Source organism: Salvelinus fontinalis, chromosome 29 (assembly GCF_029448725.1).
Source record: "Salvelinus fontinalis isolate EN_2023a chromosome 29, ASM2944872v1, whole genome shotgun sequence".
Lineage (NCBI taxonomy): Eukaryota > Metazoa > Chordata > Actinopteri > Salmoniformes > Salmonidae > Salvelinus > Salvelinus fontinalis.
Window position 1 is genome coordinate 22240006 of NC_074693.1, and position 134568 is coordinate 22374573.

General features: G+C 42.7%; 4 protein-coding genes and 1 pseudogene across 10 annotated transcripts; 2 read left to right on the plus strand and 3 right to left on the minus strand.

Moving 5' to 3' along the window:
- Positions 1 to 43813: 43813 nt before the first annotated feature.
- LOC129827609 (iduronate 2-sulfatase-like) lies at positions 43814 to 52129 on the minus strand. 2 transcript variants are annotated; one of them, XM_055888598.1, is made up of 9 exons: positions 51885 to 52129; positions 51429 to 51565; positions 51125 to 51302; positions 50541 to 50629; positions 50045 to 50245; positions 49506 to 49676; positions 49124 to 49250; positions 48613 to 48786; positions 43814 to 47863 (listed from the first exon to the last, which is right to left on the minus strand). In XM_055888598.1, exons 1-9 carry the CDS (start codon positions 51958 to 51960, stop codon positions 47334 to 47336), a joined length of 1683 nt encoding a protein of 560 aa, XP_055744573.1. In that variant the 5' UTR covers positions 51961 to 52129; the 3' UTR covers positions 43814 to 47333. The 2 variants fall into 2 exon arrangements, with proteins under 2 accessions (XP_055744573.1, XP_055744574.1); XM_055888599.1 differs by lacking the exon at positions 51429 to 51565.
- A 5235-nt stretch (positions 52130 to 57364) lies between these two features.
- Positions 57365 to 80618, plus strand: LOC129827611 (CRACD-like protein; annotated as a pseudogene).
- Positions 80619 to 88409: 7791 nt separating this feature from the next.
- On the minus strand, positions 88410 to 95715 carry LOC129827612 (LON peptidase N-terminal domain and RING finger protein 3-like). The gene is made up of 10 exons (XM_055888600.1): positions 94363 to 95715; positions 93653 to 93771; positions 93281 to 93544; positions 92935 to 93157; positions 92712 to 92802; positions 92133 to 92369; positions 91819 to 91977; positions 91128 to 91290; positions 90865 to 91014; positions 88410 to 90754 (listed from the first exon to the last, which is right to left on the minus strand). Exons 1-10 carry the CDS (start codon positions 95003 to 95005, stop codon positions 90593 to 90595), a joined length of 2211 nt encoding a protein of 736 aa, XP_055744575.1. The 5' UTR covers positions 95006 to 95715; the 3' UTR covers positions 88410 to 90592.
- A 102-nt stretch (positions 95716 to 95817) lies between these two features.
- commd5 (COMM domain containing 5) lies at positions 95818 to 104281 on the minus strand. Of its 5 annotated transcripts, none has more exons than XM_055888604.1 (7): positions 103973 to 104277; positions 103620 to 103780; positions 103458 to 103486; positions 102726 to 102776; positions 98447 to 98542; positions 98104 to 98179; positions 95818 to 96450 (listed from the first exon to the last, which is right to left on the minus strand). In XM_055888604.1, exons 1-7 carry the CDS (start codon positions 104109 to 104111, stop codon positions 96349 to 96351), a joined length of 654 nt encoding a protein of 217 aa, XP_055744579.1. In that variant the 5' UTR covers positions 104112 to 104277; the 3' UTR covers positions 95818 to 96348. The 5 variants fall into 5 exon arrangements, with proteins under 5 accessions (XP_055744579.1, XP_055744582.1, XP_055744581.1 ...); XM_055888607.1 differs by lacking the exon at positions 95818 to 96450 and adding an exon at positions 96465 to 96675 and having other exon boundaries at positions 103973 to 104281; XM_055888606.1 differs by lacking the exon at positions 95818 to 96450 and adding an exon at positions 96686 to 96990 and having other exon boundaries at positions 103973 to 104281.
- Positions 104282 to 106514: 2233 nt separating this feature from the next.
- On the plus strand, positions 106515 to 116740 carry LOC129827613 (protein FAM199X-like). 2 transcript variants are annotated; one of them, XM_055888602.1, is made up of 7 exons: positions 106515 to 106595; positions 112770 to 112954; positions 113072 to 113291; positions 113384 to 113536; positions 113621 to 113782; positions 113914 to 114183; positions 115314 to 116740. In XM_055888602.1, the coding sequence occupies exons 1-7, from the start codon at positions 106539 to 106541 to the stop codon at positions 115488 to 115490; spliced, it is 1224 nt and encodes a 407-aa protein (XP_055744577.1). In that variant the 5' UTR covers positions 106515 to 106538; the 3' UTR covers positions 115491 to 116740. The 2 variants fall into 2 exon arrangements, with proteins under 2 accessions (XP_055744577.1, XP_055744578.1); XM_055888603.1 differs by lacking the exon at positions 106515 to 106595 and adding an exon at positions 111069 to 111370.
- Positions 116741 to 134568: the final 17828 nt, after the last annotated feature.

The following is a 134568-nucleotide window of genomic DNA, read 5'->3' on the forward strand; positions in this document are numbered from 1 at the left end:
GATAACATGTTATAAAGGGACTCCAGGTCTCCTACACAGGATAACATGTTATAAAGGGACTCCAGGTCTCCTATACAGAAAAACATGTTATAAAGGGACTCCAGGTCTCCTACACAGGATAACATGTTATAAAGGGACTCCAGGTCTCCTACGCAGGATAACATGTTATAAAGGGACTCCAGGTCTCCTATGCAGGATAACATGTTATAAAGGGACTCCAGGTCTCCTATGCAGGATAACATGTTATAAAGGGAATCCAGGTCTCCTACGCAGGATAACATGTTATAAAGGGACTCCGGGTCTCCTACGCAGGATAACAAGTTATAAAGGGAATCCAGGTCTCCTATACACGATAACATGTTATAAAGGGAATCTATAACTCCTACGCACGATAACATGTTATAAAGGGACTCTAGGACTCCTACGCAGGATAACATGTTATAAAGCGACTCTAGGACTCCTATGCAGGATAACATGTTATAGAGCGACTCCAGGTCTCCTATGCAGGATAACATGTTATAAAGGGACTCCAGGTCTCCTATGCAGGATAACATGTTATAAAGGGACTCCAGGTCTCCTACACAGGATAACATGTTATAAAGGGACTCCAGGTCTCCTATACAGGATAACATGTTATAAAGGGACTCCAGGTCTCCTACACAGGATAACATGTTATAAAGGGACTCCAGGTCTCCTATGCAGGATAACATGTTATAAAGGGACTCCAGGTCTCCTATACAGGATAACATGTTATAAAGGGACTCCAGGACTCCTATGCAGGATAACATGTTATAAAGGGACTCCAGGTCTCCTACGCAGGATAACATGTTATAAAGGGACTCCGGGTCTCCTACGCAGGATAACATGTTATAAAGGGAATCCAGGTCTCCTATACACGATAACATGCTATAAAGGGACTCTAGGACTCCTATGCAGGATAACATGTTATAAAGCAACTCTAAGACTCCTATGCAGGATAACATGTTATAAAGGGACTCCAGGTCTCCTACACAGGATAACATGTTATAAAGGGACTCCAGGTCTCCTATACAGAAAAACATGTTATAAAGGGACTCCAGGTCTCCTATGCAGGATAACATGTTATAAAGCGACTCCAGGTCTCCTATGCAGAATAACATGTTATAAAGCGACTCTAGGACTCCTATGCAGGATAACATGTTATAGAGCGACTCCAGGTCTCCTATGCAGGATAACATGTTATAAAGGGACTCCAGGTCTCCTATGCAGGATAACATGTTATAAAGGGAATCCAGGTCTCCTATGCAGGATAACATGTTATAAAGGGACTCTAGGACTCCTATGCAGGATAACATGTTATAAAGCGACTCCAGGTCTCCTATTCAGGATAACATGTTATAAAGGGACTCCAGGTCTCCTATACAGGATAACATGTTATAAAGGGACTCCAGGTCTCCTATACAGAAAAACATGTTATAAAGGGACTCCAGGTCTCCTATGCAGGATAACATGTTATAAAGGGACTCCAGGTCTCCTACACAGGATAACATGTTATAAAGGGACTCCAGGTCTCCTATACAGAAAAACATGTTATAAAGGGACTCCAGGTCTCCTACACAGGATAACATGTTATAAAGGGACTCCAGGTCTCCTACGCAGGATAACATGTTATAAAGGGACTCCAGGTCTCCTATGCAGGATAACATGTTATAAAGCGACTCTAGGACTCCTATGCAGGATAACATGTTATAGAGCGACTCCAGGTCTCCTATGCAGGATAACATGTTATAAAGGGACTCCAGGTCTCCTATGCAGGATAACATGTTATAAAGGGACTCCAGGTCTCCTATAGAGGATAACATGTTATAAAGGGAATCCAGGTCTCCTATGCAGGATAACATGTTATAAAGGGACTCCAGGTCTCCTACACAGGATAACATGTTATTAAGGGACTCCAGGTCTCCTATACAGAAAAACATGTTATAAAGGGACTCCAGGTCTCCTACACAGGATAACATGTTATAAAGGGACTCCAGGTCTCCTACGCAGGATAACATGTTATAAAGGGACTCCAGGTCTCCTATGCGGGATAACATGTTATAAAGCGACTCCAGGTCTCCTATGCAGGATAACATGTTATAAAGGGACTCCAGGTCTCCTACGCAGGATAACATGTTATAAAGGGACTCCGGGTCTCCTACGCAGGATAACATGTTATAAAGGGAATCCAGGTCTCCTATACACGATAACATGCTATAAAGGGACTCTAGGACTCCTATGCAGGATAACATGTTATAAAGCGACTCTAGGACTCCTATGCAGGATAACATGTTATAAAGGGACTCCAGGTCTCCTACACAGGATAACATGTTATAAAGGGACTCCAGGTCTCCTATACAGAAAAACATGTTATAAAGGGACTCCAGGTCTCCTATGCAGGATAACATGTTATAAAGCGACTCCAGGTCTCCTATGCAGAATAACATGTTATAAAGCGACTCTAGGACTCCTATGCAGGATAACATGTTATAGAGCGACTCCAGGTCTCCTATGCAGGATAACATGTTATAAAGGGACTCCAGGTCTCCTATGCAGGATAACATGTTATAAAGGGAATCCAGGTCTCCTATGCAGGATAACATGTTATAAAGGGACTCTAGGACTCCTATGCAGGATAACATGTTATAAAGCGACTCCAGGTCTCCTATTCAGGATAACATGTTATAAAGGGACTCCAGGTCTCCTATACAGGATAACATGTTATAAAGGGAATCCAGGTCTCCTATGCAGGATAACATGTTACAAAGGGACTCCAGGTCTCCTACGCAGGATAACATGTTACAAAGCGACTCCAGGACTCCTATGTAGGATAACATGTTATAAAGGGACTCCAGGTCTCCTATACAGGATAACATGTTATAAAGGGACTCTAGGACTCATATGCAGGATAACATTATAAAAAGGGACTCCAGGTCTCCTATGCAGGATAACATGTTATAAAGGGACTCCAGGTCTCCTATAGAGGATAACATGTTATAAAGGGACTCCAGGTCTCCTATGCAGGATAACATGTTATAAAGGGACTCCAGGTCTCCTACACAGGATAACATGTTATAAAGGGACTCCAGGTCTCCTATACAGAAAAACATGTTATAAAGGGACTCCAGGTCTCCTACACAGGATAACATGTTATAAAGGGACTCCAGGTCTCCTACGCAGGATAACATGTTATAAAGGGACTCCAGGTCTCCTATGCAGGATAACATGTTATAAAGGGACTCCAGGTCTCCTATGCAGGATAACATGTTATAAAGGGAATCCAGGTCTCCTACGCAGGATAACATGTTATAAAGGGACTCCGGGTCTCCTACGCAGGATAACAAGTTATAAAGGGAATCCAGGTCTCCTATACACGATAACATGTTATAAAGGGAATCTATAACTCCTACGCACGATAACATGTTATAAAGGGACTCTAGGACTCCTACGCAGGATAACATGTTATAAAGCGACTCTAGGACTCCTATGCAGGATAACATGTTATAGAGCGACTCCAGGTCTCCTATGCAGGATAACATGTTATAAAGGGACTCCAGGTCTCCTATGCAGGATAACATGTTATAAAGGGACTCCAGGTCTCCTACACAGGATAACATGTTATAAAGGGACTCCAGGTCTCCTATACAGGATAACATGTTATAAAGGGACTCCAGGTCTCCTACACAGGATAACATGTTATAAAGGGACTCCAGGTCTCCTATGCAGGATAACATGTTATAAAGGGACTCCAGGTCTCCTATACAGGATAACATGTTATAAAGGGACTCCAGGACTCCTATGCAGGATAACATGTTATAAAGGGACTCCAGGTCTCCTACGCAGGATAACATGTTATAAAGGGACTCCGGGTCTCCTACGCAGGATAACATGTTATAAAGGGAATCCAGGTCTCCTATACACGATAACATGCTATAAAGGGACTCTAGGACTCCTATGCAGGATAACATGTTATAAAGCAACTCTAAGACTCCTATGCAGGATAACATGTTATAAAGGGACTCCAGGTCTCCTACACAGGATAACATGTTATAAAGGGACTCCAGGTCTCCTATACAGAAAAACATGTTATAAAGGGACTCCAGGTCTCCTATGCAGGATAACATGTTATAAAGCGACTCCAGGTCTCCTATATAGAATAACATGTTATAAAGCGACTCTAGGACTCCTATGCAGGATAACATGTTATAGAGCGACTCCAGGTCTCCTATGCAGGATAACATGTTATAAAGGGACTCCAGGTCTCCTATGCAGGATAACATGTTATAAAGGGACTCTAGGACTCCTATGCAGGATAACATGTTATAAAGCGACTCCAGGTCTCCTATTCAGGATAACATGTTATAAAGGGACTCCAGGTCTCCTATACAGGATAACATGTTATAAAGGGACTCCAGGTCTCCTATACAGAAAAACATGTTATAAAGGGACTCCAGGTCTCCTATGCAGGATAACATGTTATAAAGCGACTCCAGGTCTCCTATGCAGAATAACATGTTATAAAGCGACTCTAGGACTCCTATGCAGGATAACATGTTATAGAGCGACTCCAGGTCTCCTATGCAGGATAACATGTTATAAAGGGACTCCAGGTCTCCTATGCAGGATAACATGTTATAAAGGGAATCCAGGTCTCCTATGCAGGATAACATGTTATAAAGGGACTCTAGGACTCCTATGCAGGATAACATGTTATAAAGCGACTCCAGGTCTCCTATTCAGGATAACATGTTATAAAGGGACTCCAGGTCTCCTATACAGGATAACATGTTATAAAGGGACTCCAGGTCTCCTATGCAGGATAACATGTTATAAAGGGAATCCAGGTCTCCTATGCAGGATAACATGTTATAAAGGGACTCTAGGACTCCTATGCAGGATAACATGTTATAAAGCGACTCCAGGTCTCCTATTCAGGATAACATGTTATAAAGGGACTCCAGGTCTCCTATACAGGATAACATGTTATAAAGGGAATCCAGGTCTCCTATGCAGGATAACATGTTATAAAGGGACTCCAGGTCTCCTACACAGGATAACATGTTATAAAGGGACTCCAGGTCTCCTATACAGGATAAAATGTTATAAAGGGACTCCAGGTCTCCTATGCAGGATAACATGTTATAAAGGGACTCCAGGTCTCCTATAGAGGATAACATGTTATAAAGGGACTCCAGGTCTCCTATGCAGGATAACATGTTATAAAGGGACTCCAGGTCTCCTACACAGGATAACATGTTATAAAGGGACTCCAGGTCTCCTATACAGAAAAACATGTTATAAAGGGACTCCAGGTCTCCTACACAGGATAACATGTTATAAAGGGACTCCAGGTCTCCTACGCAGGATAACATGTTATAAAGGGACTCCAGGTCTCCTATGCGGGATAACATGTTATAAAGCGACTCCAGGTCTCCTATGCAGGATAACATGTTATAAAGGGACTCCAGGTCTCCTACGCAGGATAACATGTTATAAAGGGACTCCGGGTCTCCTATACAGGATAACATGTTATAAAGGGAATCCAGGTCTCCTATACACGATAACATGTTATAAAGCGACTCCAGGTCTCCTATGCAGACTAACATGTTATAAAGCAACTCTAGGACTCCTATGCAGGATAACATGTTATAGAGCGACTCCAGGTCTCCTATGCAGGATAACATGTTATAAAGGGACTCCAGGTCTCCTATGCAGGATAACATGTTATAAAGGGAATCCAGGTCTCCTATGCAGGATAACATGTTATAAAGGGACTCTAGGACTCCTATGCAGGATAACATGTTATAAAGCGACTCCAGGTCTCCTATTCAGGATAACATGTTATAAAGGGACTCCAGGTCTCCTATACAGGATAACATGTTATAAAGGGAATCCAGGTCTCCTATGCAGGATAACATGTTACAAAGGGACTCCAGGTCTCCTACGCAGGATAACATGTTACAAAGCGACTCCAGGACTCCTATGTAGGATAACATGTTATAAAGGGACTCCAGGTCTCCTATACAGGATAACATGTTATAAAGGGACTCTAGGACTCATATGCAGGATAACATGTTAAAAAGGGACTCCAGGTCTCCTATGCAGGATAACATGTTATAAAGGGACTCCAGGTCTCCTATAGAGGATAACATGTTATAAAGGGACTCCAGGTCTCCTATGCAGGATAACATGTTATAAAGGGACTCCAGGTCTCCTACACAGGATAACATGTTATAAAGGGACTCCAGGTCTCCTATACAGAATAACATGTTATAAAGGGACTCCAGGTCTCCTACACAGGATAACATGTTATAAAGGGACTCCAGGTCTCCTACGCAGGATAACATGTTATAAAGGGACTCCAGGTCTCCTATGCAGGATAACATGTTATAAAGCGACTCTAGGACTCCTATGCAGGATAACATGTTATAGAGCGACTCCAGGTCTCCTATGCAGGATAACATGTTATAAAGGGACTCCAGGTCTCCTATGCAGGATAACATGTTATAAAGGGACTCCAGGTCTCCTATAGAGGATAACATGTTATAAAGGGAATCCAGGTCTCCTATGCAGGATAACATGTTATAAAGGGACTCCAGGTCTCCTACACAGGATAACATGTTATTAAGGGACTCCAGGTCTCCTATACAGAAAAACATGTTATAAAGGGACTCCAGGTCTCCTACGCAGGATAACATGTTATAAAGGGACTCCAGGTCTCCTATGCGGGATAACATGTTATAAAGCGACTCCAGGTCTCCTATGCAGGATAACATGTTATAAAGGGACTCCAGGTCTCCTACGCAGGATAACATGTTATAAAGGGACTCCGGGTCTCCTACGCAGGATAACATGTTATAAAGGGAATCCAGGTCTCCTATACACGATAACATGCTATAAAGGGACTCTAGGACTCCTATGCAGGATAACATGTTATAAAGCGACTCTAGGACTCCTATGCAGGATAACATGTTATAAAGGGACTCCAGGTCTCCTACACAGGATAACATGTTATAAAGGGACTCCAGGTCTCCTATACAGAAAAACATGTTATAAAGGGACTCCAGGTCTCCTATGCAGGATAACATGTTATAAAGCGACTCCAGGTCTCCTATGCAGGATAACATGTTATAAAGCGACTCTAGGACTCCTATGCAGGATAACATGTTATAGAGCGACTCCAGGTCTCCTATGCAGGATAACATGTTATAAAGGGACTCCAGGTCTCCTATGCAGGATAACATGTTATAAAGGGAATCCAGGTCTCCTATGCAGGATAACATGTTATAAAGGGACTCTAGGACTCCTATGCAGGATAACATGTTATAAAGCGACTCCAGGTCTCCTATTCAGGATAACATGTTATAAAGGGACTCCAGGTCTCCTATACAGGATAACATGTTATAAAGGGAATCCAGGTCTCCTATGCAGGATAACATGTTACAAAGGGACTCCAGGTCTCCTACGCAGGATAACATGTTACAAAGCGACTCCAGGACTCCTATGTAGGATAACATGTTATAAAGGGACTCCAGGTCTCCTATACAGGATAACATGTTATAAAGGGACTCTAGGACTCATATGCAGGATAACATGTATAAAAAGGGACTCCAGGTCTCCTATGCAGGATAACATGTTATAAAGGGACTCCAGGTCTCCTATAGAGGATAACATGTTATAAAGGGACTCCAGGTCTCCTATGCAGGATAACATGTTATAAAGGGACTCCAGGTCTCCTACACAGGATAACATGTTATAAAGGGACTCCAGGTCTCCTATACAGAAAAACATGTTATAAAGGGACTCCAGGTCTCCTACACAGGATAACATGTTATAAAGGGACTCCAGGTCTCCTACGCAGGATAACATGTTATAAAGGGACTCCAGGTCTCCTATGCAGGATAACATGTTATAAAGGGACTCCAGGTCTCCTATGCAGGATAACATGTTATAAAGGGAATCCAGGTCTCCTACGCAGGATAACATGTTATAAAGGGACTCCGGGTCTCCTACGCAGGATAACAAGTTATAAAGGGAATCCAGGTCTCCTATACACGATAACATGTTATAAAGGGAATCTATAACTCCTACGCACGATAACATGCTATAAAGGGACTCTAGGACTCCTACGCAGGATAACATGTTATAAAGCGACTCTAGGACTCCTATGCAGGATAACATGTTATAGAGCGACTCCAGGTCTCCTATGCAGGATAACATGTTATAAAGGGACTCCAGGTCTCCTATGCAGGATAACATGTTATAAAGGGACTCCAGGTCTCCTACACAGGATAACATGTTATAAAGGGACTCCAGGTCTCCTATACAGGATAACATGTTATAAAGGGACTCCAGGTCTCCTACACAGGATAACATGTTATAAAGGGACTCCAGGTCTCCTATGCAGGATAACATGTTATAAAGGGACTCCAGGTCTCCTATACAGGATAACATGTTATAAAGGGACTCCAGGACTCCTATGCAGGATAACATGTTATAAAGGGACTCCAGGTCTCCTACGCAGGATAACATGTTATAAAGGGACTCCGGGTCTCCTACGCAGGATAACATGTTATAAAGGGAATCCAGGTCTCCTATACACGATAACATGCTATAAAGGGACTCTAGGACTCCTATGCAGGATAACATGTTATAAAGCAACTCTAAGACTCCTATGCAGGATAACATGTTATAAAGGGACTCCAGGTCTCCTACACAGGATAACATGTTATAAAGGGACTCCAGGTCTCCTATACAGAAAAACATGTTATAAAGGGACTCCAGGTCTCCTATGCAGGATAACATGTTATAAAGCGACTCCAGGTCTCCTATGCAGAATAACATGTTATAAAGCGACTCTAGGACTCCTATGCAGGATAACATGTTATAGAGCGACTCCAGGTCTCCTATGCAGGATAACATGTTATAAAGGGACTCCAGGTCTCCTATGCAGGATAACATGTTATAAAGGGAATCCAGGTCTCCTATGCAGGATAACATGTTATAAAGGGACTCTAGGACTCCTATGCAGGATAACATGTTATAAAGCGACTCCAGGTCTCCTATTCAGGATAACATGTTATAAAGGGACTCCAGGTCTCCTATACAGGATAACATGTTATAAAGGGACTCCAGGTCTCCTATACAGAAAAACATGTTATAAAGGGACTCCAGGTCTCCTATGCAGGATAACATGTTATAAAGCGACTCCAGGTCTCCTATGCAGAATAACATGTTATAAAGCGACTCTAGGACTCCTATGCAGGATAACATGTTATAGAGCGACTCCAGGTCTCCTATGCAGGATAACATGTTATAAAGGGACTCCAGGTCTCCTATGCAGGATAACATGTTATAAAGGGAATCCAGGTCTCCTATGCAGGATAACATGTTATAAAGGGACTCTAGGACTCCTATGCAGGATAACATGTTATAAAGCGACTCCAGGTCTCCTATTCAGGATAACATGTTATAAAGGGACTCCAGGTCTCCTATACAGGATAACATGTTATAAAGGGAATCCAGGTCTCCTACGCAGGATAACATGTTATAAATGGACTCCGGGTCTCCTACGCAGGATAACAAGTTATAAAGGGAATCCAGGTCTCCTATACACGATAACATGTTATAAAGGGAATCTATAACTCCTACGCACGATAACATGTTATAAAGGGACTCTAGGACTCCTACGCAGGATAACATGTTATAAAGCGACTCTAGGACTCCTATGCAGGATAACATGTTATAGAGCGACTCCAGGTCTCCTATGCAGGATAACATGTTATAAAGGGACTCCAGGTCTCCTATGCAGGATAACATGTTATAAAGGGACTCCAGGTCTCCTACACAGGATAACATGTTATAAAGGGACTCCAGGTCTCCTATACAGGATAACATGTTATAAAGGGACTCCAGGTCTCCTACACAGGATAACATGTTATAAAGGGACTCCAGGTCTCCTATGCAGGATAACATGTTATAAAGGGACTCCAGGTCTCCTATACAGGATAACATGTTATAAAGGGACTCCAGGACTCCTATGCAGGATAACATGTTATAAAGGGACTCCAGGTCTCCTACGCAGGATAACATGTTATAAAGGGACTCCGGGTCTCCTACGCAGGATAACATGTTATAAAGGGAATCCAGGTCTCCTATACACGATAACATGCTATAAAGGGACTCAAGGACTCCTATGCAGGATAACATGTTATAAAGCAACTCTAAGACTCCTATGCAGGATAACATGTTATAAAGGGACTCCAGGTCTCCTACACAGGATAACATGTTATAAAGGGACTCCAGGTCTCCTATACAGAAAAACATGTTATAAAGGGACTCCAGGTCTCCTATGCAGGATAACATGTTATAAAGCGACTCCAGGTCTCCTATGCAGAATAACATGTTATAAAGCGACTCTAGGACTCCTATGCAGGATAACATGTTATAGAGCGACTCCAGGTCTCCTATGCAGGATAACATGTTATAAAGGGACTCCAGGTCTCCTATGCAGGATAACATGTCATAAAGGGAATCCAGGTCTCCTATGCAGGATAACATGTTATAAAGGGACTCTAGGACTCCTATGCAGGATAACATGTTATAAAGCGACTCCAGGTCTCCTATGCAGGATAACATGTTATAAAGGGACTCTAGGACTCCTATGCAGGATAACATGTTATAAAGCGACTCCAGGTCTCCTATTCAGGATAACATGTTATAAAGGGACTCCAGGTCTCCTATACAGGATAACATGTTATAAAGGGAATCCAGGTCTCCTACGCAGGATAACATGTTATAAATGGACTCCGGGTCTCCTACGCAGGATAACAAGTTATAAAGGGAATCCAGGTCTCCTATACACGATAACATGTTATAAAGGGAATCTATAACTCCTATTCAGGATAACATGTTATAAAGGGACTCTAGTACTCCTACGCAGGATAACATGTTATAAAGCGACTCTAGGACTCCTATGCAGGATAACATGTTATAGAGCGACTCCAGGTCTCCTATGCAGGATAACATGTTATAAAGGGACTCCAGGTCTCCTATGCAGGATAACATGTTATAAAGGGACTCCAGGTCTTCTACACAGGATAACATGTTATAAAGGGACTCCAGGTCTCCTATACAGGATAACATGTTATAAAGGGACTCCAGGTCTCCTACACAGGATAACATGTTATAAAGGGACTCCAGGTCTCCTACGCAGGATAACATGTTATAAAGGGACTCCAGGTCTCCTATACAGGATAACATGTTATAAAGGGACTCCAGGACTCCTATGCAGGATAACATGTTATAAAGGGACTCTAGGACTCATATGCAGGATAACATGTTATAAAGGGACTCCAGGACTCCTATGCAGGATAACATGTTATAAAGGGACTCCAGGTCTCCTATGCAGGATAACATGTTATAAAGGGACTCCAGGTCTCCTACACAGGATAACATGTTATAAAGGGACTCCAGGTCTCCTATACAGGATAACATGTTATAAAGGGACTCCAGGTCTCCTACACAGGATAACATGTTATAAAGGGACTCCAGGTCTCCTACGCAGGATAACATGTTATAAAGGGACTCTAGGACTCCTATGCAGGATAACATGTTATAGAGCGACTCCAGGTCTCCTATGCAGGATAACATGTTACAAAGGGACTCCAGGTCTCCTATGCAGGATAACATGTTATAAAGGGAATCCAGGTCTCCTATGCAGGATAACATGTTATAAAGGGACTCCAGGTCTCCTACGCAGGATAACATGTTATAAAGGGACTCCAGGTCTCCTATACAGGATAACATGTTATAAAGGGCCTCCAGGACTCCTATGCAGGATAATATGTTATAAAGGGACTCTAGGACTCATATGCAGGATAACATGTTATTAAATGACTCCAGGACTCCTATGCAGGATAACATGTTAGAAAGGGACTCCAGGTCTCCTATGCAGGATAACATGTTATAAAGGGACTCCAGGTCTCCTACACAGGATAACATGTTATAAATGGACTCCAGGTCTCCTATACAGGATAACATGTTATAAAGGGACTCCAGGTCTCCTACACAGGATAACATGTTATAAAGGGACTCCAGGTCTCCTACGCAGGATAACATGTTATAAAGGGACTCCAGGTCTCCTATACAGGATAACATGTTATAAAGGGACTATAGGTCTCCTATGCAGGATAACATGTTATAAAGGGACTCTACGACTCATATGCAGGATAACATGTTAAAAAGGGACTCCAGGTCTCCTATGCAGGATAACATGTTATAAAGGGACTCCAGGTCTCATATGCAGGATAACATGTTATAAAGGGACTCCAGGTCTCCTATGCAGGATAACATGTTATAAAGGGACTCCAGGTCTCCTACACAGGATAACATGTTATAAAGGGACTCCAGGTCTCCTATACAGAAAAACATGTTATAAAGGGACTCCAGGTCTCCTACACAGGATAACATGTTATAAAGGGACTCCAGGTCTCCTACGCAGGATAACATGTTATAAATGGACTCCAGGTCTCCTATGCGGGATAACATGTTATAAAGGGACTCCAGGTCTCCTATGCAGGATAACATGTTAGAAAGGGACTCCAGGTCTCCTACGCAGGATAACATGTTATAAAGGGACTCCGGGTCTCCTACGCAGGATAACATGTTATAAAGGGAATCCAGGTCTCCTATACACGATAACATGTTATAAAGGGACTCTAGGACTCCTATGCAGGATAACATGTTATAAAGCGACTCTAGGACTCCTATGCAGGATAACATGTTATAGAGGGACTCCAGGTCTCCTATGCAGGATAACATGTTACAAAGGGACTCCAGGTCTCCTATGCAGGATAACATGTTATAAAGGGAATCCAGGTCTCCTATGCAGGATAACATGTTATAAAGGGACTCCAGGTCTCCTACGCAGGATAACATGTTATAAAGGGACTCCAGGTCTCCTATACAGGATAACATGTTATAAAGGGCCTCCAGGACTCCTATGCAGGATAATATGTTATAAAGGGACTCTAGGACTCATATGCAGGATAACATGTTATAAAGGGACTCCAGGACTCCTATGCAGGATAACATGTTAGAAAGGGACTCCAGGTCTCCTATGCAGGATAACATGTTATAAAGGGACTCCAGGTCTCCTACACAGGATAACATGTTATAAATGGACTCCAGGTCTCCTATACAGGATAACATGTTATAAAGGGACTCCAGGTCTCCTACACAGGATAACATGTTATAAAGGGACTCCAGGTCTCCTACGCAGGATAACATGTTATAAAGGGACTCCAGGTCTCCTATACAGGATAACATGTTATAAAGGGACTATAGGTCTCCTATGCAGGATAACATGTTATAAAGGGACTCTACGACTCATATGCAGGATAACATGTTAAAAAGGGACTCCAGGTCTCCTATGCAGGATAACATGTTATAAAGGGACTCCAGGTCTCATATGCAGGATAACATGTTATAAAGGGACTCCAGGTCTCCTATGCAGGATAACATGTTATAAAGGGACTCCAGGTCTCCTACACAGGATAACATGTTATAAAGGGACTCCAGGTCTCCTATACAGAAAAACATGTTATAAAGGGACTCCAGGTCTCCTACACAGGATAACATGTTATAAAGGGACTCCAGGTCTCCTACGCAGGATAACATGTTATAAATGGACTCCAGGTCTCCTATGCGGGATAACATGTTATAAAGGGACTCCAGGTCTCCTATGCAGGATAACATGTTATATAGGGACTCCAGGTCTCCTACGCAGGATAACATGTTATAAAGGGACTCCGGGTCTCCTACGCAGGATAACATGTTATAAAGGGAATCCAGGTCTCCTATACACGATAACATGTTATAAAGGGACTCTAGGACTCCTATGCAGGATAACATGTTATAAAGCGACTCTAGGACTCCTATGCAGGATAACATGTTATAAAGGGACTCCAGGTCTCCTACACAGGATAACATGTTATAAAGGGACTCCAGGTCTCCTATACAGAAAAACATGTTATAAAGGGACTCCAGGTCTCCTATGCAGGATAACATGTTATAAAGCGACTCCAGGTCTCCTATGCAGGATAACATGTTATAAAGCGACTCTAGGACTCCTATGCAGGATAACATGTTATAGAGCGACTCCAGGTCTCCTATGCAGGATAACATGTTATAAAGGGACTCCAGGTCTCCTATGCAGGATAACATGTTATAAAGGGAATCCAGGTCTCCTATGCAGGATAACATGTTATAAAGGGACTCTAGGACTCCTATGCAGGATAACATGTTATAAAGGGACTCCAGGTCTCCTATTCAGGATAACATGTTATAAAGGGACTCCAGGTCTCCTATGCAGGATAACATGTTATAAAGGGAATCCAGGTCTCCTATGCAGGATAACATGTTACAAAGGGACTCCAGGTCTCCTACGCAGGATAACATGTTACAAAGCGACTCCAGGACTCCTATGTAGGATAACATGTTATAAAGGGACTCCAGGTCTCCTATACAGGATAACATGTTATAAAGGGACTCTAGGACTCATATGCAGGATAACATGTTAAAAAGGGACTCCAGGTCTCCTATGCACGATAAAATGTTATAAAGGGACTCCAGGTCTCCTATAGAGGATAACATGTTATAAAGGGACTCCAGGTCTCCTATACAGAAAAACATGTTATAAAGGGACTCCAGGTCTCCTATGCAGGATAACATGTTATAAAGCGACTCCAGGTCTGCTATGCAGGATAACATGTTATAAAGCGACTCTAGGACTCCTATGCAGGATAACATGTTATAGAGCGACTCCAGGTCTCCTATGCAGGATAACATGTTATAAAGGGACTCCAGGTCTCCTATGCAGGATAACATGTTATAAAGGGAATCCAGGTCTCCTATGCAGGATAACATGTTATAAAGGGACTCCAGGTCTCCTATGCAGGATAACATGTTATAAAGGGACTCCAGGTCTCCTACGCAGGATAACATGTTATAAAGGGACTCCGGGTCTCCTACGCAGGATAACATGTTATAAAGGGAATCCAGGTCTCCTATACACGATAACATGTTATAAAGGGACTCTAGGACTCCTATGCAGGATAACATGTTATAAAGCGACTCTAGGACTCCTATGCAGGATAACATATTATAAAGGGACTCCAGGTCTCCTATGCAGGATAACATGTTACAAAGGGACTCCAGGTCTCCTATGCAGGATAACATGTTATAAAGGGAATCCAGGTCTCCTATGCAGGATAACATGTTATAAAGGGACTCCAGGTCTCCTACGCAGGATAACATGTTATAAAGGGACTCCAGGTCTCCTATACAGGATAACATGTTATAAAGGGCCTCCAGGACTCCTATGCAGGATAATATGTTATAAAGGGACTCCAGGTCTCCTATGCAGGATAACATGTTATAAAGGGACTCCAGGTCTCCTACACAGGATAACATGTTATAAAGGGACTCCAGGTCTCCTATACAGAAAAACATGTTATAAAGGGACTCCAGGTCTCCTACAGAGGATAACATGTTATAAAGGGACTCCAGGTCTCCTACGCAGGATAACATGTTATAAATGGACTCCAGGTCTCCTATGCGGGATAACATGTTATAAAGGGACTCCAGGTCTCCTATGCAGGATAACATGTTATAAAGGGACTCCAGGTCTCCTACGCAGGATAACATGTTATAAAGGGACTCCGGGTCTCCTACGCAGGATAACATGTTATAAAGGGAATCCAGGTCTCCTATACACGATAACATGTTATAAAGGGACTCTAGGACTCCTATGCAGGATAACATGTTATAAAGGGACTCTAGGACTCCTATGCAGGATAACATGTTATAAAGCGACTCTAGGACTCCTATGCAGGATAACATGTTATAAAGGGACTCCAGGTCTCCTACACAGGATAACATGTTATAAAGGGACTCCAGGTCTCCTATACAGAAAAACATGTTATAAAGGGACTCCAGGTCTCCTATGCAGGATAACATGTTATAAAGCGACTCTAGGACTCCTATGCAGGATAATATGTTATAGAGCGACTCCAGGTCTCCTATGCAGGATAACATGTTATAAAGGGACTCCAGGTCTCCTATGCAGGATAACATGTTATAAAGGGAATCCAGGTCTCCTATGCAGGATAACATGTTATAAAGGGACTCTAGGACTCCTATGCAGGATAACATGTTATAAAGGGACTCCAGGTCTCCTATTCAGGATAACATGTTATAAAGGGACTCCAGGTCTCCTATGCAGGATAACATGTTACAAAGGGACTCCAGGTCTCCTACGCAGGATAACATGTTACAAAGCGACTCCAGGACTCCTATGTAGGATAACATGTTATAAAGGGACTCCAGGTCTCCTATACAGGATAACATGTTATAAAGGGACTCTAGGACTCATATGCAGGATAACATGTTAAAAAGGGACTCCAGGTCTCCTATGCAGGATAAAATGTTATAAAGGGACTCCAGGTCTCCTATAGAGGATAACATGTTATAAAGGGACTCCAGGTCTCCTATACAGAAAAACATGTTATAAAGGGACTCCAGGTCTCCTATGCAGGATAACATGTTATAAAGCGACTCCAGGTCTGCTATAAAGGATAACATGTTATAAAGCGACTCTAGGACTCCTATGCAGGATAACATGTTATAGAGCGACTCCAGGTCTCCTATGCAGGATAACATGTTATAAAGGGACTCCAGGTCTCCTATGCAGGATAACATGTTATAAAGGGAATCCAGGTCTCCTATGCAGGATAACATGTTATAAAGGGACTCCAGGTCTCCTATGCAGGATAACATGTTATAAAGGGACTCCAGGTCTCCTACGCAGGATAACATGTTATAAAGGGACTCCGGGTCTCCTACGCAGGATAACATGTTATAAAGGGAATCCAGGTCTCCTATACACGATAACATGTTATAAAGGGACTCTAGGACTCCTATGCAGGATAACATGTTATAAAGCGACTCTAGGACTCCTATGCAGGATAACATGTTATAAAGGGACTCCAGGTCTCCTACACAGGATAACATGTTATAAAGGGACTCCAGGTCTCCTATACAGAAAAACATGTTATAAAGGGACTCCAGGTCTCCTACAGAGGATAACATGTTATAAAGGGACTCCAGGTCTCCTACGCAGGATAACATGTTATAAATGGACTCCAGGTCTCCTATGCGGGATAACATGTTATAAAGGGACTCCAGGTCTCCTATGCAGGATAACATGTTATAAAGGGACTCCAGGTCTCCTACGCAGGATAACATGTTATAAAGGGACTCCGGGTCTCCTACGCAGGATAACATGTTATAAAGGGAATCCAGGTCTCCTGTACACGATAACATGTTATAAAGGGACTCTAGGACTCCTATGCAGGATAACATGTTATAAAGGGACTCTAGGACTCCTATGCAGGATAACATGTTATAAAGCGACTCTAGGACTCCTATGCAGGATAACATGTTATAAAGGGACTCCAGGTCTCCTACACAGGATAACATGTTATAAAGGGACTCCAGGTCTCCTATACAGAAAAACATGTTATAAAGGGACTCCAGGTCTCCTATGCAGGATAACATGTTATAAAGCGACTCTAGGACTCCTATGCAGGATAATATGTTATAGAGCGACTCCAGGTCTCCTATGCAGGATAACATGTTATAAAGGGACTCCAGGTCTCCTATGCAGGATAACATGTTATAAAGGGAATCCAGGTCTCCTATGCAGGATAACATGTTATAAAGGGACTCTAGGACTCCTATGCAGGATAACATGTTATAAAGGGACTCCAGGTCTCCTATTCAGGATAACATGTTATAAAGGGACTCCAGGTCTCCTATGCAGGATAACATGTTACAAAGGGACTCCAGGTCTCCTACGCAGGATAACATGTTACAAAGCGACTCCAGGACTCCTATGTAGGATAACATGTTATAAAGGGACTCCAGGTCTCCTATACAGGATAACATGTTATAAAGGGACTCTAGGACTCATATGCAGGATAACATGTTAAAAAGGGACTCCAGGTCTCCTATGCAGGATAAAATGTTATAAAGGGACTCCAGGTCTCCTATAGAGGATAACATGTTATAAAGGGACTCCAGGTCTCCTATACAGAAAAACATGTTATAAAGGGACTCCAGGTCTCCTATGCAGGATAACATGTTATAAAGCGACTCCAGGTCTGCTATGCAGGATAACATGTTATAAAGCGACTCTAGGACTCCTATGCAGGATAACATGTTATAGAGCGACTCCAGGTCTCCTATGCAGGATAACATGTTATAAAGGGACTCCAGGTCTCCTATGCAGGATAACATGTTATAAAGGGAATCCAGGTCTCCTATGCAGGATAACATGTTATAAAGGGACTCCAGGTCTCCTATGCAGGATAACATGTTATAAAGGGACTCCAGGTCTCCTACGCAGGATAACATGTTATAAAGGGACTCCGGGTCTCCTACGCAGGATAACATGTTATAAAGGGCCTCCAGGACTCCTATGCAGGATAATATGTTATAAAGGGACTCTAGGACTCATATGCAGGATAACATGTTATAAAGGGACTCCAGGACTCCTATGCAGGATAACATGTTAGAAAGGGACTCCAGGTCTCCTATGCAGGATAACATGTTATAAAGGGACTCCAGGTCTCCTACACAGGATAACATGTTATAAATGGACTCCAGGTCTCCTATACAGGATAACATGTTATAAAGGGACTCCAGGTCTCCTACACAGGATAACATGTTATAAAGGGACTCCAGGTCTCCTACGCAGGATAACATGTTATAAAGGGACTCCAGGTCTCCTATACAGGATAACATGTTATAAAGGGACTATAGGTCTCCTATGCAGGATAACATGTTATAAAGGGACTCTACGAATCATATGCAGGATAACATGTTAAAAAGGGACTCCAGGTCTCCTATGCAGGATAACATGTTATAAAGGGACTCCAGGTCTCATATGCAGGATAACATGTTATAAAGGGACTCCAGGTCTCCTATGCAGGATAAAATGTTATAAAGGGACTCTAGGACTCCTATGCAGGATAACATGTTATAAAGCGACTCTAGGACTCCTATGCAGGATAACATGTTATAGAGCGACTCCAGGTCTCCTATGCAGGATAACATGTTATAAAGGGACTCCAGGTCTCCTATGCAGGATAACATGTTATAAAGGGAATCCAGGTCTCCTATGCAGGATAACATGTTATAAAGGGACTCCAGGTCTCCTATGCAGGATAACATGTTATAAAGGGACTCCAGGTCTCCTACGCAGGATAACATGTTATAAAGGGACTCCGGGTCTCCTACGCAGGATAACATGTTATAAAGGGAATCCAGGTCTCCTATACACGATAACATGTTATAAAGGGACTCTAGGACTCCTATGCAGGATAACATGTTATAAAGCGACTCTAGGACTCCTATGCAGGATAACATGTTATAAAGGGACTCCAGGTCTCCTACACAGGATAACATGTTATAAAGGGACTCCAGGTCTCCTATACAGAAAAACATGTTATAAAGGGACTCCAGGTCTCCTATGCAGGATAACATGTTATAAAGCGACTCCAGGTCTCCTATGCAGGATAACATGTTATAAAGCGACTCTAGGACTCCTATGCAGGATAACATGTTATAGAGCGACTCCAGGTCTCCTATGCAGGATAACATGTTATAAAGGGACTCCAGGTCTCCTATGCAGGATAACATGTTATAAAGGGAATCCAGGTCTCCTATGCAGGATAACATGTTATAAAGGGACTCTAGGACTCCTATGCAGGATAACATGTTATAAAGGGACTCCAGGTCTCCTATTCAGGATAACATGTTACAAAGCGACTCCAGGACTCCTATGTAGGATAACATGTTATAAAGGGACTCCAGGTCTCCTATACAGGATAACATGTTATAAAGGGACTCTAGGACTCATATGCAGGATAACATGTTAAAAAGGGACTCCAGGTCTCCTATGCAGGATAAAATGTTATAAAGGGACTCCAGGTCTCCTATAGAGGATAACATGTTATAAAGGGACTCCAGGTCTCCTATGCAGGATAAAATGTTATAAAGGGACTCCAGGTCTCCTATGCAGGATAACATGTTATAAAGGGACTCCAGGTCTCCTACACAGGATAACATGTTATAAAGGGACTCCAGGTCTCCTATACAGAAAAAAATGTTATAAAGGGACTCCAGGTCTCCTACACAGGATAACATGTTATAAAGGGACTCCAGGTCCCCTATGCAAGATAACATGTTATAAAGGGACTCCAGGTCTCCTATGCAGGATAACATGTTATAAAGCGACTCCAGGTCTCCTATGCATGATAACATGTTATAAAGGGACTCCAGGTCTCCCACGCAGGATAACATGTTATAAAGGGACTCCGGGTCTCCTACGCAGGATAACAAGTTATAAAGGGAATCCAGGTCTCCTATACACGATAACATGTTACAAAGGGACTCTATGACTCCTATGCAGGATAACATGTTATAAAGCGAGTCTAGGACTCCTATGCAGGATAACATGTTACAGAGGGACTCCAGGTCTCCTATGCAGGATAACATGTTATAAAGGGACTCCAGGTCTCCTATGCAGGATAACATGTTATAAAGGGAATCCAGGTCTCCTATGCAGGATAACATGTTATAAAGGGACTCCAGGTCTCCTACGCAGGATACCATGTTATAAAGGGACTCCGGGTCTCCTACGCAGGATAACATGTTATAAAGGGAATCCAGGTCTCCTATACACGATACATGTTATAAAGGGATTCTAGGACTCCTACGCAGGATAACATGTTATAAAGCGACTCTAGGACTCCTATGCAGGATAACATGTTATAGAGCGACTCCAGGTCTCCTATGCAGGATAACATGTTATAAAGGGACTCCAGGTCTCCTATGCAGGATAACATGTTATAAAGGGAATCCAGGTCTCCTATGCAGGATAACATGTTATAAAGGGACTCCAGGTCTCCTACGCAGGATAACATGTTATAAAGGGACTCCAGGTCTCCTATACAGGATAACATGTTATAAAGGGACTCCAGGACTCCTATGCAGGATAACATGTTATAAAGGGACTCTAGGACTCATATGCAGGATAACATGTTATAAAGGGACTCCAGGACTCCTATGCAGGATAACATGTTATAAAGGGACTCCAGGTCTCCTATGCAGGATAACATGTTATAAAGGGACTCCAGGTCTCCTACACAGGATAACATGTTATAAAGGGACTCCAGGTCTCCTATACAGGATAACATGTTATAAAGGGACTCCAGGTCTCCTACACAGGATAACATGTTATAAAGGAACTCCAGGTCTCCTACGCAGGATAACATGTTATAAAGGGACTCTAGGACTCCTATGCAGGATAACATGTTATAAAGCGACTCTAGGACTCCTATGCAGGATAACATGTTATAGAGCGACTCCAGGTCTCCTATGCAGGATAACATGTTATAAAGGGACTCCAGGTCTCCTATGCAGGATAACATGTTATAAAGGGAATCCAGGTCTCCTATGCAGGATAACATGTTATAAAGGGACTCCAGGTCTCCTACGCAGGATAACATGTTATAAAGGGACTCCAGGTCTCCTATACAGGATAACATGTTATAAAGGGACTCCAGGACTCCTATGCAGGATAACATGTTATAAAGGGACTCTAGGACTCATATGCAGGATAACATGTTATAAAGGGACTCCAGGACTCCTATGCAGGATAACATGTTATAAAGGGACTCCAGGTCTCCTATGCAGGATAACATGTTATAAAGGGACTCCAGGTCTCCTACACAGGATAACATGTTATAAAGGGACTCCAGGTCTCCTATACAGGATAACATGTTATAAAGGGACTCCAGGTCTCCTACACAGGATAACATGTTATAAAGGGACTCCAGGTCTCCTACGCAGGATAACATGTTATAAAGGGACTCCAGGTCTCCTATGCAGGATAACATGTTATAAAGGGACTATAGGTCTCCTATGCAGGATAACATGTTATAAAGGGACTCTAGGACTCCTATGCAGGATAACATGTTATAAAGGGACTCCAGGTCTCCTATGCAGGATAACATGTTATAAAGGGACTCCAGGTCTCCTATGGAGGATAACATGTTATAAAGGGACTCCAGGTCTCCTATTCAGGATAACATGTTATAAAGGGACTCCAGGTCTCCTATACAGGATAACATGTTATAAAGGGAATCCAGGTCTCCTATGCAGGATAACATGTTACAAAGGGACTCCAGGTCTCCTACGCAGGATAACATGTTACAAAGCGACTCCAGGACTCCTATGTAGGATAACATGTTATAAAGGGACTCCAGGTCTCCTATACAGGATAACATGTTATAAAGGGACTCTAGGACTCATATGCAGGATAACATGTTATAAAGGGACTCCAGGTCTCCTATGCAGGATAACATGTTATAAAGGGACTCCAGGTCTCCTATACAGGATAACATGTTATAAAGGGACTCCAGGTCTCCTATGGAGGATAACATGTTATAAAGGGACTCCAGGTCTCCTACTGCAGGATAACATGTTATAAAGGGACTCCAGGTCTCCTATGCAGGATAACATGTTATAAAGGGACTCCAGGTCTCCTACGCAGGATAACATGTTATAAAGGGACTCCGGGTCTCCTACGCAGGATAACATGTTATAAAGGGAATCCAGGTCTCCTATACACGATAACATGTTATAAAGGGACTCTAGGACTCCTATGCAGGATAACATGTTATAAAGCGACTCTAGGACTCCTATGCAGGATAACATGTTATAAAGGGACTCCAGGTCTCCTATACAGGAAAACATGTTATAAAGGGACTCCAGGTCTCCTACACAGGATAACATGTTATAAAGGGACTCCAGGTCTCCTACGCAAGATAACATGTTATAAAGCGACTCCAGGTCTCCTATGCAGGATAACATGTTATAAAGCGACTCTAGGACTCCTATGCAGGTTAACATGTTATAGAGCGACTCCAGGTCTCCTATGCAGGATAACATGTTATAAAGGGACTCCAGGTCTCCTATGCAGGATAACATGTTATAAAGGGAATCCAGGTCTCCTATGCAGGATAACATGTTATAAAGGGACTCTAGGACTCCTATGCAGGATAACATGTTATAAAGCGACTCCAGGTCTCCTATTCAGGATAACATGTTATAAAGGGACTCCAGGTCTCCTATACAGGATAACATGTTATAAAGGGAATCCAGGTCTCCTATGCAGGATAACATGTTACAAAGGGACTCCAGGTCTCCTACGCAGGATAACATGTTACAAAGCGACTCCAGGACTCCTATGTAGGATAACATGTTATAAAGGGACTCCAGGTCTCCTATACAGGATAACATGTTATAAAGGGACTCCAGGTCTCCTACACAGGATAACATGTTATAAAGGGACTCCAGGTCTCCTACGCAAGATAACATGTTATAAAGGGACTCCAGGTCTCCCACGCAGGATAACATGTTATAAAGGGACTCCGGGTCTCCTACGCAGGATAACCAGTTATAAAGGGAATCCAGGTCTCCTATACACGATAACATGTTATAAAGGGACTCTATGACTCCTATGCAGGATAACATGTTATAAAGCGACTCTAGGACTCCTATGCAGGATAACATGTTATAGAGGGACTCCAGGTCTCCTATGCAGGATAACATGTTATAGAGCGACTCCAGGTCTCCTATGCAGGATAACATGTTATAAAGGGACTCCAGGTCTCCTATGCAGGATAAAATGTTATAAAGGGAATCCAGGTCTCCTATGCAGGATAACATGTTATAAAGGGACTCTAGGACTCCTATGCAGGATAACATGTTATAAAGCGACTCCAGGTCTCCTATGCAGGATAACATGTTATAAAGGGACTCCAGGTCTCCTATACAGGATAACATGTTATAAAGGGAATCCAGGTCTCCTATGCAGGATAACATGTTATAAAGGGACTCCAGGTCTCCTACGCAGGATAACATGTTACAAAGCGACTCCAGGACTCCTATGTAGGATAACATGTTATAAAGGGACTCCAGGTCTCCTATACAGGATAACATGTTATAAAGGGACTCTAGGACTCATATGCAGGATAACATGTTATAAAGGGACTCCAGGTCTCCTATGCAGGATAACATGTTATAAAGGGACTCCAGGTCTCCTAAGCAGGATAACATGTTATAAAGGGACTCCAGGTCTCCTATGCAGGATAACATGTTATAAAGGGACTCCAGGTCTCCTATTCAGGATAACATGTTATAAAGGGACTCCAGGTCTCCTATACAGGATAACATGTTATAAAGGGAATCCAGGTCTCCTATGCAGGATAACATGTTATAAAGGGACTCCAGGTCTCCTACGCAGGATAACATGTTACAAAGCGACTCCAGGACTCCTATGTAGGATAACATGTTATAAAGGGACTCCAGGTCTCCTATACAGGATAACATGTTATAAAGGGACTCTAGGACTCCTATGCAGGATAACATGTTATAAAGGGACTCCAGGTCTCCTATGCAGGATAACATGTTATAAAGGGACTCCAGGTCTCCTATAGAGGATAACATGTTATAAAGGGACTCCAGGTCTCCTATGCAGGATAACATGTTATAAAGGGACTCCAGGTCTCCTACACAGGATAACATGTTATAAAGGGACTCCAGGTCTCCTATACAGAATAACATGTTATAAAGGGACTCCAGGTCTCCTACACAGGATAACATGTTATAAAGGGACTCCAGGTCTCCTACGCAGGATAACATGTTATAAAGGGACTCCGGGTCTCCTACGCAGGATAACATGTTATAAAGGGAATCCAGGTCTCCTATACACGATAACATGTTATAAAGGGACTCTAGGACTCCTATGCAGGATAACATGTTATAAAGCGACTCTAGGACTCCTATGCAGGATAACATGTTATAAAGGGACTCCAGGTCTCCTACACAGGATAACATGTTATAAAGGGACTCCAGGTCTCCTACACAGGATAACATGTTATAAAGGGACTCCAGGTCTCCTACGCAAGATAACATGTTATAAAGCGACTCCAGGTCTCCTATGCAGGATAACATGTTATAAAGCGACTCTAGGACTCCTATGCAGGATAACATGTTATAGAGCGACTCCAGGTCTCCTATGCAGGATAACATGTTATAAAGGGACTCCAGGTCTCCTATGCAGGATAACATGTTATAAAGGGAATCCAGGTCTCCTATGCAGGATAACATGTTATAAAGGGACTCTAGGACTCCTATGCAGGATAACATGTTATAAAGCGACTCCAGGTCTCCTATTCAGGATAACATGTTATAAAGGGACTCCAGGTCTCCTATACAGGATAACATGTTATAAAGGGAATCCAGGTCTCCTATGCAGGATAACATGTTACAAAGGGACTCCAGGTCTCCTACGCAGGATAACATGTTACAAAGCGACTCCAGGACTCCTATGTAGGATAACATGTTATAAAGGGACTCCAGGTCTCCTATACAGGATAACATGTTATAAAGGGACTCTAGGACTCATATGCAGGATAACATGTTAAAAGGGACGCCAGGTCTCCTATGCAGGATAACATGTTATAAAGGGACTCCAGGTCTCCTATAGAGGATAACATGTTATAAAGGGACTCCAGGTCTCCTATGCAGGATAACATGTTATAAAGGGACTCCAGGTCTCCTACACAGGATAACATGTTATAAAGGGACTCCAGGTCTCCTATACAGGATAACATGTTATAAAGGGACTCCAGGTCTCCTACACAGGATAACATGTTATAAAGGGACTCCAGGTCTCCTACGCAGGATAACATGTTATAAAGGGACTCCAGGTCTCCTACGCAGGATAACATGTTATAAAGGGACTCCGGGTCTCCTACGCAGGATAACATGTTATAAAGGGAATCCAGGTCTCCTATACACGATAACATGTTATAAAGGGACTCTAGGACTCCTATGCAGGATAACATGTTATAAAGCGACTCTAGGACTCCTATGCAGGATAACATGTTATAAAGGGACTCCAGGTCTCCTACACAGGATAACATGTTATAAAGGGACTCCAGGTCTCCTATACAGAAAAACATGTTATAAAGGGACTCCAGGTCTCCTATGCAGGATAACATGTTATAAAGCGACTCCAGGTCTCCTATGCAGGATAACATGTTATAAAGCGACTCTAGGACTCCTATGCAGGATAACATGTTATAGAGCGACTCCAGGTCTCCTATGCAGGATAACATGTTATAAAGGGACTCCAGGTCTCCTATTCAGGATAACATGTTATAAAGGGACTCCAGGTCTCCTATACAGGATAACATGTTATAAAGGGAATCCAGGTCTCCTATGCAGGATAACATGTTATAAAGGGACTCCAGGTCTCCTACGCAGGATAACATGTTACAAAGCGACTCCAGGACTCCTATGTAGGATAACATGTTATAAAGGGACTCCAGGTCTCCTATACAGGATAACATGTTATAAAGGGACTCTAGGACTCATATGCAGGATAACATGTTAAAAAGGGACTCCAGGTCTCCTATGCAGGATAACATGTTATAAAGGGACTCCAGGTCTCCTATAGAGGATAACATGTTATAAAGGGACTCCAGGTCTCCTATGCAGGATAACATGTTATAAAGGGACTCCAGGTCTCCTATGCAGGATAACATGTTATAAAGGGACTCCAGGTCTCCTACACAGGATAACATGTTATAAAGGGACTCCAGGTCTCCTATACAGGATAACATGTTATAAAGGGACTCCAGGACTCCTATGCAGGATAACATGTTATAAAGGGACTCCAGGTCTCCTACGCAGGATAACATGTTATAAAGGGACTCCAGGTCTCCTATGCAGGATAACATGTTATAAAGCGACTCCAGGTCTCCTATGCAGGATAACATGTTATAAAGGGACTCCAGGTCTCCCACGCAGGATAACATGTTATAAAGGGACTCCGGGTCTCCTACGCAGGATAACATGTTATAAAGGGAATCCAGGTCTCCTATACACGATAACATGTTACAAAGGGACTCTATGACTCCTATGCAGGATAACATGTTATAAAGCGAGTCTAGGACTCCTATGCAGGATAACATGTTACAGAGGGACTCCAGGTCTCCTATGCAGGATAACATGTTATAAAGGGACTCCAGGTCTCCTATGCAGGATAACATGTTATAAAGGGAATCCAGGTCTCCTATGCAGGATAACATGTTATAAAGGGACTCCAGGTCTCCTACGCAGGATAACATGTTATAAAGGGACTCCAGGACTCCTATGCAGGATAACATGTTATAAAGGGACTCCAGTTCTCCTATGCAGGATAACATGTTATAAAGGGACTCCAGGTCTCCTACGCAGGATAACATGTTATAAAGGGACTCCAGGTCTCCTATACAGGATAACATGTTATAAAGGGACTCCAGGTCTCCTACACAGGATAACATGTTATAAAGAGACTCCAGGTCTCCTACGCAGGATAACATGTTATAAAGGGACTCCAGGTCTCCTATACAGGATAACATGTTATAAAGGGACTATAGGACTCCTATGCAGGATAACATGTTATAAAGCGACTCTAGGACTCCTATGCAGGATAACATGTTATAGAGCGACTCCAGGTCTCCTATGCAGGATAACATGTTATAAAGGGACTCCAGGTCTCCTATGCAGGATAACATGTTATAAAGGGAATCCAGGTCTCCTATGCAGGATAACATGTTATAAAGGTACTCCAGGTCTCCTACGCAGGATAACATGTTATAAAGGGACTCCAGGTCTCCTATGCAGGATAACATGTTATAAAGGGACTCCAGGTCTCCTACACAGGATAACATGTTATAAAGGGACTCCAGGTCTCCTATACAGGATAACATGTTATAAAGGGACTCCAGGTCTCCTACACAGGATAACATGTTATAAAGGGACTCCAGGTCTCCTACGCAGGATAACATGTTATAAAGGGACTCCAGGTCTCCTATGCAGGATAACATGTTATAAAGGGACTATAGGACTCCTATGCAGGATAACATGTTATAAAGCGACTCTAGGACTCCTATGCAGGAAAACATGTTATAGAGCGACTCCAGGTCTCCTATGCAGGATAACATGTTATAAAGGGACTCCAGGTCTCCTATGCAGGATAACATGTTATAAAGGGATTCCAGGTCTCCTATGCAGGATAACATGTTATAAAGGGACTCTAGGACTCCTATGCAGGATAACGTGTTATAAAGCGACTCCAGGTCTCCTATGCAGGATAACATGTTATAAAGGGACTCCAGGTCTCCTATACAGGATAACATGTTATAAAGGGAATCCAGGTCTCCTATGCAGGATAACATGTTATAAAGGGACTCCAGGTCTCCTACGCAGGATAACATGTTACAAAGCGACTCCAGGACTCCTATGTAGGAAAACATGTTATAAAGGGACTCCAGGTCTCCTATACAGGATAACATGTTATAAAGGGACTCTGGACTCATATGCAGGATAACATGTTATAAAGGGACTCCAGGTCTCCTATGCAGGATAACATGTTATAAAGGGACTCCAGGTCTCCTACACAGGATAACATGTTATAAAGGGACTCCAGGTCGCCTACGCAGGATAACATGTTATAAAGGGACTCCAGGTCTCCTATGCAGGATAACATGTTATAAAGGGACTCCAGGTCTCCTATGCAGGATAACATGTTATAAAGGGACTCCAGGTCTCCTACGCAGGATAACATGTTATAAAGGGACTCCGGGTCTCCTACGCAGGATAACATGTTATAAAGGGAATCCAGGTCTCCTATACACGATAACATGTTATAAAGGGACTCTAGGACTCCTATGCAGGAAAACATGTTATAAAGCGACTCTAGGACTCCTATGCAGGATAACATGTTATAGAGCGACTCCAGGTCTCCTATGCAGGATAACATGTTATAAAGGGACTCCAGGTCTCCTATGCAGGATAACATGTTATAAAGGGAATCCAGGTCTCCTATGCAGGATAACATGTTATAAAGGGACTCCAGGTCTCCTACGCAGGATAACATGTTATAAAGGGACTCCAGGTCTCCTATACAGGATAACATGTTATAAAGGGACTCCAGGACTCCTATGCAGGATAACATGTTATAAAGGGACTCCAGGTCTCCTACGCAGAAAAACATGTTATAAAGGGACTCCAGGTCTCCTATACAGGATAACATGTTATAAAGGGACTCCAGGACTCCTATGCAGGATAACATGTTATAAAGGGACTCCAGGTCTCCTACGCAGGATGACATGTTATAAAGGGACTCCAGGTCTCCTATACAGGATAACATGTTATAAAGGGACTCCAGGACTCCTATGCAGGATAACATGTTATAAAGGGACTCCAGGTCTCCTACGCAGGATAACATGTTATAAAGGGACTCCAGGTCTCCTACTCAGGATAACATGTTATAAAGGGACTCCAGGTCTCCTATACAGGATAACATGTTATAAAGGGACTCCAGGTCTCCTATACAGGATAACATGTTATAAAGGGACTCCAGGTCTCCTATGCAGGATAACATGTTATAAAGGGACTCCAGGTCTCCTATGCAGGATAACATGTTATAAAGGGACTCCAGGTCTCCTATGCAGGATAACATGTTATAAAGGGACTCCAGGTCTCCTATGCAGGATAACATGTTATAAAGGGACTCCAGGTCTCCTACGCAGGATAACATGTTATAAAGGGAATCCAGGTCTCCTATACACGATAACATGTTATAAAGGGACTCTAGGACTCCTATGCAGGATAACATGTTATAAAGCGACTCTAGGACTCCTATGCAGGATAACATGTTATAAAGGGACTCCAGGTCTCCTATGCAGGATAACATGTTATAAAGGGACTCCAGGTCTCCTATGCAGGATAACATGTTATAAAGGGAATCCAGGTCTCCTATGCAGGATAACATGTTATAAAGGGACTCCAGGTCTCCTACGCAGGATAACATGTTATAAAGGGACTCCAGGTCTCCTACGCAGGATAACATGTTATAAAGGGAATCCAGGTCTCCTATACACGATAACATGTTATAAAGGGACTCTAGGACTCCTATGCAGGATAACATGTTATAAAGCGACTCTAGGACTCCTATGCAGGATAACATGTTATAGAGCGACTCCAGGTCTCCTATGCAGGATAACATGTTATAAAGGGACTCCAGGTCTCCTATGCAGGATAACATGTTATAAAGGGAATCCAGGTCTCCTATGCAGGATAACATGTTATAAAGGGACTCCAGGTCTCCTACGCAGGATAACATGTTATAAAGGGACTCCAGGTCTCCTATACAGGATAACATGTTATAAAGGGACTCCAGGTCTCCTATGCAGGATAACATGTTATAAAGGGACTCCAGGTCTCCTATGCAGGATAACATGTTATAAAGGGACTCCAGGACTCCTATGCAGGATAACATGTTATAAAGGGACTCCAGGTCTCCTATGCAGGATAACATGTTATAAAGGGACTCCAGGTCTCCTACGCAGGATAACATGTTATAAAGGGACTCCAGGTCTCCTATACAGGATAACATGTTATAAAGGGACTCCAGGTCTCCTACGCAGGATAACATGTTATAAAGGGACTCCAGGTCTCCTACGCAGGATAACATGTTATAAAGGGACTCCAGGTCTCCTATACAGGATAACATGTTATAAAGGGACTCTAGGTCTCCTATGCAGGATAACATGTTATAAAGCGACTCTAGGACTCCTATGCAGGATAACATGTTATAGAGCGACTCCAGGTCTCCTATGCAGGATAACATGTTATAAAGGGACTCCAGGTCTCCTATGCAGGATAACATGTTATAAAGGGAATCCAGGTCTCCTATGCAGGATAACATGTTATAAAGGTACTCCAGGTCTCCTACGCAGGATAACATGTTATAAAGGGACTCCAGGTCTCCTATGCAGGATAACATGTTATAAAGGGACTCCAGGTCTCCTACACAGGATAACATGTTATAAAGGGACTCCAGGTCTCCTATACAGGATAACATGTTATAAAGGGACTCCAGGTCTCCTACACAGGATAACATGTTATAAAGGGACTCCAGGTCTCCTACGCAGGATAACATGTTATAAAGGGACTCCAGGTCTCCTATACAGGATAACATGTTATAAAGGGACTATAGGACTCCTATGCAGGATAACATGTTATAAAGCGACTCTAGGACTCCTATGCAGGAAAACATGTTATAGAGCGACTCCAGGTCTCCTATGCAGGATAACATGTTATAAAGGGACTCCAGGTCTCCTATGCAGGATAACATGTTATAAAGGGATTCCAGGTCTCCTATGCAGGATAACATGTTATAAAGGGACTCTAGGACTCCTATGCAGGATAACGTGTTATAAAGCGACTCCAGGTCTCCTATGCAGGATAACATGTTATAAAGGGACTCCAGGTCTCCTATACAGGATAACATGTTATAAAGGGAATCCAGGTCTCCTATGCAGGATAACATGTTATAAAGGGACTCCAGGTCTCCTACGCAGGATAACATGTTACAAAGCGACTCCAGGACTCCTATGTAGGATAACATGTTATAAAGGGACTCCAGGTCTCCTATACAGGATAACATGTTATAAAGGGACTCTAGGACTCATATGCAGGATAACATGTTATAAAGGGACTCCAGGTCTCCTATGCAGGATAACATGTTATAAAGGGACTCCAGGTCTCCTACACAGGATAACATGTTATAAAGGGACTCCAGGTCTCCTATGCAGGATAACATGTTATAAAGGGACTCCAGGTCTCCTATGCAGGATAACATGTTATAAAGGGACTCCAGGTCTCCTATGCAGGATAACATGTTATAAAGGGACTCCAGGTCTCCTACGCAGGATAACATGTTATAAAGGGACTCCGGGTCTCCTACGCAGGATAACATGTTATGAAGGGAATCCAGGTCTCCTATACACGATAACATGTTATAAAGGGACTCTAGGACTCCTATTCAGGAAAACATGTTATAAAGCGACTCTAGGACTCCTATGCAGGATAACATGTTATAGAGCGACTCCAGGTCTCCTATGCAGGATAACATGTTATAAAGGGACTCCAGGTCTCCTATGCAGGATAACATGTTATAAAGGGAATCCAGGTCTCCTATGCAGGATAACATGTTATAAAGGGACTCCAGGTCTCCTACGCAGGATAACATGTTATAAAGGGACTCCAGGTCTCCTATACAGGATAACATGTTATAAAGGGACTCCAGGACTCCTATGCAGGATAACATGTTATAAAGGGACTCCAGGTCTCCTACGCAGGATAACATGTTATAAAGGGACTCCAGGTCTCCTATACAGGATAACATGTTATAAAGGGACTCCAGGACTCCTATGCAGGATAACATGTTATAAAGGGACTCCAGGTCTCCTACGCAGGATAACATGTTATAAAGGGACTCCAGGTCTCCTATACAGGATAACATGTTATAAAGGGACTCCAGGTCTCCTATGCAGGATAACATGTTATAAAGGGACTCCAGGTCTCCTACGCAGGATAACATGTTATAAAGGGACTCCAGGTCTCCTATACAGGATAACATGTTATAAAGGGACTCCAGGACTCCTATGCAGGATAACATGTTATAAAGGGACTCCAGGACTCCTATGCAGGATAACATGTTATAAAGGGACTCCAGGTCTCCTATGCAGGATAACATGTTATAAAGGGACTCCAGGTCTCCTACGCAGGATAACATGTTATAAAGGGACTCCAGGTCTCCTATACAGGATAACATGTTATAAAGGGACTCCAGGTCTCCTACACAGGATAACATGTTATAAAGGGACTCCAGGTCTCCTACGCAGGATAACATGTTATAAAGGGACTCCAGGTCTCCTATACAGGATAACATGTTATAAAGGGACTCCAGGTCTCCTATGCAGGATAACATGTTATAAAGCGACTCTAGGACTCCTATGCAGGATAACATGTTATAGAGCGACTCCAGGTCTCCTATGCAGGATAACATGTTATAAAGGGACTCCAGGTCTCCTATGCAGGATAACATGTTATAAAGGGAATCCAGGTCTCCTATGCAGGATAACATGTTATAAAGGGACTCCAGGTCTCCTATGCAGGATAACATGTTATAAAGGGACTCCAGGTCTCCTATGCAGGATAACATGTTATAAAGGGACTCCAGGTCTCCTATACAGGATAACATGTTATAAAGGGACTCCAGGTCTCCTATGCAGGATAACATGTTATAAAGGGACTCCAGGTCTCCTACACAGGATAACATGTTATAAAGGGACTCCAGGTCTCCTACGCAGGATAACATGTTATAAAGGGACTCCAGGTCTCCTATACAGGATAACATGTTATAAAGGGACTCTAGGTCTCCTATGCAGGATAACATGTTATAAAGCGACTCTAGGACTCCTATGCAGGATAACATGTTATAGAGCGACTCCAGGTCTCCTATGCAGGATAACATGTTATAAAGGGACTCCAGGTCTCCTATGCAGGATAACATGTTATAAAGGGACTCCAGGTCTCCTATGCAGGATAACATGTTATAAAGGGACTCTAGGACTCCTATGCAGGATAACATGTTATAAAGCGACTCCAGGTCTCCTATGCAGGATAACATGTTATAAAGGGACTCCAGGTCTCCTATACAGGATAACATGTTATAAAGGGAATCCAGGTCTCCTATGCAGGATAACATGTTATAAAGGGACTCCAGGTCTCCTACGCAGGATAACATGTTACAAAGCGACTCCAGGACTCCTATGTAGGATAACATGTTATAAAGGGACTCCAGGTCTCCTATACAGGATAACATGTTATAAAGGGACTCTAGGACTCATATGCAGGATAACATGTTATAAAGGGACTCCAGGTCTCCTATGCAGGATAACATGTTATAAAGGGACTCCAGGTCTCCTACACAGGATAACATGTTATAAAGGGACTCCAGGTCTCCTACGCAGGATAACATGTTATAAAGGGACTCCAGGTCTCCTATGCAGGATAACATGTTATAAAGGGACTCCAGGTCTCCTATGCAGGATAACATGTTATAAAGGGACTCCAGGTCTCCTACGCAGGATAACATGTTATAAAGGGACTCCAGGTCTCCTACGCAGGATAACATGTTATGAAGGGAATCCAGGTCTCCTATACACGATAACATGTTATAAAGGGACTCTAGGACTCCTATTCAGGAAAACATGTTATAAAGCGACTCTAGGACTCCTATGCAGGATAACATGTTATAGAGCGACTCCAGGTCTCCTATGCAGGATAACATGTTATAAAGGGACTCCAGGTCTCCTATGCAGGATAACATGTTATAAAGGGAATCCAGGTCTCCTATGCAGGATAACATGTTATAAAGGGACTCCAGGTCTCCTACGCAGGATAACATGTTATAAAGGGACTCCAGGTCTCCTATACAGGATAACATGTTATAAAGGGACTCCAGGACTCCTATGCAGGATAACATGTTATAAAGGGACTCCAGGTCTCCTACGCAGAAAAACATGAAATAAAGGGACTCCAGGTCTCCTATACAGGATAACATGTTATAAAGGGACTCCAGGAATCCTATACAGGATAACATGTTATAAAGGGACTCCAGGTCTCCTACGCAGGATGACATGTTACAAAAGGGACTCCAGGTCTCCTATACAGGATAACATGTTATAAAGGGACTCCAGGACTCCTATGCAGGATAACATGTTATAAAGGGACTCCAGGTCTCCTACGCAGGATAACATGTTATAAAGGGACTCCAGGTCTCCTATACAGGATAACATGTTATAAAGGGACTCCAGGACTCCTATGCAGGATAACATGTTATAAAGGGACTCCAGGTCTCCTACGCAGGATAACATGTTATAAAGGGACTCCAGGTCTCCTATGCAGGATAACATGTTATAAAGGGACTATAGGACTCCTATGCAGGATAACATGTTATAAAGCGACTCTAGGACTCCTATGCAGGATAACATGTTATAGAGCGACTCCAGGTCTCCTATGCAGGATAACATGTTATAAAGGGACTCCAGGTCTCCTATGCAGGATAACATGTTATAAAGGGAATCCAGGTCTCCTATGCAGGATAACATGTTATAAATGGACTCCAGGTCTCCTACGCAGGATAACATGTTATAAAGGGACTCCAGGTCTCCTACGCAGGATAACATGTTATAAAGGGAATCCAGGTCTCCTATGCAGGATAACATGTTATAAAGGGACTCCAGGTCTCCTATACAGGATAACATGTTATAAAGGGACTCTAGGACTCCTATGCAGGATAACATGTTATAAAGCGACTCTAGGACTCCTATGCAGGATAACATGTTATAGAGCGACTCCAGGTCTCCTATGCAGGATAACATGTTATAAAGGGAATCCAGGTCTCCTATGCAGGATAACATGTTATAAAGGGACTCCAGGTCTCCTACTCAGGATAACATGTTATAAAGGGACTCCAGGTCTCCTATACAGGATAACATGTTATAAAGGGACTCTAGGACTCATATGCAGGATAACATGTTATAAAGGGACTCTAGGTCTCCTATGCAGGATAACATGTTATAAAGGGACTCCAGGTCTCCTACGCAGGATAACATGTTATAAAGGGACTCCAGGTCTCCTACACAGGATAACATGTTATAAAGGGACTCCAGGTCTCCTATACAGGATAACATGTTATAAAGGGACTCCAGGTCTCCTATACAGGATAACATGTTATAAAGGGAATCCAGGTCTCCTACGCAGGATAACATGTTTTAAAGGGACTCCAGGTCTCCTATGCAGGATAACATGTTATAAAGGGAATCCAGGTCTCCTATGCAGGATAACATGTTATAAAGGGACTCCAGGTCTCCTATAGAGGATAACATGTTATAAAGGGACTCCAGGTCTCCTACGCAGGATAACATGTTATAAAGGGACTCCAGGTCTCCTACACAGGATAACATGTTATAAAGGGACTCCAGGTCTCCTACGCAGGATAACATGTTATAAAGGGAATCCAGGTCTCCTACGCAGGATAACATGTTATAAAGGGACTCCAGGTCTCCTATGCAGGATAACATGTTATAAAGGGACTCTAGGTCTCCTATGCAGGATAACATGTTATAAAGGGACTCTAGGTCTCCTATGCAGGATAACATGTTATAAAGGGACTCCAGGTCTCCTATAGAGGATAACATGTTATAAAGGGACTCCAGGTCTCCTACGCAGGATAACATGTTATAAAGGGACTCCAGGTCTCCTATGCAGGATAACATGTTATAAAGGGAATCCAGGTCTCCTATGCAGGATAACATGTTATAAAGGTACTCCAGGTCTCCTACGCAGGATAACATGTTATAAAGGGACTCCAGGTCTCCTATGCAGGATAACATGTTATAAAGGGACTCCAGGTCTCCTACACAGGATAACATGTTATAAAGGGACTCCAGGTCTCCTATACAGGATAACATGTTATAAAGGGACTCCAGGTCTCCTACACAGGATAACATGTTATAAAGGGACTCCAGGTCTCCTACGCAGGATAACATGTTATAAAGGGACTCCAGGTCTCCTATACAGGATAACATGTTATAAAGGGACTATAGGACTCCTATGCAGGATAACATGTTATAAAGCGACTCTAGGACTCCTATGCAGGAAAACATGTTATAGAGCGACTCCAGGTCTCCTATGCAGGATAACATGTTATAAAGGGACTCCAGGTCTCCTATGCAGGATAACATGTTATAAAGGGATTCCAGGTCTCCTATGCAGGATAACATGTTATAAAGGGACTCTAGGACTCCTATGCAGGATAACGTGTTATAAAGCGACTCCAGGTCTCCTATGCAGGATAACATGTTATAAAGGGACGCCAGGTCTCCTATACAGGATAACATGTTATAAAGGGAATCCAGGTCTCCTATGCAGGATAACATGTTATAAAGGGACTCCAGGTCTCCTACGCAGGATAACATGTTACAAAGCGACTCCAGGACTCCTATGTAGGATAACATGTTATAAAGGGACTCCAGGTCTCCTATACAGGATAACATGTTATAAAGGGACTCTAGGACTCATATGCAGGATAACATGTTATAAAGGGACTCCAGGTCTCCTATGCAGGATAACATGTTATAAAGGGACTCCAGGTCTCCTACACAGGATAACATGTTATAAAGGGACTCCAGGTCTCCTATGCAGGATAACATGTTATAAAGGGACTCCAGGTCTCCTATGCAGGATAACATGTTATAAAGGGACTCCAGGTCTCCTATGCAGGATAACATGTTATAAAGGGACTATAGGACTCCTATGCAGGATAACATGTTATAAAGCGACTCTAGGACTCCTATGCAGGATAACATGTTATAGAGCGACTCCAGGTCTCCTATGCAGGATAACATGTTATAAAGGGACTCCAGGTCTCCTATGCAGGATAACATGTTATAAAGGGAATCCAGGTCTCCTATGCAGGATAACATGTTATAAATGGACTCCAGGTCTCCTACGCAGGATAACATGTTATAAAGGGACTCCAGGTCTCCTACGCAGGATAACATGTTATAAAGGGAATCCAGGTCTCCTATGCAGGATAACATGTTATAAAGGGACTCCAGGTCTCCTATACAGGATAACATGTTATAAAGGGACTCTAGGACTCCTATGCAGGATAACATGTTATAAAGCGACTCTAGGACTCCTATGCAGGATAACATGTTATAGAGCGACTCCAGGTCTCCTATGCAGGATAACATGTTATAAAGGGAATCCAGGTCTCCTATGCAGGATAACATGTTATAAAGGGACTCCAGGTCTCCTACTCAGGATAACATGTTATAAAGGGACTCCAGGTCTCCTATACAGGATAACATGTTATAAAGGGACTCTAGGACTCATATGCAGGATAACATGTTATAAAGGGACTCTAGGTCTCCTATGCAGGATAACATGTTATAAAGGGACTCCAGGTCTCCTACGCAGGATAACATGTTATAAAGGGACTCCAGGTCTCCTACACAGGATAACATGTTATAAAGGGACTCCAGGTCTCCTATACAGGATAACATGTTATAAAGGGACTCCAGGTCTCCTATACAGGATAACATGTTATAAAGGGAATCCAGGTCTCCTACGCAGGATAACATGTTTTAAAGGGACTCCAGGTCTCCTATGCAGGATAACATGTTATAAAGGGAATCCAGGTCTCCTATGCAGGATAACATGTTATAAAGGGACTCCAGGTCTCCTATAGAGGATAACATGTTATAAAGGGACTCCAGGTCTCCTACGCAGGATAACATGTTATAAAGGGACTCCAGGTCTCCTACACAGGATAACATGTTATAAAGGGACTCCAGGTCTCCTACGCAGGATAACATGTTATAAAGGGAATCCAGGTCTCCTACGCAGGATAACATGTTATAAAGGGACTCCAGGTCTCCTATGCAGGATAACATGTTATAAAGGGACTCTAGGTCTCCTATGCAGGATAACATGTTATAAAGGGACTCTAGGTCTCCTATGCAGGATAACATGTTATAAAGGGACTCCAGGTCTCCTATAGAGGATAACATGTTATAAAGGGACTCCAGGTCTCCTACGCAGGATAACATGTTATAAAGGGACTCCAGGTCTCCTATGCAGGATAACATGTTATAAAGGGAATCCAGGTCTCCTATGCAGGATAACATGTTATAAAGGTACTCCAGGTCTCCTACGCAGGATAACATGTTATAAAGGGACTCCAGGTCTCCTATGCAGGATAACATGTTATAAAGGGACTCCAGGTCTCCTACACAGGATAACATGTTATAAAGGGACTCCAGGTCTCCTATACAGGATAACATGTTATAAAGGGACTCCAGGTCTCCTACACAGGATAACATGTTATAAAGGGACTCCAGGTCTCCTACGCAGGATAACATGTTATAAAGGGACTCCAGGTCTCCTATACAGGATAACATGTTATAAAGGGACTATAGGACTCCTATGCAGGATAACATGTTATAAAGCGACTCTAGGACTCCTATGCAGGAAAACATGTTATAGAGCGACTCCAGGTCTCCTATGCAGGATAACATGTTATAAAGGGACTCCAGGTCTCCTATGCAGGATAACATGTTATAAAGGGATTCCAGGTCTCCTATGCAGGATAACATGTTATAAAGGGACTCTAGGACTCCTATGCAGGATAACGTGTTATAAAGCGACTCCAGGTCTCCTATGCAGGATAACATGTTATAAAGGGACGCCAGGTCTCCTATACAGGATAACATGTTATAAAGGGAATCCAGGTCTCCTATGCAGGATAACATGTTATAAAGGGACTCCAGGTCTCCTACGCAGGATAACATGTTACAAAGCGACTCCAGGACTCCTATGTAGGATAACATGTTATAAAGGGACTCCAGGTCTCCTATACAGGATAACATGTTATAAAGGGACTCTAGGACTCATATGCAGGATAACATGTTATAAAGGGACTCCAGGTCTCCTATGCAGGATAACATGTTATAAAGGGACTCCAGGTCTCCTACACAGGATAACATGTTATAAAGGGACTCCAGGTCTCCTATGCAGGATAACATGTTATAAAGGGACTCCAGGTCTCCTATGCAGGATAACATGTTATAAAGGGACTCCAGGTCTCCTATACACGATAACATGTTATAAAGGGTCTCTAGGACTCCTATTCAGGAAAACATGTTATAAAGCGACTCTAGGACTCCTATGCAGGATAACATGTTATAGAGCGACTCCAGGTCTCCTATGCAGGATAACATGTTATAAAGGGACTCCAGGTCTCCTATGCAGGATAACATGTTATAAAGGGAATCCAGGTCTCCTATGCAGGATAACATGTTATAAAGGGACTCCAGGTCTCCTACGCAGGATAACATGTTATAAAGGGACTCCAGGTCTCCTATACAGGATAACATGTTATAAAGGGACTCCAGGACTCCTATGCAGGATAACATGTTATAAAGGGACTCCAGGTCTCCTACGCAGAAAAACATGAAATAAAGGGACTCCAGGTCTCCTATACAGGATAACATGTTATAAAGGGACTCCAGGACTCCTATGCAGGATAACATGTTATAAAGGGACTCCAGGTCTCCTACGCAGGATGACATGTTATAAAGGGACTCCAGGTCTCCTATACAGGATAACATGTTATAAAGGGACTCCAGGACTCCTATGCAGGATAACATGTTATAAAGGGACTCCAGGTCTCCTACGCAGGATAACATGTTATAAAGGGACTCCAGGTCTCCTATACAGGATAACATGTTATAAAGGGACTCCAGGACTCCTATGCAGGATAACATGTTATAAAGGGACTCCAGGTCTCCTACGCAGGATAACATGTTATAAAGGGACTCCAGGTCTCCTATACAGGATAACATGTTATAAAGGGACTACAGGACTCCTATGCAGGATAACATGTTATAAAGCGACTCTAGGACTCCTATGCAGGATAACATGTTATAGAGCGACTCCAGGTCTCCTATGCAGGATAACATGTTATAAAGGGACTCCAGGTCTCCTATGCAGGATAACATGTTATAAAGGGAATCCAGGTCTCCTATGCAGGATAACATGTTATAAAGGGACTCCAGGTCTCCTACGCAGGATAACATGTTATAAAGGGACTCCAGGTCTCCTACGCAGGATAACATGTTATAAAGGGAATCCAGGTCTCCTATGCAGGATAACATGTTATAAAGGGACTCCAGGTCTCCTATACAGGATAACATGTTATAAAGGGACTCTAGGACTCCTATGCAGGATAACATGTTATAAAGCGACTCTAGGACTCCTATGCAGGATAACATGTTATAGAGCGACTCCAGGTCTCCTATGCAGGATAACATGTTATAAAGGGAATCCAGGTCTCCTATGCAGGATAACATGTTATAAAGGGACTCCAGGTCTCCTACTCAGGATAACATGTTATAAAGGGACTCCAGGTCTCCTATACAGGATAACATGTTATAAAGGGACTCTAGGACTCATATGCAGGATAACATGTTATAAAGGGACTCTAGGTCTCCTATGCAGGATAACATGTTATAAAGGGACTCCAGGTCTCCTACTCAGGATAACATGTTATAAAGGGACTCCAGGTCTCCTATACAGGATAACATGTTATAAAGGGACTCTAGGACTCATATGCAGGATAACATGTTATAAAGGGACTCCAGGTCTCCTACGCAGGATAACATGTTATAAAGGGACTCCAGGTCTCCTACACAGGATAACATGTTATAAAGGGACTCCAGGTCTCCTATACAGGATAACATGTTATAAAGGGACTCCAGGTCTCCTATACAGGATAACATGTTATAAAGGGAATCCAGGTCTCCTACGCAGGATAACATGTTTTAAAGGGACTCCAGGTCTCCTATGCAGGATAACATGTTATAAAGGGAATCCAGGTCTCCTATGCAGGATAACATGTTATAAAGGGACTCCAGGTCTCCTATAGAGGATAACATGTTATAAAGGGACTCCAGGTCTCCTACGCAGGATAACATGTTATAAAGGGACTCCAGGTCTCCTACACAGGATAACATGTTATAAAGGGACTCCAGGTCTCCTACGCAGGATAACATGTTATAAAGGGAATCCAGGTCTCCTACGCAGGATAACATGTTATAAAGGGACTCCAGGTCTCCTATGCAGGATAACATGTTATAAAGGGACTCTAGGTCTCCTATGCAGGATAACATGTTATAAAGGGACTCTAGGTCTCCTATGCAGGATAACATGTTATAAAGGGACTCCAGGTCTCCTATAGAGGATAACATGTTATAAAGGGACTCCAGGTCTCCTACGCAGGATAACATGTTATAAAGGGACTCCAGGTCTCCTACACAGGATAACATGTTATAAAGGGACTCCAGGTCTCCTACGCAGGATAACATGTTATAAAGGGAATCCAGGTCTCCTACGCAGGATAACATGTTATAAAGGGACTCCAGGTCTCCTATGCAGGATAACATGTTACAAAGCGACTCCAGGTCTCCTACGCAGGATAACATGTTATAAAGGGACTCCAGGTCTCCTATGCAGGATAACATGTTATAAAGGGACTCCAGGTCTCCTATACAGGATAACATGTTATAAAGGGACTCTAGGTCTCCTATGCAGGATAAGTGTGTAATAGGAATTTACAGTTGAACAAAAAGAAGAGCAGTCGTAGGCAAAGTTAATCAAAAATCTGTCTGGTTTAAGTTGCAAAAGGGAGACACCTCCAGCACAGAAGCAGAGAAAATGTAAAGTGTCTGCTTGATAATTGTCCCCTCTGGGCAAGCCTGCTTAGAGGATGAACTCTGGTATTCACCACCATGGATAATATGTTTTTAAAGGATTCCTAAAATATTAAAAGGGGAATGGGCCTAAATGGATGAGCACAAGGTCATGTTGCACCAATGGCAATTATATATGAGATAGAACCAGATCCCACCAGATCAAACAGCATCCACTCAGAGGAACAGATAATGAACACCAGTCCCTTCAGGTCCCCTATGTTATTCTCAGAGTGGTGTCCCAGTGATAGTAGTTATGTTCCTGTCACAATGTAGACACTTCTCTTACCGTCACTAATGAGTCACAATCAACCTTTCACCCTCGATCCCTGTTTATTTAAGATGAAATCTCCCATCATTCATGTCTGTATTATCTCATCTACCAGGCAGAGAAGAAGGAAGCATCTCTTATCTGTCACATTGTGACTATATACTGTACAGATGAGTAACACCAAACCATGCAGTGAAATGGAAACATGTTCTTCTTGAATTAGAAAATACGTATTTATGTTCAGCTGAATAATGCAAATGAGTTTGGGCCAATTAACAAGAGCAAATCAGTCTCCTCAGTTTAGCTTTAGGGGATGACATTTATCACAGGCTGCAAATTGATATAAACATTTCTCTACTCCCATTAGGATGTTATTTTCCTGAACAATAACTGTGTATGGTATAAATAATATTTTGTAGCCATACTTTCATTCTTTCAATAATATATTGGATAGTCTTCCCTTGATGATAAGTGCTTGAGCTGCTGCTGCTGCAAAGATAAATGATGCATTTCCATCAATTACATCACGACTATGTGCTGTAATGCTGTGCTGTAATTTCAGTTCCACCACCACAAAAGCTCTTTTAATTGCATGTTTAAGACAGAAGCGACTAGCTGTCCTTTAAAGCAGTGTGATATACAACTATTTCATTACACTTAATGTGCTGGAGTGATTTAAGCAATCTAGCAATGCCCCTGGGATGCATCTCTCTCTAATTCCACAATCTCATAGTATTATTATTATTATGATTAGCCACAGTGTTTTTTCACAAGTAGTGTCCTCATTCTAACTCAGGTCGTTATGATTCCTGTTTTAGCACCCTGCCTGCACCAGCACCTCCTTCTCTGACTTGGTAAAGCGTAAACAGATGGCCCTGTACCATCGGAGATAACAGCACATCACAGCAGATGGCAGTCTGAAGGGCACAGACCCCAACATCATCATGCTGAGGATAGAGGGAGGAGAGGAGGGACTGAACCTTGGGGTAATGATCTTACACCTCAAGTCCTTTTCCTCCCAGTGTCCCTAAGGTCCAGTGAGATGCTTTCACATAGCACCCTAGTAGAAACTCTACAATTAATCGATTAATTTAAGTAGATCGACAGGTTTTGGAAATTGGGTCATCTTTATTCATAAAACCTATAGCAAATTCACCACAAAAACCATTTGCATATTAATTGATATTGGCATACACATTTGAATAACAATTTCAGACAGCAATATTATGTTTGTCTGAAAATCTTAGTAGGTTTTATTAGTAACTTCACGTAATTGTCTGATATGGAATGTTTTCACATGGAGCGTCAACTCTGGATCTGTTTAACTTTGTAATGCATCTCCATGGAAATGATTATGACTGAAATGAAACATATGGCAGCTGTCAGTAGAAAAGGAGGTAAAAAAAAGATGAATTATGCATCTTTGAAGTTACTCATTAAATACAGACAGTCGGGTAAACAAGAGTCAAAGATAGTAGGTCTATTTAAAGAACTGACCAGTACAATAGTGTAAGCGGAGTTTTTTTGTCACACAACACAATGCCACAGATGTCTCAAGTTGAGGGACTGTGCAATTGGCATGCTGACTGCAGGAATGTCTACCAGAGCGGTTGCCAGAGAATGTCATGTTGATTTCTCTACCATAAGCCGCCTCCAACATTGTTTTAGATAATTGGGGGAGGGGTTGGGTGTTAAGGAGTATTTCTGTCTGTAATAAAGCCCTTTTTTAGGGAAAAACTAATTCTGATTGGCTGGGCCTGGTTCCCTATGCTGCGCCCCTGCCCAGTCATGTGAAATCCATAGATTAGGGCCTAATGAATTTATTTCAATTGACTGATTTCCTTATATGAACTATAACGCCATAAACCTTTGAAATTGTAGCATGCTGCCTTTATATTTTTGTTCAGGATATATATCTATATATATATATAAATAAATATAATCTTACAAACAAAAGCATTGTATTCTTTGAGACGTATAAGGGCTATCCATTATCAACACTTAAATATCCCCTTATTGCTACTGTATGTTGAGAGCATAGTAGTGACCACTTGTCTCCTATCCCAGATGGCTTTGTTAAACACAGCTGTCAACATGTTCACTACTGAGATAGTCCTCTGCTCTGGCTGTGGGCTACATCTCAGTTTCACTGTGCCAGAAGAGAGGGGGTGATAGAAAAGGGAGGGGAGGAGGGGGGCAAAGACTCTCTGCTGGCCTGGCTGGCGCTCTGCCTCACTAGGCCAGATGGAGGGCATCAGATCCTGGGCTGTAATATCTGCTACACCATTCACTGGAGCACTGCTGTCTACCAGCCATATCCCACAGTACAACACCCTCTGGAGAGAAACACTGTCTACCAGCCATATCCTACAGTACAACACCCTCTGGAGAGAAACACTGTCTACCAGCCATATCCTACAGTACAACACCCTCTGGAGAGAAACACTGTCTACCAGCCATATCCTACAGTACAACACCCTCTGGAGAGAAACACTGTCTACCAGCCATATCCTACAGTACAACACCCTCTAGAGAGAAACACTGTCTACCAGCCATATCCTACAGTACAACACCCTCTGGAGAGAAACACTGTCTACCAGCTGCTCCTCTCAGCCAAGCTACAAGGAGTAGGCACATTTGCCCTCGAGACATAGTGCATTTCATGCAAACATACATAGTGTACATATAATACAGTTTTGAGTTTGAGGAATAATAACGTTTCTAATTACCATATTCTGCAGGCAAGGGCAGACAAAAAAGATACACTAAATCAATGATAAAACATAACATTGGGCATTTTTGCAAATCTGAGTTCATATTGAATTACTGGTGTAGGCCAGTTGTTTTGAATAGTTGCTGTGAGCCATAACCAATCTCAATACCAGACTATGGAGACAGACAGCATTCAAAAGAATGAGCACTTCATGAGAGAAAGCTTGCTCATGATCGCCAAGTCGCTCTGATTGCCGGGGTAATAGTTGTCAGACTAGTTCCTAACAGTCTAGCTGTCTTTTGTGGGTTTAACATCAGGCTGAAAAAGACATCTTTACTCTCCCTCCTCCAGCAGGGTCCTGCTGCTGCAACTTGAGTCGTTTCCAAAACAAAGATTTGGTTTTCAGCAACTTTCTCTCAATTCATTGATCGTCATCAAGCATGTTTTTCATGAATAAATTGCCATTACCTGCTACCCTAATAAGGTGCATCTGAATCAACAAGACAAAGTGACACTAATTTGATATGGATTTGTTAAATACCAACAAATGGGGCTTGATTCCTAAACACAACCAATCTGCATGTGACTTTCAAAACCAACCCTGGATGTAACAGATATTCACCACACACATCACTTGGTTGTAGCAAAGTAATAATTATCTTAAGCAGTGATCCATTACCACATCCACATTGATTCCTTGTTTAATCATATTAACAGGTTTGCATGGTTAATGCCCATTGTCTATCAGTGTTAGGTCACATTGTCTACTTAAGGGTAATAACATCCCTGTGTGAGTGATGCTCTCCCCTGTCATTTCACATCGGGATGGTGGTGCAACTCAAGGTTGAGTGTCAGTGCCTGACAGATTCAAGTCAAATAAACCTATTTTAGTGTATGCGCTACCTTAAATTACTTCAGTAGATCCACTCTTACAAAATATGTAGTGAAGATTACACATTTGTATGTAGGACTAGTTGAGTAGTAAGAATAATTACTTTTGGACAATATGTTTGAGGAGTTGCACATTCTCTCCAGATAGCACTGTCTGGGAGCTGAAAGACACTGCCTCATTCACAGGGGAAGAAACCTAACTGGGGAACATTCTCTAGCAGAACTTGGAAACAGGAGTTGAAAGAGAATTAAAATCACAGATAAAAGTTGGAGCACAAATGAAATTCCCCTTTGGCGCGAGCAATTAAAATAAGCTTCAATCAGCCCATGGATCCATCTCCAACTGGCCTGACCTCACTTTCAGACTGCAAAAAACAAGACTGGAATTTTCCAGCCCAGCTCGCAATGAAGCCTGTCTGCTGGTTCTGAACACAAGGATGCACCCCAGTATTTTCCTTCTACTGTACATTAACAAGAATATCCCCCCCAAAAAAGAGACATGATTATTTGGATTGAATACATTTTAGAAATTCATACTTGTACATGTTTCAAAAAAGTATCTGTGTGCAAAGTATGAACGTGGATAGTTTTCCAGTTCAGCATGTTCACCAACACCTCCATGTTGACCCTAATGATCTTTCCCTATATTATACACATTTCACCATCACAGTTTGTTACAGTACATTAGGAAAACATACCTTAAGCTTGAAAAATAAGTCTACTGATTTCAAACCTAGCCTACTGATAACTCCAATAGATCCCCGTTCATGTTCGATTTAGAGCTGGTGTCAAATTCTTGCCATTGAAATTCACCATCGACATTCAGAAACCTGAACTGCTAAGAGAATGACTACACCTAAAAACCCTGTATTGTAGGTTAACCATACGCTAATGGTTAACTACCTAAAGTGCCAATAGAAGCTGAAACAATCTAGTAATAGGCACTTGCCTAGAATGGAAACATCCCTTATGAACACAGCAAAAATAAAGATCTTCCCTCCTGAATAGTTCATTACACAAAGCATCATGCCATCCCTTTAGATTTAGTCCCTGCAGTGAGGTATAGGAGGTGTTGTTTGAGGGTCTGTGCCCAGGGCTGCTGCTGGCCCAGGCCCAGCTTGCAGAGCAGCAGGCTGTACTCAGAGCTGTTGTACAGGTTGTGGTCCTGGCCTGGGTCTTCCTCCAGGAGGTAAAGCTCCCCACCGTGCACGTCTGACAGGTTAGCATGGAAGCTAGCTGGGTCGAAGCCCGCCCACACGGTGAAGCGATAGTCCCAGGAGCGTAGAGAATAGCCCATTATCCGGATGTCCTTCAGGTCGGGCAGGTCTGAGTTCTCCTGGGGGGTGTCGGCGGGCCGGGGGTACTGGCTGAAGGCAATGCCATCAGACTTCTTTCTGTTGTCGTTGTTGAAGGTGTTGGTCAAGTCGCGTCCCTCGGTACAGAGCTCCACGTCGAAGGAGTTGTCGGGACAGGGGAGCGGGGGCTTCAGCCCAGCCAGGACAGACACAGTGGGGAAGACGTCTAGCAGCTCGTTCACGTTGCTCACTCTTCCTCCTGTGGAGAAGAGGTAGTGTGAGTCACAGCCCCACAACCGATAGTCTACGACATGATATGGGGAGTAACAATGTTACATAGGCTACCTGTCTAAATGCAGCCTAATGCTGATATTTTCACCAATTACCATTTTGACCAATGAGATCAGCTCTGAAAAAGTAGTGATTGATCAAAAGCCCAATTAGTGGAAAAAATATCAGTATTGTGTAAACACAGCCATAGTGGAGCACAAACTTCCAGCAATAATCTGTCCTGGGAGAATGACTAGAAGAAAGCAGAATAGTGTCTCAAAGGTTGCATTTACACAGCCAGCCCAATTCTGATATCGTTTTCACTAATAGGTCTTCTGACCAATCACAATAGGTCTTTTCATATCAGCTCTTTTTCCAGAGCTGATCTGATAAGCCAAAATACAAATAGCTGAAAAAAGCAGAATTGAGATACCCGTCTAGACGCAGCACATTTACTCAATTGCGTACGCCTCACGTCCTATCCTTCTCAGAACCCATTGCATGAGAAGGCCAGAGGTCCCTCCCCTCTGCCAATGGGTTTTGAGAAGACGAGAGAAGACGCGAGGAGTATGCAATTCAATCTTCCTAATGGCTTCCTCTCCTTCACTACCACTGATGGGAAGAATAAACTGGATCGCTTTCCACCATACTGCCTCCATCATCACGTCTTGCCAGATAGTGATAAAAAGTGCACGAGGAATGAAAACTAGTTATTGACTATAGGAGTGTATAGTATACCTTGTGTGAAGCGATGCGGTGTTGGGACAAACACATCCATGTAGGGGAAGGTCTCGTCCTCTGGCCAAGGACGGACTGCAGTCATACCGGCTACGTAGAACATTAGTGGAACGCGAGTGGCCACGTCAAAGTTGCTGTATTTGGCCCATTCTCCATGCTCCCCAAGTGACCAGCCTGTAAGAGAAATGACTAATATTACAAATACATACCTAAACACCAACTTATTTAAACAAGACTAACATTTAATTATCGCTATACAACATGCATAAACAGTCCCTAGTCAAGTCAACATAAGGTTTGAAGGGATCCAAGCTTGAGGCTGGTGAAGTCTGTCAACTCAGAAGCGTAAAGGCAGAATTTATGTTGTCACAGCCCCATCTAGTGGACAAACTACACAAGCAATTTACCTGTTGACAATCTATTATAGGCTAGACAGCAGTTTGATGTATGCAGCAGATTTCCCATCTCTACAGTACATAATGTATTGAAACAGAAGGAAGAGTTGACTTACCATGGTCAGATGTAAAGACCACAACAGTGTCTTCAGCCAGGCCAAGATAATCCAGAGTATTCAACAACCGACCCACTTGGGAGTCCATGTATGACACAGACGCATAATAGTGCTGTTGAATCTGGAGCTGAATCCAACATTTATGGTATATCAATAATACATAACAGTATGCAACCTGCTGTAGTATAATATGATGCTTCTACCTGTAGATTTTTGTAAAAATGTTTAAATAGTTCAACATTTATCTGCATCATATCACCTCATGTAACAGATTGGAAGTAAAGAAACCCACCAGTTGTGCTTCAACCATCTATAGCCACATTAAAAACAAATTAGAAAAGATACTTTGTTCCTGCAAATAATGAAAGTACACCTAACCAACCTGGAAATCCTTTGGGATTGGCCCGTATGGGAAGCTGATGTTTAGAGCTTGGACATCTTCCCTTTTCCTGATGTCAGTCCAGGGATTGTAGGCCACGCTGGGGAGGCCTTTAGGAACGTCAGGGTCTGGAGCCAGGCTCATCTTATCCAGGGGATAGAGTGTCAAGAAGTCCTAATACAGAGTTACGCAATTTAAGAACGAAATTACAGTTTACAAGAGCAAAGGCAGTTTCATCAGTAGGTTACAAATCATACCATCTACATTTATTGAGAGATTAGTATTTATTGCTCATCTACGTCATGGTTTAACCCAGCGTATTCCAAACTCGGTCCTCGGGACTCCAAGGAGTGAACGTTTAGTTTTTTACCTTAACACTACACAGCAGATCCAAATGATCAAAGCTTGATTAGTTGATACGAGTCAGCGGTGTAGAGCAAAAAACAAAACGTGCACCCTTTGGAACCTGAGGACCGAGTACGGGAAACTCTGGTTTAACTGCTCCTGGTGTTATGATGAAGTAAGCCAGGCAGCTGCAGTACCTGTGGGATTCTGAAGGGAATGTGAGGTTTGTGGAATCCAACAGCCAGAAAGAAATTCTTGCCAGAATCCCTTGTGGACTTGAGCAGCCTGATGGCCTCCTCTGTGCTCTCCATGTCTGGCAGTGTCCCAAGAGGGGTTTCAGACACATTAACTGAGCACAGCAGGTTGGCATGCAGTTTGCCATCACTGCCCTTGCAAACCTAAACAAAGCAGTACATTTCATTCATGCTAAATATTAAACCTGTCGGAATTTGTTAAAATGCATGAGAAACATCTTATATTAGGCAATTAAACTAGACATAATACACAGAGGGCTCAAATCAGACATGCATAAGCATCTGTAGCCATTTATCTTAAAATGAATGTCTGTATACAGAATGGAATCCATTCACTAAAGTAAATAGACTATTCAGTATACCGACATCATTTAAGCCATATATGGCTAAAGCATCTGTAGACTAGGGAGTTATGGCAGCAGTCAAGACAAACACTGACCTTCATATTTTCATACTTGAAAGAGGGAGGATGATAAGGAGGTACAGACCAGCTGTACGGGTAATCATCCGAGTGATTAGAGGCTATGCCTTCAGCACAAAACACAGCCATATTAGTATTAAGAGGACATGGGAAACAGCCTCTGGCAATTTGATAGATTCACGTCACATGACAAGAGATCTTGGTTATTTTGTGCAATAAGGGGTTTTACAACATTGAACACTGAGGAGCACACAAGATAATTGTTACTAATTTTCCAATGTAGACTTATAAGAAATCACCAACATTTTAAGTAGGTCTAAGATAAACGGCAGGTTGGCATTTATTGGGATGAATCTTGTCCTGGCGGCAGCTCTGCTGGTTGGTCACTAGACACAAAGTCAGATTTGAAACCTAAACACACTGCTAACCTTACACCCAACTTTCAATTAGGACCAAAACAAACATTTGTTTATGCATTTTTTACTATATAACCAATTTTGACTTTGCGGCTGGCCCATCTAGCAGAAACCACTCAGCCTTCAGGAATAGATTCATCCCAATAAAATGTCAACCTGCTAACAAAACGTCTAGGATCCTTTTACCTGGGTGAAAAACCTTTCCAACCGACATGGTGGTGTAGCCCTTTGACTTGAAGTACTGAGGGAGAGTGGTGTAGTTCCCCGCATGCACTCTCCAGTAGGAGTTAAAGTCATATAACCGGGTTGTGTCAGGTCTACGACTTGTTAGCAAGGAGGTTCGACTTGGTCCACACACTGCTTGCTACAAATTGAATGAGAGAGACAAAATGGGACATTAATTTATATAGTTACAATCACTGGTAGAAAATGAATTACCAACTAAAGTAGGCTTGCGCTACAGCGTTAAATCACTTTGTTGTAGGACTACCTGGGCATATGCGTTGAGAAAGACGTTACTTTTAGAGGCAAGTTGATCAATGTTTGGGGACTTTACAATAGGATCCCCGTAGCATCCTAATGTTGGTCTCAAATCGTCAGCCATGATGAAGAGAACGTTGCGCCTAACTAAAGAAAGACAAATTAGTCAACGTTACAATGGCTGCGTTCACACAGGCAGCCCAATTCTGATTCCCTCGCTACCAAAATTGGTCTTTTGACCAATCAGATCATGTATTTCGCAAAAGATCAGAATTTGGCAGCCATCATTTCCCTGCATTAAAAATCAGCTACAACGTAGCAAGCTTTGAACGAACACCATACATTGGGCAACACGACTAAAGTTGTAACAATGTTACTGATCAATAATACGTTCTCACAGACGCCTTTCAAAACTCAACATCAACAAGAAGCGATTTACTATAAAGGTTTTTGAAAAGTGTGTTACCTGTTTTTGCAACAACGTCATGAGAGAACATACACAGAATCAGGACGCAAACCCATTTCTGGACAGACAGAGACATCGTGAGGCAACGCAGCTTCTCAAAGCTAAGAAACTGTTAAGCTAATGAAGCTCGTGCATGGTCTATAAGGGTATTGCATGGACATATACACACACGCGACTACTAATGACTGTGTCAAAACATTGATCGCGTCGTGTGTACTGAAATACCTTCCTGGCTGAAAGGACCTTCCCTCTCTCTATTTCCATTGGTCGTTGGAAAGTCCAGGTCATGCTCTGAAACCTAGACGCCCCGCCTTTATTTATGTAGTTGACAGGTAAACTCTACTCTATAGTTTGATAGAAGCAGTGCTGGAAAAAGAACTCAATCGTCATACTTGAGTAAAAGTAAAGATACCTTAATAGAAAGTGACTCAAGTAAAAGTCTAAAAGTATTTGGTTTTAAATATAGGCCTACTTAAGTATCAAAACTAAATGTAATTGCTAAAATTTATTTAAGTATCAAAAGTAAAAGTATAACCCATTTCAAATGTCTTATATTTAGCAAGCCAGACGGCACAATTGTATTTTTAATTTTTAATTGACGGATAGCCAGGGGCACACTCCATCACTCAGACATAATTTACAAACGAAGCATTTGTGTTTAGTGAGTCCGCCAGATCAGAGGCAGTAGGGATCCCAGGGATGTTATCTTGATACGTGTGTGAATTTAGACAATTTTCCTGTCAACATGTAAAAGGTACTTTTGGGTGTCAGGGAAAATTTGTATTTTCTTTGGGAATGTAGTGAAGTAAAAGTTGGAAAAATATAAATAATAATGTACAGATACCCCCAAAAAACGACTTAAGTACTTTACACCACTGGCTAGAAGTGACGAGTTGCATGTTTGTTATTTATGCAAAGGCATGCATATCATGGCAAAAATCTATTGTCTGTCTTTTCAGGTGGGATTTCAGCCTACAATGCCAGGGACAAAAATGTTTGCACCTATGAGATAATGGACATGGGCACCACTGGGGGTGACTATTCCAATGAGTTGTTGCCAGATCTCAATTGTTCAAAAGCCAGGATTATTGAAGAGTCTGGGGGTGACTATTCCAATGATGTTGCCAAATCCTACTTCCTACCACTTCTCTCCCTACTGTAGCCCTTTACCACCTGTCTTTGAGTCTGCCTATGGTGAAAATATCTCCATCTCTTTCTAGCACTGCTGAGTTTGACTGTAATGACTGATGTGTGGTTGTTTAGTTGGACTTAGTTTAACTGCATGTTAGTCTCTTTGGATAAAATACTATGCCAAATTGCTAACATCTAAATGTAGAATACAGGTATTCTATCTAGTTTCCGAATAAAAATCATAATGGAAATGGTGTGTGGTCAACTTGTATAATGCATAGATTTGTCACATTTTCAGCCAGAATCCTTTAAGGTCTATACAAAAAACTACCACTAGAGAGCATTGCTGACCATATATTTTCCCATCAATTCTCCTAGTTCCCCAGCACAGATTATACACAGTGTTTGTGTTTAATTTGGGCAGGAGCTCACTGGAGCTGAGTACCTGTACCATTTTTGAATATTAGCTCAAAAGTATTGTCGAGCTCCTGCACCTATAGAAACAGTACCAGCACCCAAATTGAGTACCCGCAACTATTTCAGTCCGAAGTAAACACTGATTATCTATGGACATACAATTATTTGACCAGAAAATCCGTAAAGATTTTTTTTATTTTTATACAGATGTTATTGAGACACAAGTCATAGAAAAAAAGCAATAGCTAGGGACGCTAGGGGACAGTACACTTGAAAATGTTGCATCTTTGACTGATACTGTAGGCCTAAAATGTTAAATTATTGTTTGGGGTAAATTGTTTGGTTAATTTTACAGTTGATATTTATCTAAAGAAAATTCCCAGTAACTCATCTGGTGCATACAATTTGTCGACTTTCTCGCAGACGGCATGGGCGGTACTCCAGTGCTTCTGCAGGCTAGTTGAAGACACGAGACCTCAATGGGCCAGATCTAATCATCACAAATCACCGATGTCTTCTTGACTTTGATGGATGACTGCGTACTCTGAAATATATAACTCAGTTTGTAAGTACCATTTTCTTTCACGACGAATTTAGAGACAATTGTTTGATTGATAGGCGAAGTTTCCATATGGTTCGCTCCAGTTTTCTATTTTGCTTTGTGTTAGATTCGCAAAAAGCCTGTTGAATTCAGTTGATGGTTCTTCAACTTTACTGAAGCGTTGTTATTGAATTATACCTCATTTGAATAATCTCCTGGGACATAATTCGATGTTATCTTTAGTTTGCGACTCATTATCCTCTTAAATTGATTTTAAACAATCTTATTTTTTTAATATTTTTTTTTACAATATCTTATTATTGCAACACAGAAGGATAATGGTGATGAGTGTTTTTGCTGTTTCAATAGGCTGTGGTCAATACAATTTAGTCCAGTTGCTTATTGCCAATAGCTATCTGGTATGATCTGTCCATTAATAACTTTATATTCCTTATTAGAATACAAATAATAACGCCCCATCATTTAAGGGATATAAAATGCTGTTCACTATTGCCAAGTACCTCAACTCCTCCACAGAGTTGAGCGCATAGGCTACTAGAGTTTAAAAAAAAAGTTTTTTTTAATGAACCTCTGACTGAGTCCCTTTACATGATTCTTAAATGTACATTTTAAACCCTTACCATGTACCTATGTTTGACCTCTGTTGTTACATGCCTTTGTTTGCTGAAATCCATACTTTTGAATAAAACCTTAATCAAACACAACCACCGACTCAGCAAGAAAAATAAATGGTTCCAATCGTTTTTCCACCATTCATTTTTCCGATAGGGGATTTTTAGAAACACTTAAAATAAGGTCTGTGTCTCATGTAGGCTTACCCTGGCGTGACGTTTTGATTACCATTAGTTTTTCTAACAATGATATATGGCATTATTTCTGACCATAATGGCATGAAGAAAGCCTATTGGCTTTGGCAGCTGACCCACAACGTTTTTAATAGGGGTCAGTTCTCAACCACACCCATTCGACCAGTAGGACCAACCAGATTGAGACATGGCACTAATTCCATGTTTTCAATAGAGGATATGCTAAGAGCACAACACTTAAAACATTTTTTTTAAAGCACAATTAGTTGATTATCACCATGCAATTAAACCCTTCAGATAAATACCTTCTCATGTGCCCTTAAGGCCCACACATGCTGTGCAGCAAATGATTTGGAATGGAAGGAATGCCTTGTGAAAACAGTAACAACTGTAGGTTAAAGGCAGACTAGAGGGCCTTTAGCAGTAAAACCCAGCAGGATCCCTTTTCATGTGGAGAGTGGGAGAGCAGAGTGGGTCGCTTCAAGGGTCAGCTCTAAAAGGTTTCCAGCACCATGAGAAGATAACCAGGCCAGACAGAGAGGAGAACTGTGTGTTGTTGCTGCTGTATAGACATCCCTGTCTGTCCGTGACACATTCAGCCTCAGCCTCCCACCCAGCATGGCTAGCTCCCCAGCTCAGTTCTACAGTATGTTTTTGTTATTTACAGTTCTGCTGCATACATGGCCTTAATTAGAGTTGATTAGAGCCAGAGAGATCGCTGCTCGTTGAAGATGTGTTCCAGATGTGAGCAGGAATTCCGAGTGCTTTGTAAAGAAAAGAAACAGTACTCTGCAGGGGTTAACTAAAGAAACCTGAGTCAGAGCAAACTGTTGAGGGGATGAGGGATTCAAGAGAACAGGGGGAAAAGGGCCTCCTGCTCAATCATGGGCAAATATTTAATTCTTCAAAATTCAACTTTATATAAGTAACTATAGTTGAAAACAGTATGTTATTTTACTCTGAATTTAAACTACAGTATCTTGGTAAACCACAAAATTGAGGACAATCACAATGCTTGATATTTGCATTTGCACTGAGAAATGATCTCCTGAACTAACTCCAATTTACATACTGTCCTTCTCACCATCGTTAGCTGCTTTACTTTCTCCGTTCTGAGCAAACGTGGGTTTCTGAGGGGGCAGTTTAAAATGGTTCAGGAAATACCACAAAAAAATCAAGGAGTAAAACTGACAGACATTGCTCTTAGTTTTAAAACAGAGGGATATATGTGTTTTTGAAATTAGTCCACATATAGTTTGTATGAATTGAGATTTCCCATGTCTGATAATCTACTCTGTGTTTGGTAGTCTGCCTGGATGTTTCAATACTAAGATGATGGCTGCTTGTGATTGCTGTCGGTGTATAGAAGACACCAGATTGTATACATTGAGTTGAGTCTAAGCTAAGTCTATTGATTCTAGTGATGTATTTGATCAATTATTTGTTATCACTCAAGTCATATTCCTTTGGAATGCCAATAAGTAGAGTAAACGCTATGGTACTGTAAACGCTGTGGTTACTCTCTGTGACAGGCTTCTAATGTGTTTACACTTTCAGGATGAGGGAAATATTTCATTTTGAAATGGAGTCTCAGAGGTCTGGAGCTAATAGAGTTTGAGTGGACTGTTTACGTGAACACATTCTTTATTCCCAGAAAAATGTCTCCACTTGGATAGATTCCAAGCAGATCTGGCCATTTTGGTTGTATTCTGATCCAGCTTTACCAAATCCTTCACAGACCCTGATCTCACATAGAGATGTTCAGTTAAAAACTTTCAGACTGACTTAAGTTATTCATGGGTAAAATGTTGCATTAGTTTCATTTGAATATTGTTGTAGTAAAAGGTTTATTGTTTTGCACAAGTTAGCATTCTGCCATAACATACTTCTGGGCAATTCCATGGTGACAGAATGATGCTGAGACTTAGATTTTTCACTTTAAAATGTCAAACAAAAACCACTGATTGGAAAGTTAAACAAACCATACAACTCTATGCACAAGGACAACTGTTAACAATTCCCACAGAAAAGGTTACAAAAACACATTTTACTTGAACAGTGCAGATGCAAAGTTTGGTAACAGAATGACGGTTTGTGCTGTTTATCTGATAATTAGGCCTTATTATCCAACCTGTGGATCAGTAGCCCATATTGATTTTCTACTTAGTCGTCCATATGAATTGACATCCCAACATGAATGACACAAAGGTTGAACCCATAGGTAGCCATAGTTAGAGGTTAAGATTTAGACATCTGTTGTCTGTGTTGACTCAGACTATATGGTAGGGTGGTACTCTTGGTTGGGCTGTTTTGTTTTTCTGATGGGGATAGGATAGAGTTCCTAGCCAGGACAATCCTCACGTCTCCTCACGACACCCCCTATCTAATTATCACAGAGACACGGGTCAGATCGGCCGGAAGTAAGTTGCCTGGTTGAGACAATAGCTGCAGGCTGCCGCTCGGGATTAGGCTAATGACGGGGGAGGGAGTGGGAGGAGGGAGGTGGAGATGGGTGGGAAAAGTAGCTTGGGGCGGGCTGTTAGTTCACACTAGCGTCCTCCATCTGTAGGCAGGTCACTGGGAGGGAGGGCGGGCAGGTAGCCTCAAAGTTAGCTCTGTGTCTTTATTGTTGTCTTTCTGCTGTTCTGTCTTAATTCATGTACATGAAGAAGAGGGGTGTTTGTGTGTAGTGGACTGGTGGCCTTTAACGTTGCAGTTGGGGCTTGCACAGGGACTCTTCCACTTGTCGCCATCACTCAGACAAGCTGGGAAAGGATGTACAGCCTGCTGTATCTCTTGAACATTCCCAACTAGAAACCATGGCTGGATTTTACGGCTGCTTGCAGGGAAAGAAGTAAGTCTGTTCTCTCTGCTTTTCTGGTTCGACTTGTTTGATATCCTGGCAAGGTATGAAGACAGAGGAAATACATGTATCGCCAGAGCATTTATCTGAAGTGAACATAGTCATGTATGTTATTTGTCCCTGGCAGTCTTCTTAATGTACATGGCGTGTACATGTCTGTCTTTAGAGAAGGGCAATAGTTATGTTCTGATTCTGAACCCTAATATTAGGACACAGTAGGCCCGCATTGATTCTGCAAGTCATAATATATGAATAAATAGTTAATTTTTGTAACTAGCCTCGTGGACTAGATTGTAAATGCACTGTATAGGGGCTGTTCTTTCGCAGTGTTAAAGAACCATCTCCCCCTTTATCCCTCCGTCTCAAGACATTAAAAAGACAATAAAAGCTTTACTGACCCCTCACTCAGTTCATTGATAAAATGTGAGAGAGAGCCAGGCAGCCTTTTTTTAACTGTGAACTGACCCACTTAACAGTAAGTCAGCCTGAAAGGGATCAGCTCTTCTCCCCCAGAGTGAGTAACTGACTGCCACGGTTTATTCACATCCATCCACATCCCAAACATCCATTTCATGGTTTGTGTCTGTCAGCTGTCCCAACTAAGTTCCTCTTAGCAGCAGTCTGGCTAAGTAATGGCTTTCATGTGACATCTTGTACACAGACTGAGTTAGAAATGGAGAACGTATGATATGCAGTATGGATGAGTACAAAACATAACATGCTAGTGTAAACAGCTTGGCTCAGATATGTGGAACACCTGCACCGTTTCACATGGTTCTCGTTTAAACACTCATCCTTCCTTGATATTGGACCGTAAAGCCTCACTTTTTCCAGATGGAACTTGTCTGATCTGGTTTAATCCTTCTTGTCCTACAGAACAGGGGTAAGGAAGGCTGCGTTGAGCTATGCTATACTACTAACACCAAAATGTTTATTTTTCCTCTTGTTGGATTAATATGTTCAAGCTAGATTAATGCATTCACACATGTTAAGCCCTGTTGCACACAACATCATGTGAGCGCAACACACAGAATGTCTTTCTTGCTACACACAACTCGTATTTGGGACAGATGTGTAGCCTAACCCTTCCGTACTGAATGCACCCTTGATACAACTTGTAAATTCAATAAGCTTTTTTTCAAAGTCAGACTTATTCACTCCTCTCATTTAGAAAGAGTGAGGAGAGGAAATTCCATGGGTTTGTGGCTCTGGTTCAACACAAACATTAATGTATGTGAGGTTTTACTCAACAGCTGAAAAAAACTTTGAAAACTAAAAACTGTGCTGTGATGAGATGAGCAGACTATCCACTTTGGGTATGCAGCCTCATATATGGGGGCTCCACCCAATGAAAAGTGTTAACTCAGCATAGCAGAGAATGGTGGGTTGAACCTCCAATAAAAAAGACAGCACATCCTTCCTTGATATCCTGAAAGTCCACCCATTGTAACTACTCTAGGAGTCCTTCCTTCCAGGCAGCTGTGCCCTGCAGTAGCTTTGTCCTGGGTACTGTGCTTCTCCTGTTAAGTTTCATTGGAGCTCCTGTTTGGTTGCTGTGATCATCTTGTATGTTCTGGGGAATCGATGGTTTACCCAGATTGCATTCATCTTTATGTAGGGCTACTGGCCTACTACACCCACTACTAACGAACTACACTGCACATCATCTACGGTGCCTTCGGAAAGTATTCAGACCCCTTGACTTTGTCCACATTTTGTTACGTTACAGCCTTATTCTAAAATATATATTTTTTTATTCACCCATCAATCTATACACAATACCACATAATGACAAAGCAAAAACATTATTAAACCCTGAAATCTTACATTTACATAAGTATTCTGACCCTTTACTCAGTAACTTGTTGAAGCACCTTTGGCAGCGATTACAGCCTCAAGTCTTCTTGGGTATGACACTACAAGCTTGGCACACCTGTATTTGAAGAGTTTCTCCCATTCTTCTCTGCAGATCCTCTCAAGCTTTGTCAGGTTGGATGGGGAGCTTCTCTGCGCAGCTATTTTCAGGTCTCTCCAGAGATGTTTGATTGGGTTCAAGTTCGGGCTCTGGCTGGCCACTCAAGGACATTCAGAGACTTGTCCTGAAGCCACTCCTGCATTGTCTTGGCTGTGTGCTTAGGGTCGTTGTCCTGTTGGAAGGTGAACCTTCACCCCAGTCTGAGGTTCTGAGCGCTCTGAAGCAGGTTTTCATCAAGGATCTCTCTTTGCTCCTTTCATCTTCCCCTCGATCCTGACTAGCCTCCCAGTCCCTGCCGCTGAAAAACATTCCCAGAGCATGATGCTGCCCCCACCATGCTTCATCGTAGGGATGGTGCCAGGTTTCCTCCAGACATGCCAAATATGCAGGCCAAAGAGTTCAATCTTGGTTTCATCAGACCAGAGAATCTTATTTCTCATGGTCTGAGAGTCTTTAGGTGCCTTTTGGCAAACTCCAAGCGGGCTGTCATGTGCCTTTTACGGAGGAGTGGCTTCCGTCTGGCCACTCTACCATAAAGGCTTGATTGGTGGAGTGCTGCAGAGATGGTTGTCCTTCTGGAAGTTTCTCCCATCTCCACAAAGGAACATCGGGTTCTTGGTCACCTCCCTGACCAAGGCCCTTCTCCCACGATTGCTCAGTTTGGCCGGGCGGGCAGCTCGCTTTGTCATTATTGGGTATTGTGTGTAGATTAATGAGGAAGGCTGTAACGTAAGAAAATATGGAAAAAGTCAAGGGGTCTGAATACTTTCTGAATGCACTGTATATCTGTCCTCAGTGTTCCATGCTCCACAGGCTATGTGTATAATTTAGACTGTCAGAGGACTCTTGCGCCAGTTAAAATTTAAAGGCATACCTGTATAAACTACCAAACAGAATGGCCAGTATCATTGCTTGGCACTACTGCTAACAATATTCACATGGAGCGTTTTATTTTTTACCTTTAAATAACATGCATAAAAACCTTGGCGTTTCTGAGAATTTTTGTGTTCAACATAACTGAGTGGAATGTGTTGTGTACCGTCCCTACTTAAGATAATGTAATTACTTATTTAACCCAGTTGATGGTTTACACTGTTACATAGGCATATTAGTCTATATTGGATTGACTTTAGATATGGTTTGAAATAAAATGTGAACTCCTACAAACTCCCTATTTCCTTTTCCACAAATATTCGAAGTATCCTGGATGTTGAGAAGAATACGGTCTCCGAGGAGACTGTGGAGCTTCAATCACACTATATGTTCTGCACAGCATAGGTGGATTTATGGAGACTTAGACCAGAAGGCAGTCTACTGACTGCTGAAGAGTGTGTGAACCTTAGAATCAAGGTGTTGTCTGTCTCGTACACCTTGCTAGTTGCTTGATTGCATAACATAGGTGACTCCTCGCATCTGGCTCTGAAATAGGGGTTCGCCCAGTACTGAAATAGGGGTTCGCCCAGTACTGAAATAGGGGATCGCCCAGTACTGAAATAGGGGATCGCCCAGTACTGAAAAAGGGGATCGCCCAGTACAAAAACAATACACAAACCTGGCTGTGTCTTGGAACTGGCCGACTCAACTGTTGAACTCCCTGTGATCAAATACTTTCTCATCTTCTAAATAATGGTTTTGTTTATCTAACAAGCTCTTTTGTTCTCATAATGTAATACTGCTCCTTCCCACCAACTCTCTTCCCTTTCAACCCCTGAAAAGTTAAGACATGAAACAGAGGCCGTCATCGCTGCTGGTCAGTATTGGAGTCAGTCCAAGGTCAGTCCATTAGTCCAGCTGAACTCTCCTGCCCCTGAACCATGTTGCCCCACTGCGTCGTGCGTACTCAGTTGTGTTCTCTCCTTTTCTAGAGGATGTTCCTCTGTGGAAGCAGAGCTGTGTGACTGGGGTTGGTCACATGGTCAGACCCTGGGAGGTTATGGTTCATAGGCTAGCTGTGACAACAACCCCAGGCTGCATTCTCCCCAGAATGCTCTCTGTTGGTCACAAGAACAAGTAGTACTCCTTCCCATGGTCTACTCTATACAGATCCCCAGTCTCTCTCTTATTATCCCCTAGTCTTAATCGACTGTGTGTGATGTGTCTGTGTGTTTGTGTTTGTGTTGTAGATGTCTTTGTATTGGTATTGGTGGTGGGGGTTTCAGTCACACATTGTCTCCCTTAGTATTGGTGGTGGGGGTTTCAGTCACACATTGTTTCCCTTGGTATTGGTGGTGGGGGGTTTCAGTCACACAATGTCTCCCTTGGTATTGGTGGTGGGGGGTTTCAGTCACACATTGTCTCCCTTGGTATTGGTGGTGGGGGGTTTCAGTCACACAATGTCTCCCTTGGTATTGGTGGTGGGGGGTTTCAGTCACACATTGTCTCCCTTGGTATTGGTGGTGGGGGGTTTCAGTCACACATTGTCTCCCTTGGTATTGGTGGTGGGGGTTTCAGTCACACAATGTCTCCCTTGGTATTGGTGGTGGGGGGTTTCAGTCACACATTGTCACCCTTGGTATTGGTAGTGGGGGTTTTCAGTCACACATTGTCTCCCTTGGTATTGGTGGTGGGGGTTTTCAGTCTGTATCTCTGAAGTGTTATTTCTCTGTGAAGCAGGTAACATTTACTCAGAGATACAGAGGAAATGAAGAGGCAGATTGGATCTCTTTCTCTCTCAATTCAAAGGGCTGACAAACATTGTGGAATGTTTCAACTCACTAAAATAATACTTACAATGTTTATATAATATATTTAGGTCAGTAAAGTTACTACTAGACAACACATTGTCTGAGAAACTGAACTTTTTCTCAGGTGCTTTCTGTTAAGAGTAGTTATGAAAACTGTTATGAAAACCATTCTAACAGAAAACACCTGAGAGAAGCGTCAGTTTCTCAGACAATGTGTTGTCTAGTAGTAACTTTAGCTAGTCTGGAGTGGGACTGTCTGTTGTACTGTTTGGTACAAACGTTGTCAGGGGAACAGGGAAGCCAGTTGGAATGTATGTTTATTTATAACTGTCAAGGGTTTGTAAATGGTTGAAATAAACAAATTAAACTAATGTAATCAAATGTTTTTGTGGCACTGAGAAAGACCTACAGTTAGGAGTTCAACATATGATATTCTCACAGCTGGAATAATGAAGTTGCCATGTGTTTATTGATTATTGAAGAATATTTCAGATACAGAAGGCACATGTTTTATCTCACACAAGGAACATTCTGTTCTTATTGAACAACAATGACGTGGATGGGGTAGTCTCAGGCTGAGTTGAATAGCTTCAACATATTGGGACAGGGCCTTGGACTTCAGCAGGGATGTAACTGTAGATGTTACGTAACAGCAGACACAGGAGGCTCCCAGCAGCTTATGTCACACCAGGAAGCGGAGTCCAGTACGCACTGCAGCTGCTTATTCCCATGAGACAGTACTGCCTTTGAATTTTCTCAGCTGGGTTTATATTTATTCTCTGACTGCCTCAGGTATTTGTACTACACTGCTGGGTGTAAAGATTACACGTTTTAGTATTGTAACTTCTAATCCTTTCGTTCACTCTTTCTGTTGGGTGTTCCTTGTTCTTATAATCATCACATCCAGACTTAAGATAATGTGGAAATCAACAAGTCAATCCTAAGATATTATATTGGAGAATTCTTCATTATGACCGCCCCCGAGACATGGATATAGATTTTGACAAACATAGCCGCTCTGAGCACATCAGGTTCTTGACAGAGTTGGCAGGAAGCCATATAGGCAGAGGAGGTAATTACCTTATTAACGGAGTAACTCGTTTTGCATGTGCGGTCGAAATCCAAATTGCCTCCACATCCTGTTTAGCCATTCCGTGGGGCCAGAGGTTGAGACTAGCTGTCACTGACCGCTGATGGCTTCCTCCTGCTGGGTCGTCATGGCGTGTCTGAGGCTATCCTGCTGGGAGCTCCAGACCAACGCTAGCTCCAGCCCCAGGCAGCCCCCTCCAGTAATCTGCCCCAGGCACAGGCTGCTTATCTCAGCCTCATCCTGTGACATGACAGGGCGGTGTCACTGAGGGCATTGTAGTAGAGAGAGATTGGTAGGCTGAGACCATCCCTGATCTCTCCTTATATAGAGAGCAGGGTTATGGATGTGGTTGTTGCCCTCAGTGGAGACGCACACAGCTGAGTTAAAGTAAATAGGGATGAATGAAATACAGTCCCTGATTGAATCTACATTGTACTCAGCCCAAACTGACTGTGGTCTCATTATTAGTTGCCCAAATCCCTGGAAGGCTCCCCTCTATAAGAGAGTTAATTATCTCTCCCTCTGCTCCATAGTTAATGGCTCTCTCCCTCTGCTCCATAGTTAATGGCTCTCTCCCTTTGCTCCATAGTCAATGGCTCTCTCCCTCTGCTCCATAGTCAATGGCTCTCTCCCTCTGCTCCATAGTCAATGGCTCGCTCCCTCTGCTCCATAGTCAATGGCTCTCTCCCTCTGCTCCATAGTCAATGGCTATGATTTGTACCCTGAGCTGACAAGGTACAAATCTGTCGTTCTCCTCCTGAACAAGGCAGTTAACCCACTGTTCCTAGGCCGTCATTGTAAATAAGAATTTGTTCTCAACTGACTTGCCTGGTTAAATAAAGGTAAAAGAAATTACTCTCTCCCTCTGCTCCTTAGTCAATGACTCTCTCCCTCCCAGCAGTGACTGCAGTATCATGGCCTCTGGACCATCAGATGTGTTGACCAACCAGGATCCAGCAGACACCACCGAAGAGTGCACAGGTAAACCCATACTTTAACTAATTGCTAGCCCTTTAAAGGGGCTCTTCACTTTTCTCTGGTCATGGAACTCTGTCTGTCTGTGGTAGTGCTATGGTCAATGTGTGACAGCAGATCCTATCTGATCAGATTTACAGTATCCAATCTGTGGATCTATGCCTCCCCTGAAGATTTGTGTCTGAGAAGCCTTGTGGTTCATTGCAAGTTGCAGTGAGATGATTTTATCATGATGAGAATCCCTCCACAAGATCCATGCTAAAGTATCAGTGTTTCTTCTAGACCAGTGTGCTATTATCTCTTTATTGCAGAGAGCACTGGGCTTCAGGGAGGATCAGGTCAAGCTTAAGAAGGAGATTTTCTTACAGTTTTATTGGCAGAAAATGAAGTACAAAAAATATATCTCATCAGCTCCCATAAGAACATATTTTCCCACTCTCTGTCTGCCAACCCTTCCCCCTGCTGTGATGCGCTCTGGGAACAAGGAAGTTGGGATCTGCAAGGTCAGGCTGGGAACCGTCTCTTCAGGAATAGCTCCCACTGACAAGGGGAATAATCTACTCTATCAGATTTAATTTCTAAAGTGGAGCACGGAGGGCGAAGTCCATTTAAAATAAATAATTTGTCAATGGCTGGCGGTGTGCTGGCTGGCGGTGGGCCTGGGGATAATTTGGAATACACTGATGGGTGGCTGCCCCATGGCAGTATCCTCGTGGTGACCTGGGAGGGTAGTGGGGGACAGGGGTGAATATTCCAAGGAGTTCATCTTCAATCAAGATAGTAGTTCTTTGTGTACTACAGACTAGGTCTTGGTCATGACTCTTCCCAAGATTTTTAGATTTCTAATATACAGTTTATTAGGTACAACCATCTAATACTCCCGAGTGGCTCAGCGGTCTACGGTACTGCCTCTCAGTGCTTGAGTCGTCACTACTGACACCCTGATTCAAATCCAGGCTGTATCACAACCGGCTGTGATTGGGAGTCCCATAGGGTGGCGCACAATTGGCCCAGCGTCGTCCAGGTTTGGCCGGTGTAGGCCGTCATTGTAAATAAGAATTTGTTCTTAAATTCTTTGGTATAGGGGGCAGCATTTTCACTTTTGGATGAATTTCGTGCCCATAGGGAACTGCCTCCTACTCTGTCCCACATGCTAATATATGCATAGTATTATTACTATTGGATGGAAAACACTCTGCAGTTTCTAAAACTGTTTGAATAATGTCTGTGAGTATAACAGAACTCATATGGCAGGCAAAAACCTGAGAAAAAATCCAAACAGGAAGTGAAAAATCTGAGAGTGGTCGTTGTTAAGGTCATCGCCTATTCAATTCCCTGTAATATATGGATCTGTTTGCACTTCATACGCCTTCCACTAGATGTCAACAGTCAGTAGAACCTGGAATGAAGCTTATGCTGTGTTGTGGGACCGGATGGGAGGGGAATGAGTCAGTGGTCTGGCAGATTTGCCAGTTCTTGGTCGCGCGCTTTCCTCATTATATCGTCTTGCGTTCCATTACTTATAGAGACTGAAGGAATGCTCCGGTTGGAACCGTATTGGATATAAATGATAACAACATCCTGAAGATTGATTCTCTACCTACTTTGACCAGTTTATTCGACCTGGAATATAACTTTTTGAAGTTTTTGTCCGACGTTTGCCTGCATCTGCGCGAGCGTTTGGACACGTGCACTACACATGCTAGTAAAATTAGCTAATTGGACATAAGTAATGGACATTATCGAACAAAACAACGATTTATTGTGGAACTAGGATTCCTGGCACTGCATTCTGATGAAGATAATCAAAGGTAAGGGAATATCTATGATGTAATTTCATATTTCTGTTGTCTCCAACATGGCGGAGAAATGTTGTTACTGTCTGAGCGCCGTCTCAGATTATTGCATGGTGTGCTTTTTACGTAAATGTAAAAAAAAATCTGACACAGCGTTTGCATTAGGAACAAGTGTATCTTTAATTATATGTAAAACATGTATCTTTCATCAATTATATGTAAAACAGTATTTCTGTTATTTGACGTGGCTCTCTGTAATTACTCCGGATATTTCGGAGGCATTTCTGAACATGGCGCCAATGTAAACCGAGATTTGTGGATATAAATATGCACATTATCGAACAAAACATAAATGTATTGTGTAACATGATGTCATATGAGTGTCATCTGATGAAGATGTTCAAAGGTTAGTGATTAATTTTATCTCTATTTCTGTTTTTTGTTACGACTATCTATTGCTGGGAAAATGGCTATGTTTTTCTGTGGCTATGTACTGAGCTAACATAATTGTTTGGTGTGCTTTCCCCGTAAATCCTTTTTGAAATCAGACATGTTGGCTGGATTCACAACATGTGTAGCTTTAATTTGGTGTCTTTCATGTGTGATTTCATGAAAGATTGATTTTTATAGTAATATATTTGAATTTGGCGTGCTACATTTTTTCTGGATTTTGGCCAAGTGGGACGCTACCGTCCCAGCTATCCTAGAGAGGTGTTTAACTGACTTGCCTAGTTAAATAAAGGTTCAATAAATAAAATATTTTTTTCATAAAAGTTCCGCGTCGGACCCCACTTTGCCTCCAGAACAGGCTGAATTCTTCAGGGCATGGATTCTACAAGGTGTCGGAAACATTAGTTGCTGAATTGGTATCAAGGGACCTAACGTGTCCCAGGAAAATATTCCCCACACCAGTATACCACCGCCACCAGCCTGTACGAGGCAGGATGGGTCCATGGACTCATGCTGCTTACACCAAATCCTGACTCTGCCATCAGCATGACGCAACAGGAACCGGAATTTTGTCGAACCAGGCAATGTTTTTCCACTCATCAATTGTCCAGTGTTGGTGATTGCGTACCCACTGGAGACACTTCTTGTTTTTAGCTGATAGGAGTGGAACCTAGTGTGGTCGTCCTCTGGTAATAGCTGATCCGTGACAAGGACTGACGAATTGTGCGTTCCGAGATGCCGTTCCTACACACCAATGTTGTACTGCATCATTATTTGTTTGTTTGTGGTCTGCTTGTTAGCTTGCATGATTCTTTCCATTCTCCTTCCACCTCTCTCATCAACAAGCTTTTTATTTGGCGCACCTGCTCGGTAAACACTAGACACTTTTGTGCTTGAAAAGTCCAGGCACCGACGATCATACAACGCTCAGTTGCTTAGGTCACTCGTTTTTCCCATTCTAACGTTCAATCGAACAGTAACTGAATGCCTCGATGTCTGTCTACCTGCTTTATATAGCAAGCCACGGCCACGTGACTCACTGTCTGTAGGAGCAATACATTTTCATGAACGGGGTGGTGTACCTAACAATAAACTGAGCAGTGAGTGTATATTATAGTAATATGTCAATTAGCAGACGCCTTTATCCAAAGTGACTTAGTCATGTGTGCATACATTTTCCGTATGGATGGTCCCGGGAATAGACCACCTACCCTGGCGTTACAAGCGCCATGCTATACCAACTGAGCTACAAAGGACCACGTTTACCTGGGATAACAGTTTGTAATAGGTTTAACATCAGCTCAAGGGGAGTAAGTTGTGGTTGGGTATGGCATTGCTCTCCAGATCAACAAGGAAATTCAGTGTGTCAGAAAGTTTCTGTTTCTGTTTATCTCCTGTTTATCTCCTGGTTTATCTCTGTTTATCTCCTGGTCATGCATCTCCTTCATGTGTCCCATCTAGGCCTACATTTTGCCTGTTTGACAAAAAGACCTCTCTGGACAAAATGTCTTCATGTTTACGTTTTCAGCTATATGTACAGTATGCATCCAAAATATCTAGTACCTCTCCTATTGGGATGGAGTTTTCCATTAACTTTTCCAGACATACTGAATGGGCCAGTTTAAAGTGTGTGATCATACCAGCTCTAGGCCTTGTCTACAGTTGGATCTCAAGTGTTTTCCAGAGCATGTGAGCCAGTCACGGGATAGTGTGGCTTTATATATAAATAGTCTCTCACTAGCAAGCTTCAATCCTCCAAGCAGCACTCACTCTTTAATCAGACGATTGCATTCCTGGCTGCTGAAGGTCTCCATCCGAGGATTGTTCACGTTGCAGTCATCCCCTCCCAAATATTGGCTACATTTCTATGGATCCAACTAACTTGACCTTCTCTTTTAAGAATTGGCCATTCTGCTTTGTTTCTGGTTATGCTGCTACTTTGGCGTAATCGACATATTGTTTCTAAAATTTGTTGATGTGTTGTATTCATGAGCTGTAGGCACCACCCGTATCACCCAGCAAATGTCTCAGATCTTGGCCTGCTATTATTCTCAACAAAGGGAGAGGGAGTTTACACTCACACAAAAAACCCTTGAAGTAGTTATAAAGAGGTGTTGAGAATTTCCACTGTGGTGCTAATATCACTGGAACAGTGGGAGTATTTTTACTATCTCATTAATGCTACCTGGGTTTTTATTTTTATTTTTATTTCACCTTTATTTAACCAGGTAGGCAAATTGAGAACACGTTCTCATTTACAATTGCGACCTGGCCAAGATAAAGCAAAGCAGTTCGACACATACAACAACACATAGTTACACATGGAGTAGAACAAACATACAGTCAATAATACAGTGAAAAATAAGTCTATATACAATGTGAGCAAGTGAGGTGAGATAAGGGAGGTGAAGGCAAACAAAATATATATATAAATAAATAAAAATATAAAAAAGGCCATGGTGGCGAAGTAAATACAATAAAGCAAGTAAAAAACACTGGTTTATGACCAGCAGGGTAACTACTCTCACTTGAGTTCACATGAGGGAATAGTTACATTTCAAATAATGATTGAGGTTCGTTACAAAGCTTTCAGTTAGGTAGTCTTATTTGTTCAGTGGTGGAAAGATGTGAAGGAAAATGGTGAAAAAGAATATGATTAAAAACTGGTGAAAACTGGTAGTGAAGGAATAGGTCCCATTTGTTAACTGGAGATGAATAACCTCTGCCATGCTCTATTCTTGATGTGATCTTCAATGTAGGCAAGAAGAAGTCCAAGTTCCAGACCTTCAAGAACTTATTTTCTAAGAAGAAGAGAAAGGAGGCCGCTGCTCCTGCCAGGGGGGACAGTGGGTTGAAGTGTAGCCAGTCTAGTGACAATGTCAACGCCCCCGAACCTGCACTTCTCATCCTCTCTGAGAAAGACGAGGGCTCTGGGTAAGATCCTTTTCTTTTCACAATACAGGCGATTTAATTTTATTCCCAAGGAACAAATGCGTCATTGAATTTCTACCGAGTAGTGTGAAGTCTCCTCTACATACGTTTACAACTTTAAAGGTACATATTTGTCCTAATTTAGAGTGGACTGCTGGAAATTAACGTTCTGCCTACCACTTAGTCACCTGAATAATAAACCCAGTCTTCTCCGCTCATTCTAGATCTTAGTGAATTTTTATTCATTAAGCATGCAGCCTTATAGGCTACCTGCTACAGATTTCTTCCCCAGGGTCTACGTCCCAAATGGCTCCCTATTTGGTGCACTACGTTTGACCAGGGTTCATAGGGTTCTGGTCAAAATGTAGTGCACCATACAGGGAGTAGGGTGCCATTTGGGACACAAGCAGTGCTAGGGACTTGTCATTTCTGCTCCTTAGGTTTTTCTACAAACTTTATTAGACTTAGTCCTACATGATTGAATGGAGATGACCCAGCCACTGCCTAACTGCCACTGCCTAGAGGCGCAAATGTTCTGATCTGTCATCTTTTCTATTTCTTTCTTTCAAAGGTCAAAAATAAATATGGGTAATAAGGCTCTGTCACATGACAGTGTCTTTGTCTCTGAATCTCCTTTGTCAGAGGTGACTGAGGGTCTGGGAGTCTCTCAGGACAGCATCCATGGGAAAGTCAAGTCTCTACAGGTGGGTAGTAGAGCCTCTGTCCTATTCCTCCATACTGGGACTGGCTGCAATATGACCTATTGTAGCTATGGTCCTATACTTTACTATCTCCGACATTCAGGTGTCTTCATCGGTATTAGCGTTGCCACTCCGTCTGTAGAACCTGGGGATAAAATTAGCCCGTCTGGTCATAAGCCGGTTAGATTGGGCGCTATCTAGCCAAGGCTCATCCTTAGTTGTCACCTGTTCTAGACAGCATCCCACCGAAGGTCAGAGTGTACGTACAGAAGCACAATACAGCTAGTGTTGGCTAGGCACAACAACATGCTAGAACAAGGAGGAGATAATCGAGAGAGAGACTTGGCTGGTGTTGTTCAGTCATTTTGGAGAAGGATAGGGATTCTAAAGCCTTGGAGGAAGCAGACCTGAGACTGTGTCCTAGGGAGCAGCTGAGCTCATACTAATAGAGTTTTTGTTCAGTTTGTGTGTCTGTGGTACCGCTTTCTTTCACCACACACAGTCTATTTCTCAGCTAGAGTGAACCTATTACTTCTTTAACTCACTTTCACTTATCATTCCACGTTGAGAAGAGTTCTCTACCACTGGGTTGGATTATATATATATTTTGTTTGCCTTCACCTCCCTTATCTCACCTCACTTGCTCATATTGTATATAGACTTATTTTTCACTTTATTATTGACTGTATGTTTGTTTTACTCCATGTGTAACTATGTGTTGTTGTATGTGTCGAACTGCTTTGCTTTATCTTGGCCAGGTCGCAATTGTAAATGAGAACATGTTCTCAATTTGCCTACCTGGTTAAATAAAGGTGAAATAAAAATAAATAAATAAATAGCATGGTCTTGGAGAACACTTGGTCTGACAGGAAAAGCCACTCTGCTTAGTACACTAATCCTGCACACACATCATGATAGCCACTCCCTATGAACACATAAAAATACTGAAAAAACTTGAACATTTACATTTAAGTCATTTAGCAGACGCTCTTATCCAGAGCGACTTACAAATTGGAAAGTTCATACATATTCATCCTGGTCCCCCCGTGGGGAATGAACCCACAACCCTGGCGTTGCAAGCGCCATGCTCTACCAACTGAGCCACACGGGACCACGTGTGGAAAATAGCTGATAAGAGGGGCTGATAAGTATGTTATTCGCCTGCAGCTCCAGCTGAAACAATCAGGCTCTCCTCCGTCTCTGTTGAAACAGGCCATCAGGCTCGCCTCCGTCTCTGTTGAAACAGGTCATCAGGCGAGGCTCTCCTCTGTCTCTGTTGAAACAGGTCATCAGGCTCTCCTCCGTCTCTGTTGAAACAGGCCATCAGGCTCGCCTCCGTCTCTGTTGAAACAGGTCATCAGGCGAGGCTCTCCTCCGTCTCTGTTGAAACAGGTCATCAGGCTCTCCTCCGTCTCTGTTGAAACCGGTCATCAGGCTAGGATCTTCTCCGTCTCTGTTGAAACAGGTCATCAGGCGAGGGTCTCCTCCGTCTCTGTTGAAACAGGTCATCAGGCGAGGGTCTCCTCCGTCTCTGTTGAAACAGGTCATCAGGCTAGGTTCTCCTCCGTCTCTGTTGAAACAGGTCATCAGGCGAGGGTCTCCTCCTTCTCTGTTGAAACAGGCCATCAGGCGAGGCTCTCCTCCGTCTCTGTTGAAACAGGTCATCAGGCTCTCCTCCGTCTCTGTTGAAACAGGTCATCAGGCTAGGATCTTCTCCGTCTCTGTTGAAACAGGCCATCAGGCGAGGCTCTCCTCCGTCTCTGTTGAAACAGGTCATCAGGCTCTCCTCCTTCTCTGTTGAAACAGGTCATCAGGCTAGGCTCTCCTCCGTCTCTGTGTGTGAAGAAGATGGATGACGCAGGGACTCTTTCAGAGGATGACGGCCTGCCCTGCAGCCCACCAGAGTACTCCACCCTGCACACTGTCCTGGCTGGGGTGTCCCACAGGGTACGCATCATTATGCAGTCAGGACTGGCATAGTATTCATGGGGTCTGTGGGGTCAACTTCATGTTAGCGATCATTGCACCAGATTAGCTACGTAGCTAATTCCTGTCTTCAGTCCCTATTATAATTGTGTGGTATGTACTACGTGACTGCAGTCACACAATTCCTGGCACATACAATACATACCACACATTCATGCTTCATGAAAGCTACCAAGAGGATGACTCCAAGAGGAAAGCTACCAAGAGGATGACTCCATGCAGTCATGCTTACTTATACAGCACAGGAGAGGAGGGGAGGATGGGGGGAGGATGGCTCAGAATAATGCCTGGAATGCAGTGAATGGCATTAAAACATATGGAAACCATGTGTTTGATACCATTCCAGGAATTCCGTTCCAGCCATTACAATGAGCCCGTCCTCCCCAATTAAGGTAAGGTGCCCCCAGCCACATGTGGTCTACAGATCTATTACTGCCAATCATCCTTTTTCTAACTGCGTTGTCTCTCATCCCATCTGTCTCTAATTCCAGTCTTCCAAACCGGTGCAGAGGAACAGCTCCCTGAGTCTGGAAGGGACCGACAGTGATGAAGACCAGGTAATAACCAGTTATCCATGTCTCTAGTTTACTACTTTGTTATGCGCTTCCTGTTCAGTGGACACGGTGAACAATCCTCCTGATCATTTGATCACCATGACCAATCAGAAGATGAGTGGGTTATTTTGTCATTTGATTTTAAGAATAATAAATGAATGTCCTCCAGACGAATTACATGAGTTGATGTCTCAGAGCACATCTTTATTTTGATAAAGTATGAAAGCTGTGTGTCTTTTGATAAAGTATGAAAGCTGTGTGTCTTTTGATAAAGTATGAAAGCTGTGTGTCTTTTGATGAGGTATGAAAGCTGTGTGTCTTTTGATAAAGTATGAAAGCTGTGTGTCTTTTGATGAGGTATGAAAGCTGTGTGTCTTTTGATAAAGTATGAAAGCTGTGTGTCTTTTGATGAGGTATGAAAGCTGTGTGTCTTTTGATGAGGTATGAAAGCTGTGTGTCTTTTGATGAGGTATGAAAGCTGTGTGTCTTTTGATGAGGTATGAAAGCTGTGTGTCTTTTGATAAAGTATGAAAGCTGTGTTTCTTTTGATAAAGTATGAAAGCTGTGTGTCTTTTGATGAGGTATGAAAGCTGTGTGTCTTTTGATAAGGTATGAAAGCTGTGTGTCTTTTGATGAGGTATGAAAGCTGTGTGTCTTTTGATAAAGTATGAAAGCTGTGTGTCTTTTGATGAGGTATGAAAGCTGTGTGTCTTTTGATAAAGTATGAAAGCTGTGTGTCTTTTGATGAGGTATGAAAGCTGTGTGTCTTTTGATGAGGTATGAAAGCTGTGTGTCTTGATAAAGTATGAAAGCTGTGTGTCTTTTGATAAAGTATGAAAGCTGTGTGTCTTTTGATGAGGTATGAAAGCTGTGTGTCTTTTGATAAAGTATGAAAGCTGTGTGTCTTTTGATGAGGTATGAAAGCTGTGTGTCTTTTGATGAGGTATGAAAGCTGTGTGTCTTTTGATGAGGTATGAAAGCTGTGTGTCTTTTGATGAGGTATGAAAGCTGTGTGTCTTTTGATAAAGTATGAAAGCTGTGTTTCTTTTGATAAAGTATGAAAGCTGTGTGTCTTTTGATGAGGTATGAAAGCTGTGTGTCTTTTGATAAGGTATGAAAGCTGTGTGTCTTTTGATGAGGTATGAAAGCTGTGTGTCTTTTGATAAAGTATGAAAGCTGTGTGTCTTTTGATGAGGTATGAAAGCTGTGTGTCTTTTGATAAAGTATGAAAGCTGTGTGTCTTTTGATGAGGTATGAAAGCTGTGTGTCTTTTGATGAGGTATGAAAGCTGTGTGTCTTGATAAAGTATGAAAGCTGTGTGTCTTTTGATAAAGTATGAAAGCTGTGTGTCTTTTGATAAAGTATGAAAGCTGTGTGTCTTTTGATGAGGTATGAAAGCTGTGTGTCTTTTGATGAGGTATGAAAGCTTTCATGTCAGATGCAGTGTTGAGCAATAGGAGTGAATCAGGATGGAGACATTGTTGAGCTTCATACATCCACAATATGTAGATCAGGGATGGGCAACTGATGGTCCGGGGTGCAATTTCAAAGTTTGGTTGTGCATCACCAGTCACTCAATTAGCCCATGTCAGCAAAAAAATGTCAGATTGGTAAGTTAGTCTAGCGGCCAGCTATCTAAACTTGTAGTAGGCATGGTCAATTTACCGACCGGGCAGGGGCCCATTGATCATCAGTTATCCTATTAAAACGGCAGATATTTTCCTCCACACTATGGCAAAATGTGTAGAATTGCACAGCTTCTATTATTTTTCTATCAATGATGGTAGACCATTTTTCTCTTCAGCTGTCTTTTCCACATAGCCATGAGTTTATCAGGAGGTCAGAAGGGAGTGGAAAACCTCCAGAGTACCTGACTCCATTCAGCATTTTAAAATCTAATTTTGTTTGTCACATGCTTTGTAAACAACCGGTGTAGACTAACAATAAAATGCTAACAGATCCTTCCCAACAATGCAGAGAGAAATAATATAAAAATAATAACACAAGGAATAAATCCACAATGAGTAACGATTGGCTATATACACATGGTACCAGTACCAATGGATGTACAGGGATATCAGGTAGTTGAGATAGCTATGGACATATAGGAAGGGATAAAGTCTTAACTGCTGCCTTGTGGGATGTCAGAAAGATCGGGGATAGTCCCATAGGCACATAAAACTGGACTACTATCTTACTATATGTGATTTTCAGAAGCTACTGACTGTTCATCCTCAATGACACACACACACACACACACAGATGCAGTAGTTTGTGCCTGAACCTCCAAATAGTTGTCATGTGCTTGTGTTTTGCCTTGTTTCAGCTTGACCCAGAGCTGTAACAAGCTAGAAGATGGTTTTTCAAGCCATAAGAGGGAGCGTGCTGTTGGTTTTACCTCCTCTGTGTGCAGTGAGCACCACTGATAAGCCCAGCACAAATCTTTAGTTGAAGATGTTGACCTGACAGTAATAATGCTGCATGTCATTCTACTGCTCTGTTTCTGCAGGATGTATTGTTTAACTAGGAGAGAGGAAGGTGGGGGGGGGGGGGGGGTGATTTTGTGTCTCCTGTGTGGTCTGAATTCCTTCCAATGGTTTTATCTTGCATTCAGACTGTCTGCTACAAATGGGGACATAACACAACTCTCACAGGAGGCCCTGCCAAGTTAAGCTCTGGTTATAGTCTGGCTATAGTACAAACACAACATTAATTTACTATATATCTAATGATCTAATCCACTCTGCTGGTTACAATAACAAACACAACATGAATTTACTATATATCTAATGATCTATTCCACTCTGCTGGTTACAATAACAAACACAACATGAATTTACTATATATCTAATGATCTAATCCACTCTGCTGGTTACAATAACAAACACAATACATTTAATTCACTATATTTCTAATGATCTAACCCACTCTGCTGGTTACAATAACAAACACAATGCATTTAATTCACTATATATCTAATGATCTAACCCACTCTGCTGGTTACACAGGGCAAATACACTGTTATGCCCATAATGGGAGCAATCCTGTTTGGTAATATGTTCATGTTTGTGTTAAATCTGTATAGTATATACCAGATAGCTATTTATCCTAAGCATCCATTTTTAGTATGAAAGCAAGATCAGAGGTGGCCCATTGGCGTCTTCTTTTGAGCTCACTATTCCTCACTTTCGGATTGACAGGTTGTCATATCAGATCACTTAAAGTAAGTCAGGGTGTCACTGAAGGGTCATTCACCCTCCTGTCTCCCGTCCATCTCTTTACCTTTTAGGGTGAATTGCTGTCAGAAACAGTAGATTAGACCTACATTCCAGTGGTCTGAGAGCAGAGGCCTGTATTTGTTCAGCTAATGTATGGGGGAGCCATGCAGAAAAATGCCAGGATGTAGGTCTGCCTGGGACTTCAGTGGCTGGGTATTTTTAGCTGCTGAGTGGTCTTGATAATGGCATCCCTGACATTGTTTATCCAGCTGATTAGAAAGTCAGTCCTCCCTCTGGTTGACATTGTTTCTCCAGCTGTTTAGACAGTCAGTCACCCTCTGTTTGACATTGTTTCTCCAGCTGTTTAGACAGTCAGTCCTCCCTCTGTTTGACATTGTTTCTCCAGCTGTTTAGACAGTCAGTCCTCCCTCTGTTTGACATTGTTTCTCCAGCTGTTTAGACAGTCAGTCCTCCCTCTTTTTGTCTGAATGCTTTTCCTTCGTCTTGAGTAGGAGACTGAGCCATGTCTCAGGATAGGGTTCATCTGTATCAGGAGTACCACAATACAGCATTTTTTAATCTGTTTAGCTGGTATCTGGCATCAGCAGAAAGTTGTGATGTGTGTAGACAGAGATGTCTGAAGACATTGAGGTTGTAATAATTGTATTTACTGTATCATGTATCATGTGTAGATGTCCTGTGAGACAGGCTCCAGATCGGTCAGTCCCCTGGTCTTCCTGCCTGTAGACTTCAGCCAGCCTGCCAGTCCCATGGGTTGCCTGGACAACACTGCCGCTCGTCACCGCCTGGCTGTCCGACACAAGGCCTGTGCCAAGACGAGGAAACCCACCACTGTAAGATATACCCATCCCCTTCCAACACAACCATTCGCTCCACTTCCCTAGCCAACACACCCCCACCACCCCCTGTTCCACGCCGAGCCTAACTCTGATCACTAGAGCAGAACCCCTCAAAAAATCTATCCAATGAGCCAAGAGAGTCCAGCCCATGTAGCCCAAACACAACGCACCAGCCTGCCATCAGTGTGCGTGGCTCACGAGTCTACGAGATCTGTGTAAAACATGTCCATATGACTGAAGCTGAAAAGCTTAATGATCTTTAAATGAACTGTATTGTTGTTAAGATGAAATGACTCTTCTCTGTTCAGAGGGTTGATGGCAGGGCTGAGGGAGAATCATTCCAGGTGGAAAGACAGAATTGTATCATTCCAGAATCTGTGGAGGAGGATGAGGAGGAAGGTAATATAAATTATCCTTATCACAGTAACATTACACAGATATACAAAAGCGTAAATATGAGTAAAATATCAGAAAGATGATAATTCTTACCCAATACAATGACTGATGACAGGATAATGATATAGGAACTTAGTTGGGCTCTGCTCTGACGTAGTTATGTATGCTCCAGATGTGAAATGTGAGCAGGCTGGTGTTGCGGAGGAGGAGGAGGAGGAGGAGGAGGAGGAGCAGACAGATGGGGTCGTGGTGTCCCAGCAGGCCGAGCGGTCAGCCCCAGATGAAGAGGATAAGCAGGGTGTCCAACAGGAAGTGTCTCATGCTCAGGATGCCCCCTCCCTCTCCATACAGAATGACTCTGACTCTGAGGAATGTCTTTCAGGCCAGGCTGAGGTTCCAGCTCCCCGGCTCCAGACCGCCCCACTGCTTGGCTCCCTGAAGTCTCTGGAGCCCCCTGCTGGAGATGACTTCCTCCTGTCCCCTCCTGGGTGTAAGGTGGCTGTGGAGGGAGGCTCTCTACTCCAGGAGGTGCTGAGCTCCCTCAAGGGTCCACTGACATCTGTCCTGGGGCTGGAGACAGAGGCTGTGCTCGTGGAGGTGAATATGGAGGGGTCAGAGGCTGAGAGCAGGGTGGATGAGCTGGCATTGAACCCACAGGAAGAAGCGTGTCTCCCCAGTGATGGACCGGACTGCTCAGCAGAGCCCCGAGAGGAGGTGGAGGGTGAGCCTTATGAATCTGAGGAGGAGTTAGTGGTGGAACATTTCCATCCAAAGGAGGAAGAGGAAGATGCAGAGGAAATCAACCCTGAGTACTTAACCAAAGAAGATCAGGACATGCCTTCAGTGGAAAAGGAGGAAGAGGAGAGGGGGTAGAGGAGAAGGAAACAGAGGAGGTTGTGGAAGATGAGAGGAGGGAAGAGGAGGTCAAAATGGAGCCAGTCTCAGATGTGCCAGTGCAGACAGCCTTATTGGAGCCAGGGGAGGAAGATGATGTAACGCCAACCTCTGTGGAGAATGATTTCCAGCAGGTTCCAGACAGAGACCCTGAGACAGCTTGTGAGAGCCCTGAGTGCACCACTGAACTGTCTGACCAAACAGTCACAGACCAAGCCTGTCTCCCCCAGCTGCCAAACAGCAGTACACCTCCTCCAGAGTCCCTGGACAAGCCTGAGGCCCCTGCACACACCACACAGGACCAGGAAGAGCCCAGTGTAACAACTGACCAGCCCTGTATAACCAGTCCCAGTGCAGCCGCCGGCCCGGAGCAGAGCCCCCAGGAGCACTGCAGGGGACCAACTGCCACCGAGGATCCTGGGAAACCATCTGGTGGTTCTGAACATAATAGACCCAGGTACACCATTGCCCCTGCCTGGCAAAGGTTGGCTACCAAAGAGCTAACCTCCCCTTCTCCATCTCCCTCGGTCACTGTGCCTGGGGCTATGGAAGGAAAAAGAGACCCCCCAAGTGGAGTGGAGCCACTTAGCCCTGTGGGGGCTGATGTCCCTGCTAGTCCCATCCCAACACAGAGCTCCACAGCACCCATCATGTCACCTGAAGACACTCCTCCTGCAGCCCAGGAGGAAGAGACCCCTGAGAATCTGTTTGGTGTCAGGCTTAGGAAGACCTCTGTGGGTATGCTTCGCTTAGGCTCAGAGAGTGAAACTCCTCCTACATCCCCAGCACACTCACTTCCCATAGAGCCACAGAGGGGCTCGTTCACTGAACCACAGCCAAACAGCAAACCTGCCCTGCCTAGAAAGCCCTCAGAGCTGGATGGTATGGTCAAGCCAAAGAGAATACCAGGTACTAAAACCATCTTAGTCACCATCACACCAGTCAGTGTTTACAGACATGTGTGCTAGTTGGCATATCCTTCACTTGCAAGGTCATCTTTGTTTATATCTATTTTACAATGTTGAACTTAAGACTTCAGATGACAAAACATTTAGCCTGTATATGTTATAGGAATATGGACTCCTGCTGTTCTAACTTTGGACTAACAATTCATACTGAAACAGGTCCATGAGTGCTGTTGAGAGCCGACTTATTGAGAGCTGTCTAAACATAGACTCATTAACACCAAGGAGAGATTCCTCCATATGACTATTTAGAGCAACAAATTAGCTGGAATTCTATTGCTTTTCTACATTTTGCCTTTCATTCATTCGCACCTCTATCTTCCACTTGCACTCCAAAAAAAATCATTATGCCAAATGAAGTTACCAGGCCGCTCCTATATATTCAACACCAGTTGAAGACATTTCTCCTGTGTTCTTTCGTTTCAGATCTGTCTGGGGGTCGAGAGCCTAGTGGGGGACCTGGTGGGGGATCTCAATCGCCAAGCTGGATCTCAGTGGCCAGACAAAAGCAGAGGATCTTAAAAGAGAACTCATTGGAGGAAACCACGGATAACAAAGTCCCTGCAGAGATGGTAGGGATGGTGCATATTGTTTCATGTGTTCTTTTGTTTACCGAGAAGCCTACTGTTTGAGAGAGGAAAACAGTTGATGCGTCAATCAATCCATCCATTCATTTATTCATCCAGTCCTCACACTTGAGCAAAATACATATTTTTGATCTTGTGCACACTGGGCAGCTCTTTATCATTTATTTTGACGCAATGACTAGATGTTTTGTGACTGGCTATAAAGTTGTATAGGTTCAATTTACTTTGTTATATTGGAATGAATAAGCACATTATTCAATCTCTTCACAAAACCTATATTTCCAGGAGGAGCTTAACAGAAAAAAAAACATTCATACATTGACAAGGCCTGTCAACAAAGACCAAGCCAAGCCTCCAGGATCTCCTGTTAAAGGTTAGACTCATCAGTATCCCACTCTACCACAAATGCATCGCTTTCTAATTTAAGTGTTTTCATTGTTCTCACAAGTGTGATTGATCTACTGCTGCCCCCTTGTGGACCACACCTGCAAATAGAATGTTCCCATTTATAATGACTACCACTAATCTTCAAGTACATGCCTGAAATAAGACAACAACAAAAATATTATAGGCAATTTTGATAAAAATGTACTTTGTGGTGGGACTACTTTTTTGGGGACAATGCTAAATGTGATTGTATCTTTAAGATGTTCTCTGCTCGTTGTCCATAGTGTTGTGTTCCCTGGAGATCTCCAAGCCTGTCGTGGTTGAGAAGGAAGGGAAGAGAGCCCTGGCTCACCCAGCCCCTACAGCCCTGGCTCAAGACGAGCCCCCGTGGTTGGCCCTTGCTAAGAAGAAGGCCAAAGCCTGGAGCGAGATGCCCCAGATAGTGCAGTGAAGATGGGCCAAACCATCCGTCCGCTGATGGATCAGAAGGCATTTGCACACCCAGAGTATAACTTTTGTTTTCTACTTCTTCTGCTGTTCTAATACCTTCAAGCTTCTGATTGGTCAGACACTGAAACCCTCAAATCACACGCTGCAGTGAAAGGAGTGAGTTGGGAATTGGGCCAAATGAGTAAAGGTTTTGAATTATTGATTGATACGGCATACAATTGGATTCAGTTGACATGATATGTCTTTAAGTAAGACAGACCAATGACTAAATGAGTTATTTGTTTTAATTTCTTAACTGACAATGTCAGTCTGTATGAGGGGAGGTTCAGGTGTGTCAAAACCTTAAACCTAGCCTTGATCTTTGATTTGGGGATGAATAAGCATGGATGGAAAGAAAGAGATGAAGGTTTCTTCTTTTTATTTATTAAATCTCTCATGTTTGATGTATTTTATTTTTTGTATTACCTTTAAACGTGTGTACATGACTTGTACATAAAATGTGCGGTAATGAACAAAGGCTGTTTCTCTTTGTCATCTGAACTCAAGAACAGTAAAATACAAGGAAGTTACATCTGACAGTTGCTCCTCTTTGTACCCACTGACAATCGAGCTGACAAATATAGTGCATCACAGATAGATCTTCTTTTTTTTTACTGTTTAACTGATGCCCCACTTCACATTTTAACCCCCCCCTCCTCCCCCAAAATGGAAACCGATTTATTTTAAACTATTATTTTTGACGAATCGAAAGATTCACTTCGCTTTTGTGTGGTAGTTTGGATTCGGTTAAATCGTGTTGGATCAAATCATGGGTAGTGATTCCTAAATTAAATTATATTGTTTTTAGGTAATGAAAAACAATCTCAAATATAGGGGTTGTTGGAATGATTGGCTCCCCTGTTTTCAGTGTTCTAGCAACCTGAGCCTTTTAGAAAAAGGTTTTATGAATTTGGAGAACACATTGGGAGGGATCTTAGACCGTTCCTCCATACAGAATCTTTCCAGATCCTTGATATCCGTCTGTGCTTATGGCCTGCCCTCTTCAATTCAAACCACAGGTTTTCATTGAGGTTCAGGTCCGGAGACATTTAAAATGCTGCTGCTCTCCCATATCGATCTCTTCTGTGTCCTTGTGGGACCAAGAAAGGATGTTTGCATGGAGTGGACACTTTGCATTGGCAGCACACACTTCAGTGGACACTTTGCATCTGCAACACATGCTTCAGTGCTCTGGGAGTATTTATAGCCCTGTGAGTTTGACACTTCATTATCTGTCCTTCATGACAACCGTACCCACAAAAACCATTACCTTTACCACCATCTTCATCTATATATTTGCACTAACTTTCTAGGTAAAAAATAATAATAATTCACACAAATGATGTGACTCCATTATAGGGTGTCTTGAGAGTTGATGTACCCATGCGTTTTGTAGTCATCAAATCTTTGTCAAACATTGACGTTGAGGGAGAATCTAAGCAATCAATTATTGTTCTTTTTTCAGAAACAAGGGAACAGATCATTGGGACTCAGATACCATCTAGATTCAGTGGCAGCGGAACTGTAGTGATATCACTCTGCCCACCAGTGGAGTCCAGACTGAAGGCGCTGGGACGTATTGCAGGTGCTGAGGGAGAATTGAAGAGACAGTGACATGGAACACTGACTGAACACCTACCTAAGAACCCACCCAGCTCCTGATGTGGGCCACCAGGCTGATAAAAATACAGAGGTTGACAGAGAGACAGAGCTGCCAGGTGAAGGATGGAATCTGAGCATCAACAAATGCCAAATAGCTGTTTCAGCTCAGAGCATGGGAGGACTTGCTGCTAGATCCATATCGGTCCAGCAGAGCATCGAGATTAGTGCAACTGCGACTCTTCTCTCTCCTTCCCATCCCATCGCAGGATGACCACTAGCACACACAGCAGAGCTACTGCCACTCTGAGGATGTTGTCCTTGTGGTTAGCTTTCTTCTACTATATGTTGGTGCTCAACCTCATCTTCAAAAGGCTGTTAAGTGAGGGTTTCATCATCATCGTCATTGTTCGGCTGCAGAACTGTCACCCTCAAGCGTTCTCCAGTATCTACGGTCACTGGCAAGGTTTGCTATTTGATGTGGATGCAGCCAAGTTTGCAACGTAAACATAATACAAAAATAGTCAAGGGGAAAACCCAATAAAACATTCTTGAGCATTGCAATAAAAATAAACAAATCTTTGTTTTGAGAAAATGTCTATTCAAGGCACAGATTGACGAACTCTTGCTTTGATTCATTTTATGCAACCCACAATTATTTCATGTAACTACAAAAATTCATCTGAATTACCAAGAAATGTTGATTAAATACTATTACCTCAATTTAAAGCAGAGTCTGTGATCAGCTGGACTGACCTACAGTACCAGTCAAAGTTTGGATACACCTACTCATTCAAGGGTTTTTCTTTATTTTACTATTTTCTACATTGTAGAATAATAGTGATGACATCAAAACCATGAAATAACACACATGGAATCATTTGGCAACCAAAAAAAGTGTTAAATCAAAATATATTTCAGATTCCTCAAAGTAGCCACCCTTTGCCTTGAGGACAGCTTTGCACACTCTTGGCATTCTCTCAACCAGCTTCATGTGGAATGCTTTTCCAACAGTCTGCGCTCCCACATATGCTGAGCAGGTGTTGACTGCTTTTCTTTCACTCTGTAGTCCAACTAATCCAAAACCATCTCAATTGGGTTGAGGTCGGGTGATTGTGGAGGCCAGGTCATCTGATGCAGCACTCCATCACTCTCCTTGGTCATATAACCCTTACACAGCCTGGAGGTGTATGTTGGGTCATTGTTCTGTTGGAAAACAAATGATATTCCCACTAAGAGCAAACCAGATGGGATGGCGTATCGCTGCAGAATGCTGTGGTAGCCATGCTGGTTAAGTGTGGCTCGAACTCTAAATAAATCACACAGTGTCACCAGCAAAGCACCATCACACCTCCTCCATGCTTCATGGTGGGAGCGACACGTGGAGATCATCCGTTCACCTACTCTGCGTCTCACAAAGACACGGCAATTGGTACCAAAAATCTCAAATTTGGAGTCATCAGACCAAAGGACAGATTTCCACCAGTCTAATGTTCATTGCTCGTGTTTCTTGTTTCTTGTTTCTTGGTGTCCTTTAGTAGCTGTTTCTTTGCAGCAATTCGACCATGAAGGCCTGATTCATGCTGTCTCTGAACAGTTGATGTTGAGATGTCTGTTACTTGAACTCTGTGAAACATTTATTTGGGCTGCAATCTGAGGTGCAGTTAACTCTAATGAACTTGCAGGAGAGGTAACTCTCGGTCTTCCTTTCCTGTGGCGGTCCTCTTGAGAGCCCGCTTGATGGTTTTTGTGACTGCACTTAAAGAAACTTTCAGAGTTCTTGAAATGTTCCGTATTGACTGACCTTCATGTCTTAAAGTAATGATGGAATGTTGTTTCTCTTTGATTATTTGAGTTGTTGTTGCCATAATATGGATTTGGTCTTTCATCAAATAGGGCTATCTTCTGTATATGACCCCCTACCATGTCACAACCCAAATGATAGGCTCAAACGCATTAAGAAGGAAATCAATTCTACAAATTAACTTTTAACAAGGCACACCTGTTAATTGAAATGCATTCCAGGTGACTACCTCATGAAGCTGGTTGAGAGAATGCCAAGAGTGTGCAAAGCTGTCATCAAGGCAAAGGGTGGCTACTTTGAAGAATCTCAAATATAAAATATGTTTTGATATGTTTAACACTTTTTTGGTTACTACATGTTTTCATATGTGTTATTTCATAGTTTGATGTCTTCACTATTATTCTATAATGTAGAAAATAATAAAAATATTTTTAAAAGCCTTGAATGAGTAGGTGTGTCCAACATTTTGACTGGTACTGTATATAAAACTCAAAGCATAGCGTGTTGATTCATTAGAACTGCAGTAGCATGGAAACGAAGTCAGAGGGAGTATTAACACTGCCTGTGGCTATTAAGCCATTCCTGCATTGCACAGTACACATTCCACATACTGTACCTGAAAATACCCTTTAGTTTGTAATGACTTAGATGGAACTTAATTTTACATGATATGACTAAGCAGGCACACTATCTTCCTTCCTGTGGACTAGTATTTATAACTAAGTAGCCTACTGTACCCAATTACATGTTATACAACCACACTTGGAACGGCTTGGCTCGCTTGACCTTCTTGGGCTGCGCTGCCATTGCAAACCTCTGTGCCATTTTCTGCTGTGTTACACAAGCACATTACTCACATCAAGGGCTTTATTATGTCTAGTGAATAAGGCACCTACACACCCAGTGGATGGCCCGGGCCAGGTACTGTTATATAAAGGCTGTTCAGCTGCAGCTGTCAAAGTGCAGATATGTCAGCCCAGACATTTGCTTCTATGGTCAGAATGTTAAAAGTTTACAAACCTTAATAAAATGCTAGGTATTATTTACTTTTGACACCTTAGTGAATTGAGCTTCACCTCACTAAAGAAGTGTGATTCTACAGTTTTCCTGATGTTCATAGTGTCCACTTTTTGACTACTGGACCCCACTGACAGTGACCTGGCTGGAGAGGGGGTATTTGTTACATCATGTACATAAAAGCATGTACTATGCTGTGAAAAAGTATTTGCCCCCTTCTAATTTTCTCTACTTTAGTATATTTTTGATACTGAATGTTATCAGATCTTCAACCAAAACCTAATATTAGATAAAGGAAACCTGAGTTAACAAATAACACAACAATGACTTACTTATTTCATAAACAAAGTTATGCAACACCCAATGCCCCTGTGTGTAAAAGTAATTGCACCCTAACACTCAATAACTTGTTGTGCCATCTTAAGCTGCAATGACCACAACCAAACACTTCCTGTAGTTGTTGATCAGTCTCTCACGTCGCTGTGGAGGAATTTTGGCCCACTCTTCCATGCAGAACTGCTGTAACTCAGGGACATTTGTGGGTTTTCAATCATGAATTGCTGATTTCAAGTCCTGCCACAACATCTCAATTGTGATTAGGTCTGGACTTTAACCAAGCCATTTCAAAACTTCACATTTGTTGCTTTTTAGACATTTTCATGTAGACTTGAGTGTGTGTTTTGGATCATTGTCTTGCTGCATGACCCAGCTGCGCTTCAGCTCCCAGATGGATGGCCTGACATTCTCCTGTAGAACTCTCTGATACAGAGCAGAATTCATGATTCCTTCTATTAAGGCAAGTCGTCCGGGTCTTGAGGCAGCAAAGCATCCCCAAACCATCACACTACCGCCACCATTACGTCTGGCGAAAACTAAATGTGAAGTTTTGGAATGGCCTACTCAAAGTGCAGATCTAATCCCAATTGAGATGTTGTGGTAGGACTTGAAACGAGCAATTCATGCTTAAAACCCCACAAATATCACTGAGTTAAAGCAGTTCTGCATGTAAGAGCGGGCAAAAATTCCTCCACAGCGATGGGAGAGACTGATCAACAACTACACATGTTGTATTCGGCGCATGTGACAAATAAAGTTTGATTTGATTGCAGCTAAAGGTGGCACACCCGGTTATTGAATGTAAGGGGGCAATTACTTTTTCACACAGGGGCATTGGGTGTTGCATAACTTTGTTTAATTAAATAAATAAAATAAGTATATTTTTTCGTTATTTGGAAACTCAAGTTCCCTTTATCTAATCTTAAGTTTTGGTTGAAGATCTGATAACATTCAGTATAAAAAATATGCCAAGACAGAGAAAATCAGACATGGCAAATACTTTTACATGGCATTATACTTCCAGATGACAAAAGTGTTTCGGAGAGGGGAGATAACCGAGTCACTGACTCATGAAATCTCTTTTGTGTTCCACAACCTTCCATTTCAGCCCATGGGTTAAGCTCGTGTGCATGGGGTGTTTTGTTGGAGGCACAGACCACACATTCCCAAGAGTCAGGAATGTTTCAGTGGCAGAGATGTTTCCTGTGTTTCAGCTCGTGTTGATAGCCCTCTCAAACGTTGCTTTTGAAAAGCCTTTGCAATCTAATGGACCCCTCATCTGGTGTTTAAAGGATATGTATTTATTTAATTGAATTAGAGTAGACAAGTGTAATGCAAGATAAGACTATGGCCACATACACAATACAACTTGTACAACTGATGTAAAATGCATTTGACACAATGGTTGTGATACAACAGTCTGCCTGCACAAAAATCATTACACAATCATTGGGTGGTGTCTCCACATTGCCTGTGTAAAAATGTTTTCGCGGACAAACTCTCTGTTGTATCACAACTGTTGTCACGTGTTGTAAACTAGGATGTGTACTCTTTAGTTTGACTCTTCCTCATCACAGACAAAGCGTTGAGGGATACAAAGAGAAACCCTGCAATATCCGCTGCAATATGATAACCATTATACAACACTTTGATCAGCCACATTAAAATAGCATGCATTTATTCTCAGCAGCTTAAGGCTGAGGGCAGGCTGTCTGCACATTACAAGCACAGCCAGCACAGAGTGACAGCATGGAAGTGTTGGCAACATTGAAGTGATAGGAGACAGTATTGAAGTCAGAGCCCACCCTCTGTGCCATCCATCCACTGGCAGCATCTCAGAGCTATCAGCCACAGGCAGCAGCATCTCAGGGCTATACATTGAGCACCTAACACTGTATCATATGAGCTTGTGGCACACACAGTCTCACACTTCTCACATGGGCACACTCTAGCCCTTTGACACACTGCCCTCTCTCTCACGCAGTTTCTCACACTGTTTACAATGGAAGATCTAGCACTAAGTGTGAGTTCTGTCGTCAAATCAGTACACAGACAGGCACTTAACCTCCCAGATGCCTTTTCTGGGTAAGTTAGGTAACCAGTTTTCCCACAATGCACTGCTTTGCCCTACTTCTGTCAGTGTGCTACATGTTTTATAAAATTGGGGGAAGGTGTATCAGCCAAGTTCCAATAGCAACCCCTCTAGTGACCTTATCATTTCAGTTACATAACCTTACTTGGCGTGTAACATAGGACTAGTGTTATGTGGCCAGTCTGGCTAGGGCACGCTGATGAGGGATCTGTTTTAAGGCATATTCTGAGAAAGAGTATCTTTATACTCTCTAGTTCCAGTGGGGCTCTCAGTACAGTTGAATAATATCTGGCTTAGTCGCTTCACACCTTTGAGATCCCATTTGTCACTCACTAAAGTTTGTTTCTGCATTTGTCTGTCCTGAACAAACAAAGCATGACACCTTATTCAAAATAACAAAGATGGGGGGAAAAAAAGAGTCCCTTGCCATTTTGGCACTATTCCTGGACCGACTGCTGAAAAATGCCCTCTCTCAAAGGCAGAACAAGATACCCGGATCCTCTGCAGAAGCTAACCCCATTTCAAAGTTTACGTAACGTCTGACTGCCCCGTTATGTAAGCCCTATTAAATTTATCCCCATGGCTTCTCCCTCCCTCACTCCCACCAGACAGACAGCCTGCTAATTACATTGGTGCTACTTGTCCCCTCTTCCTCGGAGTCCATTATCCCTCCCAGTCAGAGAGGTGCGGTTCGGTATGGGTAAGGTCATCTCCTCCAGCAAAAAGGCAGAGCTGCAGAATGTGGGGCAGTGGGGCAAGGGGAGTGGAATAGTGTTTCCTTCCTCCTAAACAGTGACCTACATTCACACTGTTGTGTAAAGTCAATGCAGCCTTACATAAGCTTTCTGTTATGTCTCAACATTCTAGACCTTTCTAAAGACCTATATTGATACTACTTTAGACGAACACATAACGAAAGGAGAAAAATGTTGAACACGGGACGAGACAAATGAAAGACCATCGGTTTAGCTCATATTCCACTAATTAAGAGCCTTTTTTATTCAGAAGTGTGTTTTCTGTACATTGTATAACATTGCAATGACTACATTTCCATCAAAACAGAAATATAACGTCAGATAAGATGCCTACAACATACAATAAAAAAAATTGTAAACACATACAGTTAGAGGCAATTATACCTGTGTTATACAATCACCCAAAAAAAGACTCCATCCATGGTCACCTCATCTCCATAGAAACAAATGACATGTCAATTTTAATTAGCATGTTCTGTGGTGGAAGAGCTACAGGTCAGTGTGTCAGAGGTAGAAGGTTTCAATCATTAGAGCGAGGTTCAATGTGGAATTCAAAAAGGGCAGGAAGATACTACCGTTGAATTTCTATTGTTTTAGCATTTTCTGATGTAAATTCTTTGCATAGAATTTGGCTTACATGCAACAGCCATATCAAATGTATATACATGCAAATATGTGATGTTGGAGAGAAAAAATAATTGATTGACATGCCAATCAATTAACTTTTATCCTGACATTTTTTAATTCAACCACTCAACCAAGTTTCAATGTTGTATATGAAAGTCCAGCTGAAAATACTCAAATTGTGTTCTTGCATTGAGATGATTTTCATTTTTAGTTGGGATAAAATACACAATATAATACCAATATTTGTAACAGCAATACTCACAATGAACCAGGACTGGAATTGTTTAAAATTACTGTTTGTCTCCTCAGCAATAGTTTGGACTTTAGTCTTCCTCGATGGAACGTTACCTTGAACCCTGAATTCTACTACATAGTTTGAGCTTTATGGTACTGGCATCATGGAGGAAATCCAACTTAAGGCACTAAATGTTGAAAAAGATTAGAAATCACTGAGTGCTTGATGCTACCGTTTATGATTCCAGTGGACAATAACTGGAATGACAAGATGACAGTTCAAATGTCAGAAATAAGTATTCCAACTCCTTCATGAACTTTTAGAATGGTTAGACTGCTGCCTGTTTCATCTGACTGTAATGTGTGTTAGGAAAATAATTTCAGAGTGTTTGGGACTTAGGTCAGGACAACCAAATGCAAAATGTTTTTCTAAAACCAAACTGAGAATATTGGAAAGTGGTAAAAGTGGCAAGGCTGATAAATCCTGCAAGCTCTACAAGTTGATATTTCCCATCTCTACAGTTATTTGCATGTTCACATTCATGTTGTTGTCTTTTGTATACAAGCCAGGAATCACGCTGCACAAGTGATAACCGTTATTGCAACCACTCTGAGTTTGTTGGTCACTTGTGTCACATCTCTAATTTATGACCATATATGTTGCAAATAAGAGACAAGGCAGCCCTATATAAATAGAATAACTTCCAATTGGCACTTGGTATACAAAACATAATTGTTGTTCATTAACACATTTCCACAAGATTGAACAACATAACCATCCTGGTTCAACATTGTCTGTATAAAAAGGTGATCATCATAACATAAAAAATAACAGTAGAAAACTATTTTTAAAAAGTCAGACAACGAATCATGTAACATCCAACAAAACAATAAAAAAAATTCCTTTCTTAAAGGCAAATCTCACGACCCATCTTTGCTCACCATGTGAGTATCACTTATGCTGCTGCTGCAAAGTAGGTAATATAAATAACAATACATATTCCATCGTAAGTAGGAGATAGCTCCTTTCAACTGAAGGTGTATCACACTCCTCTACACCAAAACATTATCTGAATGATATAGTTAAAGCAGCAGCAGAACCTGTACTGTTCTGTATCGTCATTTTGTTAACTAACTTTCTACATTTTCAGGGGTTTTGGTTTTGATATGTCATTTGTGGTGGTTAATAAACCCTATGGAAATAAAAAGTGATTTATGTAATAGTTTAGAGTTTGTCATCCCTCCCAGGGATGTAAACATGTTGCATGCACACGCTGTGTTTATAAATAATAACAAAAACTAAATCAATCATTATTGTCTTGAAAGCACACTGATTAAAAGATTCAGTCCATAAGTAGCCTCTTCTAATCCTTGGAAGGAAGAAATAATCAGCATCACATTTTGGTAATCTAATCAAAGCCCACTTGCCAATAACCTATTTACGCAGAAGGCTTTCGTTAACATTTGGTCTTTCTGACAAAACAGACATCCACATGGAGGAGAAGGATGGTTGTGTGAGGGTTGGAGTCACCGAGAGGAGCGGCTGCGGGTCATGAAGAGGAGTACTCTGCGGATGCCACTGAGTCTGTCCTTCAGGGAGGTCAGGGCAAGGAAGGGCAGCTGGGCTCGACCCTGCAGAGGAAGGACTGCCAGCAGCCACCAGCACCAGGATGGCCCATTGGGACTGACCTACAGGGGACAACGAGAAGAATCCATCCATAACCTGTTCAATACAAACTGTGTCGTATCAAAATAGAGTTAACACATATACGATCTGTATCCAGGGTTCACATATTTACCTGTGGTTCAGAGTTTTTCTCCGGCATGGGCCCAAAGTGACCCACAATCCTCTCCATCTGTTCTGCTTTGAGGGAGTTGACCCAGATTAAGGCCTGGTCGTACACTGCATCATGGAGACTCTGCAGCTCCTTCTCTGTCACACCCTCCACCTATACAGAACAAGAACAGCCTTTATTAGCACGACGAGATACACTTTAAACATGTTCAAACAAGTTCAGAGAACATTCACGCAAATGCTTGAGTTTATGTGAATAACAATGACCTTAATGTCTTCCAGGTATTCAATGTCTGCTGTGTTGTACCCATCTCTCTGGTGGTGCTCAATTACTTTAAACCTTCTTTTCCCGATGGTGTCAACAACGGAGCGGCCATCTGCAAAGAATTCCACGTTTCGGATCTCCAGGAGGCAACCGTAATCTGCAAATCTATGGGGAAGGAAAAAAAGTAGATATGGTAAGCAAATAACACCAAAAATGTGCTTAAGGCATTCACAGGGGGACCAAACAATAAAGTAGGCTATATCAACTATCTGAAGTTGATTATACAAAATGACATGCAAGACCTGCTCAGTTCTGATAATAGCCTAAGGCCAAACAAGAGAGTTGACCCAATGGGGACAAACAAGAGAGTTGGGACAAACAAGAGAGTTGACCCAATGGGGACAAACAAGAGAGTTGACCCAATGGGGACAAACAAGAGAGTTGACCCAATGGGGACAAACAAGAGAGTTGACCCAATGGGGACAAACAAGAGAGTTGACCCAATGGGGACAAACAAGAGAGTTGACCCAATGGGGACAAACAAGACAGTTGACCCAATGGGGACAAACAAGAGAGTTGACCCAATGGGGCTTCTGAGTTGTTAACATGAACTGCCAGATGATGCCGATATAACCTGTCTGACTGAGGAACATGCAACACAATGTCTCTCTGCTTTGTACAGGCTTTACTCACCCTTTGAGGTTATCATCGAGGCACATTCCAAACTGCTTGGTACCCATCTCCATACACCTGCGGATCATCAGCCGGTAGCAGGGCTCAAAGACGTGAAGAGGGCATGGAACGGTGGGGAAGGCCATGGTGCAAACAAATATAGGCACGTTCTTGTTTAGACTGCAAAAGAAGAAATCAAAGTAGAGAAAATTATTAGTTTGAGGAAATAATATATCCAAAGTTACAGGTGAAGAAACATAAATGCAATGTTACGTGTCTCTGTTACACAGTACTGGATCAATAGGGTAGTGTCTGTATGCCGACGTGATTCTTACTTCGATAAGTCTGCAATCTCCTCTGCGTTGACTTTCTGCCTGTCCATGAGCTCGGATGGCAGATACTTGCAGATGAGGTTCTCCACCAAGACAGTCTTGTTGTATTTACTTTCTGACAGGTACTCTTTCAGATCCATCTTGCAGAGAGGACACTTGGGATTGTAGTCCAGACATCGCTCGAGGCATTTCAGACAGAAGGTGTGTCCACAAGGAGTGGTGACTGGTTCATAAAAGAGCCTAGGGTATACCATGGAGAGAAAGGATACTCAGAACGTCTCACACTACTCTATTGTTGATTACTTTCAGGTTATTTTTTATAGCCTATAGCAATTCAATTCGAATGTTTGATAATGAAATGTAAGCTATAACAGTGAAAATAAGGCTAGATGTTTACCTATTCATCTTTATTGCTTAATACTATCAGAAAGCAAGATTGATATCTTGTGTCAGGCTGAGAAAATAACTTTTAATCCTAGAATATCAGAATCAAAAGCAGAACACTATATTACTATCCATTTAGCCTTAAGTGGCAAATACTACAATTCAGCTACAAGTATTGTCATGGATGGTAGTACTCACCTCATACACAGAGAACACTCCAGGTCAGTCGGGTCTATGAGGCCAGCAAGCACTGTACTCCAGGAAGTTTCCTGTTCATTCTGGGTCACTTCTGTAAAGGATAACCATTTGAGTTAGATAGTGAATCTCAACGACTACTTCACTTACAGTAGACATCATGCCAATAAAGCTCCATTGAATTAAAGAGCATTTAAGGGGTGAGACAAGAGGTATTTAAACTTACCATATCTTGAACGCTTGCAGATGTCACTACTGTCCACTTGGCTGTCCTCGGATGAGCTACGTTTGAGGAAGACGCTCCTGTTGGTGACGCTGGGATGGCAGACATTCACCTGATTTTCTCTTTTCTTTCCGCTGCATGTCTCAAATGAGCCATCTGTCTTAGATTCACTCATCGTGGGGGACAACGTCAACTTCTCGTCAGAGGCGATGATATTCTTGTATTCCTGTGAGAAAGGGTGATGATAGGACATTTTAGTAAGTTCATAAGTTCATGAGCTCAACTTCAGGCACTATATGATAGTACTGTATTATATAGAAAAACTCAGAAGATAGATGACTTCTCTTACCTTGTAAGATGTGGTGATGATGCAGCTTGAGGTGTTCAGGGCGCCACCTTTAAATCTACTTCTGGAAGATAGTAGACTTGTGCAGTCCAGGATTCTGTTGTGTACTTGATCAGTGACAGGGGCCAGGAGATCACTCAGAATCTTTTGCGCCTCTGTTTTTGCCAGTTTACTCTCAGGGTCTAATGCAATGACGATCAGGTACTCTCTTAACGCTTCTTCACATTTCCCCAGAGTGACAAGAGCTTGTGCTTTTCTAATATGTCCCTGGAAGAAAAATAATGTTTAGTAATCAGTACAATCCTACAATGTCTTTGGATTGTGAAGTTCTGATGATAGATCTAAATTAAACATGGCAAAACATCCAACCCTCACCATGGACCAAAGAGGCATGAGTTTGCATGCCATCTCTGCATCATGAAGGGCATCCTGGTAATTCTTCAGACTGGAATTGATCTGTGATCGGTTGCTGTACAGAACATGGTCCCTAGGAGCTGGAAAATAAATACAACATACTGAAAATGATAATCTATTAATTATTCCATCATTCTATCATTGAATGTCACACAAGACCAGTGTTCTTTAGATCACAGTGAAAATGTGGGGATTTTGGATTATTGTTGAGAGAGATTGTTGTTCAACATTTCAAGAAGTATATGTTTAATCAATAATGACAGTGGAACCAATACTCCTGTGTCTACTGTTGAACATTAATTACCCTTGACCCACATGTATTTTACTGTTTGTTACACAATCACAACAAAATGTCATGGCTCACATGTTACTCAATGTTTGGTCGCCTAGCCCAGTGTTGGTAACCATGGCCTAGCCTACATAACATTTTATTTAACCTTCACACGCCCATGTCTGACATAAGCACGACTCTCTCCGAATTAAGGGGTTATAGCCTAGTAAAACAGTGATTCAGCTGTCAATTAAACCAGCCCATGGGCACTGAAAACAGTACCCTACATACTGTTGCAACATTGCATAGGATATAGGCCACTGATTTAATTTAATTCCATTTAGAATGAGTTTGATTCCATTTTGAATAGTGATTGAAATGAAAAGGTAAAATACTATACCTATTTGTATTGCTTCGTTGTATTTTTCCAAAGCAGAATCCATTTTCTCTGAATATAGTCCATTCCCCTCACGTCTCAGATGAACAGCAAGTAATTGAACTGGAAACCACTTTGATAACAAGTTACTAAGAACAACATTTACTCTATAATTGTCCACATCATTGAATTTGGTCATGTCATTGCACTCTTTGCAGCAGACAGGCATTTTTTCTCTGTCCAGGCACTTTTTGCAAAAGCAGTGTCCACAAGGCAAGGTAACTGGCTCGTATAGAAATCTATAACATATTCTGCAGGTAAATGCATCATATCCAACGCAATAGGAGTTTGTCTCCTGCCTATTGCTTTGACTGTCTGTCCCATCATTTCTTTTAATACTGTTAGAGAGATATTTAATAAGATTCTCCAGATGGACTGGTCGGAGTCTCTCGATTTCAGCCGCTTTTCGGTAGATTTCGAAAGCTTCGTTCAATTTGCCAGCAAATGCCAGGGCATCGGCTCGTTTCACCAACAGATCTTGCTGCTTACCAGGGTCACGGAGGTGCAGCATTTGACATTCGTATATGTCTGCTGCGAGCCCGAAGTTTTTAGATTTAAACGCTTCTACCGCAAGAAGCAGCATACAATCTGTACTATCCGTTCCCATGATGACTGCTGTTGTGCAGTAGTCTCGCGAAATTATTATTTCATTTTTGGAAGTAACAGGTCCTTCTCCATCTCATTTTCTGATGTCTTTGCGCCTGTTCAGCTCACTACTCGGGCGATTTGATAGCACACCATAAATAATATTCTCACTTTTTTTTATAAATGTTACATAAACTGTCATGTGACCACAGCCAGCTGTTTCTATTGGACAGGTTTCTAACGCGGTTACCTAATAACAATTCAGTTGTAACAGAGAGCGTCTGGACTGAGGATAGAAGTCGGTCAATGTGCTGAAATGGGTCTAATGCGTAATACTTGTATAGATGTACGTAGGCTGAAGGCATTCCATAACTGGTCTCTTGGACAGTAGAGCATATGGCGCGGCAGGTTGCCTAGTAGTTAACGTTGGGCCAGTTACCCGAAAGGTTGCTAGATCTAATCCCCTGAGCTGACATGGTAAAAATCTGTCGTTCTGCCCCTGAACAAGGCAGTTAACCCACTGTTCCTAGGACCCTCTAAAATAGGATTCTGAGAACCCTTTTTGGTTCCACATAGAACCACCTCAAGGGTGATATTTGAAAGCAGATGTTCTGTGCTCCCAAATAAGGTTTTATGTGAACTGAGAAGGGTTCTATCAGGAACCTTATTTTCAGAGGGTTCTCCTACAGGGACAAAAGTTACCACATAGCACTCTGAGAGAGTATGTTGCAGTAGGCTATAAAGTGGCATAATAGATAGTCTATTATAATTACAAATTCTTAAGCTTGTTTTACTAATGTGACACATTAATTAGGCACTGTGCTAGAGGCAGTATTACATGGAAAATGTGTTTTTATTCATTCAAGGACTAAAGACAGTTTGTGGGTTACACGGTTACCCAAATTCCTCCACACGGGTAGGTCGTCTGAGCTTGCAAATGAACTCAATCCCATTTTCAGACAGCCAGGGACAGTTCAAACTTCTTTTACAGTGACTCTGAAAGTGGGCCATCAGTGTAACCCAGTCAGTCTAGACCTGGATGAGGTTGAGCCTAAATCCTGTGGCTGACCCATATCTTTCCCCCATGTCACCTTAGCAATTCTAGGTCAACTTTACTTTGAATTGTACTTTAAATAACCACATGGTTATAAACACAAACAATACATTTACTGTTAACACCGTTATTAAGTCAAGCGCTAATAAAAAATATCTGATATTTAAAACACAACACCCATTTTAGTACAATTGACAATATTTAATATCTACAGTATGACATGCCAAAATGATATAAATCCATTTTAGGGCAAAAACCCTGCCTGATGAAACCACTTACTGGTCTTCTAATAACCTTACTGACATGGACGGTTAATCTTGAATCTTCAAAACGCTTCTCTTCTCCAGATCGTTCATCTCTTTAAGAATAAGCGCAACGTTGTATCGGAGTTCTTGAAACTTGGAAACAGGCACCTAGAGAGAAAAACCCCAGACATATTTAAACTTGGAAACAGGCACCTAGAGAGAAAAACCCCAGACATATTTAAACTTGGAAACAGACACCTAGAGAGAAAAACCCCAGACATATTTAAACTTGGAAACAGGCACCTAGAGAGAAAAACCCCAGACATATTGAAACTTGGAAACAGGCACCTAGAGAGAAAAACCCCAGACATATTGAAACTTGGAAACAGACACCTAGAGAGAAAAACCCCAGACATATTTCAACTTGGAAACAGGCACCTAGAGAGAAAAACCCCAGACATATTTAAACTTGGAAACAGGCACCTAGAGAGAAAAACCCCAGACATATTTAAACTTGGAAACAGACACCTAGAGAGAAAAACCCCAGACATATTTAAACTTGGAAACAGGCACCTAGAGAGAAAAACCCCAGACATATTGAAACTTGGAAACAGGCACCTAGAGAGAAAAACCCCAGACATATTTAAACTTGGAAACAGACACCTAGAGAGAAAAACCCCAGACATATTTAAACTTGGAAACAGACACCTAGAGAGAAAAACCCCAGACATATTTAAACTTGGAAACAGGCACCTAGAGAGAAAAACCCCAGACATATTTCAACTTGGAAACAGGCACCTAGAGAGAAAAACCCCAGACATATTTCAACTTGGAAACAGGCACCTAGAGAGAAAAACCCCAGACATATTGAAACTTGGAAACAGGCACCTAGAGAGAAAAACCCCAGACATATTGAAACTTGGAAACAGGCACCTAGAGAGAAAAACCCCAGACATATTGAAACTTGGAAACAGGCACCTAGAGAGAAAAACCCCAGACATATTTCAACTTGGAAACAGGCACCTAGAGAGAAAAACCCCAGACATATTGAAACTTGGAAACAGGCACCTAGAGAGAAAAACCCCAGACATATTTAAACTTGGAAACAGGCACCTAGAGAGAAAAACCCCAGACATATTTAAACTTGGAAACAGGCACCTAGAGAGAAAAACCCCAGACATATTTCAAAAGGTAGACTGGTAGTATGACATTGCCATGAGCAGCATACCGGGTTCGCTTCACTCATTTACAACGTGGGAGCCACGGAACCAAAACAGCGGAGAAGATGAGCCTCGTGCTTCAACGTCTTTAGTTGTTGCGGAAATTGACCCACTATGCTGTTCTCTTTCTGGATCTAGGTCATATTGCTGAGTCTACCTTTAAAATGACCCAATTGTATTGAAGGAAATAACACTATTATTAACACTATGAATGCTGATATCAAGCTCTGTCATACAAATGGACTATGGAATAAATGCAATGTCTGATTACTTGTTTGAACACAGTACAATATTTATGTTTGAGGGAAGTGTTGGACATGCCAGACAGTTCCCATAATCCTTCACCATAAGATGTTGATAGTCTAAAACAGATGTAGCCCATATTCTAGTCTAAACCATGTTGTACACAGTTGTATAAAGCAGGGACACACGGTTACATAGTAAACTACTTGCAACTGTGATAGGCCAACATATTTACAGGCTGAATAATTACGCATATCTTTACATGTATTAGACAAACTTAAATCAACCCTCATCCTAGTAAGCCAGTGAGGATACGTGCATATCAAAGCCATAACCAGCAAGTTGTTAGTGTTTTTACCTCAAAGCGATGGGCCTTTCCATCTGAGAGCTTCATCTGCATTAAAATGGAGGGCTGCAAGGCACGAGCTAGGGAGCTTCCAAGAAAATAACAGACAATATGATGCATGTATTATTAATCAGAGCCTTCTAAGCAATTCTGTTTGCTTTTTAAATTCTCACTACACAATGAAATGTGTTTACTATTTATCAAAACATTTATTGTACTACTATATAACGATAACACTGCATGCATTTCATGCACATTTTCAGTTCTCACAATATTATCTCAGTTTAATTCTCTGTTCTATTTCTCCTTCAAAAAGTTGACCCTCTTATGTGATAGTGAACAAAGTATAGTGTACCTTGTTGATATGGCCACATCCACTCTCCATCTAAAATCCTTCAGGGAGGGTAATCGAGGCCCCTGCTGTGTAGCCACTGCCTCCAGTGCTGTTCGTCTGGGGGGGAAAAAACAGAGAAAGCTGATCCACAATCACAGAGTGAGCACCACAGGGGTCTCTGTGCACAATGGACCCACCACTTAAGTGTTGGAAAACTGGATTTTAGTTTAGGAAAGACAAACCTTTTCATTAAGTTTGCCATTTTGTGCATTCGGAAAGTAAACAGACCCCTTGATTTTTTCCAAACTTTGTTACATTACAGCCTTAAGAAATTAATTTGATAGTTTTTTCCCCCCTTAACAATCTACACACAATACCCAGTGGTGGAAAAAGTACCCAATAGTCATACTTGAGTAAAAGTAAAGATACCTCTTAAGGATCCGCCCCTTTTTTTCAATTTTCTCCTAAAATGACACACCCAAATCTAACTGCCTGTAGCTCAGGACCTGAAGCAAGGATATGCATATTCTTGATACCATTTGAAAAGAAACACTTTGAAGTTTGTGAAAATGTTAAATTAAATGTAGGAGAACACCACATTAGATCTGGTGAAAGATAACACAATGAAAAAAAAAATGTTTTTTTTGTACCATCATCTTTGAAATGCAAGAGAAATGCCATAATGTATTATGCCAGCCCAGGCACAATTTAGATTTTGGCCACTAGATGGCAGCAGTGCATGTGCAAAGTTTGAGATCGATCCAATGAACCATTGCATTTCTGTTCAAAATGTTGTATCAAGACTGCCCAAATGTGCCTAATTGGTTTATTAATACATTTCCAAGTTCACAACTGTGCACACTCAAACAATAGCATGGTATTCTTTCACTGCAATAGCTACTGTAAATTGGACAGTGCAGTTAGAATAACAAGAATTTAAGCTTTCTGCCAATATCAAATATGTCTATGTCCTGGGAAATGTTCTTGTTACTCACAACCTCATGCTAATCACATTAGCTTACGTTAGCTCAACCCTCCCGCGGGGGACCCACCGATCCTGTATTAATAGAAAATTACTCAAGTAAAAGTCACCCACTAAAATACAACTTGAGTAAAAGTCTAAAAGTATTTGGTTTTAAATATACTTATGTCTCAAAAGTAAATGTAATTGCTAAAAAAAAAAATCTAAAGAAATCCATATATTACATAATTTACAAATTAAGCATTTGTGTTTAGTGAGTCCACCAGACCAGAGGCAGTAGGGATGGCCAGGGATGTTCTCTTAATAAGTGCGTGAATTTTACCATTTTCCTGTCCTGCTAAGCATTAAACAAATGTAAGTACTTTTGGGTCTTAGGGAGAATGTAAGGAGTAAAAAGTACATTGTTGAATTTAGTGAAGTAAAAGTAGTCAAAAATTTAAATAGTAAAGTAAAGTACCTATACCCCCAAAAAACTACTTAAGTAGTACTTTCAAGTATTTTTACCTAAGTACTTTAAACCACTGACAATACCCCATAATGACAACGCAAAAACAGGTTTTTAGACATTTTTGCAAATGTATAAAAAAAAAACACCAAACTTAAATATTACATTTACATAAGTCTAAAAAGACCCTTTACTCAGTATTTTGTAAAAGCACCTTTGGCAGCTATTACAGCAGAGTCTTCTTGGGTATGACACTACAAGATTGGCACACCTGTATTTGGGGAGTTTCTCCCATTCTTCTCTGCAGATCCTCTCAAGCTCTGTCTGGTTGGATGGGGAGCGTCGCTGCACAGCTATTTTCAGGTCTCTCCAGAGATGTTTGATCGGGTTCACGTCCGGGCTCTGGCTGGACCACTGCACTTTGCTCCGTTCATCTTCCCACGATCCTGACTAGTCTCCCAGTCCTTGCCGCTGACAAACATCCCCACAGCATGATGCTGCCACACAGTGCTTCACTGTAGAGATGGTGCCTGCTTTCTTCCAGACGTGACACTTGGCATTCAGGACAAAGAGTTCAATCTTGGTTTCATCAGACCAGAGAATATTTTTTCTCATGATCTGAGTCTTTAGGTGCCTTTTGGAAAACTCCAAGCGGGCTGACATGTGCCTTTTACTGAGGAGTAGCTTCCGTCTGGCCACTCTACCATAAAGGCCTGATTGGTGGAGTGCTGCAGAGATGGTTGACCTTCTGGAAGTTTCTCCCATCTCCACAGAGGAACTCTGGAGCTCTGTCAGAGGGACCATCGGTTTCTTGGTCACCTCCCCGAACAAGGCCCTTCTCCCACAATTGCTCAGTTTGGCCGAGTGGCCAGCTCTAGGAAGGGTCTTGGTGGTTCCAAACTTCTTCCATTTAAGAATGATGGAGGCCACTGTGTTCTTCGGAACCTCCAATGCTGCAGAAATGTTTTGGTACCCTTCCCCAGATCTGTGCCTTGACACAATCCTGTCTCGGACCGCTACGGACAATTCTTTCGACCTCGTGGCTTGGTTTTTGCTCTGACATGCACTGTCAACTGAGGGACCTTATATAGACAGGTGTGTGCCTTTCCAAATCATGTCCAATCAATTGAATTTAAATATAGTTGGACTCCAATTAAGTTGTGGAAACATTTCAAGGATGATCAATGGAAACATGATGCACCTGAGCTTAACTTCAAGTCTCATAGCAAAGGGTCTGAAAACTTACAGTACCAGTCAAAATTTGACACACCTACTCATTCAAGGGTTTTTCTTTATTCTTACTATTTTCTACATTGTAAAATAGTGAAGATATCAAAACTATGAAATATAAATAACATCATGTAGTAACCAATTTTTTTTTAAATTCAAAGTAGCCACGCCTTTGCCTTGATGACAGCTTTGCACACTCTTGGCATTCTGTCAACCAGCTTCATGAGGAATGCTTTTCCAACAGTCTTGAAGGAGTTCCCACATATGCTGAGCACTTGTTGGCTGCTTTTCCTTCACTCTGCAGTCTAACTCATCCCAAACCATCTCAATTGGGTTGAGGTTGGGTGATTGTGGAGGCCAGGTCATTTGAGGTAGCACTCCATCACTCTCCTTCTTGGTAAAATAGCCCTTACACAGTCTGGAGGTGTGTTTTGGGTCATTGTCCTGTTCAAAAACAAAATTATAGTTTCACTAAGCGCAAACCAGATGGGATGGCATTTCGCTGCAGAATGCTGTGGTAGCTATGCTGGTTAACTGTGCCTTGAATTCAAAATAAATCACAAACAGTGTCACCAGCAAAGCAGCCCCACACCTCCTCCTCCATGTCCATTGCTCGTGCTCCTTGGCCCAAGCAAGTCTCTTATTATTATTATTGTTGTCCTTTTGTAGTGGTTCCTCTGCAGCAATTCGACCATGAAGGCCTGATTCACACAGTCTCCTCTGAACAGTTGATGTGAGAAGTGTCTGTTACTTGAACTCTGAAGCATTTATTTGGGCTGCAATCTGAGGTGCAGTTAACTCTAATGAACTTATCCTCTGCAGCAGAGGTAACTCTGGGTCTTCCTTTCCTGTTGCGGTCCTCATGAGAGCCAGTTTCATCATAGTGCTTGATGGTTTTTACGACTGCACTTGACGAAACTTTCGAAGTTCTTGAAATCTTCCGGATTGACTGACCTTCACGTCTTAAAGTAATGGACTGTCGTTTATTTTTGGTTATTTGAGCCGTTCTTGCCATATAAGGCTATCTTCTGTATATTACCCCTACCTTGTCACAACAACTGATCGGCTCAAACACATTAAGGAAAGAAATTTCACAAATTAACTTTTAACAAGGCACGCCTGTTAATTGAAATGCATTCCAGGTGACTACCTCATGAAGCTGGTTGACAGAATGCCAAGAGTGTGCAAAGCTGTCAAGGCAAAGCATGGCTACTTTGAAGAATCTCAAATATATTTATATTTGTTTAAACTTTCTTGGTTACTACATGATTCCATGTGTTATTTCATAGTTTTGATGTCTTTACTATTATTCTACAATGTAGAAAATAGTAAAAATAAGAAACCTTGGAATGAGTAGGTGTGTCCAAATTTTTGACTGGTACTGTATGTAAATAAGGTACTTCTGTTTTTTTTGTAATACATGTGCAAAAATGTCCATAAACCTGTTTTCGCATTGTCATTATGGGGTATTGTGTTTAGATTGATGTGCAAAATGTTTTACTCGGTCCATTTTAGAATAAGGCTGTAACGTAACAAAATGTGGAAAAAGGGAAGGGGTCTGAATACTTACCGAATGCACTGTATAACAACAAAATGAATTTTGGGAATATAGGCTAATGTTACTCCATAACAAATCAACATACCGATTGCCAAACACCACACTTGCAAAGTCTGTGATGAATTCCTCAGGTATCCTACAATGAAAGAATGGAATGTCAGCTGAAAACAATTCAAAACATTTCCAGATAATATTTTGATGGCACAGTATGAATCATTGCTTTGAATAATGTAGACTGCCAAGTGTAGAGTCAGTGTTTCATATTACGATAAATGCAACAACAACAACAAAAACCTTTGGGGTTAATTTACACAATGATATTTTGTAATAATGTGTGTGATCTAATATACCGCCAGCTCCTTCTGTGATAAACAAATTATGGAGATCTTGGATTGCCTATTGCAGGGTTCCCCAACTGGCGGCCTGTGGGACGAATTTGGCCCGCAGGTGGTTTTATTTGGCCCCCTAAGTTCTCTGAGCAAATAATAGACTGTAAAAACACCAGGAACTCAGCTTCAAGTGATTTTCATTTAGGAAATATGTTTCCAGGTACTCCCACACATAGAGACAATTGATCATATACAAATACAAGCAAGGGTTGAAATTATGTTTTGGTCAAATCTATTTGGGCTACACGCGGACAATTTGCGGTCTTCAAATTATTTGTAATTAGGCCCCCGACCATCCTTGGCTGAATCTAGTTGATGATCTCTGGCCTATTGTAATCAGTTGTTCAATTCCTTGATACATGCAAGATAAACTGATGCTTCACAGCTGTGAGATGAGGTGATGAAGGTGACACATGGAAGACGCCTACCTTAGTTCCCTTAGATCTTCTTTGAAGACCTAGAAGACGTAAAAATATATTTTATTGTAGATGTTATGTAGGAGTCATGAAATCAGACATCATCTAGAAATCCAACCTAACCATGGTCTATGAGAGTATGGTTTCAATAAAACATAATAACCAGTTCTTTACCTCTTGTTTTAAAGATGATGTGGGGATACGCAATGCCTCTTTTAGGAGTCTGTACATTCCAGCCACAACATAACTCAACCGTTCTTCAGGGAGGGCAGCATTTTCCGCGATAGCCTTCATTGCTTCTCTGCAGTCCTTGCCCTCAATAGCACTCACCACCGCTGGGAATAGACACAAGAAAAGTGATGTCAAAATGGTTTACGTCTGTGTGTGTGTGTGTGTGTGTGTGCGTGGACAAAAGGAAGAGAGAGAAATGGAAACGAATTAATTTAACAATATACCAAGAAATGGAAAAGGAAACGGATACATTTTACAATATACCAAAGTTAATGTCATGCAATTTAATAACAAACCTTTCAGTATTTTTCTAAACATTTCTTGGTCTAAATCCTTCAGCTGTTTAGCCATGATTTCAATTTCTGATGGTATCCTTCCTACCAAAAAACTTGAGTCTTTGGATGCACCAACCGCGACTTTGGCATGGCTTGACATTATACTTCATATATAACTAAACTTCTTGAACAAACCTAAATTAGCGTAACTTATTTTCAAATTATGATGTGTTTGAGCTGACTAGCTTGTCGGTTTATTTATCCCAGACGATTTCTGTAAAGGTAGATCACATGACATGCCTTCTTCTTCTAATGGCGGTCTGCAAACAACCATTAGAGGTGCCTCTGTCGCCACCTACTGTACTGGAGGGTGTGGTCAAGCATAGTTTACAGATTTAGAATAAAATAAAACAAACAAACATACAAACAAGAATTAAACCCTCCTATCTGATCATGTACTACTAAGTAAATAAAAAAAGAGCCCTACTAACTTTTAACAAAATAAAACCCTCCTGTATCTCCAGAATCCCTCCAACCTTCCCCAACCGAGATGCATCCATCTACAGCCCTGCCTCTGACTAACACTAGCCTGTCACTAAAACCAATACTATCTATCGCCATCTACTGGTCGTGGTTAATCCTTTACACAAACTGTACATGTGAACTCCTCCTTTTCTTTCCTAGATGACTTTCCTTCTTTCCTCTCTCCCTTTCCTAGTTTCCTTTCCTCCCTTCTTAGCTTCCTGTGGCAGCAGGTAACCTAGCGTTACAGCATTGGGCCAGCTGGTTCGAATACCCGAAGTGAGCTTGGCATTTAACCCTAATTTGCTACTATGGCTGACGCTGTAAAAAAAAAAAACATTTCCCTGCACATATCTGGTGTTTGTGACAATAAAACATCTTTATAAAAAAAAATCCTTCCCGACTTCCTTTCCTAGCTTCCTTTCCTTTCCTCCGTTTTATTCCCTAGATACCTGCACTCCTTTCCTAGTTCCCTTTATTTTCCTCCTGTCTAGCTTCCTTTCCTAGCTTCCTTTCCTTTTTCCCTAACTCGCTTGATTTTCCTCCTTTCCTAGTTAGGAAAAAAGTGAAAGAAAGGGAGATAGGGAAGGAGGAGAGGAAAGGGAGGTAGGGAAAGAAAGGAAGCTTGGAAAGGATTAAAGGAAGCTAGGAAAATATGAATAGAAAGGAAGCTAGGAAAGGAGGAAAGGGTGAGAGGTAAGGAATGTACTAAATAAAAGGAGTTCACGTGTATGTGGTAGGGGTTAATCATGGTCAGTAGATGGTGACAGTAATTTTAAAAACAATATACAAATATTGGTCACGTTCACATATTTAAATCAAACCAAATCAAATCACATTGTATTTGTCACATACACTTGTTAATTAACAGATGTTATTGCGGGTGTAGCGAAATGCTTATTGGTTTTAGTGACAAGCGGGTTTTAGTAACAGGCTAGCTCTGTTTTATTCTTTTTACAGAAAAGTAGTTTGATTTTAGTATTTTAGTTATTTTTTGTTGTAGTTTGTTCCGTTTTTTGGGAATCCTGTTTCCATCCTGCACAGTGGGTGGCGGGATGCACATTAAATTCTGCGTTCGCCAATATAATTCAGCGACCCACACAGACAGCGGTGTGTTATGTGGTAGGCTATTAGTGGGTTGTGTTGTACTTACCAGTGTTCGCGGGGTCCAACATGCCAATCAACCTGCTATCTGCCAATCACGGGGATGCCTGGAATGTTCTGATGCCGGGCATCCTGGTGGTTAGCGGAGTGGCGTGGAGGGGGGTTGGGCAGGGGGATGGAGCATTGGAAGTTAAGACCAAGTTTAGCCATTGTTCTCTCTCTTACGTCTGCGTTTCACAAGATAAGGTCACGGTTGGCTTGTGGGGTATCTTTCATTTATTTGGCGTGGGCTACGGCCAAACAGTAGCCTGTGTAAAGTTGGGTTAATAAACCGTCAATTCGTAAACTCAACCCTCTGTCTGGACAATTGTTCCTTTATGATCTAGTCAGGTCATTACATTGGTGTCAGAAGTAAAAACATTGATACAAGTTAGCCAGCTAGCTAGCTGACTTCTGTGGTTAGCTACCGTAGGTGAGAACAGGGGTTGAAAATGCTTCGAGGAAATCCGAAAGTGAAGGTGGAGGTAGGGGACAATTATGGCCAAGGAGGTGCGTGTGTATGGACGTCGGAGGATCTGGCTGAGGAGATCGCCAGGGCGTCGGAGCCCAGAGGCCGCTTGAGGAGGACGTTAGAGTGATGGCGGCAGGGTAGCCTAGTGGTTAGAGCGTTGGACTAGTAACCGAAAGGTTGCAAGTTCAAATCCCCGAGCTGACAAGGTACAAATCTGTCGTTCTGCCCCTGAACAGGCAGTTAACCCACTGTTCCTAGGCCGTCATTGAAAATAAGAATTTGTTCTTAACTGACTTGCCTAGTTAAATAAAGGTAAAATAAAAAAAATGGCGGCTGAAGCGGGCATGAGTCCTTCGTCGACTGTGCTTCGCGCGGATTCTGGTGGGCGGACCGAAGGGGTTTCGTCGATGCGGTGGGAAGAGGATTCTGGGGCTCAGGATGTAAACAAACATGGCGGCGCCCAGTTCCCAGCTGCGTCCGTGTCTGTTAAGACCCCGAAGTATTCCGGTAAGGCGGATTGGGAAGCTTTTCATGCTCAGTTTGAACTGTTAGCTCATTTTAGGGGGTGGTCGAATGAAGATAGGGCACTGCAGTTGGCTGTATGCCTCACGGATGAAGCTCTGGCCTGTTTGATATTGATTAGCCCCGAGGACAGACGTGATTATAGTGCTTTAGTGGGAGCACTGAGGAGGCGCTATGGACAGTGTGTACAGCCCGGGCTACTGCGCTCCGAACTGAGTAATAGACGCAGGCATCCTGGAGAGCCTCTACGGGTGCTAGCTAATGACATTGAGAGCCTCTCTCGGCGGGCATATGCTCACATGCCCCCCTCCGCGCAGAGCGAGCTAGCACGGGACCAGTTCATACAGGCGCTCTCTCCTACGGAGCTGCGCATACAGACCCAGCTGGCTCATCCTGAGTCATTGCAGATAGCCTTGTAGATGGCTTTGGAGAGGGAGCTGGTGTGGGCTGGGGCTTCAGCTGGGGCTTTGGTGGGGGTGCAGGGAGACAGACCCTCTGTGCGAGCTGGGGGGCAGAGCAGCCCGGAGCCGGAAAAGCCTGCATGGGTGGCTGAAATGACAGAACTCATTCGTGCTGTGTCGCTACAGGCGGCACGAAACACACGCCCTGGTCCCAGGGTCTGCTGGGGTTGTGGCCAGCCAGGCCATCTGCGCCGTAATTGCCCCGTGTCCCCCAGAGCTCAGGGAAACGGCTCGGGGTCTGCATAGACCGGGTAGTGCGGACCCCTGGCTTTCTATCCCAACCACCATCTTCTTCAGGAGGAGCCCACCAGCACAGATGGGGAAGCAAGGCTCCATTTCCCCCAGAAGCAGACGAGGGCAAGCGGATGGAGCCTGTTGTTGTGGTGGGCCGGACCTGTGTTGGGGACTTTTGTCATGTCCCTGTCACTGTGGAAGGGGTGCCCTACTCTGCCCTGGTGGACACTGGGTCCACAGTAACCCTGGTACCCCAGATATTGTGCCAGGTTGAACTCAGTGTAAGCCCACAACTGTGCAGCTCCGCACAGTCACAGGTGATCTGGCACCCATGAAAGGGAAGGGAATAATGACTCTGACAGTAGGGGGCAGGACTGTGCGTCATCCTGTGTGGGTGGCGGCTGTGCAGGACCCTTGTATACTGGGGTTGGACTTTCTTAGGAGCACAGGCTGCCAGTTAGACCTAAATGGGGGCAGACTGAGCTTCCAGGGTGGGCCGGCAGTCACCATGGCCCCCCCCTAATGTCACATTCACTCAACCCAACAAACCCTTTACTCCAACAGTTAAAGCAGCAGAGACTCATGCCTGCCCCCCCCCCCCCCCCCCCACATCTGTGTGTGACTTTTCCCCAGACCCCCTGTCACCTACGGCTGTGTGTTACATTCCCCCAGCTACCTCCACGACACAGCCCTCTGTGAGCCCGGGCCGCACCCCCCCAGCCCAGCTACCCCAGATGGGAGAGGAGAGGACACTGTCTGCAGTGAGGGAGATATGGGGGAGGAACTGTGTTGGTCTTGACCCCGAGCAGCAGGAACGGTTGTGGCAGTTGCTGTTTGAATTCAGAGACAGCTTTGCGCTGAGTGAGGAAGAGGTGGGTCAGACTCATCTGGTGCAGCATGAGATCGACACAGGTGATGCTCGACCCATCAAGATGCGTCCCAGCCGTATCCCACTGGCACGCCAGGAGGCGGCAGACAAGGCTGTGTTGGAGATGCAGCAGGCAGACTTGATCGAGCCCTCAGACAGCCCCTGGGCGGCGCCAGTCATCATGGTTCCGAAGAAGGGGGGCAAGCTAAGATTCTGTGCGGACTACAGGCGGCTGAATGAGGTAACCAGGATCAAGCGTCGCTGCTCCCCTGAACCACCTGCTGCCGAAGGACAAGGCTTTCATTTGGACAGTGGAGTGTGAGGAGGCATTCAACACCCTCAAACGTGCACTGATCGAGGCCCCCGTGCTCGCCCCCCCTGACCTCACCTTGCCCTTTATCCTGGACACAGACGTGAGCAATGTGGGCATAGGTGGGGTGCTGGCCCAGGTGGGGCCAGAGGGGGAGAGAGTGGTGGCGTACTTCAGCAAAACATTTGACAAACATGAGCGCCGCTACTGTGTCACCCGGCGGGAGCTCTTGGCTGTTGTGGCTTCCGTCAAACACTTCAAGTACTACCTGGGTGGCCTGCCCTTTACTGTACGGACTGACCACTCTGCTCTCCAGTGGCTCATGTCTTTCAGAGAGCCAGAGGGGCAGGTGGCACGTTGGTTGGAGGAGCTTCAGCCGTATGACTTCACAGTGGTGCACAGGGCAGGGGCACGCCACTCCAACGCCATGTTCCGTCGGCCCTGTACTGCAGACGGCTGCCGCCACTGTGAGCGGAGAGAGGGACGGGAGAGAGAGCTGTGTGCAGAGGAGGAGGTCTGTACCACAGTGTGTCGGGCGAGTGGGCCTGTCTGCTGTGAGCTGCAGACGTGGCTGAATGGGGGCAGCAGCAGGGACGGGACACAAACCTACAGCCAGTGCTACAGTGGGTAGAGGCGCAGGTGAGGCCACCATGGGAAGAGGTGACAGCGCTCTCACTCGCGACCAAAGGGTTGTGGTCAAAGTTTGAGCAACTGCGGCTGGCTGATGGCGTGCTACAGCGGGCATGGAAGGAGTCAGCTACGGAAGAGGAGAGGTGGCTGGTGGTGGTCCCAAAAGCATTGCGGGAGGCTGTGCTCCAGAATACTCATGGGGGGGTGGGGACTGGACACTTTGGGGTCACAAAAACCTCCGTCAGGGCTTTTACTGGGGGCAGCACGAGGGATGTGGAAGACTTTTGCCACCGCTGTGACAACTGCACAATACTACAGCTGCGGGGCTGCAGCTGGATACTGTTGAGTACCACAGTATGAGTCATAATACCAAATAAAACCAGTAAATGGTTCCAATTGTTTTTCGACCATTCATTTTTCCATAGGGAATTTTAGAAGTGCTCCACTCAGTGCTCTATGTAGGCTTACCCTGGTGTGACGTTTTGATAACTACCCAAATCTCTCTCAGACAATGTCAATTTTATCAATATATTCACCTGTAATCACCCCCCCCCCCCCCCCCCCCCTCCTCAAATTAAATGCTAATTAGCAGCTAATGTGGCTATCATACAGAACTACACATCCTTTCTCTAGCTTTGAAGTAATCACTCAATGTGCAGGGTGGGAACAAACTCCACATTTCTCCAGGCAAACTCATTGACAAGTAACAAGTAACCTAGCAAGTAGAAATTATAGCCTTTTTAGTTTCTCGTGTAAATAATTGATAGTATTTTTCTCGTGTGTATTCTTGTTTAGCATTTTGAAAATTACTTAGCTAACGTTAGCTACGTTATTTTTTAAATTCTCAAATTTTCTAATTACCCTGGCCTTTGAAGCTAACTAGCTAACCATAAGTCTCTCCGTTGATCAGAAGCAAGGATGGTTCTGTGCTATGTCCAGGATTTGTCAATCACTACTCGGATAAGCACACGTGCATTTTATCCTTTTCCGACATCTGTAAGCGTGAGGCATCGCTGGAGCTTGCAGAATTCCCATATGGTCCCATGTCGCAAGGATCTGTACACAATTCCTGGAAGCTGAAAATGTCCCAGTTCTTCCATGGCCTGCATACTCACCAGACATGTCACCCATTGATCATATTGGCGATGCTCTGGATCAACAACGTGTTCCAGTTCCCGCCAATATCCAGAAACTTTGCACAACCATTGAAGAACAGTGGGACAACATTCCACAGGCCACAATCAACAGCATGATCAACTCTGCGAAGGAGATGTGTTGCGCTGAATGAGATAAATTGAGGTCACACCAGATACTTAGTGACTGGTTTTCTGATCCACGCCCCTACTTTTTTTTTTAGAGGTATCTGTGACCAAAAGATGCATATCTTTATTCACAGTCATGAGAAATCCTATAGATTAGGGCCTAATTTATTTATTTCAATTCTGTAACATAGTAAAATCTTTGAAAATGTTGTGTTTATATTTTTGTTCAGTTTAATTGATTAAGTGGGTCTTCCTTGTAGAATGTTCACAGCTATATAGAACACATTTTATTGCTAATATACTCAAACTTAATTTAAGAGCTAACCAAACCGGTAAATTGTCACTCACTATAGCTGCGCTTCTCCACACAGCCAGATTTATAGCAAATATATATATTTATTTTACCTTTATTTAACTAGGCAAGTCAGTTTAGAACAAATTCTTATTTTCAATGACGGCCTAGGAACAGTGGGTTAATTGCCTTGTATTTGTATTAGTCAAAGGGGTCCAACTCAGTCTCTCATTAAGTATGGATCAGCATTTAATTGCATATTTCCGTTAGGACACGCCTACTCTGTGCGAAATAACGCAATTAGCCTTTGCACTCCTAAACAACGTATTTTGGCAAAGGGTAAAGTCTACAAAACTTAGTCCACTCTGTTCGTAATAGTTTTCCAGTTTGGAGAACAGAAAATTGTATTGAGATCAAATGTTTAATCGATGAGAACATTTTCAGAATGTCGTTTCATCTTCTCCCACTGCCGACGTCTCTGCTTCCTCTGGAAACGCTAAGTGGATGATTCAGATTTATACGTTCGGTGTTCTATCTGTCCTTATAGTAACGTTAGTCTTTTCCATGACATGCCATCTACTTCCTATTTTCACTTGCAAGGGGGCGCAGTCGTTTTCAAAGCGTCGAATTGACGTGTGTGATTGCGGAGTTGCGTAGTGTTTGCAAATGGAGGAGGAAATAACTGTTTTTCTCTGAACTGCAGGTTTGTTGTTTGGTCAACTTCTTTCGAACAGGCAAGGTCTTCTGTGGCAAATAATGTTGGGCATATTATTAGCGAGTGGATTATTATCTCGAACAAGACAGTTAACGTTAACTCTCTGCCTTCTCGATTTCGCGGAGGATTTAGCTAACGAGGCCTCGTTGTTTGCCTTCAAAATGATGTATTTTTGTCCCAAAATAACTAGCTAGCTAGATCATTAGCATGTAACATGTTAGCATTTGAAATGGACAGGTTAGCCATCTACTGTACCTTGTTAGTTAACTGACTAACCAACTCGGAAGCTTGCTGGGGACGCTAGCTAATTAGGTAGTTAGCCGGTGTTAGCAATGTTTTGTTAACAGACCGCTAGTCGCTACGCTGCCAGTTAATTTGTCTTGCCAGCCAATTTCAGATACACTATGTATAAAATAATGTGGCTACCGCTTCAAATGAGTGGATTCGGCAATTTCAGCCACACCCGTTGCTGACAGGTGTATAAAGTCGAGGCATGCAATCTCTATAGACAAACATTGGCAGTAAAATGTAGAAGAACGTGACACGTTTCCAACAAGTCAGTTTGTCAAATTGCTGCCCCTTCAACTGTAAGTGCTGTTATTGTGAAGTGGCAACCTCTAGGAGCAACAACGGCTCATCAGAGAAGTGGTAGGTCACACAAGCTCACAGAACGGGACCGCTGAAGCTTGTAGCGAGTAAAAATCGCTGATTTCCAAACGGCCTTGGGAAGCAACGTCAGCACAATAACAGTTCATTGGGAGCTTCATGAAATGGGTTTCCATGGCCGAGCACCAGCACACAAGGCTAAGATCACCATGAGCAATGGCAGGTGTCGGCTGGAGTGGTGTAAACTCACCGCTAAGGGACTCTGGAGCAGTGGAAACGTGTTCTCTGGAATGAGGAATCACACTTCACTATCTGGCAGAACGACGGATTTGGGTTTGGTCGAATGCCAGGAGAACGCTACCTGCCCCAATGCATAGTGCCAGCTGTAAAGTTTTGTGGAGGAGGAATGATGAGTCTTAGGCTGTTTTTCATGCTTTGGGCTTGGCCCTTTTGTTCCTTTGAAGGGAAATCCTAATGCTACAGCATACTAAAGCTTGGGGAAGCAAGTCTCCACAGCAATGTTCCAACATCTAGTGGAAAGCCTTCCCAAAAGAGTGAAAGCTGTTATAACAGCAAGGGGGGGACCCACTCCATATCAAGGTCCGTGATTTTGGATTGTTATGTTTGAACAGCAGGTGTCCACATAGTTTTGGTCATGTAGTGTAGGTAGCTAATCTGTTTAATTATCCAAGTGGGAAGAGCCTTGTTTAACATTTGGCTGGCTAGCTAGCTACCTATAAAATATTTTCTAATTATACTTATTTCCCACTGTTTTTCTCAGGTGGAGAAAACCAAAATGTCTGAAGCTCTTTATGAAAAGTTCCTCTCTCCAGAGGAGCCCTTTCCACGGCTGCTGTCTCAGCGAGGGAACATCAGTGAGACGGGCACATTGGATGTCAGTGACTTTGGCTGTCAGTTATCCTCTTGTCACCGGACAGACCAACTGCGCCGCTTACATAGTAACAGGTAAGGCTGATGGCTAGCTACCTGTTTTTGACTTGCATTCCACTTTTTAATGCAAGACTGTAGTGGAACAGGCTAAACTAACCACACCAAAATGTTGCTTTTGTTGACTGTTTTCAGATGGAACCTGACTTCTTGTGGAACCAGTGTGGCCAGCTCCGAATGCAGTGAGGAGCTGTTCTCCTCCGTTTCTGTGGGAGACCAGGAGGACTGCTACTCCCTTTTGGATGACCAGGAGTTCACCTCCTTTGACCTGTTCCCGGAGGGCAGCGTCTGCAGCGACGTGTCTTCCTCTATCAGCACTTACTGGGACTGGTCGGACAGCGAATTTGAGTGGCAGGTATGTGCCCCCCAATGTGATAACACAAATATTTTTGTCAAGTTATGTTTGTAGTTGTTCCGTTTGGGTTAATGTTTTTTGTTTATCCACAGTTGCCTGGAAGTGACATAACCAGTGGAAGTGATGTATTCTCTGACATCATACCCAGTGTTCCCAGCTCCCCATGCCTCTCCTCCAAGAGAAAGACCAAACCACATAGAAATCTGGATGAGCTCCCTTGGAGTGCTATGACCAATGATGAACAGGTATGGAGACCAGCTCTCAAATTCACAATGTCAGGAATTGTAAAGCAGTGGTTGCAGATGTTATAGGCTTTGTCTCTCTGTCAGGTGGAATATATTGAATATCTAAGCAGAAAGGTCAGCACAGAGATGGGGCTACGAGAGCAGTTGGACATCATCAAGATCATTGACCCGTGTGCACAGATATCCCCCACAGACAGCGAGTTCATCATTGAGCTCAACTGCCTAACGGATGAGAAACTGAAACAGGCGAGTGAATAGCACACGTGGTACACACTTTAAAAATAAAGAAAACGCTGTGCAGTGTACTCACATCTAAAGAAATAGTCAACTTTTCAGATGTTTGTTGAACCTGAAGCTTTAACATTCCTATCCTCCAGGTGAGGAACTATATCCGGGAGCACAGTCCGCGGCAGCGCCCCAGCAGCACACGAGACAGCTGGAAGAGGAGTGGCCACAGCAGTGCTAGCACTAGTGGGGTGAGTGGGGTGAGCAGCAGTAATGCTAGCTTGGTCAGCAGTGCCAGCAGCTCCACCGGATCCACAGGCTCCACCGGCAACTCCACGTCCAACTGCAGCACAGCTAACATCAGCCGTGCCCACAGCGACGGGAACCTGTCCAGTGCAGCTGAGCGCATCCGGGACTCCAAGGTAAGGCAGGGCTTCACTCTGACTGTTGAAGTTCACCATGGCTTTTGAATAGCTCCTCAAGTTTTCCATACCTACAGATTAAACGGCTACTAAAATTGAAATTGCAATTTGACTGAAATCAACAACATACAGTGCCTTGAAGGATGATCTTTGGAAACAGGATGCACCTGAGCTTTAAATAAACAGATGGAAGTAGGTATCTCCCTCGACATGGAAGCTCAGAGGAGAGGAAAGTTTAATCTTCCTAGAATAGATTTTAAATAAAGAGATAAAGAGTATTTAGATGAAGAAATCTTCCTTCCCTCTTCCTGTAATTTATTGCCTGGTCGAGTAGTTAGCTTAAAAATGCTAAAAACTGTGTTAGCATACTAGCTACTAACCCACGGATGGAAGGCATAGACAAGTGGAAAAATAAACCAACACTGAAACGGAGGATTTTGACAAGGCAGAGGGAGACCTGCATTGTGAAAACACAAGGAACGAACGTTCACTTGGGAGGATACAGTGAGATTCAAAAGTATTTCGACAGTTTGTTTTAGCTCTGTACTCCAGCACTTTGGCTTTGAAATGATACAATGACTGAGGTTACATTAATGTAGAAGTATTTAGAAGCATATTCTGAAAAGATCCTCAAATTAAAGCTGACACTGTTTACACTTTAACCTCATAGTCATTGTGTCATTTAAAATCCAAGGTGCTGAGTACAAAGCCAAAACAAACAAATGTGTCACTGTCCAAATACTTTGGGACATCAATGTATGTATTCCTCCTTGCATAATTATTGCAATCACTTCCATGTGGTGTCAATGTGGTGCGCGTTACTCTACATGAGGTATTCAAATGGGTTTCTATTTAATATGTACACACTCCTACAGTTTAGTAGTTTTTCACAATGATAACAGGGAAATATTCTTAATATGTAGGTGACCTACTGTAGGATGAAGTGACCAGATATAATGGAAAATGGATCTCCTGCCTCAAGTAAAAAACATGACCCTACATTTGAGTCATGGAACAGTAGTCTGAGCCTTTGTTTTGTACTGCTTGGTGTGCTGTCTGTTCTCTTGTGAGTGTGCTTAGTGTGCCACTGCCACACATTGCTGATCTTCTTGTCCTATTTGTGTTGGAAGAAACGCTCTAAGCAGAGGAAGCTGCAGCAGAAAGCCCTGCGTAAGAGACAGCTGAAGGAACAGAGACAGGCTCGCAAGGAGAGGCTGAGTGGCCTGTTCCTCAACGAAGAGGTGCTGTCACTCAAAGTCACCGAGGAGGAGGACCATGGAGAAGATGTAGTGGACGTCTTCATGTGACAAGAATGAATGAGTCAGTGTTCCCTCTAAGCCTCACAATAACATCCTCCACTAACATCACAGCTGGTCCCACATCCTAGAGCCCCATTCACATTGAAGCAAAGCTGCCCTATTGGGACCATTCTTGAGTTAAATCCTTAGAATTGGACACCTGCACAGAATTATTATTTTTAAATGAAACACCTTTTTTTGAAGAATCTAGTTCTCTTTTCTTCTCAGATTTATTTGTCTTAATCTATAAACATTGGTAGTATGATCCTGCTGAGGCAAAGCACTGAGCACTAATATTGAATGAGTATTCAAGTAAAACTACCAAATGTATTATAAGATGAGGTCAACTTCCTAATTCTGTGGTTCATTTAATCTTGAAGGCATAGATGGAACACTGAGTCACTGCATGGGAAGTCATCACTGTTGGCATTGAGTTACAAGTGCTTAAAAACAGCTTTTAAAAAAACATTTATTTATAAATGCGGTTAATCATAAATACGTTTTTGCATCAAGTGTCCCCTTTAAGTTAAAATATGAAGGCTTACACATTCATAAATGCAACATGGTAACACAATGTTCGCCTCTAAAAAAAATCTTTTTTTTTTCTTATTTTCCTTGTGTTTTGTGCATGGGGTCTAGGGTTGAGCATGACATGTAAAAAATAATGCAGATATCCATTGCATTGCACACAGGAGATATTTTTATGTTGCTGAATGACATGAAACTTTAGAATGACTGCATTGTCTTTGAATGGGAAGGTCTTTCATGATGTCTTGGCTTACTCTCCTTGGTTACTGATCCTGTCCTGTAGAACTCAGTACTCTTTCCACTTCAACAGTTAACACTAACTGCTGTACATTAGAACATGTATTTACCTTGAAGCTTTACTTCGCTTTGTCTTTTTCCTGTATAAAGTTACGCTTTTAAGTAACTCTGAAAACAATATAGATCAACTAGATATTGTGAGTAGATCTTTATTTTGACTGAAAGAGATGAATAGCCATAAAACAACTATTTCTGTGTGTATTGTACCATTCATTCTGGGGAGGAAAGTTCAACGGACCAAGATGGGACGTATTCGTTGGTGCTTTCTTGGAAGTCCAATTATAAATTGTATATACCACAACCATGTATTACAGACCTGACTGCGGTGTTGGAAATATAGTGTTGCAGAACAGATGCAAACCAGAACTCAGTTTGTGTGTGACGTACTCAATAGTAATGTAACCCATAATGAGAAATAAATTGGCATCGACGCATCATGTTTTCCTTGGTGTTTCTTTTAATTTTCATTAGAGTGAAATATATCAATGGATAAACTGAACTTCTTGATTGGCTTTTGCAATGCAAGTGGTAATGTCCTCCAATATTTGTTACAAGGACAATATAAAAAATCTCTGAGACAAATTAGAATTACACCTCAATGTAAATGCATTCACAAAAGACATGCTAAATTTAAGTACTAAGGCACCAGGAGGTGTGGTATATGGCCAATATACCACGGTTAAGGACTGTTCTTATGCGCAGCGCGGGGTACCGGGATACAGCCCTTAGCCGTGGTATATCGGCCATATACTACAAACCCCCGAGGTGCCTTATTGCCATTATAAACTGGTTACCAACGTAATTACAACAGTAAAAATAAATGTTTTGTCATACCTGTGGTATACGGTCTGTGGCTGTCAGCCAATCAGAATTCTGGTCTCGAATCACCCAGTTTATAAATGACTTTATTGCACATATCATTTTACTAGCGTTAGCTAACGTTAACTACCTAGCAAAAACGGTCTGAGAATGGCTGCCACAGGGAATGGGACCGTTACACAGTTGAGCCATCGACAATACTACTGCTTCACCAATGCATCAAGCCTTATATCATGAACAATGTAATGTCTTTTTTAATCAATTCTCTGTTGGCCCAAACAATTGAATAGTATACAATTTATGGAGCAAGAAGTGCTGAAGAACAGATGTAAATAATAGGGCTCGGTGGCAGGAAACAGAGGATGCCAGAGCCTAAGCTTCTTGTGGTTATTTATACTTACAAAGAAACATAGAAATCTTACTGAGAAAGGATAGTCCCTTTTCAAATCACCACATCCTCTTTTCCAAGAAAAGCATCAGATACATTACTGATGAACCCACTATTTCTCTGAATTGCGCTGAGGGAGGCGAAGTCTGCATAACTTGAAAAAAGTATCTGTTTGAGAACAACCTACTGCCAATGCAGCCGCTACCTTTTGTTTTCTGTAGTGTATTTACACAGACAGACTGTGTTGCAGAAATAAGTATTTTGGTCATGCACCATTGCCTTTCTGATGGTTGTATTTGTCCCCATCCAAGAGAATAGGTGAATCAGAGCCACAAATTGGTCTCTGTGCTTCTTGCTGAATACTAAGCACACCAGCAATGTTTACAACCCTTATCGGAAGCAATAGACTTCCATTCATGTATTTATTTTAAGAGAACATAGTGTAGGAACATTAGTGCTGATGATATCAGTTAGAGCTGATAGGGTGAGTAAAGTATATTTTGAAAATACTCTGGGTCAAGATGCGGTCGTGAACGTCAGTCTCATCACCCATGAAACATTTGAGTGGCCCCGGTCTGCATGGCTAGTTGACCAGTAATGGTCAACAATATGTGTGTTATTTGTCTGTTAAGTTAAGGCAGGACCTAAGTCATTCCCATCTGATTTCAGCGGGCATTTGAAGCTTTGCAGTCAGTCATTGCCTTACGTGTTTCCCATTGACAGGTAGGCTGCTCCTGAAATCCAAGCTGACTATTGTTTAGAGGAGCCTAACGGACTCGTCTGTAAATCATGGTGTCCCATTGTTAGCTGGTCTATTGCTTTTGAAATGGTGTTTTCTGTGTGCAAGGCATTTGAAGAACGTTTTGATTGACCATCAAATAGAGTGATTGTTATGTCTCGATCCCTTTTAACAAAGTCATTAATGTTATCTGAAAGCTTGGTCAATATCATTTGTGGATGAACATAACCTGAGTAAAGACATACGTATCCATATGCACTGTACTCTATTTGCCACTAGGAATGTCAGGCGCATATTGAAAATATCATGTTTAAGTGGTACACAGATTTAAAAAATAATAATAATAATAAATTGTTTACAAATACTATGTTTTTGTCTATATATAGTTACCGTATTTACCAAAAATATATAGTAAAGGTATTTTGTAAGATGTCCAACATCTTTACATTCAATCAATAAACCATACAGGACACACTACAAACACTAAATCAATAAACCATACAGGACACACTACAAACACTAAATCAATAAATCATATAGGACACTCTACAAACACTAAATCAATAAATCGTACAGGACACACTACAAACACTAAATCAATAAATCGTACAGGACACACTACAAACACTAAATCAATAAATCATACAGGACACTCTACAAACACTAAATCAATAAATCGTACAGGACACACTACAAACACAAAATCAATAAATCGTACAGGACACTACAAACACTAAATCAATAAATCATACAGGACACTCTAAAATCAATAAATCGTACAGGACACACTACAAACACTAAATCAATAAATCGTACAGGACACACTACAAACACTAAATAAATAAATCATACAGGACACTCTACAAAAAATCAATCAATGAATCGTACAGGACAAACACTAAATCAATAAATCGTACAGGACACTCTACAAACACTAAATCAATAAATCATACAGGACACACTACAAACACTAAATCAATAAATCGTACAGGACACACTACAAACATTCAAACAATAAAGCATACAGGACACACTACAAACATTCAATAAATAAAGCATACAGGACACACTACAAACACTAAATCATACAGGACACACTACAAACATTCAAACACTAAATCATACAGGACACACTACAAACATTCAAACACTAAATCATACAGGACACACTACAAACATTCAATCAATAAATCATACAGGACACACTACAAACACTAAATCATACAGGACACACTACAAACATTCAATCCATAAATCATACAGGACACACTACAAACACAAAATCATACAGGACACTCTACAAACACAAAATCATACAGGACACTTTACAAACACTAAATCAATAAATCGTACAGGACACACTACAAACATTCAATCCATAAATCATACAGGACACACTACAAACACTAAATCATACAGGACACTCTACAAACACTAAATCAATAAATCGTACAGGACACACTACAAACATTCAATCCATAAATCATACAGGACACATTACAAACATTCAATCCATAAATCATACAGGACACACTACAAACACTAAATCATACAGGACACTCTACAAACACTAAATCAATAAATCGTACAGGACACTCTACAAACACTAAATCAATAAACCATACAGGACACTCTACAAACACTAAATCAATAAATCATACAGGACACTCTACAAACAATCAATCAATAAATCGTACAGGACACACTACAAACACTAAATCAATAAATCGTACAGGACACACTACAAACACTAAATCAATAAATCGTACAGGACACTCTACAAACACTAAATCAATAAACCATACAGGACACTCTACAAACACTAAATCAATAAATCATACAGGACACTCTACAAACAATCAATCAATAAATCGTACAGGACACACTACAAACACTAAATCAATAAATTGTACAGGACACTTGTCACGCCCTGGCCTTAGTATTCTTTGTTTTCTTTATTATTTTAGTTAGGTCAGGGTGTGACATGGGGAATGTTTGTGTTTTATCGGTTTTGGGTGGTTATATGGTAAAGGGGGTGTTGGGTGTAGTGTATGGGTTTGTGTTGAGTGTATGTGTCTAGCTGTGTCTATGTTGGTGTAGTTGTCTAGGAGAGTCTATGGTTGCCTGAATGGGTTCCCAATTAGAGACAGCTGATTTCTGTTGTCTCTGATTGGGAGCCATATTTAGGGTAGCCATAGGCTTTCGTTTGATGTGGGTAATTGTCTATGTTATACGTTTGTAGCCTGTGTGTGCACTACGTTTTATTAGCTTCACGGTCGTTTATTGTTTTGGTTAGTTCGTAAGTGTTTTTGTTTCGTTTTGCCTTCTTCTAAAATAAAAGAGATGGCTTATTTTCCAAATGCTGCGTTTTGGTCCGTCAATCCTCCACACGATCGTGACAGAATTACCCACCAATACAGGACCAAGCGGCATGTAAAGCGGCAACAGGACCCACCTACACAGGATTCTTGGACATGGGAGGAGATACTGGATGGTAAGGGACCTTGGGCACAACCGGGAGAATATCGCCTCCCTCGTGAAGAGCTGGAGGCAGCGAAAGCCGAGAGGAGGCGATATGAGGAGGCAGCACGGAAGCAAGGCTGGAGACCCGTGAGTAATACCCAAAAATTTCTTGGGGAGGGGCTCATGGGGAGTGTGGCGAGTCCAGATGGGAGATCTGCGTCAACTTCCCGTGCTACCCGTGAGGACTCTAAGAGGGAACCTGAGCCAGTCGGGCTGATATTGGAGGTGAGCAATGGGAATGATACAGAGACTGTCAAGGATTTATTGGGGAGGTTGGAAGAGAGTGAAATGAGGGAGCTGCTGTGTTGGTGCGTGAGGCACAAGATCCACCCGACAGAGCGTGTGCGGGATGTGATGTTACCTGAGTCAGCTCTCCATGCTCGTCCTGATGTGCGTGCTAACCGTCTGGGAATGACAGTCCCACGAACCAGGCCTCCTGTACGCCTCCCTAGTCCTGCACCTCCTGTATTAGCCTCACGTACTAACTCTCCTGTGACAGTCCCCAGCCCAGTACAACCAGTGCCTCCTCCACGCACTAGCCCTATGGTGCGTGTCTCCAGCCCTTTACCACCAGTGCCTAAACCACGCACCAAGCCTCCTGTGTGTCCCCAGAGTCCTGTGCGTCCTGTTGCTGCTCCCCGCACTAGCCCTGAGATGCGTGTCCCCAGTCCGGTACCACCAGTTCCGGCACCACGCACTAGGCCTAATGTGCGCTCCCAGGGTCCAGTATGCCCTGTTCCTTCTCCCCGCACTAGCCCTGAGATGCGTGTCCCCAGCCCGGTACCACCAGTTCCGGCACCACGCACCAGGCCTACAGTGAGCCTCAGCCGGCCAGAGTCTGCCATCTGCACAGCGATGCCTGAACTGCCCGTCTGCCAAGCGCCATCTGAGCCATCCCTCTACCCAGCGCCATCTGAGCCATCCGTCTACCCAGCGCCATCTGAGCCATCCGTCTACCCAGCGCCATCTGAGCCATCCGTCTACCCAGCGCCATCTGAGCCATCCGTCTACCCAGCGCCATCTGAGCCATCCGTCTACCCAGCGCCATCTGAGCCATCCGTCTACCCAGCGCCATCTGAGCCATCCGTCTACCCAGCTCCATCTGAGCCATCCGTCTACCCAGCTCCATCTGAGCCATCCGTCTACCCAGCGCCATCTGAGCCATCCGTCTACCCAGCGCCATCTGAGCCATCCGTCTACCCAGCGCCATCTGAGCCATCCGTCTACCCAGCGCCATCTGAGCCATCCGTCTACCCAGCGCCATCTGAGCCATCCGTCTGCCCCGAGCCATTAGAGCCGCCCGTCTGTCCCGAGCCGTCAGAGCCGTTCGTCAGTCAGGAGCAGCTAGAGCCGTTCGTCAGACAGGATCTGCCAGAGCCGCCAACCAGACAGGATCTGCCAGAGCCGCCAACCAGACAGGATCTGCCAGAGCCGCCAACCAGACAGGATCTGCCAGAGCCGCCAACCAGACAGGATCTGCCAGAGCCGCCAACCAGACAGGATCTGCCAGAGCCGCCAACCAGACAGGATCTGCCAGAGCCGCCAACCAGACAGGATCTGCCAGAGCCGCCAACCAGACAGGATCTGCCAGAGCCGCCAACCAGACAGGATCTGCCAGAGCCGCCAATCAGACAGGATCTGCCAGAGCCGCCAACCAGACAGGATCTGCCAGAGCCGCCATGAGCAGCCAGATCCGTCAGCCAGCCATGAGCAGCCAGATCCGTCAGCCAGCCATGAGCAGCCAGATCCGTCAGCCAGCCATGAGCAGCCAGATCCGTCAGCCAGCCATGAGCAGCCAGATCCGTCAGCCAGCCATGAGCAGCCAGATCCGTCAGCCAGCCATGAGCAGCCAGATCCGTCAGCCAGCCATGAGCAGCCAGATCCGTCAGCCAGCCATGAGCAGCCAGATCCGTCAGCCAGCCATGGGCCGTCCCTCAGTCCGGAGCTGCAGTCCCTCAGTCCGGAGCTGCCGTTCCTCAGTCCGGAGCTGCCCCTTATCCTGGTGCTGCCCCTTATCCTGGTGCTGCCCCTTACCCTGGTACTGCCCCTTAGTCCGGAGCTGCCCCTTAGTCCGGAGCTGCCCCTTAGTCCGGAGCTGCCCCTTAGTCCGGAGCTGCCCCTTAGTCCGGAGCTGCCCCTTAGTCCGGAGCTGCCCCTTAGTCCGGAGCTGCCCCTTAGTCCGGAACTGCCCCTTAATGCAGTGGGGTTAATGTGGAGGGGGGTCATTTGGAGGAAGCTAAGGAGGCGGTTAGTGACTGTGGTGGGGTGGGGACCACGACCAGTGCCGGAGCCGCCACCGTGGAAGGAAGCCCACCCAGACCCTCCCCTAGACTGTGTGCTGGTGCGCCCAGAGTTCGCACCTTAAGGGGGGGGTTATGTCACGCCCTGGCCTTAGTATTCTTTGTTTTCTTTATTATTTTAGTTAGGTCAGGGTGTGACATGGGGAATGTTTGTGTTTTATCGGTTTTGGGTGGTTATATGGTAAAAGGGGTGTTGGGTGTAGTGTATGGGTTTGTGTTGAGTGTATGTGTCTAGCTGTGTCTATGTTGGCGTAGTTGTCTCGGAGAGTCTATGGTTGCCTGAATGGGTTCTCAATTAGAGACAGCTGATTTCTGTTGTCTCTGATTGGGAGCCATATTTAGGGTAGCCATAGGCTTTCGTTTGATGTGGGTAATTGTCTATGTTATACGTTTGTAGCCTGTGTGCACTACGTTTTATTAGCTTCACGGTCGTTTATTGTTTTGGTTAGTTCGTAAGTGTTTTTGTTTCGTTTTGCCTTCTTCTAAAATAAAAAAGATGGCTTATTTTCCAAATGCTGCGTTTTGGTCCGTCAATCCTCCACACGATCGTGACAACACTCTACAAACACTAAATCAATAAATCATACAGGACACTCTACAAACAATCAATCAATAAATCATACAGGACACACTACAAACATTCAATCAATAAATCATACAGGACACACTACAAACACTAAATCAATAAACCATACAGGACACTCTACAAACAATAAAAATCAATAAACTATACAGGACACTCTACAAACAATCAATCAATACATCGTACAGGACACACTACACACACTAAATCAATAAATCGTACAGGACACACTACACACATTTGAACTAAATCTGATGCTGACACAAAACACTGCACCAATATAAACCAAGCATGGACAAGATGAACTGGATAATGTCCCTTAATCTGTTGGACTACTGTCTGTGGACAGAGTGCTGCTTGGTGTGGGCTGTAGCCTCCTGTCATTACCCAGTATGGCAGCTGGTCTGGTCTGGGATGGTCTGGTAGCTATGGTCATCAGGGTTGGAGTGTTACCCCAAGGATTCATCACGGTTAAAAACCTTAGGAGATAAAAATAACTTCAGGTTCCTATACTCTTAGAAAAAAAGGTGCTATCTAGAACCTAAAAAGGGTTATTTGGCTGTCCCTATTGGAGAACCATTTGGATAACTCTTGAGTTCCATGTAGAACCTTATGGAGACTGCCGAATAACCCTTTTGGAACCCTTTTTTCTAAGAGTGTAGTATATGGACAAATGAAAACCCCATATGCATAGTCCCATTTCCCACATGGCGTTAGGGTTGGGCTTAGTCTGTCTTGACCATTACCAAGATGTGTAGCTATGCAAGTTTTTTTCAGATCAGCCACTGAGTAAATCCAAATTCTAATCGCTACACATTACGTAACATATGTCCGGCTCAACAGAAGACCGATATACACTACCTGCTGAAGTATGGATGGATAAGAGGATGTCCACACAGTGAGACCCAGGCCAGAGTGCCAATATCCAGGGTTCCCACAGAGTCAGGCCCATATAGAGAGACTGTATGTGGGGTTCCCCCCCAGGATGGCTCCACCACAGAGGCCTGGTGCAGGGGGACATCCAAGTACAGGCTCAGGGGGTTGGTTAGAGGTAGCCCAGGGACCGAGCTCAAAACGCCAGCCTTCTCAAGCTTACGCCACTTGGCTCTGTGGTTTTGGAACCACACCTGGACACACAGGTGTAGCAAGTGGAGAAATGTCAGGAGCCTATTGATGGATCCATGACTGACTACTATGTGTTGTAGCCTCACACTAAATAAGAATCAGCTCCAAGACCAACATTTACAGTATAAAGGGAAAAAACAAATGATTGAGTTGTGTACCTGGACCCTTGCCTCCGTCAAAGTTAGACGTGTCGCCAGTTCTTCTCTAGGGAAATAAAGAGCCATTGATCTATGAACAGTTTGAATTGTCTTTTAGAATAAACATGATTGAAAGGTGAGGTATGTAGTATATTACATAGCAACACGACCCCCACTACTAATGTCAATATCCAGTAGTAATGATAGCATAATGTTATTACCTGGCAAAAATGTCTGGATAATGAGAGTTGTGGAAAGCCCTCTCCAGTTGGTCCAGCTGGAAATGAGTAAAGGTGGTTCGATAAAGTCGTTGCTTCCTTGAGTTGATGTTGTGTCCACCTAGACTTTCTGCTGTCAGCTTCCCTGTTTGGTCTCTGCTGGAGCCCACCTCTGTCTCTCTACTAGTATTTACTGGGAGCTCCATCCTGGTATCTTCTTGTAGCTGTGAAGTAGCTTGTTTGTTCTCCTCAGGAGCAATACGATGTGTTGGTGATATCTGCTTGGACTTGTTGGATTGACTCTCAGTCCCTTTGAGAGATGTAGGACCCATGGTATCCACTGTTTGGAAAATGTGCACAGTTAGTCATCTATCGTGTAACATAATTATTTTCACCTTTTTAGAAATTTCATCATTCACAAACAATTTCCCCTGTGGCACTTACAAAAGTTAATTGACAATTTTCCCTAAATTTAGTATAGGTACAGTACCTCCTCTGTTGATCACAGTGTCTTTGGTTGCATATTTGCCCAGAATGGAATCAATCAAATAAGAATGTAAATGTCTGTAGCCCATGTGATGACTTCTGGTTTGTAGGATGGTTCTTCTTTTCCCAATCCTGTGATTTAGGAGAACACTTTACAGCCCTCTCACTCATTTCTGTCCACTACAGATGAGATCTCTGAGGTACTCTGACAGAAGTTATATGTGAACAAAGCATTGGCTCTCAAATAGTGGAAGCTGTGCTGCTCTCTATTGGTTCAACACTGTAGGGTTGTCAATGTCATTAGCATCTTTACTTTTCCATCTGCCAGGACAGGGAACATGCAGGATGAAGACTTTATGTCCACTTGTTTGTGAATTTGTAGATTGATAGCCCTACTTTACCATGAATGAGCAAAAATAAGTAATACTACTAGCAATACTAATATAAGTTGTGTTAGTATCAGCTCTAGTAAACTCTAGCAATATAACAGTAGCTGTAACAGATAACTATAGCTGTATCCTTGTAATGGGGGTTGATAGGTTATATAACTGTTTATTGGTCCTGCATTATTTTATTATGAAGGACTTCAATTTACTGACCATATAAAGTCATTGCACATCATTTGAATTTTTATACCACTAAATGACATTCAATGATGATGGGAGATGAGTGCACTCTAGTGGCCACCTGTGGAAATCAATGTGGAAATAAAAAGAGATCTGAACTACAGTTTGTAAACCCAGAGGCGCAACATTGCGAGACTTCCGGGTACGCTTGCGAAACAGACCATGCAGGGGTTTGGGAATGGAGAGTCAAAGACAGAATGTTAATAAAATCTTTCCTTAGTTGTTAATTTTCTCTAAATCTAAAGGCACAACCAAGATTCGAGCCAATGTCTTAAGTAGTTGAGCATGTTGTTACTCCGACCTCGTAAAAGTGACAAACCCACACATATATAACTTTATATCGAACGAGTGCCTTTGATTTGACGGCCTGCACATGCGCAGTTTGTCGTGAGACTACCGTTGGACCCTATGACTTTTTTTACGCATGAGCTTAGTTAGTCAACGTAACCATGACATCACCTAAAAGTGTGATAAAGTCTATTAGAGAAGCAGTTTTAGCCCATCGTCATACTGTACTGTCTTTGTCTGAACAGCAATTTTTATCAAATAAAATCCAAGTTTATTGGTTGCCTACACAGATTTGCAGATGTTATCGCAAGTGCAACAAAATACTTATGTTTTCTATCTCCAACAGTCAGTAATATCTAGCAATACAAATGAAGTTGGAAGTTTACATACTTAGGTTGGAGTCATTAAAACTAATTTTCAACCACTCCACAAATTTCTTGTTAACAAACTATAGTTTTGGCATGTCGGTTAGGACATGAATTGTGCATGACACAAGTAATTTTTCCAACAATTGTTTACAGACAGATTATTTCAATTATAATTCACTGTATCACAATTCCAGTGTGTCAGAAGTTTACATACTCTAAGTTGACTGTGCCTTTAAACAGCTTGGAAAATTCCATAAAATTATGTCATGGCTTTAGAAGCTTCTTGACATAATTTCAGTCTCTTTGCTTGACATCATGGAAAAATCAAAAGAAATCAGCCAAGACCTCAGTTTTTTTTTTTTTGATCTCCACAAGCCTGGTTCATCCTTGGGAGCAATTTCCAAACACCTGAAGGTACCACGTTCATCTGTACAAACAATAGTTCGCAAGTATTAACACCATGGGACCACACAGCCGTCACACCGCTCAGGAAGGAGATGCGTTCTGTCTCCTAGAGATGAGCGTACTTTGGTGCGAAAAGTACAAATCAATCCCAGAACAACAGCAAAGAACCTTGTGAAGATGCTGGAGGAAACAGGTACAAAAGTATCTATATCCACAGTAAAACAAGTCCCATATCGACATAACCTGAAAGGCCGCTAAGCACGGAAGAAGCCACTGCTCTAAAACCGCCATAAAAGCCAGACTACAGTTTGCAACTGCACATGGGGACAAAGATTGTACTTTTTGGAGAAATGTCCTCTGGTCTGATGAAACAAAAATAGAACTGTTTGGCCATAATGACCGTCGTTATGTTTGGAGGAAAAAGAGGGAGGCTTGCAAGCCCGAAGAACACCATCCCAACCGTGAAGCAAGGGGGTGGCAGCATCATGTTGTAGGGGTGCTTTGCTGCAGGAGGGACTGGTGTACTTCACAAAATAGATGGCACCATGAGGAGGAAAATTATGTGGATATATTGAAGCAACATCGCAAGACATCAGTCAGGAAGTTAAAGCTTGGTCGCAAATGGGTCTTCCAAATGGACAATGGCCCCAAGCATACTTCCAAAGTTGTGTCAAAATGGCTTAAGGACAACAAAGTCAAGGTATTGGAGTGGCCATCACAAAGTCCTGACCTCAACCCTATAAAACATTTGTGGGCAGAACTGAAAAAGCGTGTGCGAGCTAGGAGGCCTACAAACCTGACTCAGTTACACCAGCTCTGTCAGGAGGAATGGGCCAAAATTCACCCAACTTATTGTGGGAAGCTTGTGGAAGGCTACCCGAAACGTTTGACCCAAGTTAAACAATTTAAAGGTAATGCTACTAAATTCTTATTGAGTGTATGTAAACTTCTGACCCACTGGGAATGTGATGAAAGAAACAAAAGCTGAAATAAATAATTCTCTCTACTATTATTCTGACATTAAAATAAAGTGGTGATCCTAACTGACCAAAAGTCGGAAGTCGAAAAATTCCCTGTCTTTGGTCAGTTAGGATCACCACTTTATATATATATGGAAAGAAAACAGCACAACCCAATGAAAATGTCCCAGAAGCCTTGTACATCTTCAGGTTCCCCAGGAAGATATCATTCAGTAACAGGTGTAAGCCACATCCAAGTACTTATAGGTTCCGACACACATGTGTGTGTATGTTTGTGTATGTATATATGCGTGTATACATATATATGGTGTGTGTATAGACTGTATGGATAGTATGAATAGAAAAGGTGTGTACAGCAGTAGTTATATAGCATGAGCCTTGACTAGAATACAGTATATACATATGAAGTGGGTGAAACAGTATGTAAACATTATTTAAGTGACCAGTGTTCAATGACTCTATGTACATAGGGCAGCAGTCTCTAAGGTTCCGGGTAGAGTACCGGGTGGTAGCTGACTAGTGACAGTGTCTAAGGTTCAGGGCAGGGTAGTGATGACTGTTTAATATTCTGATGAGCTGGAGATAGAAGCTGTTTTTCAGTCTCTCGGTCCCAGCTGTGATTCACCTGTACTGTCTCTGCCTTCTAGATGGTAGCAGGGTGAACAGGCCATGGCTCGGGTGGCTGAGGTCCTTGATGATCTCCTTGGCCTTCGTGTAAGACCAGGTGCTGTAGATGTCCTGAAGGGCTGGCAGTGTGCCCGGTGATGCATTGGGCTGATCGCACCACCCTCAGTAGAGCCCTGTGGTTGCAGGCGGTGCAGTTTTCGTACCAGGCGGATACAGCCTGACAGAATGCTCTTGAAGGTGCATCTGTAGAAGTTGGTGATGGTCTTAGGGGCCAAGGTGAATTTCTTCATCCTCCTGAGGTTGAAGAGACGCTGTTTAAATGTGTTGCGCCTTCATCACCACATACAGTGCCGTTGGAAAGTATTCAGACCCCATTACTTTTCCCATATTTTGTTACGTTACAGCCTTATTCGAAAATATTTTGGATTAACCTTAGCATGCTATGTCATGCTGGTAGTGGCAGGACAGAGGTTTCCATCATTGCGGCATTCTCCATCAACATCTACAGTGCTGCTGTGCTGCAGAGAGCTTTTGGAGAGTCAGGATTCTCACATAGGCTCATAAGCTCAGGCTTACTTGCTCTTTGGTGCAGAATTCAAAATGTTGTGACTGATTGTTGTCCATACAGCACCAATCAGTCCAAGCAATAGTAGCACTTGCCCAGAAAAATGTCATTAATTATTCAAAACCCACATTGATAGATACATTCCAAACTCTCCTGAGGCTATTTAATATCAGGACTATGAAAATCAGCTAATTTAATTTCATCAATGAGGAGGCAGGCATATGGAAGCCAGCCCACAAGTTGGTGTTAATGTGGTTTAATTAAGCATGGAGGGGGCTCTGATAAATGTACAGGAGATCAGTCGCTTCATGATTTATGACAGTAAGTATTAGTAGGGAAGTGCCAGGAAAGGATCCTATTTGAAACTCCAAACCTCCATTTCTCACTTTCTTACGCAAACACATTGTGTCAATATTGCCACGCACATCGATTTGGAATCCCAGCCAGCCTGTCCTTCAGTCAGCCAGCTATAGCCTGCTCCCTGCTGCACAGCTTTTAGCTGTAACTTAGAAAATAGCAGCATGCAGACTAACTGACTAATTGACCAAGCAGTCTTTTTGATGATGCCCAGGTCCTATTCTTTTAATCTGGGCAATGCTCTGGGAATGTGCACCAGCATGGCTTCAGTTATGCAAATCATATTTTTGAAATAACATGCCACTGGAGGGGATATTTGACATGAATCAGTGAGGATAATGTTAAATATATATATATGTGTGTGTGTGTGTGTGTGTGTGTGTGTGTGTGTGTGTGTGTGTGTGTGTGTGTGCGTGTGCGTGTGTGTGTGCACTGCATCACCATGTTTGATTTTCAAATGTTCAAAACTAACCAGTCTGAACCATTTTCTATCAGATTATGTAATTCATTTGTCCTATGATGTTCCTCTCAGGGAGAAAAAGAAGCCTCATAACGGATGGAGTGGTTTATTCCACTGGATGGCAGTAGTGCACCATGTGGAATACTATCTAAGGTACATTCTAAATCTATATTTGTAAGATTTAGGAAATCATATTTAATCCACACGAATGAACCCTATGTTTAAGACTTGAGCACACAGTGAAAACATGAATATTTAAAAAATGGGGCTGGTCATAAGGGTTTACATCATTAGATTTCTCTTCTCTTGTGTAATAGCAAACCACGTTGCTTTACGTTGATACTTGGTCAAAGAAGAATGCTTCCAGGTAAAGTTGGATCGATTGTTGAATTGTTGCTCAGAACCATAGCGGTGCTCTGCCCTTGTGGCAGTCAATGAAACACCTCTGGGATCTGGGTCTTTGTGACAAACAACAACAGAATGTGCTCAGCCCTGAATTGTTCACTTTTCAGAAGAAGTTAAGCGGAGAAGTGTACATGTGTATCGAGAGAACAGGAAGAGAAGGGGTGACTCTTTGGTTTCTCGGGTGGAAGAGAAGATATTCTGACATCTTGCTCGGAGACTGTGGAAAACAAGTTATTTTCTGTTGATGTACAATTCAAAAGATTTTTAAAACTATGTTCCCATTCAGTCTACTGACCACCACTCTACCACTGTTCAGTCTTCAAAATAAAATAAAATGTTATTGGTCACATACACATGTTTAGCAGATGTTATTGCGGGTGTAGCGAAATGCTTGTGTTTCTAGGTCTGACAGTGTAGTAATATCTAACAAGTAATATCTTCTCTTCCCTGTAATGTCTGACATGTCTTTTGTAATGCCAAATTCATTATCTTTCAAAATTCAATCGTACAAGCCAGCATGGAATCATTTGATGATAATTGTTCATCACATTTATTTTTGCTTTAGCTATTCTTCTATTTTCACAGCTTCACAGATCAGCCTATTGCCCTATATCAGCATACACCATTCCCTCATTAGAGTCCTGTGAGGACTGACCTGAAGAGACCTCATTAGAGTCCTGTGAGAACTGACCTGTAGAGACCTCATTGGACTCCTGTGAGGACTGACCTGTAGAGACCTCATTAGAGTCCTGTGAGGACTGACCTGTAGAGACCTCATTAGAGTCCTGTGAGGACTGACCTGAAGAGACCTCATTAGAGTCTTGTGAGGACTGACCTGCAGATACCTCATTGGAGTCCTGTGAGGACTGACCTGTAGAGACCTCATTGAAGTCCTGTGAGGACTGACCTGCAGAGACCTCATTAGAGTCCTGTGAGGACTGACCTGTAGAGACCTCATTGGACTCCTGTGAGGACTGACCTGCAGAGTCCTCATTAGAGTCCTGTGAGGACTGACCTGTAGAGACCTCATTAGAGTCCTGTGAGGACTGACCTGTAGAGACCTCATTAGAGTCCTGTGAGGACTGACCTGAAGAGACCTCATTAGAGTCTTGTGAGGACTGACCTGCAGATACCTCATTGGAGTACTGTGAGGACTGACCTGTAGAGACCTCATTGAAGTCCTGTGAGGACTGACCTGCAGAGACCTCATTAGAGTCCTGTGAGGACTGACCTGTAGAGACCTCATTGGACTCCTGTGAGGACTGACCTGCAGAGACCTCATTAGAGTCCTGTGAGGACTGACCTGAAGAGACCTCATTAGAGGACTGGCCTGTAGAGTCTCCTCATCCTTTCCTGTCATCCTACGCCAGACTGGGTGCCATCATCCTCCATCCCTCCATCCAAGGCAGTCTGGTTGAGGAACCCGAGGCAGAAAGAGAGAGAGAAAAAGGGAAGAGAGAGAGAGAGAGAGAGGAGACTTCCTCCTCAAAATACTGCCGCGTCACCTTGATCATTCACCAATTTGCTGTCGGAATTAACATTTTAAACTTGGTGTGAATTAGATAGTTTTATGTCTCTACATGACAGTTTTCTATATGAAATGGTTAACAAGAATCATAATGTTTATGACACGTGGTCCCGTGTGGCTCAGTTGGTAGAGCATGGCGCTTGCAACGCCAGGGTTGTGGGTTCAATTCCCACGGGGGGACCAGGGTTCAATTCCCACGGGGGGACCAGGATGAATATGTATGAACTTTCAAATTTGTAAGTCGCTCTGGATAAGAGCGTCTGCTAAATGATTTAAATGTAAATGTTTATCGTGGGAACATGTTGTCTTGCATGTGAATGAGTCCCAGGTGTTAATCCCACTCTGGCACATTTCTCAATTACAACCCTCTCTCATATGTCAAGAGTTTGCTTTAATAATGACCTCAAAACACCTCTGTCAATTATTGGCCTTCCACAGGATTAGCCCCAAGGCAATCTTGGTTCAATTACATTCTATATTTTGCTATGCACCCATTTTTGTCTCTCTTAACTGTTAGGTAGGTTGAAATATTGTTTCATTTTGCAGCTTTTTGATGGTTCACACTGATTTAGATACAGCGCTAATTCATTGGACACTGTCTGATAGAGGAAGGCAGCCATGTGTTTGACACAGTTTTTCTAACACTCGTTTAGGGCCGATTATTGGCCCTTTATGGGCTGTAAAGTGCTGATTTGCTGGGCAGCAGGGAGTCAGAATTAGTGGGCCATAAACCTGATGGTGCATTACAACGTCTTTAATATGCAATAATGGCCAAAGATGCTCTCAGGGTAAGAGCCAGAGCCCATGGAGAGTCCTGTTAACTGTACATTACCTATCTACTGTGTGGGTTGTTTGCAGTGTGTTAGCTTGTATAGTCCCATACAATATTGTCCATGTTGTGTAATAAATGTACAGAAATGAGTGCATAAGGTTTTTTGCAGTATGTTGTTTAAGTTAGGGTTCTATTGGCCATGCTAGTTTTCACAATACTATCTTCAATTTCATGAGAATTATACTCTGTAGACTGTTGCATCTATACATACGTAGTTGTCATGAAACAGATAGGATGAGTCAATCTACGAAGGCTATCTTTTCTTTCTCAATATATTCTCATGGCATATTTAAGATATTGGAATTATGGGAAGGAGAAAGTAGGATACATAATCAATCTACATCAGATATATGAACAGAAAGTACCCTTTTCCACTCATAAAATATGTGTTTTCTCTGGAAGAACATGGATTTCCCTCTGGAGGAACATTGGATTTCCCTCTGGAGGAACATCAGGTTTTCCTCTTCAAGCACACCCCAAATGTGGCTAAAGTTGACATGATTGAAAGGTAAAAAGCAATAGTCATATTTACGGCTGTGAAAATGAATTCAGAAGCAGGATTTAGCCTCAGGCCAGATACGAAGAACTAGACATTCAATTACATTTTCTGTATATGTTTCTTAATGTTGACAGTCATTTGTAGTCTCTGAAGCCAGCTGTGGCACAGCAGTTGAACCAACTGGCTTTCTGTTTCCTTGTTCATCTAAGAGAAATGCAATTTAGGCTAGAGACAACTACTGTAGTCTGGGCTTCTCTCCCACTTGTTGTACTTAATAAAGTTTATGACAAGCGTGGCTATGTTTTGATTGGAGTGATATTCCTAGCTTTAGCAATAAGATGGGTATAGCACACTGTCTGCTGAAAGAAAATACAATTGCTTCTGTTAAAAAATGTGTTGCACTGGCTGTACATCTGGCTGAATGCTCTTTAGGGACCAGTGTTTGAGAAGAATTTTAGACCTTATGAGCCACCTTTGATCACCGGTTCTGTCTGTGTTTCAGATAATTGGACACTAATTGCAACCATCAAACACATTCTGCTCTCACTGCAACAGCTCTGTTCCTCTTCAGGTCTCACTGTGTACAACATAGACTGTTTACTTCTGTTGTGGTAGGTTCATGGTGTTGCCTTTTTCATTCAAATCATTAGACTATATAGGAATGTATCACACTATAATGTATGTATAAAACCAGCCTCTTGAGCTCCATGCCTAAGTAATGTAGGTTTAATGGCATCAAGAGCCACTGGTTCAAGGCTGTCGTGCGTGTTGGGCGATGTGGTGTCATCACCATCAGCACATCAACTAGAGACACCTTAATGACAGCCTTCTCTCTCTTGTTCTCACACACACACACACACACACACACACACACACACACACACACACACACACACACACACACACACACACACACACACACACACACACACACACACACACACACACACACACACACACACACACACACACACACACACACACACTGATCCCCCCCTCCAAAC

Bases quoted from the DNA above. Each gene is read 5' to 3' on its own strand.
- LOC129827609 (XM_055888598.1), bottom strand. From the start codon at position 51,960: ATGTCTCTGTCTGTCCAGAAATGGGTTTGCGTCCTGATTCTGTGTATG. The intron at 50,246-50,540 runs GTCAGTGTTTGT...TGCTTTGTTTAG, and splicing joins TCAAGTATGAAAATATGAAG to GTTTGCAAGGGCAGTGATGG. The intron at 48,787-49,123 runs GTAAGTCAACTC...TTTCTCTTACAG, and splicing joins GGTCTTTACATCTGACCATG to GCTGGTCACTTGGGGAGCAT.
- LOC129827612 (XM_055888600.1), bottom strand. From the start codon at position 95,005: ATGGGAACGGATAGTACAGATTGTATGCTGCTTCTTGCGGTAGAAGCG. The intron at 93,158-93,280 runs GTAAGAGAAGTC...CCTTTCTCACAG, and splicing joins TCATCACCACATCTTACAAG to GAATACAAGAATATCATCGC. The intron at 91,015-91,127 runs GTCATTGTTATT...TGTTCTGTATAG, and splicing joins AATACCTGGAAGACATTAAG to GTGGAGGGTGTGACAGAGAA.
- commd5 (XM_055888604.1), bottom strand. From the start codon at position 104,111: ATGTCAAGCCATGCCAAAGTCGCGGTTGGTGCATCCAAAGACTCAAGT. The intron at 102,777-103,457 runs GTAGGCGTCTTC...CTTTCATTGTAG, and splicing joins GAAGATCTAAGGGAACTAAG to GATACCTGAGGAATTCATCA. The intron at 98,543-102,725 runs GTATGTTGATTT...TTTCCCCCCCAG, and splicing joins AGTGTGGTGTTTGGCAATCG to ACGAACAGCACTGGAGGCAG.
- LOC129827613 (XM_055888602.1), top strand. From the start codon at position 106,539: ATGGCGGCGCCCAGTTCCCAGCTGCGTCCGTGTCTGTTAAGACCCCGA. The intron at 106,596-112,769 runs GTAAGGCGGATT...TGTTTTTCTCAG, and splicing joins TAAGACCCCGAAGTATTCCG to GTGGAGAAAACCAAAATGTC. The intron at 113,292-113,383 runs GTATGTGCCCCC...GTTTATCCACAG, and splicing joins ACAGCGAATTTGAGTGGCAG to TTGCCTGGAAGTGACATAAC.